The sequence below is a fragment of the Crocodylus siamensis genome, chromosome 1, assembly GCF_052110815.1.
Source record: "Crocodylus siamensis isolate JL-2025a chromosome 1, ASM5211081v1, whole genome shotgun sequence".
In the NCBI taxonomy this organism is placed as follows: Eukaryota; Metazoa; Chordata; order Crocodylia; family Crocodylidae; genus Crocodylus; species Crocodylus siamensis.
In genome coordinates, this window is record NC_143395.1 from 141,786,741 (window position 1) to 141,901,572 (window position 114,832).

The 114,832-nt window shown below is 42.1% G+C and overlaps 2 protein-coding genes across 3 annotated transcripts; one reads left to right on the forward strand and one right to left on the reverse strand.

Annotated features, from left to right (window-relative positions):
- The first annotated feature begins 4,057 nt into the window (after nucleotides 1–4,057).
- GPR137B (G protein-coupled receptor 137B) lies at nucleotides 4,058–38,190 on the forward strand. Its single transcript, XM_090044641.1, has 7 exons — nucleotides 4,058–4,641; nucleotides 14,018–14,067; nucleotides 22,335–22,557; nucleotides 29,178–29,331; nucleotides 31,126–31,250; nucleotides 33,309–33,433; nucleotides 37,015–38,190. Exons 1-7 carry the CDS (start codon nucleotides 4,273–4,275, stop codon nucleotides 37,124–37,126), a joined length of 1,158 nt encoding a protein of 385 aa, XP_089900767.1. The 5' UTR covers nucleotides 4,058–4,272; the 3' UTR covers nucleotides 37,127–38,190.
- Nucleotides 38,191–48,925: 10,735 nt separating this feature from the next.
- On the reverse strand, nucleotides 48,926–109,476 carry ERO1B (endoplasmic reticulum oxidoreductase 1 beta). Of its 2 annotated transcripts, XM_090044620.1 has the most exons (18): nucleotides 109,313–109,476; nucleotides 99,613–99,732; nucleotides 92,058–92,141; nucleotides 86,886–86,927; nucleotides 81,568–81,650; nucleotides 79,206–79,279; nucleotides 76,645–76,765; nucleotides 76,503–76,549; nucleotides 74,686–74,697; nucleotides 72,028–72,054; nucleotides 69,145–69,237; nucleotides 68,736–68,982; nucleotides 68,038–68,107; nucleotides 66,037–66,123; nucleotides 64,312–64,445; nucleotides 63,450–63,506; nucleotides 58,205–58,283; nucleotides 48,926–51,338 (listed from the first exon to the last, which is right to left on the reverse strand). In XM_090044620.1, exons 1-18 carry the CDS (start codon nucleotides 109,391–109,393, stop codon nucleotides 51,282–51,284), a joined length of 1,515 nt encoding a protein of 504 aa, XP_089900746.1. In that variant the 5' UTR covers nucleotides 109,394–109,476; the 3' UTR covers nucleotides 48,926–51,281. The 2 variants fall into 2 exon arrangements, with proteins under 2 accessions (XP_089900746.1, XP_089900755.1); XM_090044629.1 differs by lacking the exons at nucleotides 48,926–51,338; nucleotides 58,205–58,283 and having other exon boundaries at nucleotides 60,015–63,506.
- Between the last annotated feature and the right edge of the window lie 5,356 nt (nucleotides 109,477–114,832).

Consider the following 114,832-nt stretch of genomic DNA (forward strand, 5'->3'; position numbering starts at 1 on the left):
TGAAATGCTAACTCTGAAACCATAGATCCAAGATAGCCGATATATCTGTCTGAAGCGTCACTTTGTCCCATTTCTTTTCCTTATTGATGTTCACAACCTTCATATTTTTCTAGGTAGTTATCATGTTCTCCAGACTTATTGCTAGTCAAGCCATCCATAAATTGCTGTTTCTGTCTGTAGAGGTTTTTAAGACCTGGCTAAACTTGGCTGGGATGATCTAGTTGGACCTGGTCCTGCTTTGAGCAAGGGGTTGAACTAGATGAGCTCCTGAGGTCCCTTCCAACCCTCATGTTCTATGATTCTGTTATTCTAACTCTCTTCCTATGCTCATCTCTCAGCTTCCTGATCATTTTGTCACTCTTCTCTGAATTTCCTTTGGTCTCTCCTTTTCTCCATAGAATAGAGGTGCTTATAGCTGAACAAACTGTTCCTGGGGTTATCATCTTAGAACTGTTATTTACTGAGACTACTCCCCCTTGGCTCCTTGATGTAAGGTCTCATCTTTGGCTGCCTCAAATATTCCCATCCTCTATCAGCCCTTTCAGTAAACTAACATTCTCTTTCACCAGCAAATTTTGGGCACAGAGCTCATTGAATAAAAATGACAAAGTTAAGGAGGCTGATTGCAGTGAGCAGGATTTATGCAGACATAAAGTCAGCACATCATGTATATAATTTCACAAGAAATCATGTTGCTAGCTTTTTCCACTCTGTTTTCATAGGCTGGGGCAAGAGGCCAATATGTTTGACCACCTGTACTTTGAGGGCTAACTGAGGCAGCATTCTCAGACAACTTATTTTATCACAGAACCAGTCAAAAGTAGAAATTGCAAAAGTCCTATACACTTGCTGCAGAAACAGCCTCTAGAGGGGGCTAAGTTACAGAAACCTGGTTTGGTTTGATGCTCAGTGTTTATTCCAGATAGCTCTAAGGAACACACAGGCAATCCAAGTAAACACAAGCTTCCAGATGGAGATCACAAGCAAAGCCATATATTTCAAGACAAATTCTGACTACCTGTGAAGTTGGTTCAGGACCTAGCAAAACTTGAAACCAAAATTACTTTACACCCTCCTTGCAAAGCCCATTTAAAGGACTTCATGAAAGACGTTTGAAAAGCATTTTCAATACTTTGGTAGCAAAAGTCATAAGCTGAAGAGTGTACTGTCAACACATGCTGAATCATTGACACTTTAGTCAGCAGACTCTTCAGTTTCCAGTGACTTGAGAAAAGAAAGGCACCAGGCTTGTCTATGTCAAAGAGAATCCAGATCTGCTATCAGATCTTTCAAGCCACAGAACATTGTGACACCTGAGCCAAACATCAGCTTCACCCTTAAGTGTACCCTAATGCATTTATTTCTTTGGACACTGACCCAGGAAGGGAAAGAAAGGGAAAGGAAGAGGACAACCAAAAACCTCGAAGTACACATTCTCCAGAGAGTGGGGTCCAACGAATGACAAAATGTATGGTTGAACTGCCCATACTTAGACAATCTGCACAAGAAGTTGTGGGTACTAAACAGCTTCCTCAATGATGCTCCAGGGACACTGAGTGAAACCCTAATTATTGTTGTATGGAAATAGCTTTCTGTTTCTACATTTTTACAGTAAATTCTGTGCCCATAGCAGATCACACATGACAGTTTGAAAGGACTCATGTTTTACTATTGGCAATTCAGGGATGTATTTACACTTAACTAGTTGGTTAAACTTTGACAGTGTCAGCTGTGAACATTTGCTATAGGTCACTGATAAAATGTGATAAAGGAATCATGTGCCACCTTTTGTTAATGCTAGCCATAAGCAGCAGTCATGAACATGTTTTCTGAGAACAGTGTAGCCTGTTAAACCCCACTGACACTGTATCCTGGTCTGTAGACAGTATCCATTTGTTCTGAAATAGTGGTGACTTTTAGGGTGTGCATCATATCATCTCTACTTGCTATACACTCCTTTGTGGAGCAAGGGTAGTATGTTGTCAGTGTCCAGCATCTATGTATGGAAAATGTTCTTGGACTAGGAGAAAAAGTCTACTGCAATATATACTGAAATGTTTTTTCATTATATTTTTACAACTTCTGTATACATCATAATCCTCTACCCCAGGCTCTTCACCCTTTCCCCACTAGTCTAATAAGAGTGAAACCTTGTGAAACACCACTAGGAATTTTGAAAAAAACAATATTCCTTATTTCCACGAGATTTTGGATGGGGGGGTGGAATCAGGTGCTAGTTTAAAGTTAAATCCAGGGATTATTTACTCTGGGGTCATCATTTTGATTTTCCTTCTACAGTATTTTAAGCATGATGAGCATTGTAACATACATCTCAAAGTTTACAAGATTCCTTTTATTTTTATTCTTCCCCATTTTCCCTATCCCCTTCTATGTTTGGCTAGTGAAGGGGCTTATCCAGGCTGGGAACTGAGTCTCCTAAGAGGTGAGAATTTAAACTACTCAGTGTATCTTCAGAAGGGCTCACACCATAAGCATACACAGGCTCTTTACTCAGAGTGTTCACATCTGGATGCCTAAAGTGAGGCTACATAGGTCAGCAATCAAACACATTAATCAGAAAGACTGATTAATCAGCTTGCCTGTTAATCAGAAAGACTGAGCACCCACAAATGCCTTGCAAGGCAAGGAGAGCTAGAATTGTTCAGCACATTGAATAATGAGCACTTCTATTTAGGTGCCTAAAAATAGATTTAGGGGCACAGGTTTTTCTGACACCCATATTTGACATTTTCAGGGCAGGGCTAAGATCCCTTTCAAAATCTCTTTGAAATGCCATCCAAAGCTCTATGTGAGATAGAGAGATAATTGTTCTTCCAGCCAGGCAGTCATGAGCATGTCACTTTTCCAGATATTTGCTCTGTAGGCTTCATTCGTAACATATATCCTGATCTTGTCCAATACTGGAAGCTTGGAAGCCTTCCTAGCTATTCTACAGCATGATTATTTTACTGAGGGCATCCGCTTTGCACTGCTCACAGGAAATATGGGAATTTAAACTGGGAATCATTCCAGTTTAGCAGGGACATTCTTTTAAATCAAATTACCATTTATTATAAAAACAAGCCTAGACCATAGAAGATATTAACTATGCTCCAGCCACAACCAGAATGGATTTTAACATGTAAGTTACTTGGCTGTATATGATGTTACACAAGGCCTCGAGATGCCCATTAGGAACATTAATATATATCACAGTTAAAAAGTCTAAACCACTCAGTTTCACTTCCCAGTTCTCACTTGCTTCAGACATATGCTCACAACAGCAAAGTTACCCACAATAGAAGTTATAAATTTATAACACTAATCCCAGGGGCATTTCTGTATGCTTACCAGTACATGTGTCAACTGACACCGCACTGATGACCAAGGTAGAAAACAACTGAGAAAGAAAACCGCAGAGGCTTGTATACTTGGTTGCATTTTGCTTTACAGGGTTACTGTTCCTGGTAACAGGCAGAAGCTTTGTGCCAGATGGTTTTTGTCCCCCTTCATTGCCCAACTACCAGAAAAGGGTGTGTGTGTGTGTGTGTGTGCGTGCGTGTGTGCATGCGCACGCACACGTGCGCGCATGCGTGTGAGAAGGGGAAGGGAGAGAAGGGGACAGGTTCTGGAAGTGATGACCAAAGCTTTGCTGTATTCTGTATTCTTTGCTGTAATCCTGTATTTCCTCATAAATCCTGCAGCATTCTGCATTACAGTCCCAGACCTATACAGCTTACTGCAGCATTTTGAATCATTACTGCACTGTTTTCAAAACAGTTGTTATTCTCAGGTAAATACAGTCAAATAAGTTACTTGTTAAAACAAAACTAAACAAAGGGAGGATCTGGCTTGCAGTGGGGGAAAAAAATCCTTTAGATAGCAGCTTCCTATATAGTACAGCAGCATTACTGAACTCACTATAGATCAAGATCAGTTTATTGCCAAATCCTTTTCCAAACAAAATACTCAAGCAAGAGGTGGGTTTCTTTGTTTCCAAAGGATGGGGTTGTCCACCCACAACAGCAACCACAGTTCGCACAGCCATTCCCTGCCAAATGCTGACAAAGGCAGTCCTAATGAATCATTCTGAATTGTGATCATGTGCTACCAGCCGTCAGTGAGCTGCCAAAGAGGAAGTGCAGCTTGTTTTCTTTCATTTTCTTGATTCCTATGCTGCAGGAAGATGAGAGGAGGAGAAGGAGGAGGAGGAGGTGAAAGCAACAGCAGCAGCCAAACTTAATAAGTAATCCTGACAATTGCTGATTTCAAATGGAGGCCCCTGAGTGGGACCCACTGAAAAATGATACCCTTCTACCGACCCTGACGCCAGCTGTCCCTCCATACGTGAAGCTGGGCCTGACTATTGTATATACTGTTTTTTATTCACTGCTCTTTGTGTTTGTCTACGTCCAGCTCTGGCTGGTCCTCCACTACAGGCACAAGAGATTCAGTTACCAAACCGTCTTCCTATTTCTGTGCCTCTTTTGGGCCTCTCTCAGGACTGTGCTCTTTTCATTTTACTTCAAAGACTTTGTCACAGCAAATTCTTTCAGTCCCTTCATCTTCTGGCTTCTCTATTGCTTCCCAGTCTGCCTCCAGTTTTTTACACTGACACTGATGAATCTTTACTTCACTCAGGTAAGGAATGGACCTTTCTGTGCCTTGGTCAATTTTAAATCCTGAAGAATTGTAAAGCCTTATTATTATTATTATTTTCAAGATTCATGGGAGAGATGTCATTTCCTAATGTATACAGGGAGGCAAAAGCAGAACATTGAAAATACTTAATTTGTAGCTTTGATTTTTTGAGGGTGAACAAGTGACAATGGTTACAACAAAACCTATAGCCTGGACTGGCCCTACAAGGTCCCAACAAAATAAAAAAATACATGTGTTGGTTAGTAAAAGGTGTCATTTAACTGATGGTTGAATAAAACTGCACTGGAGACATTGGGCATACTTTAACATAGATATTTAAAATGCAGGTCTGTTCCTCAAAGAGACAATGCAAAGTTTCCTGCGTCTCAGACCTGCTCCCGGTGGAGACTTGGAATTGTGTCTTATGGATATGTTGGACAGAGAGGAAGAGAGATTTTAGCTCTTATTCACATTGGTTCCCCTGTGCTAATGTAAATCTAACCCAACTAGATTTTATTTCTCTTCAGGTATAATCTCTCAAATTGTTAATGCGATCCCTATTGCAGGCTTAGACTTTTATTATTTGTATTACAATAGAACCTGTAAACTCCAGATGGGTCTAGGCCTCTGTAGTACTAGGCTCTGTGCATGGGAAGAAATAAGCACTGTTTCAAAGGGTTTATAATCTAAACAGATATGGAATGGGGAGAAGGGAAGTATTAAACCCCATTTAAAGATGGAGAACTGAGGATGTATGTGCATTGCATTCTGCAGTGCAATGCAGGGATACCCAGGCTAGCTGTAAACAAGTGAGCTCAGGTACTGGAAGCAGTCACACCATAGCAACTGGTTAAATTAGCCTGTGCGGTGCTCTGTGAGCTTTATGCCACATTATGCCACAGTTTGTATATAGACCTATCCTGAGACAAAGGGAGACTGTGACTTGCCCAAGGACAAAGGGAGACTGTGACTTGTCCAAGGTGATACAGGAAGTTTATGACATTTGTGATTAAGACTCTAGATCTGGGGTGGGCAAAATATGGCCTGCAGGCTAGATCCGGCCTGCCAAGGCATTCTGCCTGGCCCGTGGTGGGTGCCTTGGCTCTGCCTGGCCCAGAAGTGGTGGGCATCCTGGGCTGTGGTGCATGTGGTTGGTCCCAGTGCCCCCTGGTGCACAGTGGGGGTTGGGGAGAGGGGGCAGACTCAGCTTTCTGGCAGCACCCCCAGTGATGGCTCACTCTGCCCAGCTGCCACTCCACACCCAGTGCTGGGGATGCCAGATGGAGCAGGTGGGTGGGCAGGGTCTCAGTGGAGACCAGCCCAGAATACCTGCAGTGAGCGTGTGCTCGTCTGGGCGGATTGGATGGGGCCATGTGCTGGTGGGAAGCAGCATCCAGGAGTGGGATGGGCAGGGAGCTGGGGCTGGGGGCAGGGGTTGGGATCATGGGCCTGTTAGAGTGTGGGTCCGGGGCCTGAGGCAGAGGTGCAACCTGGTCCCTGCACATCCCTGCCCACAGAACTGGTGCCCATTTCAGGGACATGCGGGGAGTAGATTGCAGCTCTGCCGTGGGGCCCTGGCCCCACGCTGCCACTGCCCTATGATCCTGGCCTTGCCAGCCTGTCCCACTCCCAGACGCCACTCCCTGCCCACCTGCAGCCCCATCCCATCCACCCAGCTGAATGCATCCTACCCATGGGGATCCCAGGCCAGTCTCCATGGAGACCCTACCTGCCCTCCCACTCCATCCAGCACCCCAACGGTGAAAGCGCAGGGCAGACAGGGCTGGAGCTGGATAGGATCAATTGCCGCCTCCTCCCCATTGTGCTGTGCCAGGTCAGGTGCCCCTCCCCTCCCCCCAGCCCACAACAGCTCACCAAAACTAGCAGCCCTCCAGCCCAAATAATTACCTATCCCTGCTCTAGATCTTCTAAGGCTCAGTCATAGGCAGAGGAAGGCCGGGGATAATGGAGCTTAGCCCCCCCCAACGTGTCTCCACTGATCCAGTGCCACCGCAGCACTGCACCCAATGTCCCTGCCACACACTGGCCCCAAATTGGCCCTGTGGGACAAAGGGGTGGCCCCGCACCACCCTATACCACCCCTACATCCCCAGCCCCTCAATATTTTCTCCTGCCACCATGTCCTAAGCCCAACCTTCCTCTGAATTTTTCCCTCAAAACTTTATCAGGAAGGGTGTTTTTTTCCTAGTGTGGATGGTTGTTATGGATAAGAATGCAGTTTAGGTTTTAAAGGCAATATGTGAAACTCCTGTTAAAAACCCTGAAATAAACACGGACAAAACATATAGGGAACCTTTCCTCTATAAGTCTCCCTATACAACTTAGGCTCACAGGCCAGGTACAGACATTACACTTTTACTGGTGTAAGTGATCGGAAACCAGTCTATACTCAGAACAGAAGTTTGGCACACATAGCCTGGTTTAAAAATGACAGAACCTAGTCTAAGATTTGCCCCTCGTCCCCACCCCCCACCAGAGGTAAAAAGTATGCTCTGTTTGCTACTGATTTAAACTATGGTGCTTACCAAAAACCACGTAACTTTGATTGATTCCACCTTGGGCTTTTTGAATGTCTGTACCTAGCCACAGCAATCCAAGCCTGTTCCATGGCCACTGTGTAATGAGTTTGGTGATGGTCCAACATCACACAAATGCTTTTGTCATCACAATAGTTGGCACTAAATGGTAGCTTTGGGCCAAATTCTCCTTTCATACATAAATGCACAACTCCCATTGAAGTCCTCTGAAGGCAGAGTTTTATATCTTGGTGCTCTGCGGCGAAGTTAAGGATTAAATGAGCATAGAGAGTGTATTACAGTATGTACTCTGTATACAGAGTGCCAGCACTCAGGGGCTTAGCGTCATGGATAAAATTGACTTCTTTCATCTAAAGGAAGACCTGAAATGTACTGAATGTACTCAAATGTTCATTTTACTTGTATTTTCGTGTTACTCTCTGCTAGTACAGCTAGGTAGGGAGCGTGATCTGGTAGGTAGAGAAGATCTGCATTACGATTTTTAGATTCTGTTCTTGATACCAGTTCTGCAGCTTCACCTTTGCGTATCACAACCTCTCTAGAGCATCAACTTTGCAGCTCTGTAGAAGTGGGACAAAACACGTAGAGCATATAAACAAAGGACTTTAGACTCATGACTGACTGTTGTTATAGATGAGCAAATTATTATTAGTGCTGTTTGCTTCAGTGCTGATTGATCCTGAAAAGTTCTATTTAAAATAGCGTTAAATATTCAACCCAGCTAAAACAGAGTTAGGAAACACAAGTGCAGCCCTCATGAGAATATAACATACTACATGAATCAAACGTATGATCTGCTCAGGTCCCTTCTGACCCTAGAAACTATGAAACTATGTATGTACACTACTAGGTATTCTTTGCTTCCAACCAGCCAGGAGGGGACTTGGCTTGTAATTCAGTCTGCTATTGAGACTATCTTTTTATGCACACCTACCTAGCCACAGCAGGCAAGCAAGAGCTTGTGTGGAAGGGGTGGGGACAGAGAATGTGTTTTCAGTCATAACTTATAACCCCACAGACCTGTTCTAAGGCAACTTTTAACCTCTTTCCTCTCTCAAAAGGGCAAAAAAAAAGCAGTTTGCAGCCTGTCTCTCACTATATAAAAGTCAGACTAGTTAACTGATACTTAGTGAGAAAAAAAGACATTATCTGTCACTGGCAAAGGGACATCCTGGGTCTCAAGTCCATTGCTCTGCCGCTTCCCATACTTTATAGAGCTGGGAAGCTGATAAATACACAAGCTGATAAATATATACATATTTATTTCTTAAATAAATGTATGATTTATTAAACTGCTAAATATACACATATTCATTTTAAGCAATAGAACAGAAAGAAGGCATTGTCCCCTAAGCCTGTGCAAATGATCTCAGCTGAATGACAAAACTGATTTAACTGGCAAATGCTTAGGGCAGTTTGTGCCTTTGAACTTGACAGGAAGTTAGCAGCAACTATTGACCACATACCCCTGAGCAACAAGGACCCGAGTGTGAACCATATGTTTTGTGCAGCAAGATCGAAAAGACATACTAAGCCCAAAGCAGGAGTGGTTTTCCCCAACCCTGAGAGTTATCTGCCCTGGGGAGGATGTTAAATCCTCAGCATAGTGAGCACAGGATTGGCACTTGGTGCTTGAAAGCATGTCTAACAGGTCTCCCAACTATACAGTCTGCCCAGTAAAAGATGCTACACAACATCCATGCCTCCCAAATGTTTCCTGCACCATTGTGGCTACAATGCACCAAATCTAATGGAACAGTGAGAGAAGCAGTTGCAAGGAGATGGGTTTCAGACTGAGATTGTTTCTTGAGGTCCTCTGGCTTGAGGTACGCCTGCAGGTTGCAAATGTACAGACCAAATGATCTGTACTATGTTTTTTGATTACCAAGAGATGGTATATCATAAAAGATGCTAGAGAAAACTTATGCATTCACAGTTAACTCCTCTCATCTGAAAGCATAATTGCAGGAGAGGTACATTTTTGCAATCAGGAAGGAGATAGAGATCATTTTGTTATTCAGTGTCCGTGTCTATATGTTTAGCTCATATAGAAAATAATCTACTCATTCCTTCAGGCTAAAGTTTCCTTTGCATGTAAAGTCATGAAAATAGGCCTCAGGTTAGTGTAAAAACAGATAGTAGGATTGTTATTGTAAAACAATAGCTGAACACCTGCAAATAATTATGCACTATAAGCAAAAGCCACCCTCTTCACTCATCAGCTAATATACTGTGATGTGCTTGTCTGCCTATAAAGGATAGCTTCAAAAGCCTGGAATTCTCTCAGTCTCACACTTGCACCTTCCCCCTTCTCCATAAGTTTCTCTGGGCTATTACAAAATTGCAAATCAACAAATTACATACTTCTGCTTTACTTGAATGCAGCTAGTGGTTGGTTTGGAATTTAAATGCTCTGTTACACATTTCTGCCTGGACATTTCTCTTCTCCCACTGATTGGTGTTCAGTAGCACTATCAAGGTTGAATTGAGAAAAGTCCTGAGGTGTGAAGGCCTAAAAACCTCCAATGTCTGGATTTAGAAAGGAAGGCCAGATGCTTAAGAGGGAGTAGAGTGGGGAAGGGGAAGCCAAGAGGAGCTGGCATGTTTCATCTTGCTTTCTTACTTTTCAGACTTTAAAGTGACTTGGGGTATGTATGGAGGTTGTGTGAGGGACACAGCTTAGGGCAGAGGGGGTTGGGTTAGAGGACTAGAAGGTCTTTAAGTTCTGGGAGAAGTTTGAAGGGGCAAGGCTCCCAGCCAGGGGAGGGCTGCCCAATGGACCCAGTCCTAGGTCCTAACTATGACACACTAACAGGGAAGCTTGCTGTTCCTCACATTGCTTCTAAGGAGTCATAGCAGCCAACAAGAAGCAGCAGCAGACAAGCGAAGGGCAGAGAGAAACCTAATGCAATGTTTCCTGTGCTATAACTTGGATGGAAAATAGATGGAAATATTTATTACTGTAAATGGAATTTTATGATATAATAGTTATTGAGGCCCAGAAGGCAGGTTTGACTAAAGTATCGGTATGCAGTGCTAAAGCAGTTTTATCCTGTGCTTATTATTAAATTGAAGGGTGCTTTAAATATACTCACTGCTCCACAGGAGTGAAAATAGAGGTGGAGAAGCATAAGACAATCTCTGCCCATTATACCTGATGTGATGTCTATACTAGAAAAAGTAGTACTGCACATGTGCTGAATTGCTGGTATAGGTAGGGCTTGGGTGCTTTTCCTGACCCCATTTCTATGACTTGATAGTAAAATTGCCCTAGCTTCGCTTGTACTACACTCAACAAGTTGATAAGGTCCAGAGTCTAAGCTCTTTACTAACACTGATGAGTTGCTCAATCTGTGATTTGCTGCGTCAATGAGTGTGGAGCTGCGCATGGAATGAGGCACTTCCAGTGTGAGTAAGAGTGGCAGGATCTAGCTGTCTGATTTTTGCCTGGTGATATGACAGTAAGAAAGTCTACACAACAGCTATCTTTATTCATTTGCAAGTAAAGACTTTTTTTTGCAAAAATCTTGTTGATCTAGTAAAATATATCATCTCTACTATGTGTCCTGATTGCCCTTTATTCATAGCATTCTTGGAGATGCACCAATACAGTAAAGCAGTTACATGTCTGCTTATTGTAAATAGAGCCACAGTTTTGAAATTTGGGAAACAAAGCTTACTTCCCCATTCAATGGGTGCATTTGCACAAGAGGTTTACTGTACTGTTGACTAATTAGCTGCACAGTAAACATCTTGGCATCTATACATGAACCCCAATTAGGCTGAATAAACTAATTTACTCCACAAATACAAGTACTATCCTTCTGCAGAGTAAAAAACTCCACAGCAGTGCACATATAAATGCTGGTGGGGCTGGCTGAGGCATGAGGGTGCTTCAGTGCAGGGGCTGCCTGCCCGTTAGCTCCATGGTGGATCACCCTAGTGTCCCAGCCAGCCCCTCTGCAGCATGTTGAACCAGGGGGAACAGCTGTGGGCTGGCAGGGGCATCCTGCCATCTGGGACTGCTCCGACCTGGCTCCATGTGCTGTGAATGAATAAACTCTAGTGCTTATTGCTCTGGAGTTTATTGCTCCTGGGTACACATTTAAACGGTATGCCCAGGAGCAATAAACTCTAACGCAATAAGCTCTGGAGTTTATTCATGTACAAGAATAGCATATGTAGATGCTCCCATTGGTTTCATTTGCTCTTATAAAATTCAGAAGCATAATTTTCACTGGTGTGACTCCACCATTTTAGCACTCTCTCATCTAAACCTGAGGCCCTGTAGTTGCTCTTATAAATTCCACATCTATTTTTCCCTAAGGTAAAAAAGGCTGATCAGAGCAGTCCTGCATCCCTCCTTTTATACCAGTGCATCATCGCTCTCTCACTCTCTCTTTCTCTCAAGAAGAAGGGTGACAGAAGATGGCTCTCAAGCAGAAGTACAACTGGGCAGTTTTGTGCCCTGGGCCATGGCCGTGCATGGAGCACAGCCACCGCTGGGTTGCTGGCAGTGCTGTGGTAGCTGGCAGAGCAGGGGTGACAGCTGCTATTTTTGTGTTGCCACAAGTTGGCCCTTGGGGCTAGAGCCCTGCTTGCCCCCCTCAGTTATATTACTGTACTCCAGCTTTTGCTGCAATGCTCCTGGATTTTGTAGCAATTTGACTTGTGTTGCACTGTAAATGGTATGGTGCTTTTACGCTTTTATGTTAAGCAGTATTTTGCTCCTGGAAACAGTCATATTGAAACTAACAGCACTATTTGTGTAAGTGAATGCTACTCTGTAAGGCTTGAAAAATCTTCAGTCCACCATCAAGAATCACTTCCTTGGTACTGGCAAGGCTGTGATCCTATCTGTTCTCCAGTTGTAAACAGCATCTTCCACAATAAAGAGGACAGACAAAACCTGATTTTTTAGTGCAGTAAGTATGCCCTGAAATTTACTGCCCCCATGCCTGCAGTGCCCAAACTGTCAGGCTTTCTTCATACATCCCAGAGCAGCAAAAACAGCCATAATTATTTAATGTATTTCCTTTGAGCCCCAAGAAAAAGGAAATCATGTCAGAAGTCCTGTGGAAGATGTGGCAGCAGACTGTTTAAGATGTCTTGCTACAGCTCCAGACTTGTGCCAAAGGTTGTTCCCAGTTGATCCAGCTGAAAATGGGTACCTGGCTAGAGGCACTTCAATGTGATGCTGGCTATATTACTCCCTTGTGTGGCATTGACTATAGAAGCCACTCTGCCTTAGCTACACCAGACCAATGGACTCAGACGGACCATTTTGATTTCACTTGAAGTCCTTTGAGGACTTGTTATAGTAGGTTCCTATAAAATGGAATATAGGGGGTCCTGCCAGACTTTATAGTGCCCCACTTTGATCTACCTTAAAAACATTCGAAGCTGCTGCAGAGATTTTTCTAGCTTTTTCAGGTTTTAAACTGCTTTTGTTTCTGAAGCAAAGCTGCTTTTTCTGGTTCTACCTAACAAGCACCCTTCTCTACAGCTGAGGAGCTTAGTGCGTGAGTCAAGATATTTTCCATGATAAGGCAGCTGTAGATCATGAACAGCTGAAAATAGCAAATATTATTTCAGCTACATTTAAAAAGCATGAAAGAACAAACCTAGTGAAAAGGAACAGAAAAGATCAGTAGACAGGAAAATGGTTCTAAAAGGAACCAACCACAATGGAACATGAAGTATCATTAAAGGTTATTTTAAAAGTACAAAAATAATGTCAATTTGATTTCTATTTTTTTGAAATCTGATTGATTTTGTATTTGAAGTCTATTTCTTTTAGGTCCTTAGCAAAAAAAGTTGAGTTGAAACGGATGCTTACAAACTGCACATATTTAGAAATTATTTTAACCCCTGAATTACTAATGGTGCTTCCCTACCATTTTGGATCATCATGATTTCTTTTCAGTTTTATTTTTTACAGTCAGAAAACTGCTGTGTTAGCTATTGCACTCTAAAATGCCAGCAGTGACAAGATCATGGTAGTTTTAACTTGGATTCGGTTAGACAAGGTCAACACTATAACCTTATATCTAGTTACATTGTGGTTAATAACTACAGTGCCTTGTATCCACTCAGATTGTACAACAAGATAGCTACTGTGACTTAGCCAGAGAAGACAGGATGCACTTCAGTGTAACATCATCAACCTCTTTCTCACTGAGGCTGCTCTGGCAAAGTAAAAGGGCCCTAACTTGGAATGTAAACATTTATACGCCAAAATTACAGATTCCTATCCCATTACCGGGATTATCTTTTAACACTCCTATGCCCCTGAGTGGGTTAACTGCTTTGTTTTTTTCCCTCCCAGCAGTGCCCCCTCTTTTTCCTACTGTTTATAGTCTAATCATTGCTTTATTTAGAAGATCCGCTTTCTATAGGTCCTTCATAATGGCTGATGAAATAAGCAGCTACTTATGAAAGCTTATGCATCTCTGATTCAGTTAGTGCATAAAGTGTAAATCAACCAAGCCGTCTACACACATTTGAGCGATTTTACCCTAACCCAGAGTAGTGTAAAAAGGCCTTTGTGTGAATGAGAAACAGGCTCAGTGTGTCAACTAAAGCTAGGCTATGCTAGGAAGTTGTGCCAGGATAACTATTTTAATTTGGAGTGTAAATATTTACTGGACAAATATATCAATATCACTGTGTTTTGACAGTAAAAGTGGCAACACTACTGGGTGTAACCAAACGTGCAAAAAATATTTTATGAAATCCGTGAGGTGTCATATTACTGGTATAGTTCTTTATTTGCATTTGCTGTACATATAATGCCATTTTTTCTTCCATTTTTGCAGGTTATTTTTAAAGCTAAATCAAAATACTCTCCAGAACTACTTAAATACCGGTAAGAATCATGCAAACCGTTTTTGTAGCAAATAAAATGCCCATGTATTATAAGAATCATTGTATTATTAGTAAACATGTCCTTATAGTCTCCTGTCTACAAATGCTTTATTATTATTAAGGATGGTTTGGATGCCCACTGTGAAATTTAAAAATGGTTGTCACTTCCCCAGATTTAACAGCTGCATTTTTATATATCTGGATATGTTAAAGTGGGGTTACAAAATATGAGCCTGGTGGCCAGTTCTGGTCCACAGGGCCACTCTATATGGCCTGCTGGACTATTGATGTACCCCGGGGGAGTGGCCTGCCCCAGAATCCAGGGCCTGAGGGCCCCAATAGACATAGCAATTGGCAGCAGAAGACTGAGTAAGGGCTAACAGGTCCACTCGCCCTCCAGCTACTTTCCCTGTTTGTGCCGCTGAGGCCCTACCTCTCCAGCTGCTGGCCCTTAGTACCATGCCTTGATGCAAAGCCAGAGTTTCTGCCAATATGTAGTGTGGCCCACAAGCCTCCTCAGGGAGCAGAGGCCAGTATGCTGAGTTCTGTGGAAACAGAAAGTGTGAGCCCCAAACATAACCTCAATGTTATGACTCAAACCAGGAAAGTGGCATAATTTGGAATATGGTTACTTGGTCTGTCCACATCCTTACCATTCAGTAGAGCATGATGTTGTACCAACAACTGAAGTGTTGCTGTTGTGGAGAGCTTGTATCAATTTAGCTCAACAGTTAGTATTCAAGAACAGGAATTTAGGAGCTGTGGGTGCCTATACACAAGCAGCAAGGCTGCTCCAAGGCACCGTAATTACAGTGTGTCAGAGCAGACTCAGTTAATCAAGTCTGCTGAGACATGGTAATTACCATGCTCCAGAGGACTCCAGCATCTCACGTATCCCTGTGCTTAAAAATGGCAGCAGGGGCACTTTAACTAAAGCTCATTCGATGAGCTTTAGTTAAACCGCGCCCCCCCCCACCATTTTTAAATGCAGGGCACGCTAATACACGAGATGCTCCAAGCACTTTAATTAGAGCAGCTCTTGTAGCCACTCTAATTAAAGCATCCCCCATGCCCAGAGCAAGTGTACAAATGCCCTGTCGTGTTTCCTAGAATTGCAGTAAAATGATTGGCTGGAAGGCAAACGGAGCGAACCATACTGGGATTCTTGGCTAAATAGAGTGTGAAACAGGTAGAATGTGAGAAGATGGTTGAATGATAAAAAGAGAGCATCTATGGGAGACAGCAGCTGGTGTAAAAATGTAAACAGAGGTTTAAGAAATGTGTGACAGGCAGCGAGATTTGCATAAAACCTGCGGAACAGGAGAAAGCAAGTGAGAAGATGGAGCTAGGGAAGCGAAGACAGCTGTAGAGAGCTTAGCAATGAAAAACAGCGGCTTTGAATTTGGATCATTCACCACTACTGATAGAAACTGCAATGTTTTCTATTACAAAGTGCTTGAAGAGAAATTAGTTTAAACAAAGAGCACTTGTGATATATGAACAGTGTAAATGGAACCAGTGCATCTGCACCCAGCATGTGGTTCGTTGAGAGCCTCCATTCTGCATGGCACGGTAGCTGTCTGAAAGTTTCTAACGCACATACTATCAGTTCATGTATGTGCTACATCTTTTCGTCTTATATTCAAAGCACACAGAACTCATAGGCCTGCTGTACGCAAAGATCTTGTACTTGCAAAACTGTATTGGTTAAAGGTGTGACTTTTTTTCTGATAAACTGGTGCAACTCCTAGTGTGGATGCAGATATATTGGTATAAATCCTTGTACCCATGTAACTTATTCCCCTTCCCATAGACTGATCATTCTACTGGTATAACCACATTATAGTAATATAACTGTGTCTACACTGGAGGCGTTATAGTAATTATCTGAATTATATTTTTCCTTAGTTTTGAATGTGTAGGGCGCATCCACACATGCAGGCATGTGCGATTGCAGGAACTCAAATAGCAGTAGCATAAATTTGTGTCAGAGATTTGTGCACCAGGACACATGCCTGAACATGTGGTTTGGTGAAGGGCAAATTGTACCACTTGAGGCAAACTGACCACACACACCTTGCTGGGCTTTTTTGACCGCAGCACTCTTTCCTGCCCAGAGCAGGGGTGCTGGACCTGATGAGCTCACAAGGTCCTTTCCAGCCCTAAACTTCTGTGAATCTGTGTGAATGTGTGACACTGCCAATCTCCTCCCAGACCTTCAGCCAGGGGGAGCTAGAGACTGGGGCCAGGACCTGTGGTGGCCTCAGTAGTATAACAAGCTGCCTTGAAGAGCAGCTCGGGGCTACTTGCCCTCAGGAGCTCCTGACACCTGGCCAGCTGGTATCTGGGGCACTATCCCTTGTGCCAGCTGGACTGCTGAAGCAGCCCTAACCTACAGTGGCCCCTGTACCCTCTACCCACTGCAGCAGTCTGGTAGTGGGGGCTGCTGCCTGGCTGTGACCTGCTGCCACATGCAACAGCATCTGCCCCCTTGGACTTGTGACCCCATGGCTGCATGCCTGCCAGACCTAGAAGGGGACTGTATGACCACCTGGGCTCTGGTACAGGCACTGCAGCAGAGCCGCCTGCCCCTCTGGGCCAGCTGCCAATGGGCTGTGGCTCCACAGTTGGCCTTCAGGCCACACAGTTGTCCTTCAAGTGCCCCGCTCTGCCATCTGGTCAGCTATCACCCAGAAGTTGTGCTCCTTGCAGTAGTCCACTTTGAACTGTCAAAGCATGTCCTTCTGGCCCCAAATGGCTAGGAGGTCAGCCACCTCATCTGCCCTCCAGCTGGGTCCCTGGTGCTAGGTCCCTAGGCAGGCTCCTCTGCCCGGGTCCTGCCACTTGCCTCACCCTCAGGGATCCTGGTATTCCCTGTTTTAAAATGGCAAATTCTATGATTACAAACCCAAATTCTCTCATTAAAATACCCCAAATCTGCATTCTTCCGCAATTAAAATGAAATGCTACTATATATACAGAGATCAGTTCAGCAATATTTTATTGATATATTTACAAGTTTAAAGCAATTCAGAGGCCTACCAATGCCACTGTCATCACAATAAAATACATTCTAAATGTCTAGACTTTGGCATTTGTTTTTGCTTTTTCTATCACAGAAAAATCAGAGCTGCCTCTGCCTCCTTGGCTCACCAGGATATGGGGTGCTGAGCTGCTCTGCGATGCCAGTGTCCTGCCCCTGCCCTTGCCCCTCACTCCCAACCCACAGCCCCACACTCCCAACCAGTGCCCCTCACTCCTGACCCACAGCCCCTGCCTGCTCCATTAACTCCCCCCTGGCCGCAGCTCCGTCCCAACACCAGGATGAGTCCAGCTGCAGCTGTACCACCTGCTGCTTTGTGGCCCTGAGCAGTGCCAGCCCTTGCTGTTTTGCTCCCTGTGCCTGTGCCCAATCCCCAGCAATCCCTGTGTCATTCCCGGGAAACCCATGACTGAGTTCAGGGACCAGGCTGGACAAGCCCCTTCCCTTCCAGGCTGGCCTCTTCCTGCACAGGCTGCTCTAGGTGGGCAGGGGTCTCTAAGCCTGGCTCTGGCAGCCTCTCCTATCTGGAGCTCTCCCCGACCCTGACCCCCATTTCTCTCCCTCTCTCACACACACCTCTGCTGCCACCTCCCCCCCTCCCCCCCATCACACCCCCAAGTGCTTCCTGGGACCAGGAGCCCCCACAGGTCAGGGCCCCATGTTCCAGCACCAGTGTGGGCACAGGGCAGGGCTGCAGTGTGGCAGTTGCTCCTGCAGCCACAGCTCCTGCCAGCAGGTCCTGTCTTGTCTGGCAGCTGGGCACACAGGATGTGAGATGTGTGGGAGGGGATGTCAAGTTTGGGGGGGAAGCGGTGTAGGAGTAGGTGTAGAGTTTGTGAGGGTGGTGTGGGGATTGTGCAGGGGTTTGGGGTGGTGTGGGGTTAGTGGGTAGATCATGAGGGAGTTTATGGGTGTGGGGGGCTGTGTGGGGATGAGGGGGAACTACTCAAGAGGGAATGGGTCTCCTGCCTGCCCTTGCACAGTCCACAGCCCCCTGCAGCTGCAGCCGCTGGAGCGCTCATGCCTGTTCCTGGCAGAGACCCCCAGTGGTGTGGGCACACCTCAGACTGGTGGCTGTACATGGGGTCAGCCTGGCCCAGCCCACGCAACCTCGAACAGAACTGGGCTGGCTCCTGCTGTCACCTGTAACTTCTGATACTGCAGGCAGAAGCCATGTGCACTCAGGCCCAGCCAGGTCCTACCTCCATGTGCCACACATGCTGTCGGGCCAGGCTGGCACCATGTGTAGCTGCTGGTCTGAGGCGGCCCCGTGCTTCTGGGGATGTCTGCCAGGAGTGGGCATGAGTGCCCTGTTGGCTGCTGCTTCTAGAGCAGCAGGGGAAGGGGGCAGGTAAAGAGATGCTTTTTGCCAGGTGCATCTCTTTGGAGAACCCATCCTCCAGTTGCCTCCTAGAGTGTGCCCTTTGCCACTTTTTCCCAGTGTGGTTTTGTTTGTTTTTTTGATCCCAGGATTTTCTGGTATCAAAATTAGTGCCCACACTACAAACATGTAGTGTGGGGAAATTTTTTTTATTCCCAGCATGCCTCTTGCGGCATCTCAAGCTGCTTTGAGACACCGCAACAGGCACATGCTCACTTGTCTGGACGTGGCCGTAATATTTTATAAAGCTACAAGTAACCCAGTTGTGATATACAATAGATAACAACTATGTAAATGGGCAATGGTAACAGTGAGGAGTGACCCTGGCTTTACATAGGTCAAGAACTTATAGAGCTTCCAGATATTGAAAAAGTCAATTATTCCTTCCCTTCAGAGATCATAAATCTAAAGAAAGCATTCCTTGATGCACTAATAGAATTACTCACCATGGCAAATGGATTGACTGGTAGGTCTGTGCCAGCATAGGCTGATAATAGAACAGCCAAACCAAGCTTAGGATTTTATTATAATCATGGTGCTTGGGCCAACCTCAGTTTGCTATGAGCTAAGACTGAGCTGCAAGGAAGCCTCAGCTAATTTATGGTTTCTGGTGGAAGCCTCACATGAAATGTGATAGTTTGCTATGATTTCCCCTTTAAAGCAGGGAAACCATGGGGTTTTGCCAAACTTGCTCCAAGGTTCCAACCAAAAGTTAATGGATGTTTCCCTTAATGGAAAGAGAAGCAGCAGAAAACATCTGCACATACCTCCTGAAGCATAGCCACAGCAAATCTTGCATAGATCTTTCCACGTGCTATCCAAGCACAGCATTCAGGAAGAGGGGTACAGACAGTAGTATACAAGGAGTGGATTCTAGGTCACAGGATACTTCATTCAATTCAATTGCTGAATAATTCATAAAAGGTCCTGCAATTGTGCATGTGAATGGAAGACAGTCATAGTCATGTTGCTTATGGAATTTCTGCTTTATCTTGCAATCTGAATGTAAGTTTAGCCATGGGAATCAGGGGTTGGACTGCACTTATGTGCAGCAGTAGGATGGGGCAACACCTCTATGCTGTCTTCTTACTGTCCAGAGATTTTTAAAATGGCAAATCTGTAGCTGTTATAGTTGCTGGGACTGCTCCACAAACATAAACTAAAAGTAAGGACTACCTGTCTCCAGTGGCAGAACCTGAAACAATAGCTTTGAGCTGTGAGGCCCACTCTATGCATTTATATGTATAATTCAGATGGCCAGTGACAAACTGCTAAAGCAATTAACTATTTCTTTGCTTAAATTAAGAAAGGAGAGGGAAGATCATATTATAAATTGCTGCACAATCTACTTAATATGACTACTCATCTTAGTACCAGGAGCATATTGACTGAGGAATATAGGCAATGTGTAAGTGCTGACATTGGAGTGGGGCACAACTCTGTGTCGTCACCGCAGTTGGGGGACGCAAGTCCATGCCGCCAAGCCCACTGATGTGGGCATTGGGTCTGGCTGTTGGGGCAGAAATCGTGCTGCCACTACGATCCCCACTGCTGCTGGGTCTGGCTCTGGCCAGGCTACAGCCCTGTGCCCCGTGCCCCACTATTGGTGCAGAAATCTGAGGGGCCATGTGCCTTTCCATATTCACCCACCTCCATTCCCAGTGTTTGGAAATATGCCAACACTTTCTTTCTGTCCCTAATTGAGAAGGAGATTTAACAAAGCCCAGTACAACATCTGAGCCACTTCAGGGAGCCAAGATCAAGGTATCAAGCAGGATTTACAAGTCTCACTACAGCATGAGACCCGTGCTGGATGAGTTAGTCTTAGAGACCTGGGACTGCATGATCATGATACCATAAATGGGTTCTCAAGTGGGCAGAGCTTAAAAGACAATCCATACCTCTCTCTTCCAACCTGAGCCCTGATGAGAGTGCTTTTCTAAGCTGAGATAGGAGAGCAGAATACTGCAAGTTACGGGTCATGAAGTGAGCAGTGCGAGGGGAGGAAAAGAGAGAAATATCCATTAAAGCCTCTTGGGAAATTAGCAAAATATAAGACAAAATATTACAATACTAGGACAAGGAGCCTAATTCTTTGCAGCTATCAGTCAGTCTGTGGGACAGGTAGAAGCTGTCAGACCATGATGCCCTTTGACATGATAGCAGAGGCGTGAAGCAGCTGCCTCAGAACATCTTACCCTTATACCTTCTGTCGCCCGTAAACCACACGGATGAAAATGTCCTCTCCTTACAGAGTTATAGTGAGCACTATCTTCCTTCTGAGGGATAATTTCCATCATCTTTGAGGAAGAGATAGTCACTGTTTGATATAACCAGAAAGACTAGGGTTGAATCATACACACAAAGCATATGCACAGAGGATTTTTTTTCTTCAGTTCCCACTGCCCCATAATAAAAGGGTTACACCAGAGATTAGGGGGCAAGCACCCTTTCTTTTCCAGTTACCAACAAAGGGAGGCCTCATTGCTCTTGAAAATGAGCTAACAGCACTCTCAATTTACAGTATGAGTCATAAAATATACGCTTGGGGTAAAGGCTGGTAATATTTTTCACTGCTGTGTAGACTGGTAAACATTTTTTTAAGGTGAACTTTGATTTCCCAAAAGATAACCTGGATGTTTATTACAACCCAAATCCAAATTCAGACTTCCAGCAGACCGGGAGGGTCATGGCTCCATGCCCTTTCCCCATTGACTTTGTTTTGTAAACTTTATCAGATGGAGCTTCAATCAGCTGTGATGATGAAACAACCAAGCAATAAGGCTGGGTCTTATTGCTTATTTATGGAGCCAGCTCTTGGCCTTGGCTCTCCTGTTCCACATGGGAACAGAGCAGCATAAGGAGCCATTTAACTCCTCGGCATATGGTCCCTAGACAACAGGTAACATTACAGGAGGTGGGACAAAGACAGGGTGGAGCTGAACTACTAGTGAGCTACAACTACCCACGTCTCCCACACAGATGAGGCAGAAAGGGCAGTTGAGTCACATTTCTGCCTCTCCTCTGCTGTTGAGGCAGCACCGGTACATACCGCCATGTTCCTAGTGCACGCCTGCAAGGTGCCAATCCAGGAATGAGTTTTTACATCTTAAATTCTGAACATTCCCTCCAAGAACTTGCAAGTGACTAAGTTCTCTGGGGAAGAGAAAAAGGAGGTGGAAACGAACTGTCAAGTGTTTTTCAGAATATAATGAGTGCTGCCTAATTGGATATAAAATGCATGTGACAAACTAGTAGCCAGGGGTAATCCTCAAGGCAGTGACTAGGTACAAGACCAAGGCCTAGAACTGTCTGCATTATTCAGAGCTGGCTGTTGGTCAGAGGGGTTGGGGGCCAGTTTGCTGTGCAGAGCACAGGCAACTATGTGTTTGTTTTAAATGGGCTTAGAAGGCGCACATGCACTACATTTGTCGCACGTTTTTCTCATGAGTGTGTTAAGACGCTCAGTCTTCCATGTCATTCCTTACAAATAATGCACAGGGGGTTCTTTCCTGTCATAGGGTTAAGAAAGTTGTGAACTGAGCCATAATCATGCTCCAGGTAAGGTGGCCATCATAGAGGACAGTCCGGTTGTCCTCTGTCCTATATTGATACGAAACCAGAGGCCTTTATGTCCTCTTTTGAAGAGACAAATAGAGGACATAAAGGCATTGGGTTTTGTATCAATGCTCCAGGCCATATAGAGCATTTATGCAGCTGGTCTCCATCACCTGTGACAGACTTGACGGAGAGACTGCGTCTTCCTTTGTTCTGCACACGGCCTCAGATGCATTGCTGACACTTGCTAAATGATAGTTCTCAAACCCTGTTCTCCTCTCCACAGGTTGCCTCTCTATCTGGTTTCTCTCTTCATCAGTCTCCTCTTCCTCTTGGTGAATCTAACGTGCGCTGTGTTGGTGAGAACGGAGAATTCGGAGAGGAAAGTCATTGTCTCAGTCCGTGTGGCAATTAACGACACGCTGTTCGTGTTGTGTGCCATCTCACTCTCTGTCTGTTTGTATAAGATTTCCAAGATGTCTTTAGCCAACATTTATTTGGAATCCAAGGTAAAGTAGACTTCCAAGTTCATTTCAAGACTACTTTTAGCTCAAATAAACAATTTAGTGGGAAAAGCTTCAGGTTGAGAAGTCTTTGGATTCCCCAGAAGCCAGCAATTTCCATTTCAGTCTTTAATTCCATGTAGTTACCAATGTGCCTTCTGCTCTGTATTAATACTGAAAGACTCCCTAGCACTTTGCCATAAGAGTAGGAGTTTGAAGGAGCTGACATTGGTGGACTTTCTCCCAGATGTTTGTCAGCTGATTCCTGCCTCCACTTCAGAAAAAGATACATTTCAGTACTGCTATAGGTAGCTAGCTTGGCTTTGGGGGCCTTCATCCAAACAAATTATTATTTTAAGTCTTTAAGGTAATGGCATACATGTAAAAATAAATAGTAATGTATGAATGTCATTTCATAAACGAGCATGCCTCTCTATTGGTAACTGAGAATTAGTCTTAAATACATAAACTTTATAAACAGAACCCAGAAGAAACAGATTCTTTTTCAATATTCTGCAGTATATACATGCATATATTTTAAATACTTCAGTATGTTAACAATTTGGAAATATGTTAAAGTAGAAAATGCCCTAGCTGATGTAACTCCAAAGTCAGCAGGTATTTTACACAACAGTCAATGTAGGGTTTTGTGCCTTATTTATAAATAATGAAAGAATATGTTTCCCAAGATTTCTGAGCTTTCTGCTTTGCATTAAATGTAAGTCTTAAAACGACTGAAGCATAATAAAATGACTAGTAAAATGATATCCTTCTCATCATAAGAAGACTGTAACATTTGAAAACTCAATTATTGACAAAAAATCCTAGAAGAAAAGTATTCCCTTTATTTCTCTATTTTTCCATTTAATGAAATCCAGCCACACTGCATCAGCTGAAAGCTAGTTACTGATTGGTAGACTTAAAAATGCAGCATTGATTTTACTCCCTGGCCTCCCCCAACCTTCCTACCCCAGGACTCTGTCATTTGGTGATCAAAAGGCATTATTTTTATTAGTAACTGAGTTTATCTATTTCACATAAATGGCAAAACTATAAGATTCTGTAATGAAGAACTGTTTACCATGTGGGGGCTCTGGTAGGATCTTCTATTCCATTTCTTCCCCCTGATGCTATGCTGATCTATTTTACTTCAGACCACTATGAGCAGAGAACGGCTCCCCTGAAATTGATAAAACAGAACATGCACACAAGTGTCTTGTTTCATGGGACACTTACTGTGTGTTAAATCCATGCAGTGTTCACATTAGAACATTTTCTGACCAGTTGATAGTAATTTTTACAATGGTGCTGGGACCAACAATCAGCTGATTGTCAGTCCTGCCCTCCCCTCCCCGACCCCGGGACTGCAGGCACACAGCTTTTGACTTAATCCTGAAGGAACCTGGCAAGTAAAAGATCCAGGATCCTTCCTTCTGACATGTGTGGCTTTCTTCTTCTCAGCTGGAGACTTGGCATAGCAAAGGGGTCCCTGGATGATGTCACGGCTGGGTGAGGATCACAGATTGCTCCCATTATTTTTGTGGACCAATCTGGCAATAGCTGAACACATTTTATTTATTGCAATCTGGAGATACTCCTCATGTGAAAAGTCGTAACTTAGATATTATATGAGTGCACTTTGCACCTGTTTTACTGCTTGAACACGTTTTCTCGCATTGTAAGTGTATTTAACACCTGCCAAGTGTAGTGTGAGACATGGCTCTTGTTTATACTTTGAATGTAGAGATAGTAATGAATTACTGCTTCTTTTCTTATTGAACTCCAATGGGAGTTTTGCTAATGTTGCAATGAAAATTGGGAAATCTGCCCATAAGGCAGAAAACCCATGCATAAGACAGAGTCCCACTCTATGGAGGGTCTTTGCAGGAACGAAGCTGAGCATACATGACTAGAAGCCCTGTCACTTTGTCGGGGGTTGGGGGGACAGGGCATCTCTTCATTATTTTGATGCAGACATGTAAAGAGCTACTGCAAATTTTAATAGACTGTGTGGGAGAAAGAAATCCTCCTACCTTATTTCTCCCTTCCCCATCCTGTATCTTTCTAGCCTCTGTCCTATCTGATAGGTTGGAACATGACCAAGAGGATTTGGCCCACAGGGAACAAAGGACATTTTTATTTGTTTAGCTAGAAGTTATCAAAGACGCATCACATTTAAATATTGTGTTGCACCAGCCCCTCCCCCCATGTCAAAAGAAATTTAAAAAAAGACTGTAGCAGCCTGAAGAAACCCACATGGAAAATACCAGACCCCTTCTGCTTCTTGAAAGCAGAGAACTGAGTAAGGATATGCTTACAGCAGCTCCCATCAGCAGCCTTCCTCTCCATTTCCATGACAACATAGTAGATTTGCCAACATGGAGCGAGAAGGGAGAAGTGTCTAATATATCTGTTTCCTCTGTATAGCATTTCCCATTTGCTAGCAAAACCACAGTTTTCACTGCCACATATTGTATTTCTGGTTTCAGTTCCCTTACATGCACAAGTCTCCAAGCTCAGAAAACTACAAACACAGGTCAGGCCTGCCAACATATTAAGCTCCTGTTCAAAGTGGCATTTCTGGTACTATCTTCAGCATTTTAAATCAGGCTGGTCAATTAGGTAGAACTACACTGTTGTACCCATACCTCCAGGAAGCATTGATTGATGAGCTTAACATGTCATCTGAGACAAAGTCTTTAGTCATCTGGTTATTTTTTTAAACATGTTTATAGAATACCCTAGCTGAGAGGATGTGCCAGGATGCCTGTCAGTCAGAAGAAATGATGGTTGAAGGGGGATGATGCCTATATATTCTCTCAAGAACAGTTTTTCTTCCAATGTTAATGGTAGACAATGTTAAATACATATACAATGTATTTAATGTGTTCAGCTTTTATAACATGGATGAAAAAAGAAAAGATCAGTTAAGGTTTGCTTTTCCCCTCTCCAACACTCAGCTGACTGCCAGTTTTTGTCCTCACAGTTACTCATGGCCTTCTCATAGCTTGCACAAAAGAGGAAGGTGAGCTGGGAATAGCAAATGAGAACTAAAGTGTCTAGCAAGTGTTGAAGTAACCCAAACACCCCAGTCAGGCAGGCCAGACACTGAGGAGACTATGACTCCAGGTGCCTGGAACAACTGCAAAGCAGAGCACACCTGAAGAAAAATCAGCAGTCAGACCACAATTTCCACCTATCTTAAAGGAGGGGGAAAGGATCACTATCCCATGGACATGACAGTAAGCAGCATAATATCAGTACAGTTAAACAACTGCATGCAACTTCGCATGGTAACGCAGCCCACCATAGCAATAGTTGTCTTCACTTTTTGTACAGCCTTCCCTGGAAAGGCTCCCTTCTGACAGCTGGGTTATGAAGAGGTTGAAGCCCCTGCCCAATGTTTTGCAACTGGTCAGTGGCAAATTTGAGAGGGGAAGCCAAATCAGACAAGTCCCAGGACCATGCCCTAGACCACGGGTCAGCAAAATTTGGGGGGAAGAGTGCCAAAAACACCTGCAACCTTGACTTGTAAGATGTTGGCGTGCCAGAGTTGGATGACAGGGAAGCCATGAGGGGCTCAATCCTTGTTGTGGCAGCACAGCCCTGGCCACTTCCCCACTCTGTGCCCCAAGGAGTGTGTGCCAAGCAAAATGCCTTTGTGTGCCGCATTTTGGCACTTGTGTTGGGCTGTTGCTTACCCCTGCCCTTGGCTATTTCATGCTGCCTGCCCATGTGCAGAAAAAGTAATAGAGCTGGTGTATAGTTGGTCTCAGCTATTAAAGGTCTCACCTTCCTTTAAATTTTGTGGTAATTACAAGGGAGAAAAGGCCTTTACACAGAAAATAAATATGTAGAGAAAGGTTTTGTGTTTTGTGGGACGGTTCTGGAGCATGACAGCACGGTGAAATAAGACAATAATTAAATAACTGTCTCCATGTTGTTCCATACCTTTGATCCTACTACCAGTGCCCCCTAGAGAACTTGGAATTATGCTTTTTGTCCAAGGAGGCTCTTTCATTTCCCCTACCCGGGGCAGATCCAGAAGGGGTGCAGTGGCACGGCTGCACCCCCCTTTCAGATTGGTATGTGCTGCTGGAGCCTCTGGGGACTTTAAAGAAGTCCCCAAAGCAGAAGAGAATCTCACCTCTTCCCCCACCCTATCCTGCCCCCGTCCCCTCCAGGCTCACAGTCATGTCCCTTTCACTTCCCTTCTTCCTTTCTCCACTGTCCTGGAGATGGGGGAGAGCTGCTCCTGCCCACTTCAGCTGAGCTGTGCGGGGGCTGATGTCCCTTAGGACAGTGACTGGGGCTGCAACTTCCCACGCCTGCTCCTGGCAGTGTGGGGGAACCCAGCCCCTCCCCATTGCTGGTGCTGTTGATCCCAGATAAGTCCAGTCCCCACACAGCCTGGCAGGAGCAGGCAGGAGTAGCTTTGAAGCATTCCACTGCTGGGATAGCAGGAAAAATAGCAACTGGAGGAGGGAGGCAGAAGAGGAAGGGAGGGAACATGCCTCTGAACACAGAGAGGAAGGGAGTTTGCTTAGCCTCTTTGAGAACTTTAAAACATCCCCAGAGGCTCCTTCAGGGTGGTTCCCCTCCTCTCCCAACATGTGGGTTGGGAGGTGGAGGCTGGGAAGAGGGGCACAGCCACCCCTGCCATATGAGTGGCTGGTCCCAACTCCCTCCCTCCCCCCCCCAGCCCTTGCCAAATTCTGGATCTGCCCCTGCACCTACCACCTCATGTAAGAGGTCCTGTGATGAGAACAGCAGATCTCCAGTTCTCTTATGCTTTGGACCCATTTATAGTACTATACATTTCTGCTAAAGGAAGGAGGATGGTAGGAGGTGTCCCATGGGATGGAAATGAAGCATTTCACTTGCCCTAAAGGGCTGAATTATATTGCTTCTACTGATCCACACCACTCAGTCTTAATTCTTTTTTCTTCATTTGCCACCAGGCCAACCATCAACTTTTGAGCCTTTTCCTTTCCATAGTGCCCTGGTGTGAATGTTTGCTTCATTTTCAGGGCTAGGGACAGACATTCAAAAAAGCCTGAGTCCGAATTGAATCAATCTTTGCAGGTTAGTGTAACTTGCCTAGATTGAATAAGTTTGCAACTGCACAGACATTCTCTCTGGACTGAACAGGGGAAACCTGCTTGAGCAGCAAGCAACAAAGTGGGAGGTGGGGGGACAGGGGGAAGCCAGGCAGCCCCTTCTGTGCCTGCAGTCTCTGCTAGAGCTCTGACTAGGGGGCAGAGGGGCAGGGCCAGCCCTGCTCTTTGGAGCACAGCACAGCCCAGGGCTGCAAAGCATCTGGGATGCTAGGGGACTCTGGCTTAACTTAAACCAGGAAGGGGTCTGGGACAGACATTGCATAAACTGGTTTGACCCAAATCAGTTAAGTCTGATACTACATTCAGCCAGGTTTATCTTAAATCAGTTTCAGCCATTTTGAAATGGTTGTATGTGCACTGAACTTACGTTCTGTTACAGGTTTAAACCAGTTTATGTGTAATGTCTCTCTCCCTAGCCTAGAAGAGCACTGAAAAATTCTCCAAACCTTAGTCCTGCCTCATAGGCTCATTAATCACCTCCTGTCTCAAATTAAGAACAAAAAGGCAGCAGAGAGGCTCATAGGCCCTTGAGTCCAGTCCCCTGCATTCACAAACAGTAATTTTTGTCCAAACCGTAAAAATTGTCCTCTTACACATCATGGCCACAACGCACTTCATGGAAACAAAACTGAAAACATTTTACAGTATTCTACAACTATCAAGCAGGAGAGACAAGGGCACTCCAGTGCCAGCCACAGTAGTGGCAAAGACATTACTATATTCACATCGGCTTAGATAACCCCAGGAAGAGGACTAGGCTTTGCACTGGAGAGGAAAGCAAAACTAATTCTTATTTCTACAGGCACTGAATCTGTCTCTGTGCTGGGTTTCTGAGGGTTCAGAACACAGCAGTTAGGTTACTCTCTCATTTCTGTAAGTGGGTCATGCCATCTCCTTTCTCTGAGTATTTCCAAGCCTCTCCTGATTCCCAAAAACATTCCATGACCTAATTCCAACCTCCTGATGCCAAATCTACTTACTGCCCCCATGCTCACTCTACTTTTCCAGTCCTCTCTCCCACTTTACCCACCTCCCTGAGGCTGTATTGTTGACCCTAAACCAGAACGTAGGCCAGTCTGCAGGGCAGGATGTGCCGCACTTATAAAATGTGCTTGATCCAAATCTGTTACTAGGTATTCTGTACTTACTAATCAATTCAATATCTGATACAGGATGTTCTCCCTCTGATGTGGTCTTCCTGGCTATATAAGGATGGACTGGGTGATCTAGCAAATAGCTTTTCTTTCTTATCTCTAATCCTGAGGATGCTACTTGTTTTAGATTAGCACTTTTTGCAGCTGTAGGCAGAGTAACTGACCCTTTCCTCTAGTGTCTGGAAGTACCTTCCTCACATGGTAAGCCACTTACATTAAAAATTGCAGATTAAACCCCCCAAAAGGCAGAGACTCCCAAAGACCATACAGACTGATCATCTTGCCAATATCAAATATTGATATTAATCAATATCAATATCAATGTTAAAATATATTTCACTTTCTCTTCTAGGGTTCATCTGTATGTCAAGTGACAAGTATAGGAGTGACCGTTATACTGCTTTATACCTCGCGAGCCTGTTACAACCTTTTCATCTTATCTTTTTCTCAAACCAAGAAAGTCAATTCTTTTGATTATGACTGGTACAACGTATCAGATCAGGCAAGTATGAAGATTACAGCTAAGAAGGAAAACCAATTTTGCATGCTGATTAACTCCCGATAAGAAGCACTGTTGCACAATTAGTAATGCGAAAAATTCTTTCAATTCGTTTTTAGAATTCAATGCTCTAAGTTTCTTCTGTCCCAGAAACAGGAACCACAATCATAAAACTATAGAGAAAAAATAATTTATTTACAGGAGAAAAAGCAGTCAAAAAACCACCAATCCACCTGCTTCCTCCACCTCCCCCTCCTAGTTCAGGCTGGGCAAATCCCAGGCATGAGCTCTCTCCCACTCCCTCATTCTCCTTCCTTCTTCAGACAGCACCAGAGGTGGGGTGGGATGGGACTGGGCTGGGACTAACAGAAGTTACCTATGGGGTTCTGCTTTGGAGCACCTTCATTTGAACCCTCATTGGATGACAGTTAATTTGTCGTGCAATCAGCCTCTTTCAAAGCACTCTGTAGCCACGCACTTCTGTCACGACCCAGCTGTAGAGTGCTTTCAGGGGACTGATTGCACAATAAATGTCACTTCTCTCAGTGCCCATTGTTTACATCACTTAAAGGTGAAGAGGGTAACATTGAGGTTCCAGTGGATCTTTATCTATAAGGGTTGGCCTAAAAGTGAGGGCAACACAATTCAGTGGGTAGCCCTATATCCAAGCTGCTTTCCTGTTTGTTATGCTTCTTCTCAGCTGCCACAAGGACAGGAAGGCACTCACCTACATAAAGGCCTATTGCTTCTGCCTTCCAGAGGCCTGGACCATTGCAGTACATGCTGCCTGCTACCGAAGTCCACTTGCAAGAGTGCATTACCTCCTCTGATAGTATCAGAATAGCCTGTGCCTTTAACTCTGGTGGTCCTTGCATTAGTTCCCAATGTGTCAGCCAAGAGGGCAGCTATCATGCTACCATAAGACACTTGTAAAGCCTCTGGTGTTTTAGGAACTCAGAACTTATTAATAACCAGGCTAAATATTAAATAATGGCTAGTTGTATTGGATATATTACCTCTTGGATGACCAGTTACAGCTGTCTTAAAGAGATCTGAGGTGGGACACCCAAAAACCAGTTATTTCTGAAAGTTTAGGTCATCCTGTACATTATGGTCCTGTCCAGGGAACCCAGTTGAAGTCAATCCCTGCTTTTCTGAGGTGCTGTACACACAATCCCATCTCAAGGACTGTACTGAACAGCAGCAGGAAGACTGGGAAGGAATTCAAAGATAACACAACAATTGCTTAGACTAACAGTGTGCACAGTTTGGTAATGTCAGATCTTTTAAATTTAAAAGCTGAAGAGTCAGCTGTGCCCCCAGAAGTGCTGTGCGCTGCTTGGCCCCTTACACTTTTCATCAACTACAAGAAATGACAAAGCTAGTTTCTCATTTTCTAATGCAGCTGTGTCACTTTCCCAGCAGTCTCAAAGCTTGGCAGGCAGCCACTGTGCTCAGGTCTTGGGTGGGGAGGGGTGAGAGGGGAAAGTCTTGGCGACAGCCTTGGGTGCAGAGGAGAGAAAGGGGAAATCAAGGAAGATAATCATGAAAAGGAAAAACAAAAAAGAGGCAAGTGAAAACTGTTCAACAAAATGCAGAGTTTGTTTCTTTCCAAATGGGTTATAATGTTTAAGTACTGATAGCCAGGCTAAGTTGGTGCTTTTCTTTTTTAGGAAAAGCTAACTGTTTACATACAGTTCACCATTAGCAAGCTCTGTCTTGTCATGGGTTCTAAGAGTCTGTAACCTAACTTACATTCTCATTTCTAATCACAAGTCCTCTCTGACTTTTCAACAGGCAGATCTTAAGTGTCAGCTGGGAGATGCTGGGTATGTCGTATTTGGAGTGATCCTTTTTGTCTGGGAGCTGCTGCCCACTTCTTTAGTTGTGTATTTTTTCCGTGTTCGAAATCCTACAAAAGACCTTGTAAGTAAAACCAGTTTGCACCTTTTGTAGGTACAACTTTTTGTGTCCAATTTTATAGTTAGCTTTTACTGCTCCGCATTTTTATTTCTCATTTTCTAACTCTTCTCACTAAAAATAAAACAAATGGTCTTGACCATCTAGCCTTACCACTTCCTCTTAAACAAGTCTTTGCCTTATGGGAGATTAGATAGCAAAGGAGTGTGGGCACAGATTACGGACCCTTTCTGCAACGTTAATGCAAATCCTGCTCAGTGGCATATATGAAACGGGTTTGATGGTCTCAGCCTAATTCCCCTTGAAAAAGTTAACAAATCTCAAAAAGCCACCACTATGCTTGGTGCTAGCTGACATCTTTGATTGCATATTAAGTAACATGTAAATGTCCATAAAATGAAATGATTGAGGATTATAAGAATACCTTGAATTTAAGGAGAGTGCCTTAAATATTTTCTGCTGCCTGAAGGTCTCTCTCCATGTTGATTTGGGATATGTCAATATGTAGGGAAATAATTTTCACTACCATTAGTTGGTATAGTTCCCATCCTATAAAAAAGAAGGGTTTAATCTCCAAGACTACTAATTTTTTTTTTAAATTAACAATCCTAACAGGTTAATTAAGTCCCTTTTATCAGGCTATAAATTTAAGAGACAATGATACAACCAAGCTGAACAAAGAAGTACTAAGTCTCTATGCACTTTAACTCTAGAAGGATTTTTCATTCAGTCACTGGCTTTCTCCTAGAAAATTGTCCTGGCCCTGTTCCTTAGAGTTAGCTGTGTTAGATCTCAATAATCCTGGACTTTGCACTGCAAAGGAATTAGCATTGCACAAAAAATGCACTGATTAGTAGGTGGAGCCAGTGGTGCTGTTCTTTTAATGTTAAAATATTAATTGAAGCTTATTTTATTTATTGGTAGAGGGAAAGATATTTTTGTTTCACTCCTACATTTAGGATTATATGAAAAAGATTCACAAAAGCCCTCTGGTTCAGATACAAGGGAGTACATGTTCTTCATACATGGCAATGCAGGGTCTGACCTGTGAGCCCACTACTCACAGGAAATCATACTGAAGTTAAACATTACACAAGATGGACTATATACTCTTAATAAAGATCAGAAGAACACCATAGCAGCCAACACATTAGCTACCCTTCTAAAGGCTTGTCTAAATAATGCTGGTCCTACCACTTGAGAAGTTTGCTAAGGGTGGAGCTAGGATGAGCTAGTTAATTCTTATTTGGACAAGCCTGTGGCTTCAGCTTATTTTGTTTTGCAGTTCAACATTTAACTAGATGCCACAGTTTTGTTTTGGGTAGGAAAAAAAACCAGACTGTGCTGATGGATGTACTCTTGAGCAGAAAACCAAAAAAAAGCAAGTGCGTTAAAACAGACAGGCTCATTAAAGCTAAACCTATAAATTCTCAATATCAAAGTCAACAAAAGTCTTATTCCCAGATTCTTCCGCAGAACAACAATATGAGCTTTCATGCACATTTGTCACAAGAGGGGGAGATGTAGTTAGCTGTGTTAGTCTGAAGAAGGAGTCCAAGGATTCCCATAGCATTGTATTCTAATATATAACTACATATTGCAGTTGCTCACCTTCTAGAAAGAGAAATTACAAGCTAGATGATTATCTGCTAAGGGTGAAGTTAAAACCAAATGTGTCTGTTAATCTGAGTTGTTTTCTAGATCCTCCAAACTTAGTGAAATACCAACTTGTTGTTCTGCTTTTCAGATTTAACAAAGGCTTTAATTAAGTAGAAATATCCTAGGGAGATTTGTTATGTTTTGCTTCTCCCCACATGTTGCTCTCCAAAATGGAACACTAGAAAATGCTGGTTTTGGGCAGTGTCAGGCTTTGTTCAAAAATAAATGTTGTGAGTTCAGTTTTGTCAGGGCACAACTCTTGATTTGCTGTCTACATTGTTAATTGCCAATGGACAGTAAGTACAGTACTCCTTCCTCAACATTCAAAGGACCACCAACAAGCAAATGCTCAGGAACTAAGTGATGGGGCTACTGCTGTTACTGACTAAGGGTTTCTTCCCCCAGACAAACCCTGGAATGGTCCCAAGCCATGGATTCAGCCCAAGATCCTACTTCTTTGACAACCCTCGCAGATATGACAGTGATGATGATCTGGCCTGGCACATTTCACCACAAGGCGTACAGAGCAGGTGAGGAGAAGAGTGAACAGTTCAATTTTTGCTGTGGATATGGCTAGAGAAGGAAGGAATTGTTATCTGTCAGGCTATTGTAAAACATTATACTCATTTTATTGTAATGTTCTCAACCAACTCATGATACTATCTGGAGGCCTTTGGAAAGGAGAGGGTACTGTCAGGGACAAACTCAAGTGAGTATGTGCACATAGGGGTACAGGAAAAGAGCACCAAAATGGCTGTATAGAAACACTGCGAGAACAGAATGAAGTTATTTTTAAGTTCATAAAAACCATTACATTGTAAAGGAGCATGCCAGCCTCCTAGAAGGCAGGACCTAAATCTCTCCTTTCAGTTTTGAGCTTGACCATTTAAGGACAGAAAATATAAAGCTTGCACTTTATGTGCCATTAAGGATTTAAGCCTGAGAGCAAGATACATTGGGATAGGAAGCAACAAAGAAACAAAGGTAAATCACTATTTGTTGTGGTGGGATGAAATGTGAAAAGGGGGGCTTTGAGTACTGACTGTTCTGGTGGGATGGAGCCTTGAGGAGTGGAATGCCAGGGTAAGTGGTGCTTGAGAGTTTATTAAATCAGACCCAGGAAGATAGACTGTATTGTGATACTTCAGCTCCCCACCAAATTGACTACATGAGGCAGGGGAAAGAAACAGGAGCACCTAAATTCTGGAGAGAAAAATAACTTCCTCATAGCCAGCTTTGTGTACTATGTGTGCAACTGAAGCAGATCATCACATACTAACCAGGGATGCCACCTCAGACAAAACAAGGTCAAATGCAATAACCTTCCCACTTGGATCACTTGTACCTTATTTTAACCAGTCTGTTGCAAAGCATTTTTGTCACAAAGAAAAAGGCTACTCCCCACAGTAACAGAAGATCATAAATAATCTTGCCCAAGTAGATTGCTGGTTGGCTTTAGTGCTGCTGACCTTTGAAAATCTAGCCCTGAATATCTGGGACTAAATTTACCAGACGAACAGTGAGGCTTAAACTGATTCAATTGCTTTCACTAGATTCAAAGACGCTTATAACCAGAATGGAGTAGAAGAGAGAGCCTAAACCGCTTAAGTGGCATTAGCTTTACCATGGTTTTGAAAAGTTGCACAGGTCTGATTTCCTAAATGTTCAAATCATATTTGAATCAAAGGTCAAACCCCTTGAGCTATTTAGCTTATGGCATTTATTTTCCCTGGGTTCAGAGGTTCTAAGAAAAATGATCAGAAGATTGTGATCAGATTCACATGAAAAGTTAGACACCACTACTCTTGTTGTAAATGTAGATGAAGAGGTAAAAGAGGGTTTCCCGCATATAATTTATCACAAAAGAAGACTCATTCATTAAAACCTGGAGTCCATTTGCAGATATAGCTATAATTAAAAGCAGTGGGTCTAATTCCTAGGGGACATAAATTGATCTAGGGCCATCTAGTCAGCCATCAATTTCTGTATGGAGTTATAATTGTTTCACCCCCTGCTAAAGACATCAGGCCATATTTTTATAGGTGTAAACATACAATTCAGAGGTTGTGTCTACATGTTCATTCATGCTCCATAATTACGGTGCATTAAGTTTAGTAGCTGTAATAACAGGTACTAACTTGATGCGCCATAATCAGCACTACTGAGCATTAGTGAAGATGTATGCTTTTTGTGTGACATTTAATGTGCATTGGATTAAAGGTACTATGGCACATTAGCACGGTTTTGGCCAGCTGCGCTAATGCACAGTAGAATTAGTTCAATGTGCAATAAGCATCTCATGCATATGCAACCAAAGAGACACATCTTGTATTGCTGGCAAAATACAGGTTCCTGTGCATTTGATACTCATTAATAAGTAGTCCCTTACCAATAAATAAATAAATAAAATCTGAGGAACAAGAACAAATTTTAAACGAAGGCTCAGTTGGTAACCAGTTCTCCCCATCAATCCAGATCCAGTACTTGTAATTCATTTTTTCCAGTTAACACATGGTTGAATAGTATGAATACAGCAGTTTTTTCCTTACCGCAGCCATTGATTTGCTAATCCTGTCTGTCTACAGTTATCACACTCTAGAGTACAGCAACTATATGTTAGTTTGACACATGCTGACTTGTACAATAGCAGACTTGAAGATCAGACACACAGTATAGTCTAAGAAGCCCTACTTCAGAAAAGTGGGAAGAAGAAAAAGAACCAACCATAATGGTCATAGAGATAGGGAATGCCAGCCAGAGAAAAAGGCAAGTGCCTAAAACTGCCTATAGCCTGGCAGCCTGGGAGAGTTACCAACCAAGCACAAACTACCCTGGGCATTGACACAAGATATATTTAGTACCAACAGTGCTATATGGTTCCAAATTGAAGTGGAATAGGATTGCAGACAGGCAAAGAATACCAATTTTCTAGGATATAGCAATTATTATCTAGTACAGGCACACTGATAAAGATAGAACTGGCCGGTACCGATGGCTGATTATTAGCCAGTCATATCAGCTGATACCAATCTGATAGCCAATGCAGCCTGGCAGCTTGGAGAGCAGTGTGCAGCCAATAAGTCTGGGGAGGGGAGGGGAGGGGAATGGACATGGGGGATGGGCTGGCTGCTGCAGGTTAGGGGCCAGGGCCTGTGCCTCCCTCTTCCTGGCAAGGGGGCTGAGCCAGGGCTGTGCTTGGGGTGGGCAAGGGCAAGGCGGGAGGCAGAGGTGCTGGGATGGGGGAGGGTTATGGCAAATTTTGACATGGCTGCAGCCCACCCCATAGTTCTGCCCTCACTGTACTGCCACCCACCCCACCTCACCCACCCCTAGTGCAGCCCCGGCCTAGCTGCCCATACCAGAAAGAGACTGGTTCAGCCCCTGGTCTCGAACCCACAGCAGGCAGCCTGCCCTCCCCCAGACACAAATCTGGGAGGCACATGGGGGTGTGCACAGCAACAGGGAACTGACCCCCCGCCCGTGTCCCCTCCCACCCCCCCCAAAATTGCCCATGGCTCCATCCCATGTCCCACTCTGGCCCCTGCCCCAACCCAACCCAGCTCCCTTCCTCACTTGGAGGCCTTGTTCTGCCCCCCAACACACCTTCCTTACCCTTCCCCCACCCAGACTTACTGGCCGAATGTTGCTCTCCAAACTGCCAGGTTGCATTCATGGCCACATGCATGCTGTGTCTGGTCATGCAAATGGCATATATAGGTGACGTTATTGGCCACATCAGCCAAGAAAAGCCAATTGGGTAAATTCTCTTTTTATTCCAAACTCCAGTTTGGGCAAGGAGACCCATAAGGTGGAAGGGAGGGAGGTGGTGGGAAACTTTGGTCACTAGTTAACTGGACAGGATTTTAACTGGTAGCCTCTCAAATTCATGGCTATTCCTTTAGCCCATGAGGCAGATTTAAAAAATGAATGAATAGCTAAATGAGTTGTAAATAATAGCTAAATGTTTGTTGTAGAGTGAAATATCTTCTGGCTAAAGTATCTCTACAATTTGTGTAAAATGAAATTATATTCCATCATCCCCATTTAATTATTTGACAAGCTGAGAAAATTAAACCATCAGTCATTGATTCTTCTGGGTTTTTTTTTTTAGCTTCTCTCCAGAAGTCTATGATTGGGGACATCAGAACAACAGCTTCATGGCTTACATAGGGTCACTGCAGCAAGATTCAACACTGGACACAGATCGACCAAGCCCTTTGTAGCTTCAGTCAACTACAGCATTCTAGGATATTCCGTATGAAAAAAACCCAAAAACATGAAGCATAGCAATTGTTCTTCAACTGTGGGTTTTTAGAGCACTGTTCCTGGACATGACTGCCACAGGCTTTCCATAGTTCAAGAAGTAGACAGGTAGTGGTTTAGCTTTGTGAAACCACATTTTAGTTAATACCTTGCTCTAAGTCCTGCTAGTTTTGACTCTGATCCCACAAAGGTTTCCAAATCTGCCTAACTTGATGTATGTGAAGAGCTCCATTGCAGGACAAGAGCCTTAGTGGGCATAATTCAATCATTTTCTGTCATTTAAAAAGATAGATGTTGTGCAACTTAAATGATGCCAGAGTATACACATTCTTTTCTGAGAAATTTTACACAATGTATATGAAGTTCTTTTTAAGTATATTTCATTTTATCAAATGCACTGTACAATACATACAGGAGAGATGCCTAAACTGCATGAGACAATTGACATTCAATCTTAAATCACACAACCTTAGAGCCCTGAAAGTGTCACTTCCAGTTTAAATGACAATAGTTTTCAAGTTGTAGCAACATTTTGCTCTTCAATTCACAACATTTAGTACTGGAATATGCGGCAAGTAAAATGTTCACAAGGCTGACAGAAGCTGCTACGCTGAAGATTGTGGTCTGGTAGATTGTCTTCCTCTGAAGATATACGTTTTGGTTCTCATTTCCTCAGCACCTGCTGGAATAATCCTGAAATAGGAAGGACTGCTTCTGCAAAAGTGGTGGCAAACTCAGCTAAAAGCTCCCATTGGTCAGACCCTGCTGTCTGACAGACGTAGCACTTTAGATAGACTAAAATGTATAAGTACCCTTGAAACAGTAAATTCCATTCTTATTGTCTCCAGTGAATAGCCAGCCTGGCTACTTTTTAATTTAAGTTTTTTAAAAGGTATCTCATCTAAAAAAATATTCCATATCTGTCTACCACCTACACAGATGTGGATTTGTAACTCTCTTTCAGCTTCCCACATAGGAAGTAAGGAAGGAAGCCTACTTCAAATAAAAAATAGTTAAACTGTTATCAGTCTCAGACTATGGTATGGCAAAGAACACAAAAGGGACCTTGCTTGTAGAATGCGTTTTGAGTTGTCAGAAGGTTTTGTGGGAAACCGCAGCTGCCAGAGAAGTGAAAGGCTCAACATGCAGAGGTCATTGCTACAGGCTAGAAGACCACTTATAAAAAGTAATTAGTGCCTTAGGGTAACTGCAGTTCATCTAAGGTTCTGTACTCACTGTGCTTACATTCAAGTTTGGAGTGTTATTGCCACTCCCCACCTGCTAGGGACATGCCTGTGTGTTTCCTCCCAAGAGGCAGCAGAAAGAAAAGAGCAGGGTCAACACTCTCTCTGTCCTTTAGACTTTTCAGAGTGCAAGAAGTAGGGGAGTCAGTGACAACGGGGGTGGAAGGATGGGTGGGAAAGAGGGTGGTGCTGGACACATGCTGACAATGGATCTCAAAGGCAACTTTGGGTGAGTAACCATTTTTTATTCTATGCATCCTTATCTCTCTCTTCCACTCCCAGTGGCTCCAAAGCAGCAACTACCTGTGAAGAATCTGGGTGCTTGGAGTGTGTCCGAGTAGAAACTAAAACAGTCGTGCAGAAACAGGCATCCATTCTGTATGCCCCTAGCAGCAGAGTGGCTTGCAAATAAAAGCAAACCAATACCCAGACAACTACGATTACATTTCAAAGAGGGGAACATGTCCAGAAGTCACAGAACCTAAGGTAGTATGGAGCAAACTACAATCTGACCAGAAGACTATTCTTTAGATAGCTGACAATATAGCTTAATAAAATCTGAGATCTGTTCTGCCTTCAAAAAGGCAAACCATAACCCTGGAAAGAACCCAGATGACTTATTTTACCCAAGTAGAACGAAAAGGCTCCAGCTACATTTAAAGTGTGGTGTCCCACCTTCTCTTGGCTACAGCGTGGCTTAGGGAAGAGCACAAATGAGTCTTGAGGAGCAAGTTTGGATGGGCCCAAGGTAAGCATAGCCTTGTTTTTGCAAAAGAGAGAAGGCCTGCTTTGATTGCTTGCAGTTGACCATGTTATAGTAAATGCAGTGGTCCTGGGAATGAGAGAGGGGCAAGGTTTGTTTAGCAACTTTTCTTTTATTGGATCCTCTCCCAACTATACAGATTTCCAAATGAACCTTGCTTCTCAAGTACTTCCTCGTTTCTTGAGAGCTGATTGCTACCAAGATTTTCATGTTCACTGATAGCGTAAGACGCACAGTGCCTAAAAGGGAGTGGGGTGGGAATCCATCAGCTCACTCAGGATCACTCACAAATCACAAGAGCAAAGGAAGTTTCAGGCCTAGGAGCTATATTTGCAATGAGGTTGTGTGTTATTGAGCTGTTATGAGAACCCTGTGACTTGTCTTAGGGAGCAGCAAACTGAGATATCCACCAGGTGAATTTTCATGAAATTAACCTAAATTTGCATTCCTTATATTAGAAGAAGGACGTAGTTGAACAATAGGGAGGATTCTCGATAATGGCAGAGAGGCAATGGTGCTTTGGCAAGCCTTTTCCCATGTGATGGCAGAAGTCTCTCTTGTAGGATCCTAATTTGAATACAAACTCTCCAGATTTCTCTGGAACGAATACTCTCAGTGTTAGCTAATGAGCCAAGCTGTGAAAGAGAGAGGCTGGATCTGTATGGGTGATCTCAAGCAGTTTTACTTACTTATACTTACTTAAAAGTTTTGCAGAAACCATGAAATCTGGAATTGTCCACAAAATCAACAACAACAAAAAACAAAATTAAAATTAAATGCTGGCACCCCAGTGGGAGCCAGTGATCCTCACTGCCAGTGGGGTGGAGTGGCATGAAGATGGGATGGCAGCTGCCCCCTCATCCTTCCTTCCCCCAGTGGGGTCTCTCCACCAATCAGCGCAGGGGGTCAGGGAACCATGAAAAGTCACCAGTTAAGATAGTGGTTGCCTTTTCATCTGTCCTCCTTAGGGCCTCTCCACCAATCAGCACTGAGTGGGGGGGCTCTCCACCAACCAGTGCCAAGGGGCAGGGCTGCTGTGAAATGCCTACATAGAGAAGAAGAGGCCGTGCAGGGGGACCACACCGTGCATCTCATCTACACTTACAGGATTCCAGATTTCTCCTTTGTATCAATAAACTCAATAACTTGTTCCTCAATAAGACATTTCCTTCAGTTTTTCTATATCCCCAAAATAGCAGTAATTTGTCCTCTGTGGGATACAATTGAACATGATGGAAAAATATTTAGCTCTTAATGTTGGAAATTATTTCTGACCTGACATAAAAACCCATTAGCTGAATGAGCTCATTTTGTCTAGTTGCAAAGAATGTAAAAGACATTCTAATTTTTTGTATTTCAATATATGATCTGCTTAAGTTAGATTGTAATAGCTAACCAGCTCCAGTGTGTTCAGAAACAAACCACTGCGCAGCTTCCCAGTCTTGTCCATAAACCCTCTTAAGGCTAGATTGTTTTTAACACAGAAGAGAAGGATGTCAGCAATCACTTGGAGAATGCCTCAACATTTTCACTTGTCTGTTCTGAATAATCTTTGTGTATCATCATGATCTATCAAGCCCCCTCATTTTTGTTTTTTATTGAAGTCCTTCCATGTCGTATAGTTTTTCCTGTTTTACACTGAGGTTTTGTTTTCAGGTATTCTAGGATGCAAGTGCTCCCTCTCACAAAATCCTCTCAAAACTAATAAGAGCCTCCATCTTAAAAGGAGTTAGGTTCCCCTCCAACATGACTAATTGGAAAGCTGCTCCAGAACCTCATTGCTGATATTTAGGAATCCTCTAATTTCTAGCTTAAATTTATTAAAGGATGGTTCATACCTGTTTGTTTTTGTAACACTGTCATTAATAGGGTTGTAAGGCATTTGAAGGGTCATCTAGTCCAACTTCTTGCACAAATGCAGAATGCACTATTCCCAAATGATTCCTGCCAAGCTTATACGGCTGGTTCTTGAAAAACCTCCAATTTTTCCTTATTGGTTAGAACAAGAGCCAAAGGATACAACTAGAGAGTTATCAATTTCTTGAAACAAAAAGTTGTTCTCAACACATTAAGCATTTACTGAACATTTTAAGCTTTTCTTATTATTCTTCCAGGGATATCAGGCAAATTACAATCCCTTCTATCACTTCATTAGTTTGGCTGTTTTTGTTATCTCCTTAAAAATACCTCATTTGGCTTCTTTCTGATTTGGTGGTCTATAGTAGACCCCCCCATAATATCACAATTGTTTCCTCCCCCTCCTTTTGTCTTCACCTAGATACATAGGCAACACATAGGGAGTACATGGGGGTGCACACTGCAGCCACCTGCAGAAGGTCCCCACTTGGCCTGCTCTTACTGCAACCACCTGCAATGCTGCCTGCGGGCAGTCACTGTGCCCTCCCGCCCCCAAGCCTCAGGAGGCATGTGTCGCCTATGCCTGGATAGACTCAGATTTTCTGCTTTCTTCATTCTGCTTCTGGGAACAAGCATACATGTTCTGGACAAACAGCAACACTACCTCCTTTTTGCTCCCCGAATCCTGCTTCCAAAACAATGTCTATTTCCTTTAACTGAAATAGTTCTTGCTAGTTCTCCTTCCCCATTATTCCTGTACACTCATCCTGCAATAGACTAGTACCTCTAGGTCTTTCTGCACCTCAGTCACTTCTGACCAATGAATTCCTAGCTTATCCCATAATTTATGTTTATTAGTTTTCTAGCGTGTAACCTTGCACTATTACTGAAATTCATCCTATTTCTACTACTGCAGTTCACAAGCTCATCCGGTTCGTTCTAGGATAGACCAATCCTCCTCCTTACTAACAATGCCTTACAACTTTGTCTTATTAGCAAATTTAATTAGTGCATTTCTACTTTTTGTGCCAATGTCATTAAAGAAAATATTAAATAATCCAAAACCTGATACTGGCGAAACTCTTCGAAAAATCTTCCCCACCTCTGAAACTCCCTCTTTCTATACAAACTGTTGCCGTCTCCCTTTTATACAGTTCTTTAGCCAGATTGAATTTTATTCCTCATCTCCATTTTCTCCATCTTACATTGTCATAACTTTTTCCATGTGGCACTGTATCAAAGGCTGTGCTGAAATCCAGAGAGATAAGATCTTTCATTTTCTTTGCCTTGAAATCAGTTAACTTAGTTTGGTTAGGAATCTACTTTTGGTAAAATCCATGGCACATTTTCCTATTTTATCCCATTTTCCATTTACATCCATGTCTTTATTTTTTCCTTTAGAAAATTAGTCTGTTTCAAGGGCCTCAACAGTTGCCTGAAGGGATAGCTAGGGATAGAGGATGTCATACTTCAGCTTTAGATAAGCTTTGTCAGTCTCTGATGACATTCTTATAAGCAAGCTGAGGAAATTGTTTGATGTCAGCCAGTATCAAGTGGGGAGCCCCAGCAGTTTGTCCTGGAGCTGTTTTTTTTCAATATCTTCATCAATGTCTTGGAAGATGGCATAGAGTGCATCCTCAGCAGGATCGTGAATGACATGAAGCTGGGGGGAATAGTAGATGTGTTGGAGGGTAGGGCTAGGATTCAGAGAGACTTTGACAAATTGGAGGATTGGGCCAAAAGAAATCTCATGAGGTTCAGCAAGGACAAGTGCAAAGTCCTGCATTTAGGACAGAACAATCCCATGCACCAGTACAGGCTGGGAACTAACTGGCTATGCAGCAGCTTTGCCAAAAAGGACCTGGGGCTACATTGGATAGTAAGCTCAATATAACCAAACAGTACATCCTTGTTGCAAAGATTGCTAATGGCATACTGGGCTGCACTAGTAGGATCATTGCCAGCAGATCAAAGGAAGTGATTCTTCCCCTCTATTCAGCACTGGTGAGGCCACATCTGGAGTACTGTGTCCAGTTTTGGGCCCCCTACAGAAAGGACGTGGACAAATTAGAGAGAGTCCAGTGGAGGGCAACAAAAATGGTGAGGGGGCTGGAGGAACCATGACTTCTGAGGAGAGACTGAGGGAACTGGGCTTATTTAATCTGAAGAAGAAAAGACTGAGGGGAGATTTAATAGCAGCCTTCAACTACCTGAAGGGCAGTTCCAAAGGGGATGGATCTAGATTGTTATCAGCGGTGGCAGATGAAAAAACAAGGAGCAACAGTCTCAAGTTGCAGCAAGAACAGCTTAGGTTAGATATTAGGAAAAACTGTCTCACATGAAACGTAGTAAAGCACTGGAACAGGTTACTCGGAGAGGCTGTGAAATCTCCATCTTTGGAGGTTTCTATAGACCTGGCTAGATAAAGATTTGGCTGGAGTAATCTAGTTGAGGATGAGCCTGTTCTGAGCGGGCGGTTATACTGCCAGGAGTGCAGAGAGAAGTGCCAATTTTCACCCAATCTGGCCACTGAAAGCGATCGGCAGCTATGACCAAACACAAGTGCATGGCTGCAAACAGCTTAAAAAATAGTCAATTGGTCAAAAATCTGATCCCTCATTGCAAGGGGGGAGGGGGGGGATCAGAAGAAGACATTTAAAAAAGATCACCTTCTATACGTTTTTTTCTGCACTGCCTCCCAGCCCGTCTCTGTTTTCAGAATGGGAGGAGAGAAAGAGCAGAGAGAGTTCAGTGATTTGGTTCAATTCACCCACCTCATCCTCCAGCACTGACTGGGGAACCCCTAGACAGAGCTCCCTTTGCTACCTTTCCCCTCCCTCCCATTCTGAAACAGGGACAGGCTGGGAAGGAGGAAGGGCTGCAGCCAGTAGCTAAGTTCCCCTCCCCCCAGAACCAACAGTGAACTTCTGTTTGGTCCAGGGGATTGTTGAAACCTAGAACATTTCCTGCAAAGTGTTCTCAGTTACGGCCGGGAACTGCCCTCCTGAGGTCCCATCCAACCCTAATTTTCTATGATTCTAGAAAACACTGTCTACGTGAATCTCTTATAAAAGATGGGTGCAGCTGAATCCCCAGACAGCTGTCTGGTTGAATGATTATGCTAAAAGAGTAGCCATCAGTTTCAAGGTAGAAGAGGTATTAAGTTGGGCCTCCCTGTGGACTGTCTTAGGCCCAGTTCTGTTCAATAGCTTCATTATGGGGGACAGAATTGGGTATAGTTCTAGCAAGTGCTCATCCTAAGTGTGGTCATAATGCCCCCTGATGGCCACTCAGCTCTTGTCACCCTAGCTTCTCTTGGGGCTCTCTCCCTGTTACTCTTCCACCATGCCTTGATGTTATCAAATTTCTGGTGAAAGGGAGGCTGCCCAGGACTTCTGAAGCCTGCTTGTACTCTTACGACCACCAGTGCTCATCATGGTCATTGCCTTAACAGCCAGTTTTGTGGGCCCCATCCTCCCCAGTATCCACTCCCACGCCTCTCAGGTGATCTGCTGATATATGCTCTTCATCGGCTATGGGCTCCCAGGCTGATGCTGTGCCCTCTGAACTCTGGAGCAGTCCTCCCTGGACACTGGACTATCCTGGTCCCTCCCAGGCGCCAGACTCTCTTGCTATGCCCTAGTCCACCCTGGGCACCGTGGTCTCCCCCACACACTGGACCTTCTCCCAAGTACCTAGTCCTTTTTGGGCTCAAGCTCATTCTCTGTGGGCCTTAGGCCTATCCCTTCCAAGGCATGCCCTGGCCCCACACTCACATTGAGCCATCCATGGGCTCAGGCTCTGCCTCTGGGCCTCAGGCCCTCTATCCTTCTGGCCCCTTGTATCTTCTCTCTCGCTGGGCCAGTTGGGACTTCCATGCCTCCCCTTCGGTCCCTTCCTTAACCATCAGGTTGTATACCAGCAGCCCTCTTGGACCATGCTTATGTCCCCCGGCCTCTCTCTTCCAAGGCCTGGCTAGTTCTGGGGCTCAGTGACGCTTGCCCCAGCTCGGAAAAGATCTCAGAAGCCCTGCTGCAGCCCTGTTGCCAGGAGCCCCTCTCCCAGTGGCATTCAGGGGGAGACTACCTGCCACACCTGCAGGCAACTTCTCCAGCAGCCTCCTCTCTTAACGTGACAAGTGCACCAAGTGCTCTGTTACAATAATGCGCTTAATAGAACTGGCAGATCACATTATTCTGGGTGGAGTAGTAAATGCTTCAGGGGACTACTATAACAGCTTTAAAAAAAACCTTGATAAATTAGGAAAACGGTCTGAAACAAATAGGATGAAAATCAGTGAGGACAAGTACAAAAGTGCCATACTTAGGAAGGAACAATCAAATGCAAAAATATGAAATGAGGAATGACCAGCTAGGCTGTCATACTGTAGAAAAGGACCTAGAGGTTATAGAAGTTCAGAAGCTCAGTCAACAATATAGTATTGTTGCCAAAGCAAGGGTAATCCCAGCTAATAGCATGCTGGGATGTATTAACAAGAGTGTTACATGCAGGTCACAGGAAACTATTTTCCCACTCTGTTCAGCACTTGTTAGGCCTCACCAGGAAAACCAAGTCTAGTTTTGGTTACCAAACTTTAAGAACAGTACAGACAAATTCGAAAAAGTCAAGAAAATAAAACAACAAAAAAAGGTCAAGAAAGTAGGACGTGAGGAAAAATTGTATTATTAATCTATAAAGGAGATTTTTTTAAATACAGAAGGATGACAGTGAATTGGTCTGCACCCACAGATAACAGGTCAAGTAGCAATAGGTTAAAGGGCAACAAAGGAGACTGAGCTTGAATGCTGGAAAGAACTTTCTAATGAAAAGGATGATTAAATACTGGAACAAGTTACTGAGGAAGGCTGTGGGACCTGCAATTGGAAGTTTTTAGTGTAGTTACTTTAGACAAATGTGTCCGGGATGGTTTAGAGAGGAATAATCCTAGTCAGGGGAACGGGCTGAAAGAGATGATCTTTTCAGGTCCCTCGTAGCCCAATTTTTAATATGACTGGAAGATTGTTAAAACAGCCACAGCTCTTGCCAGATGCCAGCACTTCAAGTGGCAAAGGCAAATGGAAAGTCTCAGGTGCCCTCTCTAAGGCTAGAGTATATAGTGGGAAGCATTTACTACATGCAGCCCATATTTGCACGTCTCACAGCCATTCCAGTGCTACGAGGAAGTTCCAAAGCAGCGCTTGGTAAGCCTCAACACCCAGATCTTAGTAGAAGGAAGAGCTACTAATTTGCTAAGTATCCACTTCAATCAGCTCTGAAGCACTTCTTTCCAAGAAAAAAACCCTTAATGGGCTCAAATTTCCTGACTGAGAAGACACAGCGGGATTTTAGAATGGAATCAGGGTCCTTAAGCATATAGACTTCCCTTCAGCCACTTTACAGATGAACTGGGTCATGAGCTTTTGTAGGCAACAACCTACTTCATCAGATACTTAGCATCTGATGAAGTAGGCTGTTGCCTCTAAGAGCTTATGTCTCTCTGAACATAATTCTAAGGTGCCTCCATGCCCTACCTTCTGCCTGAATACTGAAGTGGGAAAATCTATATGAGGGTCGACGACCTACAACGTTCAGGCCTGGGATCTAGCCCACAGAGCTCAGGCTTCAGCAGCATTTGGTGGCATCTGCTGCCTGGGGCTCTGGCAGAAGGGGAGCTCTGCCCATGTCACACCAAGTGGCAGAGGCTGCAGTGAAGGGAGCTATGCCATAGCCAAGCAGTTAAGGGAAGCAGCGAAGGCAGCCAGGTCCTAATACCTTCTTTCCTCTGACCCCAGCTGGGTTGTTCTGCCTCCTACCACTGCAAAATGTTGCTGATCACCGATTTATACAGCTCCCTACCTCCCTGTCCATTTTCTCTGTCCCTTACACATTATCTTGCATGAGACTTAACAAAAGGTAAGAGGTACACTTAGGGCTCAGAGCAACAAGTTTCCAGGCAATACAGAGGAATGGGTGTTTAGTCATATTGGATGTCTATAGATGTGCTCCGGGAGGCAGCGGAGGGGGCACTTTAATTAGTGCAGCTCCAAAAGCCACAGTAATTGAAATCGCCTAGTGTCACATGTATCAGCGTCCCCATGCTGGAAAATGGCAGCAGGGCACTTTGGACTTTAACTTAAAGTGCCCAGCTGCCATTTTTTAGCATGGGGATGCTGATACATGTGATGGTGGAATCTGCTGGAGCGCAGCAATTTCCACGCTCAAGCAGACTCAATTAAGTAGACTCGGTTAACCAAGTCTGCTCCAACACACTATAATTACAGCACATCGGAGCAGCTTCCCTGCATATGTATAGGAGCCCAGTACTTTCTACTTGCCAAAAAGAGGGTGGCTCTGAATTCAGGACCAGAGAAATGTAATGTATTTCTCTATTCAAGGTCATGGTAACAACCATTGCCATAATAATCTCATTAGCAGATCCACAATACTAGCTTGCTGCAACACACAGAAAATAATTAAGAAATCTATATCTTGTTTAGGATAGTCAGCATCCCCAAAGACCTTCAACAAGTGTCTCACCGTGGTAGCAGTATATTTAATGGTATATTTTCCTCTTACCTTCAGGACTGGCTCTTATTTGGGGGTATTCATCAAGTCAGAGACCACAACATTGTATTCTCCAACTTTTCACCACCTTGGGACTTGGAATAAATAAGCAAAAGTCATCCTTACCTTATAGACGTGCTCCTACACTCACTGTAACCATCATATTTATTTCAGCTCGGGTTTCATGAAATCCTGCCATGACTTCAAATTGTTTTCAAAACCATTCTTGGACAACTTTAAGAATAGACCTATAGTTTTTAGGCTAGCTAAACTGCTCAGTTATCTTTCAGCATGCCACAGTCATCTTCATTGAACACAAGGGTGGTTGGCATCTATATACTTCCCATAAAAAAAACTACATCAACATGTTAGTTCAGATTCTTCAATAACTCCCTGAGGAGACTGATTTGGACATAATGGGTGCCTGTAGATGTGCAGGGAGGCTGCTCTGACACATTGTAATTACAGTGTGTTGGAACAGACTATCTTAATTGAGTCTGCTAGAGCGTGGTAATTAGCGCAACTAACAGAATCCTTCATGTCTCATTCAACAAGCTTTAGTTAAAGCGCCCCACCATCATTTTGAAGTGGGGGGATGCTTATCCACAAGATGCTGCAGGAGCTTTAATTAGGGTGGCATTCGAAGTACTTAGTTAAGTGGCCTTCCTTAGGTTGTATTGCAAACAGGACAGAGATGTACAAACATTAACTTCTCCAGGGCTCTGTTCACATCTCTAAACTAAAATACTGCTGCACAGAAGGCCAGGGGGTTACAATGGAAGAAATCGCAGATTGGTAGGGGAGGAAGAAGAAAGTGGATTAGTGTGGTGGATTAGTCACAGGGAGAAGGAGTCTTGGTTTGTTGTTAATTTCTTGGGTGGAGGAAGAGGGAGCAAAATAAAAAAGTGGTGTGTGCAACAGAAAGGACCGAGGCTGAGTTCAAGACAAAGTAGGAAAAGGACTAACATTTTGAGGGGCATAACTAGTCTTGATTTCAGTACCTGGAAACTGAAGACACTTTTACACGTGCTCCAGAGGTGAGGTGGGGTGGGGTGGTGCTTTAATTAGAGTGGCTTCAAGAACTGATTTAATTAAAGTGTTGCCATGTCTCATGTATCAGTGTCCCCATATTTAAAAATGGTTGCAGGGGTGCTTGAACTGAAGCTTGTTCAACGAACTTTAGTTCAAGCGCCCCCAAAACAGTTTTTAAACATAGGGATGCTGATACACAGGAGGCTGCTGGAACATGGTTATTACTACTCTCGAACAGACTCGGTTAATCGAGTCTGCTAGAACGTGCTGTAATTACAGCATTGTGGAGCAGCCTCCACACTCGTGTATTGGTGCACTGCAGGATAAAAAACCGCCATGGCTGCAGGTCACAGAAAAGATCCTATTTTGGAATATATTCAAGGAATTCCTGTGCCAAGTAAGAGAGGAACATATGTCAAATGTAAAAAGTGCAACAAAGAAATACAAGGCCTAGCAGCCCAAATGAACCAACATTATGAAAAATGCTTTTTAGAAGGCAATGAACTTGAAGATTGTGATGTGGACACGTCTAAGCCATCTGGATCAACTGGTTAGTAATCTTGCTAGTTTTTAATCATTCTTATGGATTGCTTACCATGTATTGCAATGCTAGTAAATGATAAATTTAAGATGATAATGTTAGTTATTTTGGGTGGATTATGAATTTCAAAATGCGTGTGTTCAAAATCTAATGGATGCCACGTTGTGGGAGGATTTGTAAAATATACATTTTTAATATGCCCCCTGCACTTCTGAAATGAGCTTTGTTGCTCAGTGGGAGCACCTATATGTGCACTTTAATGCGCAGTAGACTATTTTACTGTGCAGTAGAGGTGCATAAAAACCCATGCTGTTAATGGGTTCGTCTTACCTTGGTCCTGGGGAAGCTCTTTGAGAAAATTATCCAGGAGCACATCTGCGAGGGACCAGCAGGGGAGATCATGCTTAGGGGCAACCAACACGGGTTCATTAGAGTCAGGTCATGTCAGACCAACCTGGTGGCCTTCTACGACCAGGTCACAAAATCCTTGGATGCAGGGGTAGTAGCGGACGTAGTCTTTCTGGATTTTAGGAAGGCCTTCAACACTGTCGCTCACCCCATTCTCATTAAAAAATTAGGAGACTGTGATGTTGATGCCTACATGGTCAAACAGATCGCAGATGGGCTGAAGGGCTGAGTCCCAAGAGTGGTGGTGGATGGGTCATTTTCAGCCTGGAGGGGTGTGGGCAGTGGGGTCCCCCAGGGCTTGGTCCTCAGGCCCGCACTGTTCAACATCTTCATCAGCAACTTGGACAAAGAGGTGAAAAGCCCCTTATTCAAATTTGTGGATGACACTAAGATGTGGGGAGATATGGGCACGCTAGAAGGGAGGGACAGGATACAACTAGATCTGGACAGGTTACAGGGGTGGGCGGATGAGAACAGGATGGATTTCAGTACTGACAAGTGCAGGGTACTGCACCTAGGGAAGAAGAACCAGCAGCATACCTACAGGCTAGGGAACTCCCTCCTCATCAGCACAGACACAGAAAAGGATCTTGGAGTCATCATTGATTCCAAGATGAACATGGGTTGCCAATGTGAGGACATAGTCAGGAAAGCTAATTGCACCTTGTCATGCATCCACAGATGCATCACGAGCAGATCCAAAGAGGTGATCCTCCCCCTCTATGCAGCACTGGTCAGGCCGCAGCTGGAGTACTGCGTCCAGTTCTGGGCACCACACTTCAGGAGGGATGTGGCCAGCATCGAGAGGCTATGGCACCTGAACCTGTTCAGCCTCCACAAGACAAGGCTAAGAGGGGATCTGGTGGCCATCTATAAACTTATGGCTCCTCCTCCTACCCTGGGGGTGTTTAAGAGGAAGCTAGATAGACACCTTGCTGGGGTTGTTTGACCCCAGTACTCTTTCCTGCCATGGCAGGGGGTCGGACTTGATGATCTGCTCAGGTCCCTTCTGACCTTACCAACTATGAAACTAAGCTAAAGCACAGTAAAATAGGCACATTAAGCATCAACAAAAAATCATGCGCTTGCACTACTGTGCATTAGGCAACCGAATGCACATTAATTAGGACCACAATTTGTAGGACATGCTAATTAAAGGTGGCTGCGAGTCACATGCATAAGTGGCACAGCACCTCCCTGTGCTGAGAAAATGGCTCTTTGAACTAAAACATTGAACATGTTTTATTTCAAAGTGCACTGCAGTCATTTTCTCAGCATGGAGACATGCTGTGCTGCTGATACACATGACACGTGAGGCTGCCCGAGCACATCAATTTCTGTGCTCCAGCAGACTTGATTAATTGAGTCTGCTCCGACGTGCTGGATTTCCAGAATGTCGGAGCAGGCTCCCCACATGCGTGCAAGTGCCCCAGGAGGTACTAAGTTTAATACGCATTTGAAGAAGTGCATCCATTCATGTATAAATTCATGATAAAAACAAACAAAAGTCAAAACACCAAAATACGTAGGCATTTATATATTTTCTATTATTATTTTTTTATTATAATGATTGAGACACCGGTAGGCTTCCAAAATGCTTTAAAACTGTAAATATATCAATTAAACGTTGCATTCATCTGATAGCACTATATGTGTATGCGTGTGTTTCATTCTAATCGTGGAAGAACACAGATTCTAGGCAGGGTTTAATCAGAGATTTTTGGATCAATTAACAGAGAAAACCAGGATCCTTGCAGAAAATGCTGCAAATGAAGCAATGATGAAAAGAGTCTTAGGAGAAGATAATGAAGCAAACCTGAAATTTATAATATATTGGTGCAGTCATCATTTGATACATCTTTTAGCCAGGTTAAAGTATTCCAGGAATAAAGGCAAATATTGTTGAAATTGCAAAATACTTCTGCAACAACCAGCTTCAGTGAAGAGAGCTGGGGATCCAAGCTAATTCTCACTCAAGCGGTATGGTGGAATTCAGCAGTTGACTACTCCGAGTATTTATTAAGAACTGGCTTATTCTGATGATCACCTATGAAGAAAACTGTGACAGTGATGGAAGTATGGTAGCCTGAGTAGTCAATATGGGCACCTATACATGAGCAGGGAGGCTGCTCTGATGCACTGTAATTACAGCACGTCAGAGAAGACTCGATTACTTGAGTCCACCGGAGCATGATAATTACTGCGCTCCAGCAGCCTCCAATGTCTCATGTATCAGCATCCCTGCACTTCAAAGTGGCAGTGGGGATGCTTTATCTAAAGCTCATTCAACCACCTTTAGATAAACTGGTCCCATTGCCAGGCGCTTTAATTTGAGCGGCTCCCAGAGCATGCGTTTAAGTACCCCACTGGACCAAAAGAGAAATGAAAAAGATATACTGAATACAATAAAACCTATTTCCATACTTTTGGACAAACTGCAGAAAGTTTGCTGCTGTATTGAGGAAGCTGCTGAAATTTGGAAAGAAACATTAGAACAAAAAATACCCAACAGCAAAGTTAAATTGCAGGCAGTAAAGAAGCAGATGAATCAAACACTTTCTCCACCTCATTTTCTTGCCAAAATTCTTAACAAAGTACCAGAGTAGATGCCTAACTGCCAAAGAGGAAAATGCTTCTATGAACAGATATCTACATCCAGTATCCAATCATGCCAACCATAATAAATTTTAGAGCTAGAGGTGAACTTAAAGTAAAGCTGTAATAAGGAACAAAGGCTGATTTCAGCATGAAAACCAAAACTGCTCTCAAACACAATGCAAGTCCAGATAGAAACAGCGGTAGTGAAAGGAGGTAGAAACATTATTAATATTATTACTATTATTATTATTATTTCATAGATTTCATAGACATTAGGGCTGGAAGGGACCTCGGGAGATCATCGAGTCCAGCCCCCTGCCCAAAGGGCAGGAAGTCAGCTGGGGTCATAGGATCTCAGCAAGATAAGCATCCAATTTACTCTTGAAGGTGTTCAATGTAGGTGCTTGAACCACCTCCGCTGGCAGGCTGTTCCAGACCTTGGGGGCTCGGACAGTAAAGAAATTCTTCCTTATGTCCAGCCTGAAACGGTCTTGCAGGAGTTTGTGACTGTTCGACCTCGTCATCCCTTGGGGCGCTCTGGTGAACAGACGTTCCCCCAGATCCTGGTGGTCACCCCTGATAAACTTATAGGTGGCCATCAGATCACCCCTGAGCCTGCGCTTTTCCAGGCTAAAGAGTCCCATGGCTCTCAGCCTGTCATCGTAAGATCTGTTTTCCTGACCTCTGATCGTGCGCATGGCTCTCCTCTGGACTCTCTCAAGCTTCTCCACATCCTTTTTGAATTGTGGAGCCCAAAACTGGATGCAGTACTCCAGCTGCGGCCTCACCAAGGCCGAGTACAAGGGGAGAAAGACGTCCCGGGATTTGCTCGAGAAGCATCTATGGATGCAAGCCAGCGTTTTGGTCGCTTTACTAGCCGCAGCATCGCATTGCAGGCTCATGTTCATCTTGTGGTCAATGATGACCCCCAAGTCTCTTTCTTCTGTAGTGCTATCCAGCGTAGCACTGCCGAGCCTATAAGGGTGCTGCAGGTTTTTCCTCCCAAGGTGGAGAACCTTGCATTTTTCGGTGTTAAACACCATCAGGTTCTCGTCCGCCCATTTGCTGAGCTTGTCCAGGTCAGCCTGGATCACCCACCTGTCCTCTGGCGTGGATGCTTTGCCCCAAAGTTTGGTGTCATTGGCGAACTTGGCCAGTCCACTCCTGACTCCAATGTCCACATCATTAATGAAGATGTTGAACAGGATGGGTCCCAGGACAGAGCCTTGAGGGACCCCACTGGTCACAGGGCACCACGATGAGTGACTGCCATCAATCACAACCCTCTGGGTCCGACCACGGAGCCAGTTTCCCAGCCAGTGGATCGTGGTGGAGCCAAGGCCACAACTGGCCAGTTTGGCCAAGAGGTGATCGTGGGATACCAGATCAAAGGCTTTTTTGAAGTCAAGATATATGACATCAATCTCTTCTCCCTTGTCCAGGTGATAGGTCACCTGGTCATAGAAGGAAATGAGATTGGTCAAACAAGACCTACCCGCAACATTATTATTATTATTATTGTCTGAAAATTAGGGCACCCTGAGGGGATGATTTAGCTTATGCTTTCATTTACTTTACAGTTTTGTTTACACCAGCTGGTCGTAGCACTTACATAGATGCTCATTATATAGACTGTATAACTGCAGGCCCAGTGATTTCTACCCAGCCTGTGAAGCCTGGATATCAGCTGTAGCAATATTCTGCAAGGCAGACTGATTTAAATCAAGTCTATTTAGATCACCAATTTAAAGCACGATTTAAATCAGCAAGCCAAAAGTCCCATTTAACTCAATGATTTTGATCAACTTTCCCATTGTATATTTTTGGGGAGTTTTAAGGAAACGTGTATTTTAATTTATATAATGATTAAAATGTTGATTTTACAACTGAATACAGATTTTACAACTAAACACTCTTTTTACAGTAGATTTAATACGATTCCTGGGTACACAAACTCTGTGTGCACGTGTTTGCTTGTGTATACACATGTACATATGAGTATGTATAAAGCATATATTAAGCATAACAGATTAACACGCTAAACTTTATATGGGCTAAATGACCCAATTCCTTCCTATTAATAAGCAGCAAATCAAAAGACATATTCCCTGCACTACCACCTCAACTGCTATTTAATTTCTCTGACCTTTACCAGTGGAGATGTTAAAAACGTTTCGGATGCAACAGAGTAGCTGCAGCTTCAACTGAGTAATGATTAAGAAATGGCAGCAGAGGTTATTGCAGTAGAATAACTGTGTTCTTCATTAGCAGGGATCCTGGTTTTCCCCAACAAAAAAAGCAAGTTCTCCCATAAAAAAGTCACAACTTCTCTGATAAACCCCACCAAATTCCTAATTAAAATGAAGGCCCCCCCCGCCCCACCAGCCCGTGGCCCTGCTGGTACCCCTCACCCCCACCCATAGCACCCTGCCCCACCAGCCCTGCTGGAGAGCGGTCCCAGCTGCCAGGTCGATAGGGCCAGGGGCCTGGGTCCACAGCCCCCTGCCTCTGGCAAGAGGCAGCTGCCCCCCCTCCCTCCCCCACTCAGTGCTGGTCCCCTACTGTAACTCTCACTCCCAGAGGGGCAGAGGGGACCTGTGCCCCCCAGGGCAGGGGCTGTGTGCTGCCCACTGCGGGGTCAGGCTTCTGCCCTGCTGCCCTCCCGAGGCCTCCACAGCCCAGTGGGTGTGACCCAGCACTGCAAAGGGCCACGCAGGAAAGCTGCTTTTGCTGCAAACTCTGTGCTGCCCTGGCGACGTGTCCCCTGCACATGCATGGCCGCAGCAGAAGCAGTAGTGTGGGGTTGTGTGCAGGGCGTACGCTGCCAGGGCAGCAGAGCTTGCAAAGGCAAGCAACTTTCATGCACAGCCCCACTGTTCTTTGCAGCACTGGGTCATGCCTACTGGGTTGATGAAGCCCTGGGGGAAGGCAGCATTGTGGGAGTCCAAGCCCACAGCAGGTAGTCTACACCCGTGCCCTGTGCACAGATCTGGGGGGCATGGGTCCCCCCACTTCCTGGGAATGCATGCAACAGCAGGGAGCCGGCTCCCCCTCGCCCTCCAGACAAGCCTGCTGTGGCCCAATCCCACTCCCTACCAGGGCCCTACAGCTGCACATTGAGGCCCCGGGCCCAAAACCCTAGGCACTGCCCAGCCCCAGCCCCTTCCCAACTCCTTCGCTCCCTCCCTCCCTCCCTCCCTCCCTATGGGGGCCTCAATAACCACCTTAATTCATCCATGCATTTTCAAAGATGATGGCCAATGGCTCTGCAATCACATCAACTAACTCCCTCAGGACCCTTGGGTGCATCCCATCCAGCCCTGTGGACTTGTATACATGCCGCTTTAAGTAGCCCTGGCCTAACCTGTTCTTTCAGCACAGAGGGCTCCTAACCTCCTCCCCAAACTGTGCTGCCCGGCAGGAATGTAAATATGGTCTTGACAAATCCCTACTACTATGGCCTGAAGCAGATGAGCAGAAGGAACACTAACAGAGAAGCGGACTTGGAAGCAGTCCCAGATCATGATCTACGTACATCTACACCTGTCACAGGCAGTAAAAAAAAAAAAACAAAAAAAAAAAAACAAACCTCAAGGATCAGTTGAGCTACTTGGCACTTTGTTTTGCCTAGGGAGGGGCATCTGGAGCACAAAGGCTAAGTACAGACAATCAAGAAGCCTGAGGTGGAATTGATCAAACCTTTGTGGGCTTCTCTAAGCTGCAAAGAACAGATCGGGAAGGAACAGAACGGACATCCTCCCAACTGGGATGTGGGGGAGGAAGGGAACAGGGCTGCCTGCGCTAGCAGGCTTGGGGTGCTCCCGTGTACCACCCAGGATGCCAGGCACTGCCAAAGGCACCAGAACCCAGCTATGCCCGACTGCCTACTGGCCACACACCCCAACCCCCCATCAGCTGCAGAAGAGTAGAGCCAGCAGAGACTCTTTCCAGCCCTGCCCCCCCAGCCGGCCAATCAGCAGTGGGAAAAGCCAGGCCCCTGCCCCCCGCAGTTGTGGCTAAACAGGGCCCTCCACTTTCCCCCATCCCTAACTACTGGCAGGGAGCAGGAGAAAGCAGTCAATGGGAGAAATCAGAGAACTCAGTGTATCCTGGGATGCAGGGGACTGTGGCATAATTCAAGCCAGGAGAGGATCTGGTGGACAAGTTTGATAGACTGGTCTAACCTAAGCAGATTAAAATCTAATACTGCATTTATCTAGGTCTAGTTTAAACTGGTTCAGCCATTTTGAAACCAGTCCATGTGCACCAGACTTCTTTTCTGTAACAGGGTTAGACTGGTTTTCAGTCACCAGGAAGCCAGGTTTTCTGTTCACTGTGGAAAAGTGTGGATTTTCTCCTCTAATGGAAAAAAAACAAAGATTTTCTATTTTAAAGGAAAAAAATGCAGAAGTGGCAGGTTCCCCTTGCAGGCAGGCAGTTCCAGCCTGCAAGGGGCTGCTTGGGGCCAGGGGAAGCCACATGCAATCACTGGCAGGGGTGCCACACGCACATGCAAGCACACACATGCACATGGCAGCCAAGCTGCATGGAAAGCAGCTCTCAAAGCTCCCTCCAGGTAAATTGATGTGGGGGGGGGAGGCAGATTAAAAGTCCCACAGCAAGGGAGGGAGTAGGGTAGGGCTGGGGGTGCTGCCCAACCAGGCCATGCATGGGGCCCAGGACTGGCCTGGGATTGTGGGGCCTGCCTGGGGGAGCAGGATGGAGCCACAAGCAGCTCTTCCAGGGGCCTATGGGGGCACTGACTGTGCTGCACACAACCCTGGGGAGGGAGGCTTGGGCACATGGCCCCAGATTTGTGCACAGGGTGGGGGCAGATGCAGACTTCCTGCAGCAGGCAGCCCATTCCCTGCCCCTCCCCAAACAGGCTCCACTCTGGCTGTGTCACCCACAGGGGGGGACGGGGGGGGGGGGGGGGGAAGCTGGGCTCTATGCTCCGCTCCAGCCACAGCGGCTGCTTTTTCCTACGGGCACTGCTGGAGGGTACAGAGGGCTGCAGGCCCTGGTCCCATAGCCCTGGCAGGTAGGGCCCCTCTGGCAGGGGCAGGGGGCTGCAGGGTGCGAGTGCAGGGCAGCAGCAGTGCTGGAAGGGACGAGGGGCTGTGGGTGGGGAGTGAGGGGCACCAGCAGGTCATCTGGGCATCACAAAGCAGCAGGGGGCAGAGCTGCAGCTAGACCCACATTCTGGTGAGTACAGGGGGTAGGAGGAGCGGTTTTTCAGATAAGAAAACAAAAATCAAATACCAAAAAAGAAAGAAAAAAAGTATTTAGAATTTGTTAGGACCAAGTCACAGGTAGGCTTCTAAATAGTTTACTTACACACACACTTTAATCTAGGAAAAATGCTGATTTGGGGGTTTTTAATAATAGATTTTAGGATTTTTTTTAGAAATCAGAAAATTTGTGATTTTTAAAACAGAGAAAACCAGGATCCCTGCCAATCACATATACTGGTTTATGTATAATTTCTGTCCCTAGCCAAAGGAAACAGGGGGGAAGTTCACTTACTTTTGGGGACAAAAAGATGCCAAGTCTCAAGCACATGGGGCTAATGTATACCAAGACCACTATATATATGTGACCACACATGCACAAGAATTAGCACTTGGGAAGAAAAAAAAAAGGCATTCCCTTAACTGAAAAGCATATAAAATGCCACAATATGCTCCACAAGATTATTCAAGCCTAATATAGCACTTCAGCAATTACATTTTCTTTTATTGAGTGTAAGGGCTAAACTTTAATCTCTCAACTGAGTCAGTCTTCCACAGGGAATCTTTCCTAAGAGTTTGAACTCAAGTACTTTTGAGAAGTGCCCATGTTTCTGGCCAATTATGACAAATATGTGCACATTGAAGAGGGCTGGCTCCATAGCTTGGGCTATTAATGCTTTCTCCCTACCTCCCGGCTAGAATAGTAACCTTACCATAGGCTCTATACAATTAGCAGCAGTAGCAGCCTACCACCCTTTCTCTACTGGCTTATTAGGAGAAGGAATATTATAGGCAAATACCTTTGATACATGATTTTCTGAAGTAACAGTTAAACACTGAGCATATTTGGCAGATCTAGAAACCCTGTTCCAGCCACATCTGCACAGAAATCAAAGGGATGAATTTGGTTTAGATCCCATGCAGAGAGACCCAATAAAATATTTGAGTTAAACACCAAAAAACTTCAAGAGGACAGAAATCAAAGAACACTGGAATCTTCAATGATGCCTGAATAAGTGGTTTTATCTTGTGTAATATGTAATGGTGCATCAAGTTCAAACCCCACTGTGAAGAGCAGAAAACCCTTGAAAGTAGTTTTAAAGTAGCTTAGATGCTCTTTGCAAACAAAACAGTCAGATTGTTCCAACTTGAAAAGCCAATACTGTAACATGATTCATATTTCCCATTCCTTTTACTTCTTAGCTATTTTCTCAAACCACATCTCAGTGGGTTAAAAACATTCAATTTGGGGTATTACTTCAGCATCTAAGGTAAGATGGTAAAACAATAAAAAGGATTGAGGGTTTTTTTTGTTTTAAATAAAATTCCAAGGAAACCTAACTGGCAGAAAAAAAATTAAATATTTGATGTAGCACATAACAAGACAAGACTTCTTTCCCTCGACATAAGACTATTAAGATGCTCATATGCTCTTTCCCTTCTCAAAACCTCTCTCCTCTGGAGCAAAAGTGAAGTAGAAAGTACATTTTAAATCTAAAAAGCTGCATTTAGAAATATGAAAAAAGTTCCTAGACAAGTAAAGGTATTCAGTAAAACTAACTCACAGACATTAGCTTCTTAATGTGGGGGGGGACTGACAAAGCTACTCTAACTCATTAGGGATTTTGATCTTTATGAATCAAAGTGGGTTGGAGTCAGGTTCTACTGCAACTGCATGCTATATCCTACCAAATGTAAAATTGTTTTCAAATGTTTTAGCCAATTCTTTTGACTTGTAAAGAGCCAGTGACTTAGTAAAGAAAAAGCCAAAGACCAGCAACTAAAGATAGTTCAGGGTAGCTAGAAAAACAAGAGAAGATGCACAAAAAAGTAGCATCCAAATTCTCAAGGAAGTGAACATGTGAGCAGAGAAGCAGAACTGCAAGGAAGCTAATCTTGCTCACACATCAGGGAGCATAAAGCTCAAGGAATGTCAGGGCGCAGGATGGGGAGAATAAAGAAGTACAGCTGTAATAAGGAGCAAGCCAAAGCTGATTTCAACATGAAACACTATATTTGAGAGCAATTTTAGGTAAGTACAGCTAGAAATGGTACTGGTGAAAGGAGGTAGAAACATTTTTAGTAGTAGTTGTATTCACTGAAAATAAGACTACATCCTGAGGGGAGGAGTTAGCTTATTTTTTTTCCTTCCACTTACTTTACTAATTTGTTTACATCAGCTGGTCATACCACTTATGTAGATGCTCATTAAAAAATAATCAGAGGAAAATTAAAACAGCTTAAAACAGTATATTAGTGCTTATTCAGCACACTGAAGTATTAATGCTTATAATTCAAAAAGTCAAAATATCTTATGATTTGCCTTTTAAATAGGAATACAACAAAAAAGTAAAAAAGAATTTGGCAGACTTCAATTTCTTAAAGTTGTGCTTAAATTGTAGCTTCTTAAAATTCTTAAATGTGTTGCAAGACCAACAGGTCATTTGAATTTTAAAGGGTACTTTTCCTATTTCAGCATTCCTATTTCCTATTTCAATGATTATATAAAGAAAAACAGGATATGCACATAGACCATTAAAATTTAAAAAGGAAAACAGTGTCTTCAACCAAGAAAAAATTACAAACTTACACTCACAAAAGGAAAATGTATACCAGAAAAATAGTTACTTTAATTTGCATTTTACAGATTCAGATGTAAGAGATAGGAAAGATTTATACGTGTGTTTAAAATCGCAGCAAGCAGATCTAATGTCAGTTTTGGAGTATAATAAATTTAAATTACATAATTCAATAAATTAGATACATTAAGGATTCAAACATTGAACAGCGCTGAGGTTTACAAGTTGGAGCTTGTTAATTTATAAGCAGCAGCATCTATAGTACTTACAGTGTATTATAGATCATTTCTCAGAAAAAAAAAAAAGCACAGAGAGAAGTTTCTTCTTCCTAACAATCAACACAAAGCTTTAAGTGTGGTACGGTGTGGTATTTCATGCATGCACAGCAATATAAAGCACAATCACCAAATGAAACAGAAACAGTTTGTGATAAATTTGACAAATTAGTATTTATCTGACTGTTCTACTAAACATGCATGATCTCCTCCTCAGAAGTTCAAATCTTGTGTCTTGGATTTTAATATACTGTTTGTACCAGATTGTAAGATTTGTCTGTGTCTAGGGCTTATGGTTCCTGCCATAAGCCACAGACAGCCTAGAAATAAAAAGAAGTAAAATCCTTCTTCCTGCTCTCCTGTACAGCTGTATTCATTTTGCTGGACTGTGGCCGTGTGTGCAGGAGGCTACTCTTCAAGGACCACAAACTCCTCAAATCCTCTAACCTGCTCTCATGTAAGCACGTGGATGGAAGGAACATGTACCAATGTCTCTCCAGTGTCCATTAACTTTAGCTGGGAAGTGGGTGCTGAAGACAATACAACTGCACCCCCCAAAAAGTGACCAACTATTTTTCCTCTCCCTCCCACAGAGCAAGGAGGAAACAAAGAAGGAATGCTATAATCTTAAATTCCAAGTCAAAACATGTATCTATTTTTATTTTAAAATTTAAATAATGAGAAAGGGTGTCTAGAGCCTTGCATAACCACCCAACACAACTAACAAGGCAATTTAAATCTCTTCTATGTGCCATGCCTCATGCAGGAGAGAACCTGCAGGCTCAATTTTAGGCCTTAATGACAAAGGAAACATGTGGGAGAGAAACATCTGAGGTCCTTTCAGCTATAAGCCAGTCAAAATAAGAGTTTTAAATTTAGTGTTTAGAAACAAGACAACAGTTAAGTTACTGAGCAGGGTAAGCTACATTTTAGCTAAGTGGAGACCGTCAAGAAGCCTGAGGCTGAATCGATTCAATCTGCACAGATTAGTCTAAACTGCATTTATTGGTTCAATCTACAAGTGAACAGACATTAACTTTTGACTCCGAAAATGCAGCCGCATGCCTGCAGTGGCCCAGGCAGGATGTCAGGGGATGCTAGAGCACACCTCCCTGTTCTGCTGGAGCAGACAGCTTGGGTCAATGCTAGACTGCCCATCCAGCAACGGGGAGCTTGCAGGGGAGGTACAAAGCATCATGAGATGCTGGGGAACTGTGAGTTCACTTGAATCTGGAGGGGATCTGGGGAAAAAGTTCAATAAACTGATTTAAGTCTGATACTACTTCCACCCAGGTTTATCTCAAACTGGTTTCGGCCATTTTGAAAGTGGTTTATTTATGCTGAACTTCTATTGTTACAGGTTTGAACTGGTTTCCAAACATTTATTCTGGTTCATGTGCAATTTCTCTCCCTAGAGAGAAATTAGTTTACTAATTAGCATTAGTTTACCTTAACATTGCATCAAGACATTGTTTAAAATGAGTTATAGCATTTTTCTCTAAGTCTTAACAGTAAAACTTATGAAAACTGGATACCAGTTTCAATGATAATTTAGTCAACTATCACAAGAAGTAATTTTCCATTTAGTTTTCACAGTACTTTTACCTCACTACAGATCAAATGTTATGAGCAGGATAAGCAAATTTGTTTCTAATGGGAAAAAAAGCAAGTAATTTTGCCTGTGGCTCAAGACCAGAGAAGGACCATACAAAAATCCCAAATTTCAAGAGTTCTCTCTCCACTGTAAAGAACCGCATTATAGAAAATAAAATGTAATGACCAACAAGCAAAGTCAGAGTAAGCTTTGATAAGATGAAAAATGTTTAAGAGCACTTTATTCATTTTGTGAAAACTGTCTTTACTTTTGAAAATAAAACATGCTATAAAGACATCTATAGACTGTACCAGCATTATAAACATTGATATTGAATTTAATTATCCTCACCAAAACACAATTTACTACAACTTATAAACAAGTTGATTTAAAATACTACTCTCCTTGCTTTACTTATTTCAATTTAAATTTACATCAATTATTGATTGCTATTAATCAGTAGTGCTGTCTCTGGATTCTCTTTTGACACTGACAGAACAATCAATTTATGCAAGATTCACTGTAATATACCCGTTTCATTACGTATGCTGAATACCCTTTTTAAAAAGGAACTGCTAGGGATTGCATAGATAAAGTATGCAGTATTAAATGCCAACACTTAAAAAAAATCCTCAACATACCGCTAAAAAAAGCTATAAACAACCTTTTCTTTTTTTGCACTGCACTTGTCATGTAGAACTACAAACAAACAAGCAATCCCATTCAAGCCAACACATTTCCACTACTTCAAATGTGCTATATTAACTTTTTATAACACAAAATTTCTGGAGGCTGAACCTCTGACCAAAGACTGAAAGGCAAGCTTGACCCAAGCTCCTCAGCTAGCAGCAAGCACTTAAACTTTTAAAACCTCCTCAGCAGACACAGGCAGAGTTAAGGGATTGGTAAAAGTTATTTCCTCTCTTGCTCCACCAGCAACAAGGCAGTTATGCACATGTATGTTTAAAAAAAAAAAAAAAAAAAAAAAATCAAGTTTACAAACAGTGGAGAAAATAGTTGGCATCAACAGGCTGATAAGGCTGTCACAGCAGAAAACAGAGATTCAATTCCGTTCCCCACTTTTTTCAAAAATTTAATGCAAGGAAATAAAAGCAAGAGCTTAAAAGGAAAAGAAGGATTTCCTTCTATAGGATTGAACTCAGTTGGTATCTGGTCCTTAGAATATACTGATACCCATGATTTAAAAAGAAGGACCACCTGGTGTTTTCTTCTTGGTGGTAGGGCAAGTTTATTCACATCAACACTGCAGTCAGGATGAAGGTATAGTAATTTCATGTTAAACAGTTGTTTCTGAATGAAAGAATGAACTAAAGAAAACATTTATATACTGGTAAATGAGGAGCAGAGAAACTGGACAGGAGGTCAGCATAATTTACCTGTTTAAAAACTATACATGTCATTCATAAATATCTTTTCTAATTAATAACCATTTCCATTTGAAACAACATAAATATTCAAGTTGTTATTTGATTTTTTTTTCAGTTCATAACCAGTCCTGTAAGGATTGTTTAGTCTTTCTGCTTGATGCAGTCATTTAATGGTCATCACTACCAGGATGAGCAAAAGCCTTCATTACCTAGTATGCTGTAATAACGCTTTAAAATTCTGCAATTCTTTTATACTCGTTGAAAGCCTGTTTAAAAAAAAAAGGGAGGGGAAGGGGGTATTAGTATAACTTGAAACTAGCAAAGGTATTACAAATCCATTCTCCATTTGTTTATTCACCATCAAGCAATTTGATTTAAAACATTTTAGAAACCAAAACCATTTTTCTTCATAAGAAATTTGCAATATTTATGGCTATTACCCAAAATATACAGTAAAAAGATGATCACAAGAATTTAAATAAATCTCTTCATTTCCCTCTCAATCATTAAACTATGACCATGGTCACAAAGCACTATCAACAGTTTCAGTTGTATGTAAAATGATTGTCAGTAGGACAAGAGCTAGAGACCTGAAAAGTTCTGTCAGCTCTCCAAAGTGTGGTCTGAGGAACAAAGTAGGCTTTCTTTTAATTCCTATGCACAGTGAAGGACCCCCTTTTTCCCCCTTAAACTGGCAAAATTATGCTCAAGTGCCAGATTTTTACCAATTAAAAGCATTTATTCTAATAGTTAAATAATATGGACAAATACAGGCACCGCATCCTCAAGTCTCTGCCCACTTGTAAATTAAGATTAAACTTTTTTCTTTTTTTTAAAGACACTCTTTTTCATGTGTACATTCCAGACCAAACTACTGAGAGAAGTGCCATGCTCATGGAATCCCTGATTCTACAGAAAAGGAAGCATCAGTCTAAATAAGGCATTTTTTCCCCCCTCAAAAGATCCAAAATAAAATATGTTCTAAACTTCCTTCCAGATAGCTAGGATTAATGAGCAACACTTCAGAACTTACTAGCTATTATTTTTATTTTATGAGAAACACAGACTTACCTTCCAAACGCATTTACAAGAGCAACTATTTCTTGACGTGTCAGTTGAAAGCCTTTGGATGGACTATTCTCGGGAAGGTTCTGTATTTCTCTTTCGGAGAATAAAATCTTTAAGGCAGTTCCTAATCCTTGAGTCTAAAAAGAAAATTTAGGTTTTTTAGCATTAATACATTCAAGTTTAGTTCATCCTGGGGCAGAGGAAAAACAGAATTGAGAAGATGCTTATTAAAACACAAGCAAACATACCAGATGATCCTTACGCACTTGCCTCATCATAATTTAAACATATTCCTGACCTTTAAAGTTTATCTGTTAATTTCTCTTTACACTTTCTCTCCTTGTTCTTCCAAATATGTTAAATCACAAAGTAGAAAAAAGTCTTCAGAACTAGTAGAGCCTATCATCCCCCTCTCCTCCAGTTAGGCCTCATAACTGCTACAGGGTCACTTCACCTCTGCTCCCTTCCCCTTGGTCAAACCACAGTCTTCCCTAATACAAAGTCTTCACATCCTGGTTTCTCCACCTGCAGGAAAGGAGTGAGGTTTGTGATCTAAATACCAACTCCCAACTCGTGTAGTGCCCAGAGGTGCTAAAGAGGGTTGGAGGCAAGAAAACAGTTATTTTCTACTACTACTTTTATGCACTGGGGAAGGACCACAGAATTTGGGCAGAAGGCAGTGGTTGGAGGCAGCTGCAAGAAGAGACTGCAGAATGGGGAAGCTGTTTGGCTTTAGTCAATGAAAAAAGTGAGGAGGAAGAAAGGGTAAGAGTAGCATAAGGGAACCAGAGAACAGAACACAATTTCTCCTAACAGGCCAGGAGAGCTGAGCCCTGAAAACCTAGGGGCCATACTTGCTCCTCCATTCATTTTGCTGCTGAACTAAGTGTGCAGCTCTTCCTATAATGCTGTAAGTCTGATCACATGATGGCAGCACTCAATTTCAAAGTATTATTCCCAGATAATAAGACTGCATTTAAGACTGTGTTCTAGCTATATGGCCTAGGTGTTTTTCCTTCTTCAAAATGAAATTAGATGTGCAGCTGGGACATTTCACAAATTGGCAATGTACCCAATTCTATTGCAAGTCTTGCAAAAAGTGTGTTTTTTCCCTTAAAGCCATCACTTCCGGAAGCTAGTGAATGCACAGTGACCTCAATTTTCATTAAAAAAAATAAAATGTACCTATGCCTTATGGGTGGAAAGAAGCATCTGAAAAATGGGAAATTAGTATGATTAAGATGCAGACACTAGAAGGCAGATAAAGAGAATCCAATTTTTAAAGTGTCATGGTTTCCAAATCAGTTGCATGCTTTTGGAATGTTTCTTGTTGGGTATACTTCATTTGTTATGCTTGCCAGAAAAGCTTCCTACTTGTCCTTGGTGAATGGATTCTGCAAGGCTCATCTAGCTATTTAATGTCAGGAACATGCTACACTTGAAGCCTGAAATATTGAACAAAATCTTATTAGGTGTTATTATGAATTTCTGATGCTAGTTATTATTGTTCATAACTTTGAAAATCTACATTTTTGTAAAAGAATTCTGACAAGTTATAAAAATTAATTTCCAAGATTTTAATAATTGTTCAATTATATGACAGCACAGAGACACTAAAGACTGAACACATGCATGACCTCAGCAGTAAGGCAACAGACAGCCTACAAGTTCTAGGAGAGAGAGTAAGTTCCCAAATAATGTGCATGTAGTAAACAAAATACAACCCACCTGCAGTTTGCCCCATAATCTGCATTTATCACAGCCAACACAATCCATTATGCGGGATATGTTCTTGAAATGAAGCCGGAATTCTTCCTACCAATAAATGCATAAAAGAAGTTTCGATCTAAATGAGCCTTTAAAAAGCCCAGCATTTTCAAAATTTATAAAACATCAGCTTTGCTAATATAGTACTATTAGGAAGTACTGTTCTACTATTAAATGCTATACTAAATCAACTTATTTCCCTAAGAGAGTTCCTGTAAAAGATTACAATGTAGGGATTCAGAGATAGATACGCAGCTAATCGGTGAAAAACAGAAAACCGTAACCACTTACATAAGGAGTACAAAATTAATACAGAGCAAAAAAAAAGTTGTTTTTATAATTTATCCAAAGCATTCATTTAGAAAAGTAGTTAGGCTAGAAACAGACAACTGGGTGTTTTGTAAGCAACCTTTAAAATACAAATTGAATTGTCACACTAATATACTGAATTAGTATGAAACAAATTTGTACTAATTCAGTGAAAAAATTTCTGACGTCATACTAATGTGATACAAATCAACCAATTTTGAATACATGGCCACACAACAATGGAAGACAAAGACACCTTGATGAAGTGCCTGAAGATTAAGTCCTTACTCTAGGACAGGAGTGGGCAAAATATGGTCCACAAGGAATTTCTGCAGCCCACGGCAGGTCCCCTGGGCCACTTGACCCAGGCACAGGGGCCAGCCTGGGGTGTGGCGCATGTAGCTGGTCCCTTCACCCTCAGGCACGTGGCAGGGCTGGGGTAGCATGGCAGCTAGATTTGGCTTCCTGGCAGCCCTGATGGTGGTGTCTCCTTCTGGTGACTACTACCAGTGTTACTCCCAGCCCCACTGCCCAGGAACCCCAGCCTGTCCACCCTGCACCCACTGCTGGGGACACCAGATGGAGTGGGCAGGTTGCCTAGTAGAGACCGGCCCAGGACCCCGGTGGGCTGGGCAAGCTCAGCCAGGTGATGGGATGGGACCACAGGCTGGAGAGGAGTGACATTTGGAAGCAGAATGAGCAGGGAGATGGAGGGGCAGGATCACAGGGTAGTGACAGCAAGGCAGAGCCATAATCCACTCCCTGCAAGGCCCCTTACTGGCACCTTCCCACAATCTTGACCCCAGCTCTGCCTGCCACTCTGTGCCTGCGCCCACAGCTCCATCCCATCTGCCTAGCGGAGTGCACCCTGCCTGGGAGGGTCTCAGGCCAGTCTCCATGGAGACCTCACCAGCCCGGCACTCCTGAACCAGTCTAGTAATATACCACAGCAGCTCGCCAAAACTCCCTAAGCAGTCCTCCAGCTTAAATAACTGCCCACCCTTGCTCTAAAGGCCCTACTATGCATTCAAATTAAAGCTGTATAAAAACTACTATAAAGTTGTCACACATTTTCAAGCACTAACTTTACAGTTGGGTGGCTCTTTTTATTGATGGATAGTCATTTTTATCATGTGATAAATTATTTTGCATGTGTTGACTGGTCTAAATTATTGCGCTAGTCACCAGTTAATTGCATAATATATGTAATGTGTAGTAGGGGCCTAAGTTTCAGGTCTTCCTGATGTGAAACTTGTGTTTGTTTCTTTGAAACTGAATTACTTCTGCCCACCCACAAAATGTTGTTAGAAAAAGAATGCCCTATAGGGAACATTCCACATAAAAAACAATGCTCTTTAATCATGATGATTAAGGAAGATCCGACTTGCCATGTATCCACAGCAGAAGACATTTCAATGTCCTGGGCTGAAGGTACTACAAAGTAACTCTTCAGCTACCTTAATGGAAATTTTTAGATACCTAACACACTTACTGCAACCACATGGCAGATTGACTCAATTTAATCTTTGTAAGACCTCTGTACAAGGGTCACCCATCATTACGATTTAAGAAACTGCTTGTCATTAAAACAATATTATGAGTTTTAATCATTAAATAAACAACTTAAAATGCAGATGTATTGTAGAACTTTACCTTCAGTGATTTGGCCCCTTTTTTATCTCCTGCAAACATGGACTTTTCATCAAAGTGCATAGTGAAAGACCTGATCAAACAAATTACGATAATAAACTTTCGCAACAATTTACCATCCAAGTTCACAAATGCACGATTTTGCAAGTATTTAGAACTTTTGCTAATGTATATTGATGAAAGAAGCATGACAGCCTGTGTGGCAGCAAAAAGTAATGCACCTGCACATACAGATTAAATATAATGAAGTACAAGGCTAAAATCCTAATCCTCTGGGGTACTTGAGATGTACATTAAATCAATAATTATATCTAGCCATCTGATTCTCAAAATAAAAAAAAGTTTTCAGAAATATTTAAACTCTTAATACATAGAAAATAATTCCTAGAGCTGATCCTGTTACAAGTTTTTAACATTTACAAAGCCTAGATGCTGCATTTTTTCTAGTATTCAACAGAATTGTTTATACTATTAACTGGAATAGAGCAAGGTAAGGCTTCCGTTTAAAAAAGGTTTCTTAATAGCGCTGACAAACTTTTCCACTCTTTGGCACCTCCATTTCTCTCTTCCAGCTTCTCTACTTTCCCACAGTTCCCACTTCCTTCACCCTGTTGTTCAATACACATTCTCTATCCAAAAGTCACTTCTCCCAGAATCTGGTTGGAAATTTCACATTACTAGTAAAAGACCCCATGTCTTACTTTGTGTCTCTGAAGATATCCAACAAGAGAGCTTTAGATTCAGCATCTTCATTGACATTTCCAGTGTAAAGGTCTACAATTGAACGCTCAAAGTATGGTGCAACTTTTGACAAAGCACGTAGCTCAATCAAATATAAGAAATACAAGTTTTTTAGCCTTCTTAGTCCTTCTCCTTTTGTTTCAATAGAATCAAAGCGGCGAATGAACTCTTTTACATTAGGTCCCCAGCTAGGCTTTCCCCAGGTTTCTAACCAAAGGGGGAAAAAAAAAAAAAGGGTAAAGGTTGTAAACATAGAAAAATAGCGCTTTTTATGCACACACACCTGACTGATTAGAGAAAAAATAAGCTGAACTCCAATAGTAGCATAAAATAAGAACATTCAGAATTTTTTACTTGATTATCAATTACCTTCAAGAAGATATTTCGCACATAGATGTAAATTGATGCTAGCATGAAGCCCAGAAATAAGTTTATAGAATACTCTTTTCTCCAGACAAAGACCTGTTCAAAAAGATTAATTGCATATCAAAACACTGTAACAAGTTAAAATAACGCTCTATGAAAATTTAATAGAAAAAGTTTGTATCGTTCCACTTGGGTGGAAGAGAAAGACTAAACTAGACAAATAGAACCGCAGAAGTCTAAGATTGCTGGGTACGCATTACAACTTAATGTTTAGTTAGAAGGGATACATTTCAAACAAAAAGGACTGGAAAAACACAATTCATCTGTCAGAAGTCAATCCCCTGGGTGCATGGAAGTGGGAAGAACATCTTGAGCACAGCAAGTCACTGAATATCCTCTTGTAACAGAGGGTAACAACTATCACCAACAACAAGATAAACTAACTCAAAAGTACTAGTAACCAGGAAAGAGCCGCAGACCCAACAGTACATACTACCAGCCCTGGAAAACAGAAATACACTGTTATATTTGAGGAAGCGAAAGTAAGGCTAATGGGTATCAAATGCAATAGGGACCTGCACTAAAAGACAGTCTAGAGTGGCCTTTAGGAACCATTGAAGGAAAGTGGTTGCAAGAAATAAGATGACATGGAATAGTAATGTAGGGCATTCAGTCCCTTATGAAAGAAGAGACAAGAAAGCATCTGCTGAGTTCAAGTTAATTAAAAAGAAAATCCGTTTTCTGAATCAGTGTTTTTATGGTGCACAGAGCGCACAACAGATGCTTATGATGCTTCCACCTTTACTGCATCCGCCCCAACAGCTCGAGTCAACTCTCCCCATTACCAAATTAAACTAGAATGGAAGATTATATTACCAGGAAGTATATCCTCATTTTAAAGCCAATGTTGCTGTATACTGAAAGGCATATTTAAGTGCGAAAAGCAAAATAAAAAGTGTTTACTACAAAACAAAATTAACTGTTCAATGGCTTAACTACACTTTCTTGAAGAATATTTTTCTACCCATCTAGGATACCTTTAATTTTAAACCTGCTTGGCCTTTACAATCAGTAACAGACGATTAAAAATCAAGAAGCTGTTTAAGATGGAAAACAAGAAATCCAGTTTGCCTGGGAGACAAATATCAACTACTATCAACTGTTTTACAAATGTGAATACCTGTCTAGAAGAAGCAGGCAATTTCTCTAGGAAGCTCCAAATGTACATTTGTCTATTTCAAAGGGAAAATGTTCAATAGGACAACAGCTGTAACATTAAATGGTTGTGTATGGCCAAGCCAGGAACTCTACAAATAAAGCAAAACCACTTGCACTGAAATCCTGAATGAAGCATGGTTAAAGCTGGAGAACCCATAGAAAAAGAGATAAGCCCAGCTAAACAGCCCACAGACTGATTCCCAGAAGGGCTAGGATAACATCATAGGGTAGTGACAGGTATCTCCGAATGATGTGATCACCTATGCTGGGATACATCCCAGCACAGCTGACCCACTTCAGTGGATGAAACATACAGCCCACTGATACTGCAGGGAGAGAGGCATTGTGTTCTCCTAGGACTTGAGGGACTTAGTCCTGCATACTCCACCTATTCTTGTGAAGGATTGGGCCCCTAAAGCCCTGGGAGTGCCTGCCCAGCCTTCCCCATTACTTAGATGTGTCCCTGAGATCTTTGGGATATGTCTCTTGGTAAGTGGGGAAAGCCAGGCAAGTGCTCTGGGGGCTGGATCCTGACTAGGAATTCCTGGGCTGCGAAAGATTGGGCTGCTCAAGTTTCCAGATACCTGCCTGGGGTGTCTGAAATGTGGGTAGCTCCAGCTGCCTGTGCTGCCCCGCCATAAAGCAGATAAACTGAATGTCTGCCACAATAAAGTGACACCGCCTATTGCTACTTTTTGTTGCAGAAACCCCATATCCACCCAGAGATGGAGGTTTGGGCACAGATGCTAAGGATACAAGATGAAATTTTAAAAAAAGTAACTAGTTTCCCATAATTCTGAATGTTTCTGTGAAAAATTCCCTGGGATGTAAATTTTATAGCAGCACAAAAGGTGACAAAAGATACCCACTGTTCATATTCTTGAGCACAGCACCAAGAATGGACAAGGGGCAGCTGGATGACCCCAGTCTCTGGAAGGCAAGGGAGCCTCTCCCTTGGATCCACTCCTCTTAGTCACAAGGAGGATTTAAACCAGAGGAAATGTGTTCAAATCTCCCAGAAGCAATTTCTACCTTGCTGTTATATTAATTCTGGAACTGCCATTTTTGTTCTGGGAGAAAACGCTTGAATGTCTGCACACTTTTAGTGTCCAGTGGGAGAGGGGCCTGGTAGAAACTGAACATCTTTACAAGGCCACAGATGTGGAAGAGTAGCTTACATGGTTCAGGCTACCTAAGAATGACCTAAAGGTCAACCCTAAATATTAATGTCTCTCCTCTTAGAAGAAAAGAGCATCTTTAAGAGGAATTCAAAGAAGGTGATTTTAAGTTAGATGCAACTGAATAAAGAGGTTATTCATAAGTCTTTATGCAAGCCAGCTAAGTAGTATTCATATAATTTATCAGGACATTGTTATCTCCATTACCAAATCCTATTCCCTAGCAACAAATTTGTTTTCCTGTTGAATCATCTGTAATGTGAAAGTGAATACTAGTATTCCAAACAGTGTCTCAATGTCTTTGTAAAGATGAAGCATTTCATACACATCCTACAGACACTGGTTTATTAAAAGACAGTTATTGCTTTGGAATCAACATCTTAGTGGCACCCACTAAGCATATGGTGAAATTGGAAGAGCCAAGCAGCACTGTTATATGCTTTTTTTAAATGTAGTTAATATTCATTTTAGGTATTAGGTTGACTGTTACCTTCTAGCCATGTATAGAAGCCTTCACCTGTAAACACAAAATATTATGTTAAAAATCTGTAAGTATTCATAAATATAACACTTTGTTTAATGCAACTATTTACTTTATTCAAATCACAAGACACTAAAATAACTTAAAAAGCAATATAGCTTCCATTACTGTAGTCCTAACGAGCAGCATAGCTTTTGATACTGTCTCCCACAACATTCTCTCAGGCAAGCTAAGGAAGTACAGGTTGGATGAATAGACTGCAAGGTGGAGAGAAATCTGGCTGGAGCATCGGACTCAGTGAGTGGAAATCAATGGCTCAATGTCTAGTTGGCAGCCGGTACCAAGTGGAATGCCCCAGAGGTTGGTCCTGGGGCTGGTTTTGTTCAATATCTTCATCAATGATCTGGAAGATGGCATGGAGTGCACCCTCAGCAAGTCTGCAGGTGACACCAAGCAGAGGAGAGCAGTAGACACATTGGAGGGTAGAGCTAGGATTCAGAGTGACCTAGATAAATTGGAGGATTGGGCCAAAAGGAATCTCATGAGGTTCAACAAGCACAAGTGCAAAGTCCTGTACTTAGGATGGAACAATCACCGGTACAGGCTGGGGGCTGACTGGCTGGGTAGCAGCTCTACAGAAGAGTACCTAGGATTTACAGTGGACAGTAAGCTGAATATGAGCCAGCAGAGTGCCCTGGTTGCCAAGGAGGCCAACAGTATACTGGGCTGCATTGGTAGGTGTGTTGCCAGCAGGGCAAGGGAGGTTATTCCCCTCTATTCAGCACCGGTGAGGCCACATCTGGAGTACTGTGCCCAGTTTTGGGTGCCCCACAATAGAAAGTATGTGGACCAATGGGAGAGTCTTCAGCAGAAGGCAACAAAAATGGAGGGGGCTAGGGGACATGACATGAGGAGAGGCAGAGGAAACTAGGCTTATTTAGTCTAGAGAAGAAAGGACTGAGGGGGGATTTAATAGCAGCCTTCAACTACTTAAAGTGGGGTTCAAAAGAGGATGGAGCTAAACTGTTCTTAGTGGTGGCAGATGACAGAAGAAGGAGCAGTGGTCTCAAGTTGCAGCAAGGGAAGTTTGATATTAAAATCAGAAATTCCTCACTAGGAGGGTAGGAAAACACTGGAACAGGTTACTTAGAGAGGTGGTGGTGGAATCTCCATCCCCGGAGGTTAAGACTCAACTAGATAAAGCTTTGGCCGGGATGATCTAATTGGAGATGGTCCTGCTTTGAGCAGGGGGTTGGACTAGATGACCTCCTGAGGTCCCTCCCAACCTTAATTTTATGCAATTCAATGATTAAGTCTGTTGATTACTGTAGCTTTTTAAACTAGAAATGAGATTTTTTTTTTCCAAGAAAGAGCTAGTACTTTGAAATAAGACCACAGCACTCAGGATTTGCTTTAAAAACTTTTGTTTGTTACCTTTTATAATATAAGACTTATACCAGTAAAACATAATTTAAAAACAAGCAGGAGAAAATTAAAATCTGAAGAGGCAAAATTATAGATGTACTTGGAATTTGTAGAATTCTCTATACAAAGGAGTACATTAAAAAGGAAAATACAGAAAAACATCTTGAAAAAAGTAAACAAAAATACTAGTTGATGACAAATACTGAACTTATCCATTTACAAGTAGACTTAGAAGTGTTATTCATACTGAGGACACTGACAAATCCAGAACAAAATCAGAACATTAAAGACAAATCATTTCTATTCAGTCTTCCACAATATTCCAGTAAAAGGTTCTTTAAATAACCAGCTATACCTATAGCTGGTCAAAAAATAAAAATAAAAATAAAAAAAAAATTTAAAAAAATTCAAAATTAGGCTTGGAATAGTAACATTTTGTTGCAGGAATGTTTTGTGTTACTAATTTAAGGTACTGGCAGGCATTTCTGTGTACAAGCATCCCACAGTCCTTTGCGCCAATAGCTGATCCAGCAGCAACCTGTCAGGGCATGGTGCTTCTTCCCATTTCCACAGATCAACTAATAGGCAAGACCAAGAAGGGCTCCCTCAGGGTGGCACAGCCAGCTCCCATGACCATGCCCTCTACCTAGCATTCAGAGGGCGAGAGGGGCAGAAGCCCCATGCTGCCACTGTGGCTGCTAAACCATAGACTCTTGTCTGTGCTCTAACAACCACTAGAGAAGATCCACAGCTAGAAAACAGAGCAGAACCAAGACCCCAATTCCTGCAAAGCAGGCAGCCACCCCACACGAAGACAGCAAGCAGTCCATTGATGTGGGGATGGCAGCAATGACCAAAAAAAAAGGTTATTTATTCACAAAACTGCCCACAATGACACCTAGATCTTTTTCTTGTGTTGTGTGATTACATTTAATTTAGAAATAAGCCATTGCTTACTGTAAAATTAATCTTAAGACCCCCAAAACAGAGCATGCTGACATACTTTATTAAAATCCTTTCTTTTCTTCCTCTTGCTTTTTGCATAATTTAAGTTATTTTACAAATATTCTTATGGAGTGAGTCAGTAATGTATAATTCTCTTTTGCTTCCTTTCTCTGTACTTGAAGGAGACAGCCAAGATGAAAGAATTTCTTTTAGAGAGAGAAAAATGTATGCTCCTAAGTGAATAATCAGAAATATTGGACTTTACTGAATTATTATAGAAATTATAAAACAACTTACCATCATCTTCTCCTAGAAGAAAGAAAATAAACGTAAATTAAGAAAAATACAGCATTTTTAAGAAAAAGGCTGCTTTCACTCAATAAGGGAAATAAAGTGTCCCCTACTATATTATAATATTCATGCATCAAGACAATTTTTCTTTTATACAGGAAACTTAGGTCTAAAACAGGGTACATTAAAGGAACTTTAGTTGTAAGGGCACAACTAGGCACCTTTCTACATTATATGCTTTATCTTAAGACATGAAAATTCTGGGCTTAATGAAGAAAATTATGGGCAAGTTTCTATGGTTAATTAGAAAGGAGATCAGGTAAGATAAGCAGCTTTTCTTGACCTTCTGGACAGTACTTTAAAATTCACAGGTAACAGATGAAGTATAAAAACAACATATATACTATAATACTCAAATATGCTCAACAATTTGCAACTCTCAGGAACACTCATCTTTGAGGTCAACATCAGATTTTTTTTTAAATTGGACTCTAAAATACTGAACAGAGAAAGATTCTTCCCGTGTCTATGCATGCGGTATGCAGTATGCATGCGCTGTGCCATTAGCTTTTAAAACAGGATTCTTGGTTGAATTCAACTGTCAGATCTTCAGTTTTAAAAAGCAGTGACTAAGTTTTGGCATGGTTCTACATACTGATAAATGCATCTTAGCTTTTCATGTTGTATAGCTTTTTTGAATTAATCAATTCTTAATTTTATACTCATTCCATTTTATTTGAAATTGAATAATAATGTTGTTAGTACAAATAGCACATACTTTATGCTACTATTTTAACTTTCATCCTTAAGAAAACCTTTTCCTTGTGGAACCCATCTTCCAGTAACACTAAAGAAGATACTATTAACATAGCAGGGAAAACAAAACAAAAAGACATCACATTGCATTGTACTGGCCCATAAACACCGAGGTGCCAAAACTAAGTTTCAGCCACCTCCTCATTTTGTTCCCTGCCCTCAAGGATTTTTAGTATTCTCCTGGAAAGATTTTTCTAACTCTTAGTGGGTGAGGAATGAAGAATCTATCATTAGCCATGATTCAGAAAATAGTTACATATGCACTTTAATTTACTCATACAGAGTTTCATTGACTGTTGAGATTATTTAGCTGGAAAAAGGTTAAGCACATGCAACCAGGAAGAATCAAAGCTATTTTAAAACAGTAAGATTAGAATTGTTTTCTTTCAATGCCACAATCTTGCTTCTGCCAACTCGTTTGTATTTCTACACAGTAAAATAAGACAGAAGATGAGGCCAGGTGCTCCTTAGAGAGAAACTGGTTTCAGAGGCCACCTTGTCCTGTATTCAGTGGACAGAAGATTTAGCTGGTGTAAATCATGGAGAGAAAACAGGTATTTCATGAAGAGCCAATTTTGCAGGCGTTTAGCTGTGGCTCTGCCTCTTGGTGCTAATTGAAAGAAGGGCCCTGGCAGCTCTACCCCTCACCTCTGATTGGTGGAGAGCTCCTTCACTCAGTTTACCTCACTGCTGGTTTGTTTGTTTTTTTGGTCGTGTTCATGGGAAATAGTAGCCAATGTAAGATTTCCTGGTGATCACAGCAATCGTGGACAACACTTTTTTGTGGTTTCCACAAAACCATGAGTCAAGTAGGTCCCTATCTATATTTTGCCTGCTTTCAGATTAGTATGTCTTACTACAGTAACGCAACAGGATGTTAACAGACAAACTACAGTATAACGTATTAATTTAAATACTCTGTAATGGAAAAAGGCACTGTATTGTATCACAAGTGATTTGAAGATTTATTTTTTTTAGCAAGCACAAAATATACTTAAGAAACTTACCTCTGCTAGGTGCCAGTGGATTTAAAGGACGATAGACAGATCGAGGCCTGAAAAAAAATAAAAATAAAACTTATTTTATTTTTTTTGTATGAAAGGATGTTATTTTTCAGGTATAAACCACCTTCCCACTTTTCCCAGTTACTTGAAGCAGTTTTCTTCATAGATGCTGTTCCACACTCTCCATGCAGAAGGCCCTTTGTATCCAGTATAACGTTCTGGATTCAGCAGCAAATCCACATATTGGGCATCTGGAGATCTCTCATCTAAACAGGAAACCCTTTGTTACATATTCTAACTAATCACTTTAAAAGGCCTTTGTTTCACCAAAAAAAAATTACACAGTATTAAGTAAAAGTGAAATGACTGGCATAATACAATTTTGATCTCCAATATGATTTTAATGCCATCATGCACATTCTATATGTAATGTGCAGTGACAAAATAAATGGAAACATTAAATAGAAGATAAAATAAAATCAATGCAGTTTCTTGTGCTAGTCTCATCACCATAGTACTTACCAATATGACAGCATTGTCATGTGCTTATTCTCATGTTAGTACAAATACCATACACTTTATGCTACTATTTAAACTTTCATCTTTAAGAAAACCCTTTCCTTATGGAACCCGCCTTCCAGTAACATGGAAGTATGTGTTCATGCCAAGGGAAGCATTTTGGCCCCCATCACATGTTATATGTGTGGTATGATTAATGTGTTTGCACCATAAATTACAAATGGCATACATTCAATGTGAGCCATAATTGGCAAACCAGCTACAAAGATTCCACATAAAGTAAAACATCTTTGTGGCTGGTTTATATGGCACCTTAAAAATGAACACATGGTGTGTGTTGTGTTCCAGATGTGTGGGCTGCCTCACTTGTGCCAACAGTCAGATGAATGCTGGCATTAGACCCAGACCTGGAAGCAGACCCAGGGCTGTCCAGCTGGTGTCAACAATGATTGTCAGCACTGGACAGCACCAGGTTTCTAGCTAGAATGAAGTTCATGCCTAGAGTCCAGGCTAAATCCATCTCCTGCCTGATCTGCAGGGCAGCCCCATAGTGAAGCAATTGGGATTGGATGAATTGTCCCAAACAAAAACACACTGTTGGGGCATGTAATTCCTCAGATACGAATTGTGCCATTATTTTAACATCTGCCAGGGTGCAAATACAGTGCTTTGTTTGGACTGTTTGACTGGTTTTTTTTTTAAAAACATTTATAAATGAGAAAGGCAGGGTTGAAAATATGCATCTTGCATTTGATGAAGTTTGAGGTGCAATTTTATAAGTTTTCATTTCCTATGGGTGCACATTCTACAGTCTTGAGTTATTTTAAATATAGGCCCAAGCCTGAAAGCTGTTTCACCTGTGTCACAATACCTATATGCAAGTAGTCCCACTGATTTTTACCTACTTAGAAGTTAAGCAGATTTTTAAAAAAATTAGTACCAAAAAAAAAAAAAAAAAAAAAAACCAAACCAAAACAAACCCAACCCCTCAGTTTTTCAAATTAAGTTGTTTCCAAAATGTGAAAACACTTTGGAGGAAACTTGCATATTTTCTGAAAGTTCTAACTAACCTTACAAGATGTGTTTCTGAAGATGCATCTGTTAGCTAAAAGGAACTTGATATTTTTTAAACACATTTTAGTCTAAGTTTTTTTCCCCCCTTTTTTAAATATTAAAATTTAACCTTTTTGATAACCAGGATTAATTTCCAGTGCATTTGAGGCTGTTCCCTTTCTTTAACTAGGAAAAGCTGTATATTGAAGTTCATTAAGTAATTTCTCTTATTCCTTGCAGAAACTGGTTTCAGGTAATTTAAGGATTTTTTTTTTAAAAAGTCGTAACAATAATTTTTCACAAAAGTTAAACATTTTACTAATACTCTAACATTAATCCAATGATATTTTTCTGACTTAAAAAACTGTTTGCTTTTTAGGTCAGTGAAAACTGGAAAGATCACAAAAATAAGATGTGATTTACCATGCCAAAAACTGCAATAAGTTTTTTTAAAATTTTTTTTAAATCTAGTAACTAATGTCTAATACACTTAAATAAAAAGCCAATTAATGCTGCTGAGCACTTGCTCTTATACTGCTAAAGAGAGCTGAAAAAGTGGAAAGTGAAAGCTGTTTTGGCAATGAAAGAAAATGCTACTAATAAAGAACTGAAGAGTCACTTCAGAAGTTGTTAAAGAATAGCAAGGGGCAAAAGGGAAACAGTCAGTAAAATAGAGCCATCTTGAGAAACTGAGAAGGAAAGAAATGCACAGCAGCTGAAGTGGTTGTAAAAAGAGAGCAAATGCTTGTCCAGGAGGTGGGTTCTAACGCTCCTGTACTAGCAGAAAGAATCTCAAAACATTTTAAGTACTGTCCCACGCAGTTTCTTCCTTTCCTTTTTGAAACAGGGGCTTCCTGCCCGTTATTAGTAAGTTCTGCCCATCAAATCAATATCTGAGGCTGATGCCTTCTATTAATGCAGTATTTAGAACTGGGAGTGACAAGCTCTGATATCTTATTTAACCATTCAATATAACATTAAAGTTAACCTTTCTTTCAGTAATTATTTGCACAATACCTTTCCATTTGTTTAGTAAACCAGTTATTATAAAGTAAAATTTGTTTTTTTAAAATCAACTAAAGTCAGATTTTTAGTGAACATAACAACAAAAAACCTGAAGTTTCTTCCATTTACCATCAAGTTCACAAAAATGGTCCTGTGAATCATCATATCTTGCCCAGTCAATGAAAGCCTCTTTACTTTGGTTACTAAAAGAGGGAGGGGAAAAAAAAAAAAAGACAGAGAGAAAGAGAGAAACAAACTCATTTGTTTCAATTTCATTTGACTTAAAATATTTGATTTTAAACATATACATGAATAATGTCAAAATTAACATTCATAAACCAAGTACATTAGATATAGAAAACTGACATTCATTTTCATACTACTTCTGGAATTAATTTTTTAAATGACTGTAGATGTGGTTCAACATGTTAATGACCTATTGCTTGTTAGTTGTTAATTAACATAAACCCTACAAAGCATGAACAAGAACTTTATTACATACTACTAAGCAGAATGCGGGCAACCTTTTTGGCAGGAGCACTCCAAATCAGCCCCATTCCCATACTCTGTGCCAGTCCAATCCCTTCCCTTGCCCAATTTCCAATTTTTCCATTCCCTGCTGAGTGCTCCATCTTGATCTGCTTTTTACTCCCTGATCTTTCTCCTCCCCAATCTGTCACACATCTCACAGAGGTACCTGGGCCACTTCTGCCACAGGTTGGCCATCTACCCTCACTATAGAGAAAACTCTGCAAAACAAAAACAAATCTCTGCCATGGAAGACTGCTTTGTATTCTGTATTATTAGGGACCTACTCAATTCACAATTATGTGGAAACCACCAAAATAAATAAATAAATAAATCACACATTGTCTGCCAAATGAAAAAAATAAAATGCTGACTCCCTAGTGAGAACCAGCATACTAATGGCCACTGCGGCCTGGCCTGGCAGCTTGCCAGGTGAGGAAGAAGCTGATGTCATGAAGTGGAGCAGCCAAGATGGCAACCACTCCCTTCTCTTCCAATTGGCTAAGAGAGCTGCTGATCATGAGGCCACAGGGGTGAGGGGCAGAGCCACTGAAGCCCTTCAGCCAGAGGCATGGGGGCAGCCTGCCATAAGCCCACGAAAATGGCACGCAGCCCCATGATCTGCCTGCGAAATCAGCCACTGTATGTATAAAATCTTTTTTTAAGTAACTGAACTTAAAACACTTCCTTAACCCTTGCTCACAAAACATTTTGTAGTATTTTTAGTTCTTTAGTTGTTAACCCTTTTCACCCAAGATGTAAACCACTTATTACCAAATTTCAAGACCATCACTAATAATCTATCACACAGTAAAAAAAATCCTATGTGCCTTGAAAATAAAGGAAACAATACTAGGGGTATTTGTTTATTCAGGTAAATTCTACTAACAGTCCACTGAAGAATCAAAGCACTTTCAGTAATCAAAACTGATATTCACACAAAGTTGTAAGACCCTGAACCAAGAGCCTAAACACCAACCTAATCCCTTCCCCAAAGGGTGATGGGGAGGCAAGGGGAGGAGCTTTCTAATAAGTCTAGGGAGATGTGTCCTGCTCTGAAGTTCAAAGTAACTGAGCAAACAGGGAAGCCACAGAGGGTAGCTGTAAACTAAACAAGCCACAATGTTGCCCCGCTCCCCACAAACATGCACATTCACACAAGGCGAGACGAACCCAACTTCACGCATACCACCTAGGGAGACTTTGTGCTTTCTGCAGCCCCAGGTACCACTTCACCTTATTGGCTTCAGTCAAACCTTGGCATGGGGTGAAGGGCAGGGAAGGATCCTGGTTAAGCAGAAGGCTAGTTCTGATTTACTCTGAAAGGTATAGAGGTCTTTAAAATGTAACCTACCTCTTCCATAAGTGTCTTTAAAAAGAGATTCTTCAGCACTTTACAGGAAAAAATTGTGACAAAAGTATATTCTGAAGCTACCTGCCACTTCCTTGCCTGACACTGGCCATTTCCAACACACCAGGAGCTCTCTGTCAGAAGTAAACCGACTGTGCCCGTCACATCAAGAATGATGTATTCAGGCCTTTAAAGCTATAGTCAGGGTGACTTTTGCCTATGAAAGATGCCAATTTAAAATGTGCGGAGGGAAATGTGTTGCATCAGCAAGAATTCCTCCCTCTCATATTACAGATCAGATCCTTCCCAGCATACAGGTCAGGGAGGAAAATCTAGTTCTCTTGTTCTTTCCTGAACTCTGGTATGTTTCATACTGATTACAGTGAATACAACATTCCAACAAAGAAAAATCATCTAAAATTATACTGCACCCTTTTCTTGGCTTCAAGGTATCACACAACCCCATCCCCTGAGCACAAACAAAATAAGCTATATGTGTTAGCTTACCCAAAACTGAGCAAGGTTAATTCCATCTGCCGTTAAGGAAAGTTTACCAGACTCTGGTATAAATGAACTTCTGTCCTTCATTTGTACTATTTAAGCACAGCTTACCTTAATGTACTGTTCACTGCTCCTAGTTTGTTAGCTTGTTCACAGTCTTCCAACTCTTTGGTGTTATTTGCTGCTTTTGAGTACTGTAAGAAAAGTTATATTCAGTATAAAATTCACATCAACTAAAATGCCCTTCACTTTACTCTTTTCTCAGGAAAGCTGAAATTCTGTGATAAACAGAAGTTTGCTGGCATGGAAAAAAAACCACACACTCAGCTTCTGAGGATGGCTCCAGTGACTCCATTTCACTCTGCATATTAATTATGACAGAAAATTAAAATCATTAATATTAGAAGTTAGAATGGTATTTATAGTCTCAAACATTTCAAATATTAATTTAGGTTCTTATAAGGCAGCCTGCAAAATCATTCAACGTATTATAGCTGTATGTATGTATAATTCCTGAATTACGAGCATCACATATACATGAACAGGGCTCAGATCCTTCTGAAATTAGAAAGAAAAACTTTTATGTTCTCTTATGATCTCATATTTCACTTGATCCTCATTATACTTTTACTTATTTAGTTTACTCTGTTCATTTTAAGGACTGTCCAGCAACTCCATACATTTGGAATACAATTTGAGATGCATACAGATTTTTGAAGAAAGACTGCTGACCTGCTAGAATTCCACTCAGATTTCTATCATCTCATCATAAACTCAGGAGTAGAAGAGACGAGCTTAAATTAGAGATGCACTGATATAGCCATGGTATATCAGATCAGCACCGATAAAAGGAAATTAACATCACTGGCTATCTGCTTTTTTTTGGCCGGTGTAGATAATGATGTCACCAATAAATGCTGCATGCATGCACGTAGCTGCAGCACGCACATGGCCACGGATGCAGCCAGGTGGCTTGGAGAGCAGTGCCTGGCCAGTAAGTCGGGCGGGGCGGGAAACGGAGCCACAGGCAGGTTGTCCAGGGATGGCAGGGGGTGGGCAGCTCCCTGCTGCTGTGTGGACTCCAGGGGGAGTCGCATGCCTCCCATGATTTGCACACAGGAGGAGGGCGGGCTGCTTACTGCATGCTCAGGGTAAGGGGCTGCTTGGGCCTCTTCCCAGTGGGGGGCCTGGGCTGGGAGAGTGGCTACAGGGAATTTTGGGGTGGCTACAGTTCAAGCCTCCCCTTAACATCACCCCTGCTCAGGGCACTCCCAAAGGGAAAGCAGGAGAGCAAAATACCCAGAGCAGGGGTGACACTAGGGGAAGCTTGGGGGGCTATGGCCACCCCAAAAATTCCCCATAGCCCCCCTGTAGCCACCCCTCCCAGCGCCGTTGCTACCCAACCCACACAGCTGAGCCCACCCTGCCCTGGCGCAGCTCCCACACCGGAAAGAAACTGGCGCAGTCCCTGGCCCTGAGCCCAGTTGGCAGCCTGCCCTCGCCTTGCACACAAATCTGGGGAAGGCGCATGTCTTCCCCGGGGGTGTGCCCAGCAGTGGGAAGCTGTCCAGCCCTCTCTCCCCATCCATCCATGTCCCCCTGGACAAGCCACCTGCAGCTCCACTGAACTCCCAGCCCCAGGATTGCATACACTGCATTGGCTAGGCAGTTGCTGCCCCTGTCCCAGCTCCACTTCCTCCCTCATCGTGGGGGCCACAATCTGTTCCCCCCCCCCCCCAGCCTTAACTGCAAGGGCACTGCTTTCCATGCTGCCCAGCTGAATTCCTATAAATCAGTTATCAAATATGGTTGGTTAATAAATTGGTTATCTGTATTAGTCAAGAAAAATCTTTAATCACTGCACCCCTAGCTTAAATTTTATTTAAGGGTATTTAATACTAATTATAAACTACATATACAATTACATTGTAATAGTGGTGCTCCAATATCCAGAAGCTACAAGATTTGAAGAAGACTGACCCTTTGTCCTGCTCCATCCATTTAGATCTCTAGAAAGCTTAGAGTCATCAGTAATTCCACATTTGAAAGTCAGTAAAATCAGTACGTTTGAAAAAGTCATAGGTTAGTCAGTATTTCGGATACTACTTAGAAGTAAGTGCTGTAGGAAACACCTGGAATATTACAGCCTCTGAAGAACAGATAACCTTTTATGACAACACATACCTAAGGGTGACCTCCATTAGCATGAAAGCTGCATTACCTCATCTTAAAAAAGAAATTTGGCAGGGCTGTTTCATGCCTTGTCTGTGCTATATAAAAGTTAGAGGTTTTCAGCAACGGAATAATCAGTTCAGCTACACCAGTGTTAGCTCAACTGTAGATAAATTGCTGATGGCTTCTGAATTAACTGCCATATCAGATAATGAACAGTAGCAAAAATAATAGAAACTGCTGGAATGGTGCTTACACAAGGGCTTCCACTACTATGTTCCCAATACAGCAAGAAGTTTTCCTCAACTGTCTTTAATGCAAAAAGGACAAACATACTGCTTTCCATGTATTTTTACCTGTTTTGTGGATGAGAATTAGGAGAACTGGGTAGAATTCAGGTTTTTGTTTTCGTTTTTAAAACAGGAATTCTCAGAAGGTATTTAACCGAATTAAAATAGATTATATTCATTTTTATTTTTACAATTAAAACAAGGAAGTATGACGACAGCAGTTAGGTTATGAGATGACAAGGTTAGGACACCATTCTGTAGGCAGAATTCTCTGCAGCTAGGAAGTTGGAAAGTTGTTGCTTGCTTTAAAAACTGGAAGCTGGTTAAGTAACCTGGTTAAGGCATCTGGTTAGCAGCATTTTAGATTTATTTATTTATTTTTAAACAGAGAATAACAATTGTTGTAGTCTCTATTTGGTAGTGAAAAAACAATACATGTAGGTTTACCAAGAATACTGCTTCCCATTTCCCTCTTCCCACTCTGGGGACCAATCCATGAACTGATGCAAAGAACCATTAATTCAGGTAGTCTTTGTTATTTCACAGAAATATGCTGTCAGATATTAATTTATTTAATTTTAGTGGGTTGAGGGATACATTATATTTGGAAATATCAGAGGTTACCTTAAAAGTCAGAAGAATATTGGGGATGTGGATGAATGAAAAGTTTACACTATTCTTTAGTGGTGTTAAACTAGTTTAAACAAACTCCCCCCCCCATGCAACAAATAACCCCAAACAAGCATAAATTCACACAATCTATGGCCAATTTACACCTGCATAACTAAGATTTAAGTACAAAGCAGTTAAAATATACAAATATAGGTTTCTTGGGTCCCTGGTACACATCAACTTAAGAGGCACCACTGGATCCGATTCCCAGTCCCAAAAATCACTTCTCCTGCCATGCCACATGTACATGGCAGTAGGCATGAATTTGGAATCAGATCCCAATTACACCTTGTCTTTTTGCCAATGCAGGGGGACTCTTCTGTACCAGCAACTGCCTGCAGCCCTGCATCAGTAGCAGCTGTCCCAGGGCTAGGGTCGACACTGGACAGCCAAGGGGCCAGTTCAAGACCCTGAGCTGTTCCAGAACTGATAATTAGATAACTGTGAGGCCCAGAACTGTTCAAGGGCTTCCCTCCCCCCAACCAAGGAAATTTAAATACCATGCCCAAAGCCCTGGCAGGCTAGCATGCCCAAACCTGTGGCCCTAGCAGGGCAGCTCTGGATCCAGTTGGAGAACTGGGACTGCCTTGCAAGCCAAGACCAACAATACGTCGGTTGAACAGTTCAGGGCAGGTTGGAGACCCAGAGCTGCCGCAGGCTAGTGCTGCCAAGCTTGTCAGCACTGCTGGTTGGATACCTGGAGAGGTCCAGGGCTGATGTTCAAGAATCAGCTGATTGTCAGACATCCAGCCACCGGCCCAGGCTGTGGACATGCCACAAGTTCATTTTAAGATGCTATACAAACCAGCCATAAAAAAGTTCTTTATTGCACATGGAACATTGTTTATGCTTGGTTTGCCATTTTATGGTGTCTTGAACTGGGTAAATGTGTAGCACCCTTGCCACATGTGCTGCAATTAAACCCATTAATTGTGGCATAAAATGTCATGTGTAGAGGGGCCCATAGCCTCTCTTATTTAGTAACCAGGAGGTTACTTTAATTATAAGGCTTCATAGATGATTTGAAAATAAACTCTTGGTTTTAAGAAGAAATTTTTAGCTTAGAGGCAAGCAGGAACAGAGAATGCACTCAGAAACCAACCGAAATAATTAGCTAAATGCTTAAACTAACAAACTGTACCTTTGGGATGATTTTTTAACTCGAAGTATTGAATGCAGCATATAAAAACATGCATTTATTACTGTTTATCACATTTGAAGTCTACAAGTAAATTTATGAAGTCATTATGGAACCAATAAGAGATTCTACTACTCTTGTCAAAAGGAAGCTCTACAAACCCCATAGATTTCCCCTAGTTTATAAGGGAAAGAAAGTCTCTGTTATCTGTCAAGTATATGTAATGGAGCATTTAGTATTCTGTAGCCTCTTGTCATTTGTCAATTTAGTTTAAAAATGGAAACCTGGTTTGGTTATAATGAGATGTTCTGTGGCATCTATAAAGCCCTCAGAAACTGTTAAAGTGCCTCTAAAAAGTTTTAAAAACATTTAGCAGCAATACAAGAGGCTGTAAATAGGTCACAAAAGATAGCAAGGCCTCATATCAAGCTAGAAATAGACACACTTAAAAAAAAAATAAAAAAAAATCAGAGTTCAGTGTTGGGAAACCTCTCTTGAAATCAACCTTCATGTAATCAGGGAAAGACCCTGCACTCCAAAAAAAAAACAAAAAACAAAACACAAAAACCTGTTTGCTCTCTAATCAAGATGGCTCCCTCATCTGAAATTCTGCTCTATTTGGATGCTTTAGGCATGCACATCACCCCACCCATGTGTAGTCACGCAAGCCCACATGTTCTAGAATACCTAGCATACTGCATAACTGGGAACCAATGAACAGGCTCACAATAGGCAGCAAACAAAAAAATGATACAGAGTTGCTCTACGCATAGCTTGTTCTGCAATATTTAACAGATCCTACCCTTCTATCTTACTTGTGACTGGTATAATGCACTAAACTACTATATTTAACTGGAAGCAGCGTCTCAATAAAGCCAACATATTGTGTTAGACTGCCTTCTGGGGGGTCAATTACGTAATATGTATTCTTAGCTCAATATATATAGTACTTATTAGACAGTCTTTATTCTTAATACCAAAAAGGTCCTTGGTATAAGTAAAAGCTAGTCACAAACCACACAGATTACAGAATATTATGTTAAATTTATCTCTAAGCCAGGGTTGAAAGTGTACAATATATTTAACTACATTTAACTCCTAACTGTTAGGATATGTTTTATTGGAAAAGTTGCTTTAAAAATAAAATGACTACTTACTTTATTAGCACTTCCAGCTTTAATTCCAATTGGGACTTTACTCTAAAAACAAAACACACAACACCAAAGGCAAATTACTATTTTGTACACAGTTCACAGAAATGGTTATGCCAGAATGTAGTCTCTACAAGTTTCAAATGTTGCTTTAATACTCATACCTAACCTACCCAAGGTAAAAACTGTTTCCTACAAGTTAATTCTTTAGTTACCTTGTTACACTGACTTCTGGTTTTCAATATGATATTCCAATCCAAGGTAAAAAGAATTGGCCTATCTACACTGCAAGTTAGTTTGCCCAGTCAAGCAGTAACACCTAACAAAATATTTAAGAGTGTTCACATAGTATTACTGACCACAGCTTTCGATCAGGGTAAGTTTTAATGCCAGTTGCTTTTAATCCAGTCTAAGAACAAACTATTTAGTAACTATTACACTTGAGACTAGAATTATGTGAACTTACACACTTTTATAAAATTATATGGATGAACTTCATTAGGTTCTATAACAGGGAGCCAGAGGCTCCATTACCTTAAAGGGAGAAGCCACAGCACATATGCCCCCAGGTAGGGGAGAACAGCTGATTCTGGGCTAGCTGCAAGGGACTGGGAAGGTAGGAACCCATAGGCTGCATGTGCCTATTGTGGGGCTAGCTGCCTAGCAATAGAACAATAGGGAAGAGCACTGGTTAGGCAGTATGGATACTACTGCAGCTTGGCCAGAGAAACAGCAGTAAGCTGCTCTGGAGGTGAAGGGGGGACATCTGTTGCAGGTCAGTAAGGGGAGGAGCCCAGGAGATACAAACCTGGATTCCTGAGGCAGGGCCACTAGCCCTGAACTCTTTAAAAGAAAGAAAGAGTTCTTGCCAGTTGAGGCTGGCAAGGAATGGGACCTGCAGGCCACTTCAGGGTTAAAAGAGCCAGAGAGTGGGGAGGAGATTTCTCCAATGGCATGGTGACCCAGAGAGGGCTTTGAGAGTTTGAGTTTAAAGCAGTTGCTTGTGTTGTTTGCATTGCTGTTTTAACTTATACCAGAGGATCAGGTGGCTACTGTAGAGATGGAAAGGAGGCCACCAGGGTGTCTGAGGGACACACCATGTTTTGAGCCCTGCTAGGGACAGGGGCATGAGAAAGAAACAGGCTGAGACCAAGGGGTAGGGTCTGAGCCCAGAGTGAGGACTGAGACGGAGGTGGGGGTGACAGAGGCAGGGTGTGGCTGATGAGAGGCTAAGGCTGAAATACTGAATCCTGAGGAAAGGAAGGAAGATGGGGAGTACAGACTTAGGACTTCAGAAAAGCAGACTTCAACTCATTCACAGAACTGATAGGCAGGATCTCCTGGGAGGCCAGTGTGAAGGGGAAAGCAGTACAGGATTGCTGGCTGTACTTTAAAAAGAAACCTCGCTGCAAGCGCAGGGATGAGCCATTCTGATGCACAGGAAGAGTAGCCAGCATGACAGAAGACCAGCTTGGCTTAGCAGGGAACTCTTCAGTGAGCTAAATACACAAAAAGAAAGCTTACAAGTGGAAACTTGGACAAAAAACTAGGGAGGAGCACAAGACCATTGTTCAGGCATTCAGGGATAAAAGTCAGAAAGGTCAAAGCACAACTGGTGTTGCAGCTAGCAAGGAACATGAAGGTTAACATAAAGGGTTTCTACAAGTATGGTCAGTAACAAGAGGAAGATCAGGGAAAGTGTGGGTCCCTTACTGAATGGGGGAGAAAACCTAGTGACAGATGAGGAAAAAAAGGCTGAAGTACTTGATGCCTTTTGTCTTCACAGGCAAGTCAGCTCCCGAACTACTGCACCAGACATCATGGTTTGGGGAGGAGGTAAGCAGCCAACAGTGGTTAAAAAACAGGTTAGGGGCTATTTAGACAAGCTGGACATGTTCAAGTCCATGGAATTGGATGGTATGCACCTGAGCATACAGAGGGAGTTGGCAGATGCAACTGCAGGGCTGTTTGCTATTATCTTTGAAGACTTGTGGCGATTGCAGGAGGTCCTGGACAACTGAAAAAGGGCAAACAGTGCCCATCTTTCAGATACGGAAGGAGGATTCAGGGAACTACAGACAGATATGCCTCACCCTCAGTCCCTGGAAAAAATCATGAAGCATGTCCTCAAGGAATCCATTTCTAAGCACTTGGGAGAGAAGGTGATTAGGAAAAGTCAGCATGGAATAACCAAGAGCAAATCATGCCTGACTAACCTGACTGCCTTCTACAATGAGATTACTAGTTCTGTGGAGAACAGTGGACATGATAGCAAGACTTTAGCAAGGCTTTTTATCTGATCGCCCACAATGTTCTTGCAAGCAAACTAAGAAAGTGCAGGTTAGATTAAATTGACTGTAAGGTGGACAGAAAACTGCCTGGACCATCAATAATCAATAAGTTGATGTCTAGCTGGCAGTGACCCAAGGGCTGATCCTGCGGCCTGTTTTGTTCAATATCTTCATCAACGACCTGTAAGAGGGGATGTAGGGCACTCTTAGCAAGTCTGCAGATTACACCAAGCTGGAAGAGTAACAGATACATTGGAGGGTAGGGCTAGGATTCAGAGACCTAGACAAATCAGAGGATTGGACCAAAAGAAATCTCATGAAGTTCAATAAGGACATAAGCAAAGTCTTGTACTTAGTTTGGAGCAATCCCACATGTCACTACAGGCTGGGAACTGACTGGCTAAGCAGCAGCTCTGCAGAAAAGGACCTGGGGGTTATGCTGAACAAGCTGAATATGAACCAATAGTGTGTCCTTGTTGTGAAGGCAGCTAACAGCCATACTGGGCTGCATTAGTAGGAGCGCTGCCAGCAGGCTGAAGCAAATGATTATTCCCCTCCATTCGACACTGGCAAGGCAGCATCTGGAGTACTGTACCCAGTTTTGGGCCTCCCACTATAAAAAGGATGTGGACAAGTTGGAAGTCAGCAGGCAATGAAAATGATCAAGTGGCGGGGCAGGGTCCATGACTTATGGAAGGCTGAAGAAACTGGGCTTATTTGGCTTGGAGAAGACCAGACTGAGGGGGGAATTAATAGCAGACTTCAGCTACCTGAAGGGGGGTTCAAAAAAGGATACAGCTAGAGTGTTCTCAGTAGTGGTGGGTGACAGAACAAGAAGCAATGGTCTCGAGGTGCAGCAGGGGAAATTTTTCCTAATATCCAACCTAAACTTTCTCATGAGGAAGGTAGTGATGAACTAGAATGAATTATCCAGAGATGTTGTGGAGTCTGCATCCTTGGAGGTTTTTAAGACCCAGCTAGACAAAGCCTTGGCTGGAATGATCTAGTTGGAGATAGTCCTGCTTTGAGCAGGGGGTTTGGCTAGATGACCTCCCAAGGTCCCTTCCAACCCTGATTTTTCTATGATTCCGTGAAAATGCCCCAGAAGTTAAATTTGGCAAATCTATTTTGTTGGAACTTGAGAAGAACTACTCTGATAAAAATGCAAACTTTGACTTCAGTTCTTCCTGGATTGCACTGAGTATGCATACATATACACTGTATCCCCACTCTTAGCACTTATTTGGATAATAGTGTGAAAGGGCCAATTACTATTAAGTTGACTACCAAGGAAATTATGAAACGTCAGTCTTTGTAAAATATTTTGTCATCTGTGAATGAAGAGAGCTACATCACTACCATGTACCCTAAACATCCAACCGTAAGAGCAATTAGCCAGATTTTAAGGAAAGTTGAAAGTTCCTTTTAACAGCTATATTAAGCTGCCAGTTAAATCCTAACCCAGACACTTGTCATAACTAATAAGGATGCACATGTGCATAATTATGTTAGCTAGCTATAGGAAAGACAGAATCACCTGATTTTCAGAAACATAAAAATCAGATGGAAGGCATAACATTCATTTCTTATACAGATATAATCTTAAGTATAAAGAACTATGCTACTAGCATCATTAATATAGCTTCTCAAAGAAGTCTTCCCAGAAAGAAATCAAGTTTACAAACACCCAACTCTCACAGATTTCACTGGAAGATATGTGCAAGATTCTGTAGTGAAAGAAAAAAAAAAAAAAAGTGATGGAACTATATCCCTCCATCTGTTTCAGAGCTTAACCAGAGTTAAGCATTATAGAAAAAAAAAAATACAATAAATATTAGACAACCTACATTAGAAAAAAATGCAAGTTAAAATCTTCCAAAAGCAGCTTTAATTTGGTCACACCACACAGTGAATTGCCCATTCCCCTTTTCTGATTAAATCTGCATTTTAACATACAACATCCTCATAATAAACAGTAGTATTGTAGATAAGCTACAGGAGCATTTTTTGAAAAAAATCATACACTTTAGATATAAATATTCATGTTCCACTGTCCTCCATTACATGTAGGAAATAGTTTGCAAGTAGCACAGAAAACAACATATCCTCCTGGATAGAAGTTAGGAATGGGTCTAATTCCTGGTTCTGCAAACAAGGCAAACTATTTGTGCTTCAGTTTCTGTAAGGGTGAAGTGGACATAGGCATATTTACCTATCCATGTAAAAGCACTTGACAATGTGTATGGACAGAAAGTATAAAGTGATAACCTAGTACTCAGAATCCAGTTGGATGCTGATAAATGTCAACATGCTAAATAACATACTTTTCATGTAGAAAGTATAAAAATAAAACTTGAAAATGCCTTAGCAAAATTCCACGACTATCACCTACTGGAAAAAGGTAAGAAAAAAGAAGAAGACACCTTAACCAATAGGTGCTGCACTCTTAGACGTTTTTAAAAGTAATCATAAACAAACCAAACCCAAACCCTCCCCCTTTGCCACACACACACTTAGCCAATGTGTACTTTTCAATGGAAAGAAAACTCCACTTACTGTTAAAAATTAAACCACAGGCTTATAAATAAATTGAGGAAATGTCTATTTTTCGGGTATTTGCATAATCTGATTGTATTTGCAAGTTTATTAGTACTTTCCATATAGCTAATTTCACTCATTCCTAATAAGGTTGTGGAATATAGCCAAAACAGAGGAGTAAAAATTAACAATGGTGAGGACATGTAGGGTCATAGTAGTGAAACCAACATTTCGTATTTTTATTGGTTTTCAAATCTTCTACAGCACATACGTACACCATGTCCTGAAAGTAATAATTCGAGTCATATTTAGGAAGCACATTTTCTTCTTTTTTTGTTTTGATGCATACCTCAGGACAAGGTTCTACATGACAATCTTTAATAGAACAATGGCCATCATCAGCCCAGAAGGGACATGGTCTCTTAAGATTAACCTATAAAAAAAAAGCAGAAATCAAGAGATACTGTTAGTATATCAATTTACAAACAACTTCAAAATAGAAGAAGACCTACTACTTTAACAAAGTCTTCCTTGCTGGGAAAGAGAGTGAAGAGCAAAGTGTTAATCCACTAATACATTAAAAACCCCTCCTACACTATCAGTACTAAATTTCTCATAGTGTGAAACAAAGACCACCACCAATCTCTTTTCCACTGAATTGGACATGCATCAAAGTTGTTATAGCATCAAAAAGATGAGGCAAATAAACTGTTTACCTATCAAGATAAATATTTATCTAGCAACAGTAAGTGACTGAAAGTTCAGACTGAATTTTAGTAATTTTTTCATTCAACTGGAAAACTTACTTTTAAAAGTGGCCTTGGATTTCACATTTTAATTTATCTCTACTTTCCCAGGAGAATATTAGGTATATGATAAAGCCAGGCACAACATTTATAATTTAAAATACATACAATATATGCAATTATTTATATAATGTTACTTGTACATGATATAAATGTATGCATGTGTAAGCATAGCTTCAGATTTCAAACTGAGAAACACAGCTTGTTCACTACTACACCTCACAGTGATACAGAAATTATTACTCTGCTATTGTTTTCTATATTCAGAGAGCAGAGACAATCAATTTTTTGAGTGTTTTGAATTGCATAAGTACACTAAACAAAGATACATTTACTGAAGTGAAAGAAATATTCTAGCACAAGTGAAAATGAAAAGGCTCACTAGGGCCACTTTTTATGTCAACACCTCTTTTAACAACAAATAGTGGAAATACAGCAAGTGGTGTAATGCAGGTAATTATCTTTCTCTGCTCAGATTCAGAATGGTTACTTTCCAACAGGAATATCCTGATTTTTTCCATTGCATCACAAGTAATCTAAGTGAAAATTTATGAATAACTAATCTGACATTGTTTTCTTTCCTTTGAATTATCTTAATGCACATACAAAAAACTGAGATTAGTGATTAACCACCACCTTACCCTCTAGACCAAGCATTTTTTTATGAAGAGAAAGACACTCTTTGAAATAGGGTTTGCTTCAAATAAGTAATAAAAAACAAAACAAAACACCTTAGATATTTTCTTTTGTACTTACTGTACAAGTGATTTCTGATAGAAAGTGGCAGATTTCAAAAGAAGAAACTATTACAATTCTTTCCATTCTATAATCCATATACTGCATAGTCTCATACCATGCACCCCAAATAAAATACACACTTTGTTTTGGGGAGGCAGAATGAAGAGAAAAAGATTTTTCCAAGAGTCATGTCCAAAAATTGACTGCATGGACTTGTCTTTGGCTAGCTCCCTGGCTCCTTCACAGAAATGCTAGATTTTTAACCATCTCGTAGCCATTGCAAAACTGGGAGAGAAGCAGAACCATGAGCAGATGTTATACCACGTCCATATTTGCATTCTGATGAAGAAAACAGCTTCCTGCTTAACACATGCATCCCAATTTTGGTTGGCAAATTTTTGGGGAAAAGGTGCATGTGTTAGGTAAGTGCTCTTTTTTATTGTGGTCTATGCAAACAACTGCTGCCTCAAAACTTCTGCTCATGAAGTTAATTCAGCAGATGAGGGCAATATTTAGATATAAAAAGTTGGATAATCCTGTATCATGTTTATTGGATGACAGGACTTGACAATTTCTTCTTCTTTTTTTTTTAAAAAGAGTACTGCTATCAGAATCACCAAGACAGACCTCTTAACAATGAGCAAACTAATGCAAAAAACGCACAGCAAAATGATTCTTAGACTCCAAGATGGCACTGAGCCCCCCAGAAGGTTTCAATAATAAAAGTTGATAACATATTTATTAGTTGTAAGACTTACATAGGCAAAACAATAATTTTTTGCAAGCTTGGAATGGGTTTTTAAACCAGAAAACAACTTCAAATAGTTTTATTAAAAACACAAATACTGAATACTTCTGAAACAATGGTTTTACTGGAAAATGTCACAGAATATCTGCCTTTTGGTAAAGTGGCAGAGTCATTAAAATACATTCAATGGAGGAAAAAACAAAAACCCTATACTTTTTTCCATTTTAATATAGAAATGGCAGTATTCAAAACAACCCCACTGAGAAGATCCTTGTTTTTTCTTTACACTAAGTTCTCCCCACCCCATCCTTTTTTTTTTTTTAATTCACAAGTTCTATATTTATACAAAAAAGAAAGAAAGAATACCAAAAAAATCAAGACTACATGAGTGACAGCAAATGAGATCAGATGTTATATTTTATTGTTGTGTGTCCAGGGACTACCAGGTACGTAATGCTAATTTCCTCTTTTTAAACAAATAGTGTCTGGTGTTTATCCTCAAAGATGCATCTTCTTTAGATTTTTTTCTGCTGCTGAATCTAACTACACTCGAGGATTAAATTCATTCCTAAATGTTTTTCTAGCTTGCAATTTCTTGTAGCTGCCCCAAGATGGTTACCCCATTGTGAGCAGGTGCTCAGGAAGACTGAAATCAGAAAACACTGTTCATGATACAGTAAGTGCAAGAAGCCCCAACTTAAGAATTAATTCAGTAAGATTTCACCAACTACAAAATTACTATGAAATCTCTAAAAAGCCAGCCAAGAATGCCAAGTGCTGAGGGATAAGTCTGGATAAGCACAGTGAGAATAATTCTCTACTAGGAAACAAAATGCTATCAAATAGAAATGTTCACCTTGATTTGATAAAATTTCCAACACAAAGGTCATGGAGATACCAAATACAACAGGTGCACCATACATTTCTTTCACATTTTAAAAGCTACATGTGATAATAGATTTAATCCAAATAAATATTTATTTTTAAAAGCCACTGTAATTCAAACAGCTCTGAAAGTAACCATCTGCTTTTGTCCATTATTATTCACCAAACCTTGGGTTGCGCTCTAATGATCAGAGGCTAGGTGGGTTATGTGTATGCTTACAATTAATGTACCCCCCAACCCCTTGTGGTAAAGATACAGTCTACATTTTGTAACTTCTCCCATCCTGTAGGTAACATTTAGCCTCAAATACTCAGTGCTCAAAAGACCTTAAAAATCATGGTATTTCTTAGAATCTACAATTTCTAAGAGTCAAGCACGCAGCCTTTTTCCTTCTTAAATGCATAGAACAAGAAAGTAAGAAAGATTTTTTTTTCCAGACTATTAATACACATTTATCCCAAATCCTTGATTACTTTTCCTAAAGGAGGTCTTGGTTGAAAGATGAAAAAGCCTCTCAAACTGCTTCCAATAAACCCCATAGTAAAAGCAGGGAAAGACCAGACTTAACTTTCTGATGTTTCTAGAAGAAAATATTTTTTTTTTGGGGGGGGGGGGGGGGGAGAGGGTTCCCCCCTCCCCCAAATACTCAAGAATTGAAAAAGGGGATGCAATTTTTTAAGGCTATTTTAATGAATCACAAATGTTCAACTCTGCCTTTTTTGCAGAAGGCTAGACTGTTTGAGATTTTCTATAACGTCTTAATTTTTCCTCTGAGACCAAGAGGTTAAAGATCAGGTGAATGAAAACTGAAAAGCATAAAACTGTGCTGGTCAAGAGTATTTCTTCAGTTCAAAGGCTAGATTCTAGCTCTACTATAGCTGCTTCTTTGCTTCTACAGCAAGGTTGCCAATTGAAGAATTTTTTTTTTAAACTGACAATATGCAAAAAACTTACTGATAAACAAATTTTTTTTTACTGATGTTTTACACGATATAACTGTAACCCTTCTGCCAAGTCCTGGACAGCAGGAACAGAGGCCAAGTTCAAAATTAGGGGCATAACACCGAGCAGTCTTACTTAATTACAGTGATGGCTTTACACTATACACCCCAGAGGTCTCCTACTCACCCTGTACCTTAACGCCCCTGACTGCACCATGCTGCCCCACTCCAGCACCTTACTCCCCAATGGTCCTGCTCCCCGCATCCCAGCACAGACCCCCATTGGCCCTTTCTCCTCCCAACCCCAAAGTTTGGTCCTCGCTACATCACCCTCCTCCCTACTCCATCTGGTACCTCAGACTGCTTGGGGTGCCCGCAGACCCTGCCTACCTTTGAGGCAAACAGCTATTACAGACAGGTGATAGTCAACAGGATGCAGGGGCAGCACATGACTTTGGGGGTAAAGGGAGGGCACGGAACAGGGCTAAGGAAGCTCCCAGACCACAAAGCTCTGACAGAGTTCCCTGCAGGGCCACCAAGCTGCAATCCCGCTCAGACATGAGGTCTGTCCATCTGGCAACACTTGCATCCAGCTTCATTCTGATGACAAAATTATGCTCAGAGTTTCTTAGTTCAACAGTAGCAGATGACAGGCAAACAAGAACAAGAAATCAAATTCAAAGCCATTTCTCTGAATACTATACAAATGATGTCATGGTCATATAATGAAAAAAGGTAAACCAAGTTGTGTAAGCAATGAGAAGGGGAACCCTGTGAGGATTCTAGTTTATGCCTGCAGGATCTCTCTCGCTCCCCACATTATCCTGACAGCCAAGAAACATCAAAAACTACTTAGTACTAAAAAAAACAAAATCGAAGGACTGGCATGTTCCAGCCTCAAACTCAAGTGGAAAGTAAGCCCCTCTGGTGGTGCTGTGAAGTGGCAGCTGTGTCAAGCTTGCTGTATGCTGAAGACTAATCTATTCTGCATTATGTGTACTCAAAATATGGAATAATGTGTACTTGCTGGAAGAGCAAAAGGAAGAATTTAGCATAATACCAGAAAGGATAAGCTAATCATCTACTACTGCTTTAGTGTAGCACTTGTAAGGAAACAAAAAAAAAAGTTTCATTGTCAGCCTTATCATGGATGTCCACATTCACTGCACTCACTAGCCTGTAAGCGCAGATGACCAGACTCATTCCTTACAGAAGGGTCAAGCACACACTATACTGAGTACAAGTGTTTAAAGTTACTTGCTTGTGCTATTGAAGAGTCCTAGAAACTGTTTTTTAAATCAATTTTAACTATGATCCAAGCTGTGCTACAAGGTCCTAAAAAACAGGAGGTCTTTACCACTCCCCACCTCCCTGTCCTCCCTGCCTTTCTAAAATCTGTATCTCTGAAGAAATGCAAAGCTTCAGAATATGGGCTTCTAAGAAAAAGTAAAGTACAAGTTAATTAGTACATTTGTTTCAAATGTGGGGGGCGGGAGGGGAGGGAGAGAGGGAAACAAGCAACCCAAATCCCTACTTCTTGAACAAGGAAGTCAGAGGGAATGTTTTCTATTCCCAATTTCTACAAAAGAGATCCATCTACAATATCCACACTTTGCTTCTGGGGAAGCCCTGTAAGTTAACTGTGAACTGCGGTGACACTAAGGCAGCAGGTCCCAAACTCCAACAGACTGACTGTGCACCTTCAATTTAAAACAATACAACCTTAACCTTACCACAAGCAAATTTTTGTCATATAAAGTAATTATAATAAATTTGTTAACCACTGATAGATTGCCTGTGTACCACTGGTAGCATCTGTACTACAGATTGGGAACTGCTGCCCAAAGGAATATGTTGGCTCCAAATAGTCAGGATATCTCCCCAGACAGATCAGACAAATTACTGATACCTGAACTATGGAATATTCCAGAAAAAAAACATGCTGGTTTACAGCAGGGGTTCTTAAGCTTTTTAGACTCAAGACACCCCTCCATAACTCTTTTAAAATGAGCAGCATCCCATTTCAGAAGCTACTTTATTTGTTACAGTCAGTCCTTACCTCCTTGCAAAAGAGGCTGGGCAATGAGGTTAGTGAAACCCTAAACCCGCTATCCTCCGCTTAGCCTCACACCTGGAGCCTGATCCTGCCCTTCTGGCCACCTGTACACATGACAGGGTTTTAGTCCCCTGAACAAACAGTAGGTTGATTGTGACAATTAAAAACCCACTGTTTCAATTTAGGGGCTTCTGTCACTTACGGTGAGGTGCCCAATCCCCACCCCCCAGGAGCCTGCCTATGTCTCCCGCGGCCGGGAGGCGAGCTGCCAGCAAGCTGAGTGGTCCCCAAGTTGCAAGTGTCCCTAGTCCTTCCCTCTGCAGCGGCAGCAACCCAGGGCTGCCTGGGTGAGCTGCTATCAGGCAAGTGCCGCCACCCTGTCGAGGGAAGGTCAAGGGCCCCCAACAGGTCAGGCCCCACCAGCAGCTCACCCCCTGGCTGTGGGAGAGGCAGGCAGGCTCCGTTGGGGGGTGGGGGGGAAGAAGATCATGCCCCTCTAGTGCATCCCAAGGTGCCCCAGCACCTGGGTTGAGAATCACTGGCACACAGAGATATGCTAAACCAAAATAAAACCAAGGGGACAATAATTCAATGTATACTTAACATGCGTTTGCAAAAGGGAAATTGAAAACACATGCATTATGCAATCACTGAAGCTAACAAAATTTCAACAGGAAGAAATTGCCAAAAAGACTTTTAACATAAAAGTCCTGTAAGTTCCTCAAAGCCTGTAGCTTTACACAGAGTAGGAATCACAGTGGAGGTGCATATATTAACTTTTTACTCAAGTATATGTAAACTCTTATCTAGGTGACATGGCATAAAATCCTGTCATTTTGATCATCTTGTAGTACCAAAAATTTTAGAAATCAGCGTCATATCATTAGAGACTACTTTTAGCATTTTATAAACATATTGTATAAAGTATCAAGTAAGAGTGCTCTAATTCCCAACTGCAACAGCTGCTAGAGTCAGAACAGAAGAAAACTGGCTCTTGATGATAGGTGGAGCCAGGTCATCACCCTTGTATGTTTGTTTGGTTTTTTAAAGTGTAATATCTTTAACTGTTAGCTAAGAATAAAAAACTGCCTACCATTAGAAAGGCTGCATCAGTTCCTATATCCAATTCATGAACAGATATTACAACACAACAGTATAAAAGTGAGGAGGAGTGGGGAAAACAAAACAAAATAAAAAAAACAAAACAAACTTTGCGTCAGTTGATCTGATGCAACATTTTTGTTGAGGTAGCTATACTGCATAAGTAGGTGGAGTGATACCACAGAAATTTAAAACTAAATGAAACAGGGAAAACTACAGAGGTTTAAACTTGACAGACAGATGAAATGGGATATATAAGATTCAGCTGCACCAGAATAATCACCCCTATTTTCCATATTTAAAGTAGTGTAATCATTTTGTTTGTTCATACCCATAGTGGTTAACATTCAGTGCAATTTAAAGCCACTTTCCCCAAAAGCTAAAACAGTTTTGATTTACATTAGGCCCTGGAACAGTGACAGTAACAAAGAGAAGATCTCAAACTAGTGCAGCATTCATGGACTAAAAGCAAATTACCAGCAGCCTGTAAAGTGAGCTAGCTGTGGGCTGCCAAGAGAAAATGAGATTCAAAGTTACAAATAATTAATAATGGAAGTATATAGAAAAACTGAGCCTTAGTATGTGGTTTTAAACTTTAACTGCACAGGAAAGCGTCATTTTTATGTACCTTGTAATATCTGAAGTAGTCGCGTTCTTGCAGTTTCTGTATTTTGGGGAAAATCTTGTAAGTATTGAAGTCATCAATGCTTTCTATATCACACTGGCAATCATCCAGGACTCCTATAAGCTATATATATTTAAAAAAAAAACAAAACAAAACAAAAAAAAAACAAAACAAAACGGTATTTAGTAACATGGCTCTGTGGATATTTACGGTTGTTACATGGCCCTTTTATTTTATTTTTTTTTAGCAGAAGAAAGAAAGAGGCCAACCATGAGTTAGAAATACAGTTCAAAAACAACATTTATTTAGTGTCTTGGCAGGAGAATTCCATATATTTATTACTAGTAAGTTTAATACACAGGTTTAAAAAACTTTCAAATTGTACAGTTTTGTTGCCATAGTCCTTTGCATTTAATCCATCTCCTGTACAACAAGGCAGGCAGGGTGGTACTCATCCAGAATTCTGAATGAGTTAATCTGACAGATGCCACCTACAGTACTTTCTATCCAACTTTATACTACTGGGGCTAAATATTCATAAAGGCTTGAAAGGACCTCAAGAGATCATCAGTTCAAACAGGGAATCGAACCTGAAACCTTGGTATCATAAAACACCAGGCTCTAACCAAGCTAAACACCCACTTTCCTCTCTGCTCCTGCTATAATGTTATGCTAACATATGAATAGTAGTTATACAGATGATTACCACTGTCCTACAATTTGTTCAGCAGTTGCAGTCCACCCAGACATATGATGAAAGATGTGGGGCCTAAATTTCCCAAACTCAAGTGCATAAATTCAGACATGGCTCTTTTGTTAAGCACCCTTATAGGAATTACTCATCTCCCTACGCCAGTGGTCTCCAAACTTTTTTGACCGTGCACCCCTATCAGTAAAAAATTTTTGAACATGCACCCCCAATATATTTATTTATAAATTATATACATGTACTACTCGCATACCGTACGTGACACGTGACTGTCTGACATATGGACTGAGTGAGGGCACCAGTGTCAATCCATATATTAAATATTAATGAAGATTAATTCCTTTTTATTTTTTAGATAAAAATAAATATAAAAACAAGTTCTAATATTTTCTTCCTGCACCCCAATGGATCATCTTGCACACCTCCTGGGGTGCGCACACCACACTTTGGAGGCCACTGCCAAATCTTGCATTATCTTGGTAAGGGTACAATATTAATTTTAAACCAAGTGAAGTTCAGCTACCCTGTGTTTTTAGAAGGAAAGAGTTTTATTACTGTTTCCCATTACGTTAGTAGTTTTGTCATTAAAAATCTGCATGTTAATGCTGGGAAAACAAAGTCAGACAACAGCAGTGTCTGAAGTGTCCCATACCAACCATTTTTACTGCTTATTAAGTACAAAGTTCAGACCTTTAAAAACAAAAAGAAGCAAAACACCTCATTACTACTTTATAGAACACAAGACAGAGAAATATCAAAGTCACATTGAAACAAAATATGAAGTCTACCAGGTTAACTTACAAAATAAAACTAACACTAAAAACACTTAAATGCTAATACTGCAGTTGCATTCTATTAGGAATTGGGTCTGTCAGGTCTGTTCTCCAGTACCTAACAATGAAAACTTGATTCTCAAGAATTTGCCTGTTTATTTTTAGTTACTCCAAAAATGGATACACAAATCAATTTTTTATCCCTTGTGATTCAGTCTTTCAAATAACACAAAAATTGCCCAGCAAACCATAGAACATGAAAGATGTGAACCTTCAAGATCAGAAGAGGTCTCAAGAGTTCAAACTCTAAAAAATAAAGGCAATACATCTAAACACAAGAAAGTGGTTATGCCATCCAACATACTCTTTTTTCTTTGATCCAGTTTTAGAAGAGCAGTAGCACTTTCTTCCATAGAACATAACAAAAATGTGGAATTACACCTTGAGAGGACTAATATTTCATGTAACATTATGTTCTTATTGTATTAGCATACTCTTTAAAGGTGCATTAGTGGCCCACATGTTAAGTGAAAGCACAGAACGAGAAGGCAATAGAATCAGTTCAAGAAACCACTGAAGAGGTTGGAGCTTCACGTGGCTAGTTATTTTACAGAGCTGTTCTGCTCTTGTGACTCAAACTCAAAAACAGCTATTGTTCAGCAAGAAACTGCTGTGAAGCAGTTATGCAACATTTTCTGAATCTTCTCAATCAATGTTAGGTTATTTACATTAAAACAATTTTCTTTTCTTTTGATGTTTTAATGAAGTACTGCATTGTAGAAGTGCTATGCAATTAATATATTAAAAGAAATAATTTTTAAAAGTCTGCTTCCTTCCCATTACTCATGCTGCTCGTATATTTTGCATTTCACTTCATTTTGATAACTAAACTAGACTGCTAACTCACTTTAATGACACTGCCAAATTCTGCACTGGCACATGTTATCACAACTCCAGTTCTTTAACGGGGTTGCACTGATTAGCGATTTATGCAGTGACTGAATTTTGTCTATTGCATTTTTTTGCAATATTTAAGTTGTTTCATTTCTCATACTAGAGGGGATTTTATTTATTTTGAAGGAAAGGGTTTAGACAAACTGAAACAAAGAACCTCATTAAACCCTTACTGGTCCCGATAATGATGCAACCTAAAAAATAATTAAAAACCTAGCATCTCTCTTAAATTTCCCAGAGGATGTAGTAAAATACAGACAGAAAATTAAGAACAGTTGAGTTATACAAAATGACTCTAGATAAGTTAAAGCCCCTTAAAGTAGATGATTATTATTCAGTCAGAACTGAATGAAACACCCTTTTGTATTTATATTTAACCAGTCAGCTTACTAACATGTATCAAGTAGGCAATTCCCTCATAACTGCATTTACTAAAAAATTCAAAAGAATGAAAAATTGAAAAAAGGACTAGCATATTCATTTTTATTTTGTTTGGATGGTAGGTGTCAAATTTACCACCTTTTATATTTCTATAAAGTATGGCAAAACATCTTCATACATTTGTCACAGTCAAACTGATGAACTGTCACATAAAACATTCATGATGTAACCTTGAAAAAGGAAGCTAGCAACCAAAATTTGCAAGACAAATAAATCAATATAAAAATTTTTCATTTATGAAGTATTTGTAAATAAAAACATATGGAGATTTCTTTAGCTTCAAATTTATAACAATTCATCCATGTGGAATTTAGAGAGAGAAACAGAGTCAAAGCTTCCATGCATCATGAGATTAATTTTGAATATATTAATAGAGTAATGTAAATAGCATGTTTACACAAACAGCTTTAAACTGTGTTATCAGGTTGTTGCTGAAGCAATTAAATTCCTCATTAGAGCACCAACTGGGACACCTTGTTTTGCTTCTACATGGTTTATCTTTTTTCAGTAGATTCAGAAAGAGAAACAAAGTAATAGGCAACAAGATCCAAAAGCAAATATTATCAGGAGGTTAGCTACAGTGTGAAGGGATGCTATTTTCAACCATTGTTTAAAACAAGACAAATGATATCCCTCCCACATGGTAAAGATAAACATAAATGCCAGTTTGCTAATGACTGCATTAAAGACCACCAACAAAAAACAACTGAAAACTTGCTTCAGAAGCCATTTAAATGCATCCCATGGACTTCACAGTACCAAAAAGTGCCACTAAAATGCAGCCAAAGGAAAGGATTTGTGGGGGATGATACCTACTTTTACTAGACCAACTGGTTGGGATAAATTTAGATAAAGCTTTCAAATTGCCTCACATCATTCCTGAACTCTTATGGCTAAATCACTCCAACCTTTTGGAAGTCTAGCTAACTCAACTTCAGTGGACACGAGACACCCCTCCCTAACTCTGGTAAAAGGAGTGGTACCCCATTTTTAAAACAACTTATAGATTACAATGCTTAGGTCCTTGCAGAGGGGCTGGAGAGCGAGGGTTCGTCAGACAGGAACAAGTTGCAGCCTGCGTTCACCCACTTACCTCCTTAAGCATCCTTCAAAGAGTCTGGTATCCTCCTGTTGAGCACCCCCACACCAGCTAACTTCTTGGCAACTCTAATTCTAGTTTGGATGGTGGCTTACAAGAGAGCCAGTTTCACCATATGTATTACATATGTACACACCAACATGGATATTAACACACAAAATACCCAATATACATGGGGGAAGGAGAATGTGTGTGTGCAGGTGCCTCTGTATTTACCCAATACAGCTTCCTGCCTGCCCCAAACAGAATGGGAGGAAAAAAAACAACCCAAAAACATCATCTTATATTTGCATACAAGGAAATCTCATTAAATATACTGTCTATCATTAAACTGCTGCCAAAAGCAGCACGTGGTCAAAAATGGAAAACAACTATGAAGCTGATTAAATGCAGCCGACACTGAGCATGACAATAAAACATATAGCTCATACTGCACAAACATACCACAAGTAGTGCAGCCCAGCTGAATAAGACAGTAGTGTCCATTGTACTTAGTCCCCCTCACCGCTGACTTTTTTTCAAGTCATGAGCAGCCATTATACTGAATATACTTCAGCTTTCTCTCCACTCCCACAGCTAAACTGTGAATTTGGCCCCCACTACATTTTACAGGTATTGTGCAATTAACCAGTTAATTGAGCAATTACCTTGAAACCAGCTACACATCCAAAGTACCTACTATGCTATAAAAAGCTCCAATCAGCTATAAAATTAGACCTCAAAACGTGTCTTAGTTTTATAGCTGATTGCCATCAAATTTTAATTTGCACGTGTAGCAGGGTCTCCCCAGTCAGCTGCCAGGGCTCCCAGCCACAGGGGTGCACCATGCCCAGCTGGGATGAGGGCTGCTAACTATTGATCCTGTCAGCACAGGGACCCAGAGTCCCACAGCTATGGATGCTGGGACCTGACAGGACGCCTCCCAGTGCCAGGACACAGCTCAGTCTTCACAGCTGAAGGGGAGCAAGAAAACCTCTGGAGCTTGGAGACTGCAACTGTTGTAACCTCCCAGCCTTGCAGATGCCTGAAAGCACCAGGGCCGGAAGACAATGGCAGCTATGGAGCCTTACTTCTTCCCAGCAGAGGAAAAGCCCCAGATCAGGCTTCCTCAACACTGGCAATAAAGCATGATGGAATCTAATGTACAATCCCACAATCACCTTCCTGCCATGCATGTGTGACATGGCAGGAGACATGATTGTGTGGACTGTGCATTAGATCCCACTGCACTTTTACTTGCACTTGTAAGGGGACCCTTCTTATTCCCCATTTCCAATTATTCCAGTTTCTTCATCAGCCTGGCAAACATCACCAAATGGGGCCCCAAACAGTTAACCCAGAAACGCTCTGTTGCCCCCTCTTTCAGCCTGACACATATGATTAGCGTGGCTCTGTCCTCCATGGAGGTGGACCTGGACCAGACTGCCCTGTGCCTCATCTGCACAAGTCCTGTGATCTTCCAAAAATATCCAGTTCCAGTCACGAGCAGGGGGCTATCTGGATTCACACACATACTGAGCACTGATGAACTATGGGGTCATTATGGCTTGAAACGCTGTTGGCTTAGTTCAATGAAGTAAAGGGTAAATTAGGACCCTTTGGCTTTGACCTAATAGAATGTATATTTAGTATTATACACAGTCTTACACTTAAGACTTAAGTCTTACACTTAGCTAAGATCAAGTATAATAGATACACTGGAAGGCACGTTTAAGATTCAGAGTGAACTAGACAAACTGGAGGATTGGGTCAAAGAAATCTCATGAGGTTTAACAGAGAAAAGTGCAACGTCCTGCACTTAGCATGAAAGAATCCCATGCACTGCTACAGGCTTGGGACCAACTGGCTAAGCAGCAGCTCTGCAGAAAAGGACCTGGGTTACAGTAGACAATAAGCTGAATGAATCAATGGTGTGTTCTTGTTGCCAAGAAGGCCAACAGTATACTGGGCTGTATTGGTAGGAGCATTGCCAGCAGATCAAGCAAAGTGATTATTCTGCATTGGTTAGGCCACATCTGGAGTACTGTGTCCAGTTTTGGGCCCCCCACTATAGAAAGGACTCAGGCAAGTTGGAAAGAGTCCAGTGAAGAGCAACGAAAATGGTTCAGTGGCTGGGACACATGACTGCTGAGAGGCTGAAGGAACTGAATTTATTTAAATCTGCAGAATAGAAGACTGAGGAGATGGTTACAAAGAGGATGGATCTAGACTGTGCTTAGTGGTGACAGATGACAGAACAAGGAGCAATGGTCTCAAGTAGGAACAAGGGAAGTTTAGGTTGGATATTAGGAAGAACTCTCTCAGTAGAAGGGTGGTGAAACACTTCAACAGGTTACCTAAGGAGGTGATGGAATCTCCATCCTTGGAGGTTTTTAAGGGCCAGCTTGACAAAGCCCTGGCTGGAATGATCTAGTTGGGGATGGTCCTGCTCTGAGCAGGGGGCTGAACTAGATGACTTCCTGAGGTGACTACCCAGCCTAATTTTATATGAATCTGGGATTCTGAAGTGCAGTTTTACCTGTCCGTGACAAAGGCAAAAAGGCTAAAGGAGGGACTAAAAGGGCAGAGTGGACAGTGTGACGATAGAGCTGAGAAAGGACCATGGCAGAAGGAAGAAAGCTCTTGATAAGTGCTCAGACCCTCCCTGAATACCACACCTGAACAGCGAAGCTGGACATGATCTGACTGGTTTTCAGCCGACTACTGCCGCAGAACATCTTTAAGGTAAACCCTAGAGATCTGGCTGGGCTGGCAGCCTTGCCTATCATGCTGGACTGGGATTTCATGTTCCAGGACTGCCAAAGCTTTAAGGATTTCTGAGAGATAAACAAGAGGAAGAGAGAGGGCCCTCTCTGGGCTCTCTGGAGAGGGAAAATTGGGAGCGTGTAGCACCTGTGAAGATGTTTAATCTGGCAATGAAGAAAGAAGACAAAAAGCGGGCTTATCAGGTACTGCAACAAGGTGGGTGATATTGAAAAGGTACAGGACCCCAATGGGATCTCATGCCCTGCTATCAGGTGACCCAGAAAAACCCAGTGAGATACCTCCAACCAGTACTAGCCCTCAGGGCAAACAGGGGGTTCATGATTTACCACAGCCAGCCAAAGCTGTGCAAGACGTATGGTGAAGAAAGGCACTTAGCTTTGGTCTACCTCTATACCACATTCTCCATATGTAACATGAAGGGCCACATGGCAAAGGACTGTAGGAAGAAAAGTTGCTGCAGCCTCAGTCACGAAGGAGGTATACGTTTCACCCCTGTCCCCAGTCCTTTGGGAAAGAGCAACACAGCAGAGAAAGGAGAACAAAGGACAAGGGAAAAGGGAATGAGAGACACCTACAGGAGAGGCAGCAGAGCCTAAGGAGCAAGTGAAAAAAGTTATAATGAAAGCCAGGGAGAGTCAGAAAAAGAACACTTCAGCCCTTCCCCCACCCCTCCTAAGCTGAAAGCCAGAGAGAAAAGAGAAAAAAAAAAATGCAGGGAGGGGAGCACTGTACCTCTGAAAAAGGAGAGAGGGGGAGAGCAACTCAGAGAAAGGAGGGGGGTCATAGAAGAAGTAAAATGAGATGGAATGGCATTTAGAGGAAAGAGAAAAGGAGGAGAAAACGAAGAAGGGAGTTAAAAGGGTAGAGGAGAAAGAAGCAGATCCCCAACCTCTGCCAGTAGTCTTCCCTCCTCGGTTTTCTCCCCACAATAAAGCCCTAACCACCCAGAAGAGATTTTTTGCCAGTCAGGAGGAGTGGATGGACAAGTTCTTAAAGGAGTTTAAGACATGGAAGAGTTTGTGAAAGCAATGAGTATGAAAATGGACAAGAAGGAAGCACAGGGGGAAGATAAGACAGAAGAAAGCCTGTAAAGAAAGAAGCTAACATCAGACAGATGAAGGTAAACTGAAATCTTAAATCAAAACGTTGACTCTCTCTCTAAATTTACAGTCTGTACTAAATAAGGACAGAAGGAATGGTTGAAGTGTATCTATATAAAAGAACGTGCATTATCAGCAGCAAAATAAGAAAATAAATAACTACAAAGAATACGAGAGGCGGTGGGAGTGGAGGCCATCAAGCTGGTCTGGCTCAAATATTAAGAGCAACATGTGTAGCCATGCTAATTAAGAACCCAAGCATCAAGATCAAGAGAAAAAAAAAGAAGTGTGGGTGGGTGCTAATGCTATAAATAATGTGCAAAATGAACAAGAAGTTATTTGAGATCACAAATCAGTGGACTGAGATGAGGTGTGGAGTTTCCTGAAAAAACTAGGAATCAGCATGACTGGCAGAACACCCTGAAAATCAGTAGGTGATTTCAACTGCATATGACAAGCACAGGACAAAAAGGGTAAGGGGCAAGCAGGAACCACGGACAAGTCAAAGATCCTAAACAGAATAAATCGCACACAATAACTTGCAGGATACAGGAGGATACAGGAGGAAGAGGACAAGAGAAGAGTCATCTTCACAAGAGGAAACATAGCAAGGAAGTTTCTCATGAACTGACCTTACCCTGACATCAAAACACTGGACAAAGAGAAGCAGAAACACCAATTTTCCTCTTAGAGCACTGCATACTTGCAGCAAATGTCAAACAGTGCTTAAACCTGAGCCCATGCAGGGTGAAAATATATTTATGGAAGGAAGGACCAAGAAGAGAGAGGGGAGGAAGATGTGGATAAAGCCTTGGAGAAAGAAATGGGTCCTGATATTTGTAGACAGAACCTAAAGAAAGATGCAAAAAAAGAAGGTGCAGGGTGGGAGCAAAGTTGCATGGGAAACTGAACTATACAAATAGAGGGGATAGGAAAAGGTTCACATACCAGTAAGATGTAAAATGTGGAATACCTAAAAGAATTGAGAAAATAAATTGAAAAGTTTGTGATTTCATGGACAGGCTACATAGCTACATTTTTTTAGATGGGGTAGGTGAGGGGGAAAGGAAGAAAGAGCTGAATGGAATTTGGATATTTTTGTAATAAAGACAGGGTTTATACTATATATCAGTATTATATATGCTGCTTAAAAGCATGTTCACAATGTACCAGTGCTAAAACTTGCAGCATTTAAAAAAATAAAAAAGGTAAGCTGCAACAACTCTCGGTGAATTAAGTCTACGTGTATTTCTAGTAATTGGCCTATCTGCAACTTAATACAGGCACGTCTATTTTGAGGTCAGCGTGTTCACATTTCCTCCTCACTTCTGCGTACTCAGGGACAGCAGGGTCTGCCAGCAAGGGGAAGAAGCTGGAGGAGGAAGCAGACGGCAAAGCAACTACCTGCCTCCCCCATTTAGAGACTCAAGACAAACCTCCAACAGTTATGAGTCTATACCTGGAAAATGAAATGGTCTAATAAGAGATATGCTGGGTTTTTGGTTGCGTGGGAAACTGTCTCCCTAATAAGAGATACTCATATAGGGTAGGTGAGGGGAAAAGGAACCTTATCTGCCCATTCACCCAGAAATAAGTGGGCAAACAAGGTTCTTTGGGTAAATACCCATTTACCCAAAGAAGCTTGTCTCCCTATAACAATTTCCAGAGACTCTAATTACTGGAAGCTGAGATTGGAGTAAATAAGGTGCATATGTCTGTATTACATATCTGTATAGACCTTATATATACACCAACACAAACACACACACGCTCCTCACACCACCACCTAGGGAAGCGCCCCGCAGCCCCCGACCTGGCCCCGGCCCCGGCCCCAGCCCCGGCGCTCAGCCCCGGCGCTCACCTGGGCCTGGCCGGCCGCCCACAGGCAGCTCAGCACCGCCAGCAGCCCCGGCCCCGCTGCTGGGCCCCGGCCGCCACTCATGCCGCCCCCGGTCACGGCCACCGCGGCTGTTAACGGCTCGTCCGGACACCGTCGCTACTGGAGCAACCAGCGCCGCGCCTCGCCCCGCCCCCTTCCGACCAGAGCACAAAGCCTGCCGGGAACCTGAGTCCAGCCGCCTTCCCACCCGCGGCCGCCGCAGCCTGGGGCGCGGGGAGGCGGGGCCTCCCGGCGGCGGCCAATGGGGGAGAACCACGAGCCCTCCAAAACAAGGGGCGGGGAGAGGGGGCCTGTCAGCGGCGTTGGGAAAGGGGCGGGGCTTCCCTCTGGACCCGCCCCCGCCTCCTAGGGCTGGCGCGTGACTAGGGTGTCACTCGCGCTCCGCCCCTCCCCCCAAAGGGTCCCGGGGGGCGGGGCTTTCCCCCCTCCATACACATATACGCACACACACATGCAGACACAGCTGTGTACATGCTGACGTATACAGGCTTGTGTGCTTCCCCCCAGATCTTGGTCAGTAGCCATGAGAGCACGCCCGGAAAGCAGGGGTGTTTTTTTTTTTGGGGGGGGGTCAAATAAACCCCCAGCAAGCCCTCACTTGTCTGCCTGGTCTTATGAGGAGCCCTGAGGACAATGATCAAAGCTGGCAGCCAGTGTCTGAATGAGCTTGGGTGCTTAGCACTCCTCCCTTGGGCTCCACAATACCTCTGGTGTCGGTACCCCACCCCCTTACCTGCCACTCTTTAGTGATGCAAAACAAGAGCTGAGGACCAGCACCAACAGAGCTACAACCTACAACCCTGAAACAAGACAGGAGGAATTGGATTGCAGTTTCCCTCGGGTGCCCAGTTGACCTGGGATACCAGGGCCCTCCCTGCAGCATGGCTCCAGCTATTCATGGAGTACAACCTCAACAACCCACTCTCCAGAGGTGTCGTGAGACTCCGATACTGCCCATCGGTTCCAGCTCTTGCAGAGCCCCAGGTCCCTGCACTCTAGAAGAAGAAAGCATATCTAAAGATCAGCTCTCTTTCACTCTGAGCTGCTACTACTGCATCCTGGAAAAGAGGCACAAAAGTTGCTTTGAAATCTTCCCTTTGAAATGTGGTTAAGATTCAGTAACTAACTGGGGCTTTTCCCTTTCATATTAAATGGCTGCTGTTTTCCTCCTCTCTCTCAAGCTTATTTGACTGGAGGCATTCTTAGAAATGTCACCACAGTGTGTTCTTTGTAAGTGCAGGGCATACTGGGAGCTGGGAAATGTGCTTCAACTTTGCCTGGCTTTCTTGGCTGCCCTGGTTCCCCTGCATTACCTGTGGCAGGCTCAGGTGTTGTGTCAGGGATGACTGTAGGCTTATGTAGAGGTTAGATGATGGATTGTACAGGATACTTTGGATAGGGCTGATCTTTCCTCAGGCCGGGGCTTGGACCAGGTACCCTCTGGAGGTCCCACTGCTCCCTGATCCTTCTCACCCATCCCCAGGGGTGAATCTACGGTTTTCAGAAAGGGGGTGCAGGCAGTAAGATGTGTCATCACATATATTGCAGCACATATTTTTTTGCAGTTAAAAGGAAACTAGAAGCTTTACTAATAGGCTAGGGGCCTACAGCTCCATTATTCAGTGTGAGATGGAAGGGAAACATAATTTTATTGCAATAAATTAAAAACAATCTGAAGGGCTGTGAAGTTGCAGGTTCATAACCAGGAGCAGCTACCAGATCACAGAATAGCAGAACAAGGGCTAGCTGGAGTGGTGGAACATCAAGACCAATTTTTAAAAAGGCAGGGTTGTGGAATGGAAGGCTCTGAAGGCATCAGGTATATGATAGAGCCATGAAGTCAAGTGACTTCCTCAGTACTGCCTGACTAGAAATGCTGCTGTCACTGCCCGGCAGTTAGGGCATTTATACATATACCTTTTTGTCCTGAAACAAGCTGGAGATATGCCGCTTTGGAGCAGACTAGATTAATCAAGTCTTTTCTGCACGCAAGCTGACATGTACTGCACTGTGCCGAAATGTGCATCAGCGCGCAGAAAATGGCAGTACCAGTGTACCACTATTTTCTTTGCGCTGACGCACATTTTGCCACTTATACAATTAAAAGCATTGCGGCTCTGGGTGCTTTTCAAAGTGCCCAGCACTGCGGCACTTATACATGCAAAAATACCCTTAGTTTTAAACTATGGGTGGAGCAGGAATTGGGGAGGGAGGATGCAAGTGCACCACTGCACCTCTCCCCTGAATTTACTCCTGCCTGTCCCCTCTTGGAGTGTCCTAGTTATGATTGTCCAGGAAATATGTAAGAAGTGAGGGGCTTTTCTGGGGATAACATGATTTATTGGAACTCCCAAATATTCAGTTGGTCTAATAAAAGATACTGTTAAAGAAAAAATAACTTTTTTCTTGAGAAGCTTTCAGTCATGTCTGTATGTTACACTGATTGTACAGCTGCCCCTTTCATTTTCTGGCATATTTGTCAAAGCTTCAACACATACAGCAATTGCCACAGGTGTGTCACTTCTTACTTCTTGCTTCTTTTCAGAAGTCCAAAGAGCTGGCTTAGAAACAAGCATTAGTCCAAGGTAATTGCTTGTAATTCACTCCCAATTCTGCAAGAGGTCATCTTGTTAATGAGCACAGGACTACTGTTGTGCTGATTTCCAAGAGCTGATTATGAGCCAACAGTGTGCTTTTGTTGCAAAAAAAAAAAAAAGCATACTGTGTTGTATTAATAGGAGTGTCCCTTGCAAATCAAGGGAAGTGATTCTTCTGCTCTGTTTGGCACTATTGGCTTCACTGAAGTACTGTGTCCAGTTTTGGGCCCCAAGCTTCAAGAAGGACATGGACAGCTTGGAAAAAGTCTCATTCAGAGCAACAAAAAATGATTAGAGGCCTCGGAAATGTGGCTTAGGAGGAAAGGCTGAAAAAGGTGGAGTTATTTAGTCTGGAGGGGGAAAGACTGGATTTGATGGCCATCTTCAAATACCTAAAGAGGCCAGGACTAGAAGCAATCACCTCAGCAGCAAACTGCAGCAGAGGAAGTTTAGGTTTGAGATGAGGAAGAACTTTCTGACTATAAAACTGCTTAAGCATTGGGACAAGCTACTTACAGAATTGAAGAATCTATGTTCCTAAAATTTTCAGTAGTAGGTTAGACAGACTGGGCTGGTTTCAGTGGCAGGCTGACGGCACGGGGGGAAAGCCATGGCTCCTGGGTGCCGACCAGGGTGGTGGGGCTGGTAGGGCTCTTTAGAGTTCTTAGTGCACAATGTAACTTTAATTATTGCTATGAGAAGGACAGGGGAGGGTGGCTCAAATGCAAGCATTGACTGAAGACCCATGGTACATCACTAGCTGGTTTAGTCAGTGATGCCTTGAGTAGGAGGCTGGACTACATGACCTCACGTGGTTTATTCCAGTTCTACTTTTCTGTGATCCTAATGGCAATGCTTATGTCACATGGTCAAAAAACCAGGGTTTACGCTTTGAAGATTTATTAAAAATGCAACGAACTGCTATATCAGATGAAAACTAGAGAATGTTTTCTAATTTAAATCCAGGGCCCTGTGTATTACAGTGTAGGGATAATCAGATAAATAATGTGCTGGCTTGCTCGAATTATGGACCGGTTTTCCATCTAACCAGAACTCCTTTTTGTTATCAGCCTAGTCCAAGAGAATACTTTTTTAATAGAAATGATTCACCACCCACTGAAGTCAGTTCATATATTTTAAATTATTTCAAAGGGTTTTGGATCAGCCAACATTATTTATTTTCATAATAATTAAAATTTGTTTTACACTGCTTCTACCCCTAAATTTCAGGGTGCCACAGATTTTTGGACTGCTGAACCACCTTGGAAAATGTGCAGATTTTGTTACCTCGGTGAGGTGCAGCTGAAAGATTTTTTTCTATTCGTTTTTATTATTTTAGTAGTAGAGAGGGGATGCAGTTTCTCTTTCATGACAGGGTTCAGTAGAGACAAACCTGGGGAACAGAGGATAGAATTAGGGATATATGTTGTAGCTATGTTGGTCTAAGAAACAGACACAAAAAAAACTTGGTCTAGAGGTGATATCTTTTATTAAACCAACTAAATAGTAGCAAAAAAAATTTCTTTGCAATTTTTTGATCTGAACACCCTTCATCAGGCTGAGGAGAATTCAAAGATTTTAAATCTTTTTTGTAAATTTTACCATTTTTGACTTGTCCTCGGCCTGATGAAGGATGGATCCAAAAGCTTGCAAAGAAATAAATATTTTTGGTCTAATAAAAAATATTGCCTCTAGCCCAAGAGGATAGAATGATCTATTTCCCCAAATAAGTAGGGAACTTAATGGAGTTATTTCAGCCTGTCCCTGAATCTGTAGCTCCTTCCAAAAACAATGGATGAGCACATTGATTGAAAGGCTGGATAGAAATAATCAGTGGTAAAATATTTAATGTTTATCTTGGTAGTGTTGAAGTGATGTTGTAGATTTTGAGACTCACACTACCTTTTTTTGGATCTTGAAGAAGATTGGCCCAATAAAAGATATAACTCACAAAAAATCTTCCCTCTGGCAATGTTTATCTTGTCATCACTAGATTTCAGCATGAACAGCCCACTCTGATTATTGAAGGTTGTTCCTCTTATTGAGCTGGTTTTTCAGGCTGCCTGAAAACTCAAGTAAAATCATTGCATTTATATTTGTCTTAAAGGAAGGCTAATCCAGATCACAAATGTCACAATTATGCTAATGTTTCCCGTGCTGCATAATCACATTACATAAAGGACTGTATTTAATAGCAATTAGAGATAAAAGACACATTGTTCATTGTATTGTTCATTAAGTTGTCAATGGAGAATATTTTACTTGAGAGAGCAGTTTGCATCTATGCATCAGCTAGTGCCTAATCCTATTTACTTTAAAATCAATGGAAATATAGATTTTTGCCTGCAATAGTAACAACCTCAGAACCTGTAGAAATATGCAGTCAATAATTTTAATGGACACCAGGCAAGACTCATCCCTGTGTAACCTGCTGAAATTAATGGAGTTTTGCCAGCGCTGAATTTTGCCCAATACAGCAGTCTAAATTCAGAGTTTTGTTTTAATGGCCTACTGTTATTTCCCCAGTGGCAGGAAATGCTTGAAAAAAAAAAAGCCCTTCATATAAACAGTGCCTATTTTTATGCATTTGGGGAAATAACCCTGCAAGAAACAGAACAGTGATTACAGAATGCAAATCAATCAAAGCAGCAGAATTATGAGGATGAGGATGAATATCAACATGGTTTCTTTTAAGAAAAATTGAAGTGAAATTGTAATACCTTTGCTGGGGTTGAGAACAGGTCTCTTACTGGGGAATGGGATATTCATATCTTCTGTCTTAATTAAATAAGACATATGAAGCTTGGTTCCTTGGGATATGTGTCAGTGTATAATTATGATGCTTGGCATAAAAGAACACACATGAAAACTTATGATGTTTTTT

Excerpts from the sequence above, each read along its gene's own strand:
- ERO1B (XM_090044620.1), bottom strand. The coding sequence starts at position 109,393 with ATGAGTGGCGGCCGGGGCCCAGCAGCGGGGCCGGGGCTGCTGGCGGTG. Across the intron at positions 79,280-81,567 it reads GCAGTGAACAGTACATTAAG|TAACCAAAGTAAAGAGGCTT; the intron begins GTAAGCTGTGCT and ends TCCCTCTTTTAG. Across the intron at positions 58,284-63,449 it reads GCGTTATTACAGCATACTAG|ATGTGGCTGGAACAGGGTTT; the intron begins GTAATGAAGGCT and ends ATTTCTGTGCAG.
- GPR137B (XM_090044641.1), top strand. The coding sequence starts at position 4,273 with ATGGAGGCCCCTGAGTGGGACCCACTGAAAAATGATACCCTTCTACCG. Across the intron at positions 4,642-14,017 it reads TGAATCTTTACTTCACTCAG|GTTATTTTTAAAGCTAAATC; the intron begins GTAAGGAATGGA and ends CCATTTTTGCAG. Across the intron at positions 14,068-22,334 it reads CCAGAACTACTTAAATACCG|GTTGCCTCTCTATCTGGTTT; the intron begins GTAAGAATCATG and ends TCCTCTCCACAG.